General features: G+C 44.6%; 1 protein-coding gene and 1 non-coding gene across 2 annotated transcripts; one reads left to right on the forward strand and one right to left on the reverse strand.

Annotated features, from left to right (window-relative positions):
- Window positions 1-4,807: 4,807 nt before the first annotated feature.
- LOC124716733 (mucin-5AC) lies at window positions 4,808-98,022 on the reverse strand. Its single transcript, XM_047243277.1, has 11 exons — window positions 97,912-98,022; window positions 95,372-95,485; window positions 95,097-95,287; window positions 76,321-76,487; window positions 46,773-46,927; window positions 43,949-45,175; window positions 31,887-32,108; window positions 31,682-31,826; window positions 29,155-29,448; window positions 16,566-16,916; window positions 4,808-5,082 (listed from the first exon to the last, which is right to left on the reverse strand). Exons 1-11 carry the CDS (start codon window positions 98,020-98,022, stop codon window positions 4,808-4,810), a joined length of 3,252 nt encoding a protein of 1,083 aa, XP_047099233.1.
- Window positions 98,023-107,487: 9,465 nt separating this feature from the next.
- Window positions 107,488-107,562, forward strand: Trnas-cga. The gene has a single exon. It is a non-coding gene; the product is annotated as a tRNA-Ser (tRNA).
- The last annotated feature ends 36,617 nt before the right edge of the window (window positions 107,563-144,179 follow it).

Raw genomic sequence — 144,179 nt, forward strand, 5'->3', positions numbered from 1 at the left:
TATGTATTAGTAGATTGTTTTCTTAGGGGTATTTCATAGTGTTCGAACTCAATATGTTTTCCAAAATCCTACAAAAACGTGTAGAAAATGAGTTATAACACGAAGTTTAGCTTTTCCGGAACCGTCTTCTTATAGTATATTATAAAAGCTCTGCACAAGTTTTATTGGTAACTAAAGGAATAGTATTAGAGTTGTAATTGAATCAGTAACTTATTGGCTATGACAGATAACATTTCATCCCTATTGCAAGGTAGGTGGTTGGCCTTACGAATGGTCATTGGTTCGTTAGCTGGATAATAACAGCCTGGTCGACTGGATATTCGATGTGGGTGAGTGGATGTATTTGATGTATTGGTAAGTTGGTGATCATCTTGGTTAATAGTTCTCTAGTGTGGTGTACCACCTTATATGCCAATTTATTTAATATTGGGGTACTTTTCTTTGGCCTTTGCCTCTACAGTGAATAGTACATCTGGAAGTGACACATATTACTATGTTCAGTTACTGGTTCAGAGGTTTTCCTGGAGAGCTGCATGCATTACAAGTATTAGGAGTGAATGTACTTAGTGACGAACAATGTTTTTGCCTACTCTTTTTCACGGATTGCAGGTGGCACTTACCTGCAATGGAATCATGGCATTGCAGCCGCTATAAGTGGCTGGATACTGATCACTGATAGATCCGACGATGAGTCGAACGTGATTCTTGTTTTAAGATTATGTGTCATGACAGATCTTCGTAGAGGTTGTTAGTCTGTACTCAGGGTTGTTGGCTCACTGGTGTATCTTCTTTAAGAGAACAATCAGCCACATTTAATTGATTTTTTGTTTGTTGTTGCGCATCGCCCAGACCATTTCGTGTGCATTTGAGCAAAATGTAAACGAAACAGGAATTTCGAAAAAGCTTTTAAAGTTCTGAGAGAAGATATAACGGCATTTATGGGATTACTGATGACGTTGTAATCCCGACAGAGTCGAAATTAGTGTTTTTAAAATGGATCGTAACATAAACACAAAGGTAATGGGGTGTTGTCGAATTACGTTTGGCGGTATTGGGGGAATTAGAGTAGGAAATGAGACGCTGAAAGTAGTAGATGAGTTTTGGTATTTGGGCAACAGAGTAACTGACAACGGCAGAAGTAAAGTGAATATAAACTGTAGACTTTAGGGACTGGCAATAGCAAGAAAAACCGTCGTGAATGAGAAAAATTTGCTAACATCAAATATAAATTTGAATCTTAAAGGGTTTATAATGAAAGTTTTTTTTTCAATGTGAAACGTGGAGATAAGCGAAGATTTTCAAATGTGCTGCTACAGAAGAATGCTGAAGATTAGATGAGTAATGAGTATTCCGAATAACTAATGAAAAGGTGCTAAAACGAATTGGGGAGAAAAGAAATTTGTGGCACAACTAGACTAAAAGAAGGGATTGGTCGATAGCACACGCCATGAAGCTTTAAGGAATAGTTAATTTACTAGTGGAGAGGAGTGTAGGATGCATATGTTGTAAAAGGGGACCAAGACTTGAATAAACTAAGCAGGTCATGCCCGTTAATATATTATTTTTTTGATAGACGATTTCAAATCGAACATAACATTAACGTTCCAGCGTGGAGGCTTTCACCAATTGCATTAGCACAGTTCTGACGAAAAACTGTGTAAACACAATACTCACATACACTAAGAATGGGCAAATATATTTAAATCGTGAAAGGCCTCCGTTCTCTTGTAACCATTACATAAATGTACATGGGCTTCGTCATGCAGTCAGGTGTACACTGGATTCGCTAGAGAGAGCATCGGTTCACACTTCGGGAAACACAACAGCAATTGTTACCTAGGAAACGCAGCAGGCATTGTGGAGGGACTATGGGACAAACAAGTAGGTTTCTACAAAACTAATGTTGCGGTCAGCGTAAATAATTACGACGGTAATTAATAAATATGAGAATAACTACAACTGGAAGAGAGGCTCACAATAGCCAAGTTATTGATCTTGGCCATGAATAAACGAAACAGCGCTACTTTCTCTGCCAAGTGAGCTCCGTGGCTTTGTTTGCTCTGCCAGTCCACTTTGGACAGCGTTCGGGTGACGTCATAATGCCGTGGCTAGTTCATGGATAGGTGAATCTGACTATGCTAAATTGGCTCCTTCTGGCAGTTGGTGTGGGCACATGAAGGTCCTTCTCTTGGAGAAGCGCCATTGTAAATTCCACTGAGAATAACAAACTTGTAATGCACATGGCGAACTTCGAGGAAACTAGTTTGCAACTGGTGGAATTTGTGCACGAAAAGTGGACTCTCATCACCGATAGTGATGCAGACAATTCAGAATTCGTATATAACCCAATTCGCTTGTGGAAACCACCTTTGACTTCATTTGTGGACTTGTAAAGCACACTTTGACATACGTTTTGCAATGACAAAACATGTGACCTTTCCTGGGTCTCTGCAGTGGAAGTGTTCCAGCCAAACATGAGAAAGGAGTAGTCTTCAAGAAGCTTATTAAATACATTCGATATAAGTATGTACAGTTATGAAAGTATCCTGACAGTCCTTGTGGAAGAGGACTAGTGTCTCAGACCAAAACATTTTTATATGAAGTGCGCATACCAGCTGCAGTTACATATGCCGATGGTACGCCATCTGCGTAGTAAACACATAATACGTGTTCTTCTGATACTCCAGTGCGTAGTTCTGGTTGTACAAAGTTAAATGAGTGAGTTATCAACCGGTTTCCGAAATCATTGCTAAAAGACCATTAGTTCACATAATTCAAAAATTGCACTGTAAAAACTATTTTGTTGCTGAATAGATTCGTCGGTGTTCACTTAAAAAAACCCTCAGACCGTCTTAAAACTCATATTTAAATTTTTATCGAAACTAGTCTGTATAAACATGGGACCTTTTAGAAATGAGCGATTCATTTTTATTTTTAATAATTTTGCCACATTTGTCTTAGCACGTTTCAGTAAGGATGCTAATACTCACACTGGTGAACACTTAAAACTACAATCATTATTAGCAGTCAGGGAAGTTGACTTCATCTTGCACACACGGTTTCCTAGGTTTGATTCGGAATAGTCAGGAAGGGGGACCAATTAATGTTACCAGAAGTACCTGCCGCCACACGCCGCTACGTGGCTTGCAAAGTGTTGATGTAGAAGTAGGGACTTCCGTACGCTCGTGTTTTTATCTCCAGTCGCTACCAATCTTAGCAATAAAACAATGCTGTGTGAAATAGCAGCTGGCTGTGACGAGCGGTCATACCGGATCTCAGCCTGACAACAGGAAGGATTGCTTGAGAATGATGCTGCAACACCTTAACTAGTTATAGTGACTGAAAGGTAAATAAGTAAAATAAAATCCAAGAATATTTGTGGAATGTCTGTTTCCAAAACAGTGACGTAGCGGTGTTTTCTCTATATTGAAATGAGTGGTGGAAGCTGCCTAAAGAAAAGAAAAAATGGTTGCTGTAGACGCTCGATTTGAAGCATAAATCGCAGGCATAGTGGCTGTACTTTACAATGGAGGGGGCTTTCAAACTTCTTCTCACTGCAATATGTGATGGGAAGGCCTCGTTCACTGCACAGCTCTCTTAGCGCTCAAGTAAAAGTGAATACACGGTAATCCATCTTAGTATAATTATTGGCTGACGCATTTAAATGTGGTGGATCGCCACAGCGGCCAGTGACCTGAGTCCTGAGTGCGGTTGACAACAACAGCATCTCAGTGATGCAGTTGTTTCTCATTCGGCTGTGGTACAATATAAGTTTGATTGCAGCACTACTGGCAGATTGAACCACACCTTATCCTTTGCTCTAAAGCCAGCAGTAGTTCCGTTATGTACTGCACACGACCTAATTGCCAGTTCCCTGTCAGCTCCTTCGGAGGAATTTCATCGTAGTTTCCTGTAAATCCAACAGATGGCATTTTAATGGAGACGAAGTGATTTCTATAAACACTGCGTTTGGTGCTTTGCTGTGTGACTGCTGTTGCAATAGGCTGCAGTTTTGAATAAACTGAGTGGCGAAAAGTCAGGGGAAAGGTTGTCCGATCTGAGGACGCCCCATGTATGAAATCCTAATGTTACTGTTGGATGCAGCATATGGCGCTAGTGTAGACGTGATACGTGAGCAGTCTGTCAGAGACAGGTGTGCGACGAACATGGCAGCACATCGCGAAATTTAAACGTGGAATGCTAATCGGTGGAAAATACATGGCTCCTAATGTATCGGACAATTAGACAAGAATTATGGTTCCCGACGCCAAAAGGGTTTACGTTCAATAGCGCGAGAAAAATATTCTAGATGTATGTAAACTGCAGCTCTGGAAGACAAGTGTTTAAACAGTTGAAGCCGCGTCACCTGTGTAGACCCATATGGGGTGATAGTCGGCCGGGTATGAGTCAGCAAGCTGGTGATACGGATGTGGGGCGTCAGAAATCCATTTGTATCGGGACTGTACGGAGACAAAGGCACCGCATAGGCTTCGTCAGGCGACGACCGAAGACCACATCCAGTGCCTTCCCACGACTTTTGGCCACTCAGTATAAATACTCCTTGCTCTTTCGGTGTCAGTCCAGAGCTTGGAAACAGTACAAAAAAGCTAGGAAATGGCGGGTGCGTCGGCAGTAATTCAGCACGCAGTGCACAACGGAAGACCTGGCGACGCATCACGACCGCCGAGTCTTGCGAGTAGCAGTCATACGCGGCACCTGTCGAATGGGGCGTTCGCCACCCAAGTGTCCATCTTTTGAGATGAGCAGCTGGACCCGTGTGGAACGTTGTCCGTCCTATCCATTCCGTCTAGGGCACGGTGATGGGGAGGAAGTTTCGTGGGTTGCCCGCCCTGGGTGAGAAGCGCAGGTTAACGCGCGGATTGTCCTCCTCGCCGACCCTGAGGAAGGAGTTCCAGTCGAAGAGGAAGTAGAGCCCGTTGGGCCTCTGGACCGCCTGCTCACCGCCACCCTCCTTCTCCTCGTAGTCTGAGTCACCGATGTCGCCGCCGCCGTTGTCTCCACCGAAAGACTCCGACAGTGCCTGCACGCGCGCCTCGTCCTCCGCGGTGCGATTGGCGCGATCTGGAAAAGCAGTTCCTTAATTTGAAAATATCTGCGACATTAAGTCCCCCCTAGCTACCATTTGGTGAGCAAGATGTATGAGACAGGCGAAATACCCTCAGACTTCAAGAAGAATATAACAGTTTCAATCCCAAAGAAAGCAGGTGTTGACAGATGTGAAAATTACCGAACTATCAGTTTAATAAGTCACAGCTGCAAAATATTAACACGAATTCTTTACAGACGAATGGAAAAACTGGTAGAAGCCGACCTCGAGGAAGATCACTTTGGATTCCGTAGAAATACTGGAACACGTGAGGCAATACTGACCTTACAACTTATCTTAGAAGAAAGATTAAGGAAAGGTGAACCTACGTTTCTAGCATTTGTAGACTTAGAGAAAGCTTTTGACAATGTTGAGTGGAATACTCTCTTTCAAATTCCAAAGGTGGCAGGGGTAAAATAGAGGGAGCGAAAGGCTATTTACAATTTGTACAGAAAGCAGACGGCAGTTATAAGAGTCAAGGGGCATGAAAGGAAACTTTGAGGTTCGCCGATGACATTGTAATTCTGTCAGAGACAGCAAAGGACTTGGAAGAGCAGTTGAACGGAATGGACAGTGTCTTGAAAGGAGGGTGCAAGATGAACATCAACAAAAGCAATACGAGGATTATGGAATGTAGTCGAATTAAGTCGGGTGATGCTGAGGGAATTAGATTAGGAAATGGGACACTTAAGGTAGTAAAGGAGTTTTGCTTTTTGGGAAGCAAAATAACTGATCATGGTCGAAGTAGAGAGGATATAAAATGTAGACTGGCAATGGCAAGGAAAGCGTTTCTGAAGAAGAGAAATTTGTTGACATCGAGTGTAGATTTAAGTGTCAGGAAGTCATTTCTGAAAGTATTTGTATGGAGTGTAGCCATGTATGGAAGTGAAACATGGACGATAAATAGTTTGGACAAGAAGAGAATAGAAGCTTTCGAAATGTGGTGCTACAGAAGAATGCTGAAGATTAGATGGGTAGATCACATAACTAATGAGGAGGTGTTGAATAGGATTGGGGAGAAGAGAAATTTGTGGCACAACTTGACAAGGAGAAGGGACCGGTTGGTAGGACATGTTCTGAGGCATCAAGGGATCACAAATTTAGCATTGGAAGGCAGCGTGGAGGGTAAAAATCGTAGAGGGAGACCAAGAGATGAATACACTAAGCAGATTCAGAAGGATGTAGGTTGCAGAAAGTACTGGGAGATGAAGAAACTTGCACAGGATAGGGTAGCATGGAGAGCTGCATCAGACCAGTCTCAGGACTGAAGACCACAACAACAACAACAGGTGCATCTACATTGCTGAGAAGATAAATTAATACAATTTTCTCTGACATTCAGCTTTATTTTCTTTCACGGCGCATTTCATAAGCGTACAACCTCATCTTCGGGTGGATCAGTGTGTTACGAAGTCTGTTCAAAAAATTTCGGAACTTTGTACTTTCTGTGAAGTTTGAAAGGTAGGAGACGAGGTACTGGCGGAAGTAAAGCTGTGAGGACGGGGCGTGAGTCATGCTTGGGTAGCTCAGTTGGTAGAGCACTTGCCCGCAAAAGACAAAGGTCCTGAGTTCGAGTCTCGGTCGGGCACACAGTTTTAATCTGCCAGAAAGTTTCATATCAGCGCACACTCCGCTGCAAAGTGAAAATCTCATTCTTTGTACACAAATTTTTCTGTGCCTACTTTTTACTTACTGTGCATGGTCTCCTTCGAAATACTCTCCTCCACAATTGATACACTGCTGTCGATGTCTTTTCCACTTCCGAAAGTAGTCTTGGTACGCCTCTTGCTGCATCGCGTGAAGCGCCGTCTGCGAGTTTTCTTTTATCTCGTCTACCGCTGCAAATATTCAACGGGGTTTTCAACTTTGGAAATCAAAAAAATCAGCAGGGGTCAGGTCTGGAGAGTCGGAGGCTGAGGAAGCAGAGTGATTTCGTTTTTTGTGCAACACGCACCAACAGGGATCAATGTGCGGCTGCGTTATCGTGATGCAAGAGTCATGACCTGTCTCGCCACATTTCAAGCTGTTCCTTTCTCACATATTCTCGCAGGCGTCGTAACACATCCCGGTAGTATTATCGATTAACAGTTTGTCCCTGTGGCACGAATTCATGACCAATTAATCCTTCAAAGTCAAAGAAAACTATCAGAATATCTTTGACATTTGGCCTGACCTGACGAGCTCTTTGTGGTCGTGGACAACTTTTCCTGACCCGTTGTGATGATTGATCTTGATCTTAACATCATAACCGTAGACCCACACCTCATCGGCAGTTACGATTCTCTCATGGAACATCTTAGTCTCGTTTGCTCGATCCAAAAGCTCTAAATAGATTGCGATGCGAATGTCTTTCTGGTGAGCCGTGCGACGAACTTGGCGGCAACACGATGCATTCCAAGATGATGTATCAGGATTCCGTGACATGATCCAACTGAAATGTTACATTCTTCTGCAAGCTCTCGGACAGTCAGATTGACACGCCCGATTTCGTTGATGCTCCTGACACGAGCATCGTCGGTAGACGTCGAAGGACGTCCTGAATGAGGGTGATCTTTAACTTCTGTCCGGCCATTTTTAAAACGTGTGAACCATTCGTAACACCGAGTACGGCTTAAGCACTCATCACCGTAGACTTTCTGCATCATTTGGTGTCTTTCTGTAAAGGTTTTCCTGTGTTTCATGCAAAATTTAATACAGACGCTTTGCTCCAATAACTCAGCCATCTCGAAATTCGTAAACTGTGTGACACAACGTTTTACTCAATACAGCACTAAACAATAACTAACAGACGTACAACAGACTTGGGGAGTTACACACTAAATACAGGCGTATGCAGAGTTGCCAACGGCATTTCGCTCCATCACACCATTGGTGCGAAATTACGATTTCGGAATTTTTTGAACAGTCCTTGTATATCATAACTTCACTTGCAGGTTGTAGCAAGTTGTCTATTTTGAACTTGATTTCGCTACAAGTATGACGCATTTTGTCATATGTTATCTTCATCGTGAAATTATAAATTTTAAATAGTAATAAAGCCACGTGTGAGACCTGAGCTTGTCTCGGCATATACAGTGTTCAAATAACTTACGGAATGCAGTCAGGTGACACCGTCGACAACCTCAGATATTTCGACAGCAGCACACCCTGCCATTTTCATGGCAAAACTGCACCACTTAGGGCTGAGCAAACGATACTCGCGTTCGAACGGCCTCGAGATTTCCCCTTATGCAGCAGCGTTCGATACAATATCGAGCTTTTTCGAACAATCACGTTGACATTTAGCTTGCGCGACGCGAGTGTAAGGAGTAAGCAAAAAACTGCGTGCTAGCCGAAACAATCAGCTTTGGCTCTGCTTAAAATTTGACAATTTCGTGAAACAATGGAAGAAATAGCAATAAATCCTACCACTGCACAAACTTGGGTAGCAGACAAAGACGAAAATATTGCCCTCCAGACAATATTACTTGACTGAACCCAGTATAATATTTGATTTGATTATGAGAGGTGGTAATGATAGGTTGCAAATGAGCAATTCAACCCCTGTTCATATATTAGAATAACATACAAACATTAGCAGATTGTAATCAGTTTGACCACATGATGGCAAAATTTCAGATGAAACAATAAAAATGATTAATCAAGTATTAAATTCCAAAAAAAAAAAACGAAATGTATGGTAATAAAGTGGCTCTCATCTTTATCCCGAGAATGAATTACAAAGGTAACAGTCGTCTTGGAGATCAGACCTCACTAGATCGCGGGACGAGTGAAGGCTCGAGAATTGGACAGAATCATGATTAGGGTCTTTTATTTATTAAGTAGTTGTTGTCACACATGAACTGCACCCTAGAAGATTTTTCAGTCCATGTTTCACAGTTATTTTTATTATTAAAATCCATAGTGAATTAACAGCGACAACACAGGTCGTTGTGGTAGTACCAACAAAAGTCACTAGAGTTGTGCAAGGCAATTTAAAACCCTGGTTCCCAGAGAAACTCCAGAAAGATAACATTCACACGTGCTGTAGACACTAGCACCATTACAAACCAGATGGGCGGCGTCAGAAGTTATCGATAGTGAAATTAATAATCAATGGGTGAGGTAATATAAACTCTGTCCCTCTGTTTTTTGACAAGTGAGAGAGCAAGATTCCACGCAGAATTCAAACAAAAACCACCATCTCTATTTATAAGGTTACTTGTTTATACAGTCACCAGTAGTAGAACAAAGTTCGTATGGCCCCACTCTCCATTGTTGCAAAATTTATTCAAGATGGCGGCGATAGATATGGCAATGAGAGGAAGTTCAAATTTTGGCGAAAAATAGGTCAATTGGCCTACCTCCAATAACCCAACCCACTCACCTCCCCTAGAACAATGCAACACACCACGGCTACTTCCACTAACCAAAGAAAATGGCAGGAGAATAGGTCACTTGGGCTACCTCCACTAACCTAAGTCATCCGACCGCTACCTCTTCCTAGGAATTGGCGGGAAAAGGACTCAGCCTGTGCTGGATAGGATGGATGTAAGTCTTTATTTAAACAATTTGAGGCAGTAGCTCCATCTAGTGTGTCCACCTAGAGGGCCGGAGTCCAACTGACCTAGTACACAGTACTGCCAACAGAGGGCACTGTCGTCCCTCCCGTGATGTAATCCAGGATGGCAGTCTGGAGGGGAAAAAGGCAGGAAAAGGACTCAGCCTGTTCTGGGCTGAGGGGGGGAGAAGAGTACTTTATTTACTCCAAAACAATTTATTTAGGGACAGATTTGACATGGTGTATTTATTACACTGATACAAAACACATACTCTGACGTGCTTGAGGTCACAGTAAATAGGCTACAGACCTGCAAACTACTCATAATTAATGCAGTACACTGATGTGCAGAGAGACAAACAACTCGTAAATTACCGAAATAATTCAGTACATAGCTTACAGATGTGCAAACTACTCGTAGATCACCTAAATAATGCATGTGTAATACTATACAAATATGCTCACGACGCTTAACACAGCCCAAAATAATGCAGTACACTGATCTGCAGAGACAAAAACAACCCGTAAATTATCAAAATAATTCTCTGCAAATACGCTTGCTAGTTGTAAACTGTCGAAATATTGCATTGAACAGCCTACAGAACTGCAAACTACTAGTAAATCACTGAAATAATGCAGTACACTTTTGTACAGACACAAAAACAACTCGTAAACTGTCAGAATAATGCATACTGTTTATTTAGGGATGGGTTTCATGTAGTTTATTTATTACACTGGTACAAAACACTCACCCTAGTGTGCTTGAGGTCACAGTAAATAGTCTACAGATGTGCAAAGTACTCGTAAATCACCAAAATAATGCAGTACACTGATGTACAGAGATGTGAACAACTCCTACATTGTCAAAATAATGCTCTGCTAACACACTTGCTAATCGTCAACTGTTGAAATCATGCATTGGACAGCCTGCTCACCTGTTCGCAACATAATGCAAGAGACACGAAAACAACTCGTAAATTGTAAAAAAAAATAATGCACCTGTAACGCTATTCAAACACGCTCACAACGCTTAAACACGCAAAATAATGTAGTGCACAAACACTCAGTGCACATAAAATACGCAATGTATCAGCGAACTGTTCCAACACACTCATGCGCTCTGCAGGGCCAGCCGGAAGCAAGCCACCACCGGAACGCGAACCATCGCAGCCGCCTACAGCCAGCAGGTGAAAGTCGCTTCTACAGTTAGAGTTCTTCGAGTGTTATTCTGATGTCACATGTCTATGTAAATAAACGCCAAGTCACCCTGTGGACTGGGCACACATGTTCACCATTGCTGGTGTGATCCCTCTCTCTACCTGCAGTTCAGTGAAGACCTAATTGCCGAGCGACTCACCCTTACAGGCACTGCAGAAATTTGTTCCATTGCTTCCCAGAATAGCACAGGTTGCATATTTTCCTAGCAATCCTAATGGGACATGCAAACTGCATCTTGCTGTGCACGTGTTCACCAGCCAAGCATGGCTGATGCATTGCCGCAAAATGCTCGCGTAGCTACACAGCATCACAAGAGCATCTAAAAGTTTCTCAGTGTTATGTCACATGGCTATGTAAAATAAGAGCCAAGTCAACCTCACGGAAATTGTATTGTGTCCCAGAAATAGTTAACGGTCGCTTCTTGCATAAGCTTTCGTGATCTCTCACAGCTCGTCTGCATCGAAAATTGCTGTCCTAACAGAACCTGTATACGAAAAACAGCGCAGAATAACGCTGAATGCATTCCTCCTGATGGTCCTAATATGACACCCCGTCCATCATGTGTTACGCTTCCTGGAAAACATCAAGTCCTGCTTTCAATACACACAAATGTTCTCACCACACTGTAGAGACTCCTATGTCCCAGCAAAAAACGATGTCTTGTGAATGAATGGTGCATTCTGATTGGATCTTACTGAATTTACCCTCCAAATTACTGATGCTGCCAGTGTGGAAGCACTGTCTGCCTTTTTTTTTTTTCTTTCAGCGGCAAAACTATTTTGTACAGGTCACCATATTAGACTGACAATTAAACACTGCAAAGTGGCCAACACATTGTCAAATACTGAAAGACTCTTACTCAACTACAGTGCTCTACCAGTGAGGATGGAAGTTTGAATATTAGAGCCTGAAACCGATCTCCAACCTGACAATGTATCACCACATACTGTGCTGATGTAGTAAACATACAATTCGTATTCTGTGCCATACAAAATCGCCTCTTTTGCATCATGCACATACCCATCAACTGCCAGACACTCGTACATGTACCACAAAGACAGACATCATAAGCATATGCACCATAGGTATACTCCTTGCTGCACTAGATATTTCCTGTGAGGTCATCCGCCACTGCCCTCCTCCCCCAAATGCGTGACCAGAGCGCACTCAGCAGACCGAAGTCACTCTCAGAACCTGTACAGAGGCTGGGTCGGCGTCACCGTTTATGGTCCTGACCTGTTGCTTGCTTTCTACACCAATTACATGTGTTCTTGTAATCCCAGAATCTTGAAATTGGTATAGAATGCAAGCAAACGGGTCAGGACCAGAAACGGTGATGCCGATCCAGCCTTTGTAAAGTGGCGAATGAAGTTGAAATATCTGTCCAGCTGTCCTGATTTATATTTCTTTTGTTTCTGTAAGCCACTTTGCATGTAATGTTTCTTCTAAAAAGGATGCAGTTAATTTTTTGTGCATCCTTGACCAATATGAGTTTGTAATCAATCTGTAATGAACCTGCCATCCATGGAACTTTAAAATCATAAACTTCTTGTCATTTTCAGGGGTTCTCTAACTCAATCGGTAGATACGGAACCCTTATAGGATCTCTTCGTTGTCCGTCTGTTGAGACCCGTCTGGGTAGCGGCATCAAGTAGCAATTTATGTCCAATATTAAAATCTACAGGTCCTTTGCAAACTACAAAATGTAAACTTCTAAATGAATGTAGTCAAACGATATGGCCATTTATGTTACATTTTGACACTTGCAAACACACTCATCAATAACTATGGATGAACTACCTATACGTATAATAAAGGTTGTATGGAACAATCAGAGCGCCATTCCTATTCGCACTTGTCCGATTTTGTTCATTCCAACGCCGAATACGCATATTTCAGTATCGCTCGTTTGTGAGAATGTGCTGTGGCCATACAAACGCATCATAGCGGTATCCCCAAACGCGAATAAATTTTTAAATGTGTCAATTAATATTTCATAATAAATGTAAACATAGTCCGTAATAGGGTGTTCAAATGGCTCTGAGCACTATGGGACTTAACATCTGAGGTCATCAGTCCCCTAGGACTTAGAACTACTTAAACCTGACTAACCTAAGGACATCGCACACATCCATGCCCGAGGCAGGATTCGAACCTGCGACCGTAGCGGTCGCGCGGTTCCAGACTGCAGCGCCTAGAAGTGCTCGGCCACACCAGCCGGCAGTAGGCTGTAATGCGATGTTTATTTATTCGTGCGATTGGCTGCTTTCGACTAAGCGTCATTGTTAAACACATTAGTAACATCTGTATTTCATGTCATTTTCAAATCACGCGTAATTACAAGTAAAAAGTAGCCGTATGTACATGTTGTTATACATACAGCAAAGTTCAGAATAAGATCTCAAAAGGTGTTACTGTAGAGTGGATCCTTTCGTAAAATGTCGGAATGTGGCTACTTCTTACTCGTAGTTAGGAGTCATTTGCAAACGACATGGCCGGCCGTGGTGGCGGAGCGGCTCTAGGCGCTACAGTCTGGAACCGGGCGACCGCTACGGTCGCAGGTTCGAATTCTGCCTAGGGCACGAAGTTAAGTCCCATAGTGCTCAGAGCCATTTGAACCAAACGACATGATGTTACAAATGTGCTTGACAATGACGCCTAGTGGAAATTAGCTAATCGCTCGACTAAGTAAACATCGCATTATAGCCTACTACGAACGTTGTTTACGTCTAATAAGCATCTGGAGACTGTGGATCCCCGTAAATAGAAAATTTGAGTAATATTTCGGCTTTGTGTCTGCTGTCTTTGGTCTCTCTCTCTCTCTCTCTCTCTTTCTCTCTCTCTCTCTCTCTCTCTCTCTCTCTCTCTCTCTCTCTCTGTGTGTGTGTGTGTGTGTGTGTGTGTGTGTGTGTGTGTGTGTGTGTGTGTGTGTGAGAGAGAGAGAGAGAGAGAGAGAGTGATGATGGTTAATTTCGTTACATACAAAGTGTCTCAATAGAAACAGTACACGTTATGGGGGGTGGTGATATAGACTAATTAGGATAAAACATTCCGCATAACTTGTGCCCAATGTTTGATAAGTTTTCATTTCGCGTATTTGTACTCCAGTCGATATGGATTTATTTACCAACTGTCAATTTTACTTTTAAGTGTGAAGATGTGCTAGATTTAACATGAATTAGTTTTTCAGCTGACACTGAGTTTTCGATTTGTTGGCCAATTGTACCGTATTCCTTAAGCATGCTGCACGTATTTACAAATGTTCAGTACGCCAGTATCGTGTTTGTGTACGGGTTTTGTAACGGAAACGATGCTGCTCCTTGTACAGAAACGCGGCAGACGATTTCCTAACCGCAGAGCATCAGATTCTGGAGACTGTACTCGAGTTTTCAATGAACTGCGTGAGACTGGCGGAGTTACAAGCAGTCGTATCTCACCTGAATGCGAAAATCAACCAAATGTGGCTGAAGTAGAAGGCATTACTCTGTTGCTAAGAACGTAGTTCTTCAGTAGGCACGCGCGCGCGCACACACACACACACACACACACACACACACACACACACACACACACACACACAGACAATTCCTACATGTGTCACATGTCTCCACTAACAAGAACACTTCGGAGAATACGTAGGGACGGGCTCTATCCTTATCATATGCAGGGGATTCGCCGTTGATTAGTTGCAAATCACTGAGTAATTCCATTAATACTCAGAACGTCCCCGGGTGGGGCCTCCCGGTCAACGATGCCATACGCTCATTTCATTTTATTTTCATTAATACTGTTTAGTTATGAAGCCACTTTCACTACTGACGGTATCAGTAGCACTGTTACCTAACACGAAGGTCCAACGAAAACCTACATGACTTTGTGGAGACACATTTTTAAGAAGGCTACACTAACAGATCGTTGTAGCTCACAATGAGACGCTAAACACATTCTTACTCCCCCCCCCCCCCTCCATCCCCTCAGTTGTGATCGGTGAAACTCGGGTGGACGTAGTGTTTTGCCGTGCCGCCCTGAGACCTTTTCAGGTTTCCCTCAGAGTTTTTTGTCATCCACTAGGGCGTGCTGCAGATGCTTTGCGAAATCCATTTGATTTCAAAAGTACATTGAAAGCTTCAAAGAGATTGAGAGTCGGTATTAAGGGTAGAATTTCTGTATGGAAACGTATGCTGGCGGGAACTAATGCAGTAATTAATATCTGCTTGCTGTTGCAAGAGACCAGCAATAACTGATAACCGGAGGCTCACAGGCAGGCTAAACCTCACTGAATATTCACAGCGTTTGAAACCGAAAACGATGAAACGATAGTGGTGATGAGAGAAATCTGTTCGTCGAAAAATCTGCATCAATCGATTGAGCACTCCAGTGCCAGAGGGAACTATGCGCATACATGGAAAAAGGAGTTTTTGCTCACTCAAGTTTTAATATCTGCAGTAAGTGGCCTATAACATCTTTTATATGTAACTATTTATATAAAGCAACGCATTTTAAGTCGGTAAGGCTCTCAGTACTAGAGGCTATTATCCCACATCTAAAAAGATGTCTGGATTGTTTATGTAGCTGCGGAGTACAGAATGACGTTTGAAGCTAATTATCTTCAGTTATGTATAACAAAAATTTGCAGTGTATGTCACACTTTCTTGATCTTAAAATCATTTTAGAGCCTTATATTATCAAATCAATTTAAATCTATTCGTGTCTTTGATCATAATTATGAAAGTTTCAGTATTGTAACTTTAGAAAGCATGAGGTTAACGATAACGTGAATAGAAAATGGAAGTAAATGCTACAGCAAGTGTTGGAAAGAAATAGAATCGCGAAGAACTGTCTTGGAAAAACAGCTAGCATTACTGAATAAAATACCACCGCAGAAGTGTTAGAATGTAAAAAAAAAAATTGAGTTTTTGTCGACAAGTTCACGAGATCTTCCATCCTATACCACCTTTGAACTCATTTCATGGTGATTTTACACAGTGCAGATCCCAGTGAACATTCTGAATAAATTCAGTATTGGGCATATTACTTGCACTTTCCAACTATTTCAAATGATTGAATGATTGTGCTTTGAAATTATATGATTTCACATTTTTTTTTAGAAAACCCTTATATTTCCCAAACTTAGCCATTTTTGGGATAGCACCCTCAGACTATAGGCCCATCAGTTCACTCTGATTTATGGTGAATAGAAACGAATTGGACCTCCATCATACCAGTATATTAGGAAAGGCTGTAATGAGATCAGAAAGTGGCCCTGCACGTTATTAGTTAGATGTCTGGCATCCTTTGGAGTGAACAGTAAGCAGCTCATGGTCTCGTGCATTGCTGACACTCTATCACGGGTCCCCAGGTTTGATTCCCATGTCGGTTGGGGATTTTCTCCGCCTGGAACTGGTTGTGTGTCGTCATCCTCATCATTTCATCATCATCAATGCACAAGTCGCCAAAGTGGCATCAAGAAAAGGTCTTGCACTAGATGCCGAACTCTCCAAAAGGGGATGCCCAGCTAATTATACAATAGAACATTTTATTTCATTTTGGAGAGATCAGTGATTAACAAGTGGAGATTGTTGAGGATGTGTACTATTTATTAATGATATTGAGACCAGAGAAACAGATTGTGAAGAGCAGGTTAAGACTGTTGATTTAATAAGGATACTAGAGAAAGCAAGTACTCTGCTGCACACTTACTGGTGACTTCTTCAGTTTCCTTCGCTGGAGCGCCGGTCGGAGCAGTGCTGTTGGTGTCTGTGGGCTGCTGGCGCTTCACCTCGTTCTTCCTGGACTCCTCGCTGTTGATCTCCGCCAACAGCTCGTCGAATGAGAGTGGGTCTGGCCCCGCAGCCAGTGGGGACGCGCTGGTGGTCGGCTGGAGGCCCCTACTGTCCCGTATCGCTTCAGTGGTGCCACTGCCATTGGCGGGGTACGTCACGTTGAGGTGTGTGGCGGCGAACTGGCGAACCGAGTCCAGCACCGCCTGGAGCCTTGCCGTTTCCTCTTCCGAGTGCTTCAGGGACGTCGGGCTGAATACATGCTCTGGCCCTGTGAGCACAGCATAAGCAGCCTCCGTGTAACACTGGCTCAAACGAGGAAGGCACATCAATGAACAAAGCCCTCCTGGGTGATTACTAGTGTGTAAGAAAGGAGTATTCTATTGTATTGTATGTTAAGCGGGGACCTATAAACGATGGAGAGGCTCCATCCCCGCCACAGCCGCAGTCGTCCACAACCACATGATGACTACCGCAGTCCACTTCACCCCTCCGCTGCCCTATCCCGTACCACTCTTTCAGGGTTATTGCTCGGTTCGGACCCCGGTGGACCACCCCAGGGAACGTCTCACACCAGACGAGTGTAACCCCTATGTTTGTGTGGTAGAGTAATGGTGGTGTACGCGAACATGGAGAACTTGTTTGCGCAGCAATCGTCGACATAGTGTAGCTGAGGCGGAATAAGGGGAACCAGCCTGCATTCGCCGATGCAGATGGAAAACCTCCTAAAAACCATCCACAGACTGGCTGGCTCACCGGACCTCGATACAAGTCCGACGGGCAGATTCGTGCTGGGGACCAGGCACTCCTTCCCAATACGGAAAGCCGTGCATTAGACCGCACGGCTAATTGGGCAGGCGTTAAGAAAGGAGCATACTCACATACACTGCTAAACCAAAATGTTATGAGCACTGCTCGCCTTGTGATTGGTAGCATTACGATCAAATGTGGTGGTAAGGAAAGTGTATAAGTGGAGAAAAGACACACGGGGAACAATTCTAGCGACGATACGGTCCGGGAAAGGGGACAGCCACTTACAAATGCGATTTTAACAAAGGGCAAATTATTATAGACCAGCGACCGGCAGCTCCTGGGAACGAGCGATACTGGTTGGGTTTTCATGTGCTACTGTCATGAGCGTGTGGAAAGTGGTTGAAGGATGGTGAAATTATGAGTAGGTGACGAGATGTTAGAGGAGCACGTGTCATCACAGAATGTGGTCAGAGGCTTGCCTGTTCTGTAAAGCACCATATGCAGCGATCTGTGGCACATCAGAAGACAGAGAACAATGGTGCTGAACGCACAAGTGTTTTGGAGCACATCATTCAGCGCACATTGACCAACGTGGAACTCTGCAGGTGACGAACCCCATGTATTGTGAGACTCGCAGACATATTACGGCACCGTTTCAATGACGTCTCTTAAAGACTCCGGCCGACTCTGAACGACAACCACGACTGCAGCGCTGCGCGCCCAAAACGTCATATCTGACTGTCGTAATCATATTTTAACAATCAGAGAGTTTTAACCACGCATTACCGCATCACACAAAGGCTATAGTTATTTTATAAACGATTGAGACGCAGAAATGGCAACCTCAAAGCGAAGAGGTTGAAACATCACCCAACCAGTTGCAAACCAAAGGTTTATTTAGTCCTTGACCTAAGTTTTGATATTTCTAAAAATAACATCTTCAGAAGGAGTGACCTTGTTACTTCACATAGTGGTGCAATACATTAGCTGAATCCAAGCGGCTCTTGTCATACACTACTGGCCATTAAAATTGCTACACCACGAAGATGCCGTGCTACAGACGCGAAATTTAACCGACAGGAAGAAGACGCTGTGATACGCAAATGACTAGCTTTTCAGAGCATTCACACAAGGTTGGCGCTGGTGGCGACACCTACAACCTGCTGACATGAGGAAAGTTTCCAACCGATTTCTCATACACAAACAGCAGTTGACCGGCGTTGCCTGGTGAAAAGTTGTTGTGATGCCTCGTGTAAGGAGGAGAAATGCGTACCATCACGTTTCCGACTTTGATAAAGGTCGGGTTGTAGCCTATCGCGATTGCGGTTTATCGTATAGCGACATTGCTGCTCGCGTTGGTCGAGATCCAATGACTGTTAGCAGAATATGGAATCGGTGGGTTCAGGAGGGTGATACGGAACGCCGTGCTGGATCCCAACGGCCTTGTATCACCAGAAGTCGAGATGACAGGCATCTTATCCGCATGGCTGTAACGTATCGTGCAGCCACGTCTCGATACCTCAGTCAACAGATGGGGACGTTTGCAAGACAACAACCATCTGCACGAACAGTTCGACGACGTTTGCAGCAGCATGGAGTATCAGCTCGGAGACTGTGGCTGCGGTTACCCTTGACGCTGCATCACAGGCAGGAGCGCCTGCAATGGTGTACTCAGCGACGAACCAGGGTGCACGAATGGCAAAACGTCATTTTTTCGGATGAATCCAGGTTCTGTTTACAGCATCACAATGGTCACATCCATGTTTGGCGACATCACAGTGAACGCACATTGGGAGCCTGTATTTGTCATCGCCATACTGGCGTATCACCCGGCATGATGGTAAGGAGTGCCATTGGTTGCACGTCTCGGTCACCTCTTGTTCGCATTGACGGCACTTTGAACAGTGGACGTTACACTTCAGATGTGTTATGACCCGTGGCTCTACCCTTCATTCGATCCCTGCGAAACCTTACATTTCAGCAGGATATTGCACGACCGCATGTTGCAGGTCCTGTACGGGCCTTTCTGGATACAGAAAATGTTCGACTGCTGCCCTGGCCAGCAGCACATTCTCCAGATCTCTCACCAGTTGAAAACATCTGGTCAATGGCGGCCGAGCAACTGGCTCGTCAGAATACGCCAGTCACTACTCTTGATGAATTGTGGTATCGTGTTGAAGCTGCATGGGCAGCTGTACCTGTACACGCTCTGTTTGACTCAATGACCAGGCGTATCAAGACCGTTATTACGGCCAGAGGTGTATGTTCTGGATACTGATTTCTCAGGATCTATGCACCCAAATTGCGTGAAAATGTAATCATATGTCAGTTCTAGTATAATATATTTCTCCAATGAATACCCGTTTATCCTCTGCTTTTCTTCTTGGTGTAGCAGTTTTAATGGCCAGTAGTGTATATATAATAGATATAAAAACCATAAAACCACATGGCATGACTTGCAACCAGATTATATTCAGCATACTTCAGAATAAATGTACAAATGTATTCGCACACTGGTAAAGGCTCTTGGCTTCATAAGATTATAACAGCAGTCCAAAGAATAAAATATTTGCATAACGTAAGTATTCACCATGCGAGAGACAAAGGCCACAGTCACATTTAAGATATTTTAAGCTCAAAGGGTTCCCATGTTAATCTAACAATATCGTCAATTAGGAGGTAGGGGGTTGTCGAGATTGGACTGTGGATCAGTGGAAACGTGTCACCTGGTCGGATGAATCACGTTTGTCTTTACACAAGGTCGATGATCGTGTCCGGTTACACTTTCATCCAGGCGAAAAGCTGCTCGAAACATGTCCCACGTCAGGGACACAGGACCGTTGGGGCAGTATTGAGCTAAGGGAGACATTCAGCTGGGTTTTCATGGGGCCTGTGGTAGTAATCGAAGGTACCATGACAGTTGTGTACCACATGTTTTCCCCAACGGCGATAGCATCTACCACCACATCAACTGTGCTGTAATAGTTTCAGGAGCAAGATAGTGAACTGACGTTTATGTCTTGGCCACCAAATTCGTCTGATCTGAACTCGATGAAAGACATCTGGGACGCTATTGGTTGCCTGCTCTGTGCCCACAAACCACTAGCCAGTAATTTACCGGAAGTGCATGATCTGCACATAACATCTGGTACCAAAAATCTCCAGAAACCTTATAAAGATTTGTCGAATCCTTGCCACGCAAAGAATTAGTTTTCGAAGGTGGACAAACATGTTACCAAGCAGGCTCCTCAGTGTATTTTATCTGAGTGTGTTGGTGTATAGTGCTGGACTACAAATCCAAAGATCTGCACAAATGGAAAATGCCGACTCGCACTGTGGATCTGCTGCGCGTTAAAATGTGGGTCCTGTGGGTCTGCAATTGGGGAATCGTCACCTTAGTGGGTGCGAGTAATGAGTGGAGGGCAAATATCTTTTAGGTACATTACGTATGTAGATTGTGGACAGTTGGGAATGTGGGTCTCACGGGGAGCGTGCAAGGGGTACATCCCTGCAGTCGCGGTATTCATCTGTGTCCTCGGTGGCTCTGACGGACAGAGTGTCTGACAAGTAAGCAGGAGATCCCGGGTTTGAGTCCCGGTCGGGACACACAATTTCAACTATCATCATCGAGGTATATCAACAACACCTGTCGGCAGCTGAGGGTTTCAATTAATTATCATTGGTTCATAATCATCTAGATGTAGATGTATAATACTGTGAACAGGAACAGTTACTTCGAGTAATTTAAGAAAAGAGTAAATATTGATTTGCATCCATCACATTGTTGTGCGCATAAGAAGCTGGGTGCTTGGGCGATATGCAGTCGCAGCGAGCAGTGTACCAAGTGATGTCCCAGCCAATAGCGTCAGTCTACCACATCCATCTGGAGCGTGTGTTTTGGGGTGCGCATTGATCACTTGGTGTTGATTTTCATGTTACTTCAGGTATAGTGAGGGTACTTAGCCAGTGTGGTGTTCACTATGGGTGGCATAAAGCAAACAAACACTACATTAAGAAGCTATACTGACCGTTTTCCGAGCATATAAATTGTATAGGGGGAGTGAGAAAGAGAAACAGTGGTAGAGTGTAGCACTTACCGGTTACTGGTGTAGGTAACAGCTGGAATATAGTGGCGAGCAGCAGATACACAGAGCACACTGGCGATGCAGCAACACATTCTTAAGCGCACTCTGCATAGAAAGCGTCACGCTGTCACCTTCTTACAATGGCTCATTACAAAAGTAAATCACCCAGAAGACATGGGTAAATGTCAGTGTAGCTCGTACACATATACACTGTCAGCAGGTACGGAAACGGTTAGAGTTGCAATTTTCTGTGACAGCTAGAATGATCACCAGAGCATATCAGTGTTGTTCGTGTTTAGTGTTGTTACCACATCTGGTTGAGTATATGAGGTCTGTTTGGAAAGTTTTAATAATGGATCCGCTACTGCTTACTGGTTTGGCGGGCAGGTACACGGAGGGTGGGGAGTAAATCATTGCCTTGACCTTGAATGCCCTCTGGCAGGAAACTACATTGTCTTAATTCAGTTCGTTGTGGCTGCTGGTTGAGTTACGGCTTGTTCCAGGATTCTGTCTGCGTGAAAATGGACGTAAAAACGGAGCAACGAGTTTGTGTGAAATTTTGTTATTTTGTTTTAAAGCTGGGAAATCAGCTTCTGAGACTTATGAACTATTATAAATAGCTTTTGGATATAATTGTATGAGTCAGTCAAATGTTTTTGTCTGGTTCAACAGATTTAAAAATGTCCGCAATCATTTGAAGATGAACCACGGTCCGGCCATCCTTCCATCTCAAAATCGAATGAAAATGTTGTGAAAGTTCGCGACTTAGTGCGCTCTGATCGTAGACTTACAATTAGGAAGATGGCTGATGAACTTAATTTGAAGTTTCTATGCAGTTCAGTCAATTTTAACTGAAGATCTGGACATGCGTCGAGTGTCCGCAAAATTCATTCCAAACGTGTTGTCAAGTGACCAGAGACAATACCGATTTGAAGTGTGCCAAGAAATGATTAATTGGACAAAAAATGACCCAGATTAAGTAAACAGGGTAATAACAGGTGACCAATCGTGGGTATATGGATATGATCCTGAAACCAAAATGCAGTCTTCGCAGTGGAAGCATGGCAAAGTCGGTTGAAAGTGAAGACAACGTTGGTGATTTTTTTCGATTCTACCGGTATTGTCCATCATGACAGACAATTAACCAGGAATACTGCAAACGTGTCCTTGAGCGTATGCGCGAAATGCAGAAGAAAAGGCCTGCATTGCAGAAAGACAGGAGTTGGGTGCTACACCATGACAATGCTCCGGCTCACCGTGCCTTCTCCATCGTTGAATTTTTGACCAAATTCAAAATTCCTGTGCTTCCACAACCGACATATTCCCCCGATTTGGCCCCTGCGGACTTCTACCTGTTTCCTAAACTGAAATTTTCACTGAAAGAGAAACGATTTGACTCAATTGAAGACATCCAGGCAAATACGGAGAGCATCCTTAACGCACCTCAGGAAAAAAATTTCCAGGAATGTTTCCAAAAGTGGAAACACGTTGGAGTCGGCGTGTTCAGTCAGAAGGGAACTATTTTCAAGGAGACGGGTCACAGTAGCATGTAAGTATTACCACTGTACAATTACAAGCCCATTCTTAAAACTGTTCAATCATGCCTCGTATAAGGGTCGTGAGAAGCGTCAAATGTTTAGTGATCACTGTGAAGAAAACGAGACATGTGAAACAGCGTTATCAGCACCTGACAGTGTTTCGAAGGGGCCTCATTCTGGCTCTCCATTTGGTCGTCTGATCAAACTGTGCGGTATCCAGTTTTTTGGGACATTCAGAGGTGGCATGGGTCCAAAGCTCGACGGCATGGGAACACGAGGCCAGGCGTACTCAGTGTCATGGTTTCCATTGACCATATCTGAGAACAAGGAAAGATCACTGTATTGGGTCTGAAGCACATTATAATCCCTTCACATTTGCCCTTGACATCTGAGAATAAGCAGTGGACACTCTGCAGTACACCATTGTACAATTACAGTGGTTATAGACTGGCAGCAAACGGTTTAGGGAATTGCTGTCTCATATAGAGGAGTCATTAACATGACTGCTTTTGGAGTGGTCTCGTGACTGGGAAGCATGGTTCCCATGGCTCTGAGCACTATGGGATTTAACTTCTGAGGTCATCAGTCCCCTAGAACTTAGAACTACTTAAACCTAAATAACCCAAGGACATCACACACATCCATGTCCGAGGCAGGATTCGAACCTGCGACTGTAGCGGTTGCGCGGTTCCAGACAGTAGTGCCTAGAACCGCTCGGCCACTCCGGCCGGCAATGGGAAGCATGGACTGCTGATGAATGGCGTCACATAGTGTTCACCGATGACTTGCCATTCTGCTCTAACCCAGATGACCGTAAGTGGCGAGTATGACGGTGACCTGGGTAGAGGTCAAATTCATTCAATACTTTGGAGAGGCACTGCGATATTGCTCCTGGCGCTATGGTGTGAGGAGCCCCATTATGTATGGCTTCAGGCCACAGCTCGTATTTAGGGAACTCTGACGACACTACGGTATGTCACACACACCCTGCATCCTCGTAATAAGTGACGAACTCTTTGCAGTACTCTGTGCCATCCCACACCATTGGTTGGAGACTAGCCTACAGATTAGGGAATTGCCGTCTCATGTGTAGGCTGCTGTTAACATCCCAACACAAATGGCTGTTGTTGTGACTGGGTTGCATCGACTCCTCATGAATGGCATTCGTACTGTGGTGCCATTTTTCTACTGGATAATGCTTGTTCACACATGAGACGTGTCTCTATGAACAGTCTGTGTAATGTTGAGGTGCTCACATGGCCAGAAAGACTCCATATCAGTTCGCTATGGAACATGTGTGTGATCAGCTCGGGTGGCAACACTTTGCCAGTGGTAGTATCCAGTGTGTCGATGATCAGTTGTCCGCAGCTCGTGGTCGTGCGGTAGCGTTCTCGCTCCCCACGCCCGGGTTCCTGGGTTCGATTCCCGGCGGGGTCAGGGATTTTCTCTACCTCGTGAAGACTGGGTGTTGTGTGATGTCCTTAGGTTAGTTAGGTTTAGGTAGTTCTAAGTTCTAGGAGACTGATGACCATAGATGTTAAGTCCCATAGTGCTCAGAGCCATTTGAACCATTTTTTTGATGATCATTTACGCTGCTTTTTGGCCAGCTTACCTCAGGAGAGTATGCACTGTCTTTATAACATACTTCTGAACCGCATCAACGCTTGCATCCAGGCCAGAGGGCATACTACGTCATACCGATAAATGGACTAATAGTGCCAGGTTGTTTCTAAATCTGGCTTGATCTTGTAACCACTGAAATAACATCACAGTTAAGGAAATACTCTGGGCTATTATGCCGTGGCCGGACGGATTTCACATTAAAACCCAGCATTTCGTCCCATCTGTGGAGGACGTTTTCGAGGAGGCTCACAGCTTCTTTGAATACCGGATGCACAACCTAGCTCGCTACTCACCGCAGCAAAATTCCGTTTACGCTTGCACGCGCCCAGTGCTGTGACGTCACATGCTTTGAATAATCGAACGCAATTGGTTGTTTGTCGACTGCCATCGTCTGCTGTTGCTATCACCGCTATCAGCACCAGGATCCAAATGTCATTCCAGCGGTGTTTAGCTGTCCCCATGGCCGCTCTGTGGAGCTTTTCATGGTATCCGCTTGTGGTTGCCTCTACTTGAGTCCTATCAAAATTAATTCGGTGGCCCCGTGGCTGCAAAGCATCTGCCGCAACAGCTGATCTGTAAATATCTCTTCCCTTCCACAGTTGCCTTTGCTCGTCCAGTCTTTTTTGACCGTTCTTTTTGTAGTAGCCACATACGCCTTCCCACAATTACACGGAATCCTACAAATTCCTGCTTTTCCAGCAGTTTCGAGCATCCTTAGCCAGTATCTTTAGATTACCGCGATGTTGCATTTTGTCAAGACTTTTCCTATGCGGTCAGTACCGTCCCTAATGAAAGGCAGGGAAACTTTCAATTCCAAGGCTTTTGTGCACCTCTATGATTTTTGCGCGGTGGTCTTAATGCTCTTTTTACCTCAGCGGACAAATAACAAGTAACCATTCTCGCCGGCGGGGTGGCCGAGCGGTTCTAGGCGCTACAGTCTGGAACCGCGCGACCGCTACGGTCACGGGTTCGAATCCTGCCTCGAGCATGGATGTTTGTGATGTCCTTAGGTTAGTTAGGTTTAAGTAGATCTGAGTTCTAGGGGACTGATGACCTCAGAAGTTAAGTCCCTTAGTGCTCAGAGCCATTTGAACCATTTTTGAACCATTCTTGAGCAATCCATTGGTGGAGTGTTTTGGTTCCGTGCCAAACGGCTCTGGTTCACAAGTGTTCGTTGCTCTATCCGTTTTTATGATGCCTTGCTTGTTGTGGGTGGTGTTTATAATCTCTGTGTCGGTTGCGGTCTGTATGCACAGGTTTTCGGTAAACTGTGTAGTCTCAGCCACCAACTGATTTCTGGAAAACTAGCGCATTAAGGAAATTTAATCTTCCACCTCCCTCCTCCTCAAGGAAAACTGCATTTTCGGTAGCTTGGACCACACAGTTTACAGAAAAAATCATGCGCAGATACCGCAACCGACGCCGGGATTCTAACCACAATCCACAACAAAAGCGAAGAAACGGTGGCGGATGTAGCAAGGAAATCTGCAAACCGCAGTTGCTTGATGCGGAATTAAAAGACCTCACGAAAGCATTGCTCAAGAATGCTTATTCGTCAGCTGAGGCAAAAAGAGCGTTACGACCGCCGGGCAAAAATCGTAGGGATGCACAAACGCTTGTGAAATCAAAAGCTTTCTTATCTTTCATAAAGGACGTCACTGGCCACATAGGAAAATTTTTGACAAACCGGAATATCGGGGTAATCTACAAACCCATCCGGAAAATACAAGATGACCGAAGGCCGGCCAAGGATGCTCGTAAACCGCTAGAAAAAGCAGGAACTTATAGGATTTTGTGTAGGTGTGGGAAGATGTACGTGGCTACTAAGAAAAGGACGGTCAAAAAACGACTAGGAGAGCACAAAGACAACTATAGAAGGGAAGAGACTGACAGATCAGCTACTGTGGATCATGCTTTGCTGTGGGGAGAGCATCACATTCATTTTGATAAGAAATACTGGCAGCCACAAGCGGACACCATGAAAAGCTACACAGAGAGGGCATAGTTAAATACCCTAGGAATAGGAAGGCAGAGGGTGTGAAATCGAATGACATTTGGATCCCAGTACTGAAGAAGGCAGGTGGGTGGCTGGTTTGGGAGAGGGGAGCAATCAGCGAGGTCATCGGTCCCATCGGATTAGCAAAGGATGGGGAAGGAAATAGGCCGTGCCCTTCCAAAGACAGCATTCAGGTATTTGCCTGAAGCGATTTAGGGTAATCGGAAAAATCGAAATCCGGATGGCTGGACGCGGGTTTGAACCATCATCCTCCGGAATGCGACTCCAGTGTCCTAACCACTGTGCCACCTCGTTGGGCATAAAGGATGTGTACCGGTTTTCCACCAAGGGATGATTGCAACAGAATGCGACGGAAACTGACAATGGCCAATTGCACTCGGACAGCCAAAGCAAGTGACATAACGTCACTGGGCGGGAGCACGCATAACGGAGTTTTGCTATTGTCGGTTCAGGGTGTGAACTGGGCACTTAAAGAAGCTATGATCCCCCTTGAAAATTTAGTGCAGATGGAGACGAAACGTTGGGTCTTAATGCGGAATCCATCCGACAACGACATAATAGCCCATAATATTTTGTTAAATGTGACATTTAACGACAGTGAAAATTTACGTATCACAATGAAATAACATGATGTAAGCTATCAAGTCATGAAATGTCATTTCGTTTTCTGCTGGTCTCGTGGGTGCCTTCACTTTTTTTGTCAGGTGCTCTAGTTGCACATCACTGTAGTTCGTTATCCATTCACTATGTTCGATATCTTCTCCTTCTCTATAGCTGAGAAAAATAATGCAAGTCTTTGTCATAGGGGTATGCAAGAAATTTTCATTTTGAGTGTTTGGCCAGCAAGGGGAGGAGAGGTGTCAGACTTGGCGCAAGTGTTCTGGATTAAATCTGAAACCCTTCCACATTCTTCTGTGGAGTAAGGATATGTCACACTGCTGGATGTGGTCCTCACTTTGGATGGAGCCATAATCATTGGCAGCTGTGGGTGGCATTCCTAGGCTATCTGGCAGCACCTGATTTCGTTCTTCCTTCTTTATCATCATCTGCTTCCGGAAAGCTTTTGACACCGTTCCTCAGAAGCGACTTCTGATCAAGCTGCGGGCCTATGGGGTATCGTCTCAGTTGTGAGACTGGATTCGTGACTTCCTGTCAGGAAGCTCACAGTTCCAGACAGCAAATCATCGAGTAAAACTGAAGTGATATCAGGTGTTCCCCAGGGAAGCGTCCTGGGACCTCTGCTGTTCCTGATCTATATAAATGACCTGGGTGACAATCTGAGCAGTTCTCTTAGGTTGTTCGCAGATGATGCTGTAATTTACCGTCTAGTAAGGTCATCCGAAGACCAGTATCAGTTGCAAAGCGATTTAGAAAAGATTGCTGTATGGTGTGGCAGGTGGCAGTTGACGCTAAATAACGAAAAGTGTGAGGTGATCCACATGAGTTCCAAAAGAAATCCGTTGGAATTCGATTACTCGATAAATAGTACAATTCTCAAGGCTGTCAATTCAACTAAGTACCTGGGTGTCAAAATTACGAACAACTTCAGTTGGAAAGACCACATAGATAATATTGTGGGGAAGGCGAGCCAAAGGTTGCGTTTCATTGGCAGGCACTTAGAAGATGCAACAAGTCCACTAAAGAGACAGCTTACACTACACTCGTTCGTCCTCTGTTAGAATATTGCTGCGCGGTGTGGGATCCTTACCATGTGGACATCGAAAGGGCGCAAAAAAGGGCAGCTCGTTTTGTACTATCACGTAATAGGGGATAGAGTGTGGCAGATATAATACGCGAGTTGGGATGGAAGTCATTAAAGCAAAGACGTTTTTCGTCGCGGCGAGATCTATTTACGAAATTTCAGTCACCAACTTTCTCTTCCGAATGCGAAAATATTTTGTTGAGCCCAACCTACATAGGTAGGAATGATCATCAAAATAAAATAAGAGAAAGCAGAGCTCGAACAGAAAGGTTTAGGTGTTCGTTTTTCCCGCGCGATGTTCGGGAGTGGAATGGTAGAGAGATAGTATGATTGTGGTTCGATGAACCCTCTGCCAAGCACTTAAATGTGAACTGCAGAGTAATCATGTAGATGTAGATGTAGATCATCATCAAAAATACCATCCTATCACTACCACTATCCACACACACATTTCTGCCTTCTACACGAGGCAGCTACACTTAAGACATAACAGTCACACTTTGCACTTGAAAGGTGCCACTTTGCACCAAGGAAGCAAACCTGTGACAATTGGATGGCTAAACCTACCCCTGTGAGGGTCACTCAGCCAGAAATCCTTTAATGGTTTCTTCCTTAGCTCCTTACCACAAAGTGCCCAGTTTAGAATCTTCCGCAGTTGTAAAGTTCTGGGGTTGGGTCACCCTGGACACATATGGTGGAGATGAGACTGCCCTATCATTGTATAGTCTGAAGTTGGTTTGGCCACCTACGGTATGAGGCAGTTGCACGGAGTCCAGAGTGGGTGGATGTACCTTGTCGGACTGTGGAGTCGTCGGTGCCATTCCCACCGTCTGTCGTCGACTCACGGACAGTGGTGTGGGACGCCACTGGCGGCTGTGTCGTTGGCCCCTCGTCGACGCGGCCAGCGCCGGGCACGATGCCCAGGTTGTGCAGCACGGCGCGCATCTCGTCCGTCAGCATGCTCGTGTCTATGGCGTCCAGCGTCAGCGGGGTCGTCGATGTAGTCGTGCTGCCGCCAGAGGCGCTGCCGTCACCAGTCGTCTCTGTTCGCGTCAACACAAAAGGCAGGTTGTCATTTAGTCCAGCTGTTAATCATGATTCTTATGTCACAAATTTTCGTCTCCTTTAACTATCTGAACAATTCCTCAATCTCTTCATCATCTGCGGAGCTAGTTGGCATGCAAACTTGTGCTACTGTGGTGGGTGTGGGCTTCGTGTCTGTCTTGGCTACGATAAATCGTTAGGGAATTCAGTATTGCGAGATCAGCAGTGTCAAGAATGTGATGAGAATACCAAATTTCAGGCAGTACTAAGTCGGGTGATGCTGAGGGAATTAAATTAGGAAATGAGACACTTAAAGTAGTAGAGGAGTTTTGCTATTTGGGGAGCAATATAACTGATGATGGTCGAAGTAGAGAGGATATAAAATGTAGACTCGCAATGGCAAGGAAAGCGTTTCTGAAGAAGAGAAATTTGTTAACATCGAGTATTGATTTAAGTGTCAGGAAGTCGTTTCTGAAAGTATTTGTATGGAGTGTAGCCATGTATGGAAGTGAAACATGGACGATAAATAGTTTGGACAACAAGAGAATAGAAGCTTTCGAAATGTGGTGCTACAGAAGAATGCTGAAGATTAGATGGGTAAACCACATGACTAATGATAAGGTATTGAATAGAATTGGGGAGAAGAGGAGTTTGTGGCACAACTTGACTAGAAGAAGGGATCGGTTGGTAGGACATGTTCTGAGGCATCAAGGGATCACCAATTTAGTACTGGAGGGCAGCGTGGAGGGTAAAAATCGTAGAGGGAGACCAAGAGATGAATACACTAAACAGATTCAGAAGGATGTAGGTTGCAGTAGGTACTGGGAGATGAAGAAGCTTGCACAGGATAGAGTAGCATGGAGAGCTGCATCAAACCAGTCTCAGGACTGAAGACAACAACAACAACAACAACAACAACAACCTCTCACCACAGCCAGCGCAGTGGCCGACGTCCGTCACTTGAAGACCGAGAGCAGCGACGTTTGTGTAGAGTTGTCAGTGCAAACAGACAAGCAACACTGCGTGAAATAACCGCAGATATCAAATTGTGATGTACGACGAACGTGTCCTTCAGAACCGTGCGGCGATATTTGCCATTAATGAGCTGTGGGAGCAGATGACCGCTACGAGTGCCTCCAGCACCTGTTCTGGGCTTGTAACAGTACCGTTTGGACACCCTTCACGACTGGAAAACTGTGGACTGGTCAGGAGAATCCTGACTTCAGTTGGTAAGAGCAGATGGTAGGATTGGAGTGTGGCACAGACCTCACAAGGCCGTGGACAGAAGTTGTCAACAAGGCACTGTGCAAGCTGGTGGTGCCCCCATTATCAAATGGTTCAAATGGCTCTGAGCACTATAGGACTTAACTTCTGAGGTCATCGGTCCCCTAGAACTTAGAACTACTTAAACCTAACTAACCTAAGGACATCACACACATCCATGCCCGAGGCAGGATTCGAACCTGCGACCGTAGCGGTCACGCGGTTCCAGACTGAAGCGTGTAGAACCGCTCGGCCACACCGGCCGGCTGCCCCCATTATGGTGACGACTGTGTTTACATGGGATTGAATGAGTTAGGATTGGAGTGTGGCGCAGACGCCAAGAAGCCATGGGCAGAAGTTGTCAACGATGCATTGTACAAGGTCTATTATGATGGGGGCTATGTTTACATGGAATTGACTGAGTCCTCTGGTCCAACTGAACCGATCATTGACTGGAAATGGTTATGTTCGGCTACCTGGAGACCATTTGTTCCTCAACAACGATGGAATTTTTATGGATGACAATGCGCCATGTCACCAGGTGACATTTGTTCGTGATTGGTTTGAAGAACATTCTGGAAAGTTCATCCGAATGATATGGCCACCCACATCACCTGACATGAAACCTATTGAGTATTTATAGGACAAAATCGAGAGGACAGTTCGTGCACAAAATCCTTCACCAGTAACACTTTCACAGTTGTGGTGGCTATGGAGGCAGCAAGAAAGTCCGACAAATTATTAGGAGCTATGACTTTTGTCACCTCAGTGTAGATACCGCCACCAGTCGATTGATTGGAGATATTGGTTTCAATAGAACGATATCATGTAGGGTCGTTACCATGTATGGTCTGAGAAAAGTCACATGGCGTGAAGTCTTATTACTTTCTCCTTCGACACATGAAGTGGTTCTGTGCTTTGGATATAATTTAGTTGGGTACGTCATACCTGTGGGCTTTCGAGAACGAGTAACTCTATCGATTGGAAGAAGGGGCTGTGGGAGTGACTCACCGTTGCCTGCAGATGGAGGGGGCTGGGCGAGCGTCTTCTGGCGACGCCGGCCGCGGGTGGGCGGCGCCGGGTCCAGCAGTCCGAAGCGGTGCAGCAGGTGGCGCATGTCCTGTTCCTCGGGCTCGGCGCGCGACTGCGGCAGCGGCTTGAAGGCGCGGTACGGCGCCGGGTCCGGGGGCGGCGGACCCATTGGCGGGTGGGCGGCGGTGGGCGGCGGCGGGGGCGGCGGGTCCAGCAGCCCCAGCGATTGCAGCAGTTCCCGCACCGCCGGCGAAAGCGCGTCCGCCGCCGCAGACAGGTCGGGCGTCACCGTGGAGGCGGTGGTTGGGGCGGTGGTGGTAGTGGCGGGCTGTGGCTGGGCGGCGCCGGTCACGGGTGCCCGCGGAACGAGGCTGTCGAGCACGCCGGGGTCCAGCGGCCGGAACGGCTGCACAGCCACCACAAATGTCAGCTTACTTCGTCATCGTTGTACCATCCCACAAACGCAGAAAGACAGTGGCCTAGTGTCAGGGTATACTGTGTCCTCACATACCAGGATCCAACCTAAAGTTTTTGTTTTTCTTTTCTCTGGCGTATTTTGTGACGTTATGTACCGGGTGATCAAAAACTCAATATAAATTTGAAAACTTAATAAACCACGGAATAATGTAGATAGAGAGGTAAAAATTGACACACAAGCTTGGAATGACATCGGGTTTTATAGAAAAAAAACACCCCATATTGCTAGACGCGTGAAAGATGCCTTGCGCGCGTCGTTTGGTGATGATCGTGTGCTCAGCCGCCACTTTCGTCATGCTTGGCCTCGCAGGCCCCCAGACCTCAGTCCGTGCGATTATTGGCTTTGGGGTTACCTGAAGTCGCAAGTGTATCGTGATCGACCGACATCTATAGGGATGCTGAAAGACAACATCCGACGCCAATGCCTCACCGTAACTCCGGACATGCTTTACAGTGCTGTTCACAACATTATTCCTCGACTACAGATATTGTTGAGGATTGATGGTGGACATATTGAGCATTTCCTGTAAAGAACATCATCTTTACTTTGTCTTACTTTTTTACGCTAATTATTGCTATTCAGCGCCATCTGTCGGATATTTTTTGAACGTTTGTATTTTTTTTTGGTTCTAGTAAAACCCCATGTCATTCTAAGCATGTGTGTCAATTTTTACCCCTCTATCTAAATTATTTCGTGATTTATTCAGTTTTCAAATTTATACTGACATCTTGATCACCTGGTATATTATAAAAAAGATTCAATTTTTTCCATATAATGGCAATGAACGACAAATTGTTCATGAGGTTCCAGAACAGTTTAAATATTTAAAAAAAATTATTATTACTGCCTCAGTTGCACATATTCACACTTTATTACTGGTTTCGATCAAAAGCATTGATAATCTTCATATCTGAAAAGAAAATAAATGAAATACTAATAAATAACTATGTGTTTAGATGCTCTTCTTTTTCTTTATTGTTATTTCGTACCCTTACCCCTTGTCGGAAGGGGTGATCTGGCAGCAGCACAGTTCCCCGCTCTTGAGCCAAGAGACTGTATAAAATATCACAGAAGAACTAATATACAAAAGACAGGGATGAAAGACGAAGTTGACACAAGAGAAGGGGAAACAGTGGGAATTAAAAAATACAAAAAAGGAGTAGTCTGATGAGGCATGTTTACATAAGTCCACATATAGATAAAATAGCACTCAACGAGTGCACAGCACATAAACACCGGCGGCGCAGAGAGCACGATTGAAACGGTGTTCACAGTATGAAAACCACAGACGAAGATACTTAAAATAGACTGCACTTACGTAACGGATATGGCAAACACGAAAACACACCAGAGAATAACTAGGTTAAAACTGGAAGGACCTGCCAAGTGAGGGGAGGCCAGAGAGAAGAGAGAGAGGAGGGGGGTCAGTGTAGGAGTGGGGGCAGGAAGCGCTAGAAGGGGAGGAGCCTGTAGCACACCAAATGGCAGGAGACACTGAGGGTGAGGAAGGGAGCAATCGAGGAAGGAGGATAAGGACTGGTAAAGAAGAAGTGAGAAGCACGGGGGGGGGGGGGGTGTAGGAGGGAGGGAAGGCGAGAGAGCACTAGGGAGAATGGGAGAGGAAGAGGAGGATAATTATTTGGGCAAAGCACATCATCCAGGAAAGGGAGACGTTGGAAGCTTCTTTAGGAGAGGATGTGGAGGGTGTGGAGAAGGAGAGAGGGTGGGACACATCGGCAGCAGGTAGGGTGTGGAGAGGAAAGGAGACACCAAGGAGTGAGGGGGATCGAGGTGGCGATTGGTGCAGAGGATACGAATGTGTTCAATGAAAAGGATATGCAGGAAAGGGATGAGGTCATAGACGATCCTCATGGGGGACGGGAGATGGTGAGGGAAAGTGAGGTGGAGTGCATGGTATTCAAGGATTTGGAGGGCTTTGTAGAATTTAGGAGGGGCAGAGATCCAGGAGACACTGGAGTAACAAAGGACGGGACTGATCAAGGATTTTTAGGTATGGAGGATAGTGGAAGCAGGCAATCCCCATGTCCAGATTTCTTTACATATGGTTAATTATAAATATTACATTTTATTTTATTTTTAGATATGACATCATTGCCTATGAACGAAACTAGTAATCGTGAATATAAGCAGCTAAGGACGTGATAATATTTTTTTTATATGTAACTAGATCCTTTTTGGGTCTAAAACTCCACTATGGAAGTGGCCGTTCGACATGGGATGTTATTAAGATGCAGCATCCACTTGTCTGCAATGTCTGGTCTCACTCGATGCACCCATTTCCTGAACCTTTCAAGGACATCTTTGTAAAACACTTGGTTGACACTTTGTCCTGGAGGACAAATAGTGCAGTTCATGACATGAGTTCATGGCTTGTAGAAAATAAACTAACGCTACGTCACAGTAAGACTCAGTCTTGCAGTTTCTAACACATAATTCAACAAAACCTTGAGTTTTAAGTTCACAGAATGTGCATATGATTAGTGAAACTGAACACTTCAAATTGCTAGGTGTTCAGATAGATAGTAAAAAGTCGTGGAAAGCCTACGTTCAAGATCTTGTTCAAAGACTTAATGCTGCCATTTTTACTATTCGAACGGTATCTGAAGTGAGTGATAGTTCGACATGAAAATTCAAATACTTAATGGTGCCATTTTTAGTATTCGAAGTGAGTGATCGTTCGACACGAAAATTAATCTACTTTGCTTTTTTTCATTCGTTTATGTCGTATGGTATAATATTTTGGGGTAACTCTTCCCACTCTAAAAGGATATTTTTGGCACAGAAACGGGCGGTTCGGGCAGTAAGTGGTGTAGGTTCACGAACCTATTGTCGACCGCTGTTCTCGAGTCTGGGTATTTTGACATCGGCCTCTCAATATACGTATTCCTTACTGTCATTTCTTGTTAACAATATTGGCTTATTCCCAAGAATTATCAGCTTTCACTCAGTTAGTGATAGCAGAAATCAAACCTGCATTTGGATCGGACTTCCTTAACTCTTGTGCAGATATGTGTGCAATATGCTGCTGCATTCATTTTCAATAAGCTTCCACTAGAATTCAGAAATCTTAGCAGCAATCCACGCGCTTTCAAATAAAAACTGAAGAGTTTACTCATGGCTCACTCTTTCTATTCTGCCGATGAGTTCCTTCATAAATTAATCTGATTTATGTTGTATTGTTGATTGCGTTTACTTAAACTTTTGGCTTGACTTTTTTCGGGTTCATAAACATTTTATTTTTATCTGTTGTTGGTTTTATGTTGTGATTTCATGTACTGACACGTTTCATGACCTTGGACATTTTCTCCTCAATTTGGTCCTACGGAACTTGACGTGTAAATAAATAAAATAGCAAATTCTCTAGACGCGATTCCCCTACTATGATTTTCTCATTCGAGTTTTTTCAGTCGAGGAGACGGCTCTGTGTATCGCTCCTCACTTTGCCGTTTTGTCTCAGGATCGTAGCCAAAAAGCTAGCATTCATCATCTGTGATCACACAACTGAACCATTCATTGTCGTTGGCAATCCTCTCAAGAAGATCAACCTACACGTTTCTCCGGTTGTCCTGTTGAGTTGTCAGTTTCTTCGACACCAGTTTGGTACAAACCCTTCGCATGAGCAAAATTTCGGTTAAAATTTGACGTATGGTGAAAGTGTTTAAGTTTATAACAGGTCACCAACTGTCATTATTGTTAAACGTCGGTCTGATCCCATAAGAGCATGCACACGCTCGACATTTTCGTCGGTTTTTGAAGTTGAAAGTCAGCCGGAGCGAGGTTCATCTTCTGTGTGTTCTCCGCCATCCAAGCCGCGCGGTTTAGGGCGACTTGCCAAGGTTCGCGCCGCTCCCCTCGCCGGAGGTTCGAATCCTCCCTCGGGCATGAGTGTGTGTGTTGTCCTTAGCCTAAGTTAGTGTAAGTTAGATCAAGTAGTGTGTAAGTCTAGGGGCCGATGACCTCAGCAGTTTGGTCCCTTAAGAACTTACCACAAATTTCCAAATTTTCGGCCATCCAAAAATGATTTGTGCCAGCGGAAAACTTGTACTCTTATAAAAGGTGTTCCCCATAGGCCTGTTTCAACTTTTCAACTGCCACAGTCGCGGATTCCTCACGTGTACCACAAAAATTGTTTGCATAACGTTGCTCTAAATACCGCTGACTATTTTCGTAACACACAACAAAAACACACCTTCATTGATGGCGCTCTCAGAAACCAACAGTTAGCTGTACGGAGCTGAAACTCGGGCTGAGCACTAGAAGGGATGAACACACTGGTCTACACAAGTAGAACAACGCAGCGTTGCCAGATCGCTCGCATTGTTGTCGGGCTTTTTACTTTTCTCACGCACCTCGTATTTCCTAAAAAGCGCGTCTCAGCTACTTAACGTCGGGAAAATGTCCTCACGATATAGAATCAGTGGAAGAAAACAAACGCTTTTCAGACAAAGAATATTCAGTATTGAGAGCCCTACGCTATTAACGTGATGGTGACATGTAGGTTAGGAATATTTTCGTTACTAGTACACCGTCTTCAGTCACAATACTTTTTTTTCTGTTTCAGTCCGAGCATGTCACATAGACACACAGTATGATAATAAGCATTACAAATAATTTTTAACTGGCTCTAGTTGGAATAAGTCCACAGCTCGTGCTCTTGCAGTAGCTTTCTCGCTTCCCGCGCACGGGGTTCTGGGTTCGATTCCCGGCGGCGTTAGGATTTTCCCTGCCTCGAGATGACTGGGTGTTCTTGTGTCGTCCTCATCATCATCAACCATCCCCATTAGAATCGGAGGAAGGCAATGGCAAACCACCTCCGCTAGGACCTTGCCTAGTCGGCGTTACGGGTTTCCCGCATCGTCCCCTACGCTCCTCGGAGTATGAGACATCATCACTTGGAATAAATGGATGTGTTAGTATAAGCGACAATAATATAAAGAATGCTTCTTTAATTTATCCTATATTCACGAATTAAAGTGTGTCACTTGAATAGGGTAGTGGTGTCGCAAACGTGTTATGATGCAGAATTTGAAGTGTAACTGTGTATCACCGATACACTTGATGAAAATTTCGTGGCCAAATGGAAGAAATCATTAATAGCACTGTATTTATTTCGTTTATCTCTTCTGACATCTTTTTTTTCGCGTGAAGCCATAGTTGGAGTCACAAAAGATGACGGTTGAATTTAGGCTCGTTCTGCGCGCTTACGTCACGCATTCTCCGACAGCCTATGATCGTCCGATAGTGTTCTGAGCGCTCTGCCGAGAATGTCGTACGCAATAGGAGCACTAAACCTAATCGTAGCCAGTTATGTAATTAATTCTTATTTCATTGGTTGCGAGCAGGTAGTGATAAGCGACAAATTCTACACATGCAAGTGAGAGACATAGTTTGCAGAGTACACGCTTTCGTCGAGTGCAAAGCATATGTATGCGCGTACCGTAACTGTCGCTTGGAACAGACAACAGTACAATACACGTCTTTTTCTAGACCTGCGCAATCAGTCACCTTTCGTGCATCGGACAGTAACAGCTACACTACGTGATCAAAAGTATCCAGATACCTGGCTGAAAATGACTTACAAGTTCGTGGCGCCCTCCCTAGATAATGCTGGAATTCAATATGGCGTTTGCTCACCCTTAGCCTTGATGACAGCTTCCACTCTCGCAGACATACGTTCGATCAGGTGCTGGAAGGTTTCTTGGGAAATGGCAGCCTTTCTCCATGTAGTGCTGGACTCGGGAGAGGTATCGATGTTGGTCGGTGAGGCCTGGCACGAAGTCGACGTTCCAAAACAACCCAAAGGTGTTCTATAGGATTCAGGTCAAGACTCTGTGCGGGCCAGTCCATTACAGGGATGCTATTGTGTAACTACTCCGGCACAGGCTGTACATTATGAACAGGTGCTCGATCGTGTTGAAAGATGCAGTCGCCATCCACGATTTGCTCTTCAACAGTGGGAAACGCGAACGTGCTTAAAACGTCAGTGTAGGCCTGTGCTGTGATAGTGCCACGCAAAACAACGAGGGGTGCAAGCCCCCTCAATGAAAAACAAGAGCACACCATAACACCACCGCCTCCGAGTTTTACTGTTGGCACTACACACGCTGACAGATGACGTTCACCGGGCATTCGCCATACCCACACCCTGACATCGGGTCGCCACATTGTGTATCGTGATTCGTCATCCAGACAACGTTTTTTCTCTGTTCAATCGTCCAATGTTTACGCTCTTTACAACAAGCGAGGTGTCGTTTGGCATTTACCGGCGTGATGTGTGCCTTATGAGCAGCCGCTCGACCATGAAATCCATGTTTTCTCACCTCCCGCCTATCTGTCATAGTACTTGCAGTGGATCCTGATGCAGTTTGGGATTCCTGTGTAGTGGTCTGGATAGGTGTCTGCCTATTACACATTACGGCCCTCTTCAACTCATGTACGCTTTTGTGCTGTACGTGGCCTTTCACATTTCCACTTCAGTATCACATCGGAAACAGTGGCCCTAGGGATGTTCAGGAGTGTTGAAACCTCGCGTACATACGTATGACACAAATGACACCAAATCTCCTGACCACGTTCGAAGTCCGTGAGTTCTGCGGAGCGCCCCATTCTGCTCTCTCACGGTGCCTAATGAATACTAAGGTCGCTGATGCAGAGTACCTGGCAGTAGGTGCAGCACAGTGTACCTAATATTAAAAACGTATGTTTTTGGGGTGTTCCGAGACGCGTTAGACTACAACAAGAAAAGAAAAGTGTGACTGGATCAGGCACGTTACTAACAAAAATTTTCGTAAGCCTTGAAAGCTATGTTCAGCTGTGCCCAGTATGCACTATCTTGCCATTCGAATTACTTGAAGCCGACTTCGTGTCTTCCAGCAGATTTAAACATGTTGCTCACGGTTAAATTCATCTTTGTATGTAGGTTTGTCTAATACGTAAAAAGCTAGGAGACACGATTTCGAGAAAATGAGCTTATGTGATAGGTTCCGAGGACCTTTTGGTTGTTTACAGCCTTCAAATGGCGAGAGTCAGTACTCTGAAAAAACTTGGAAAGTATGTCGCTGCTGCTTCGTATCTCTCAGCTGAGGGTCATAGGCCGACGCAAAGAGATTAAAGAGCACGCACTCAAATAAGTTCTGTCTGCATTAAAAGGAGGCCGGTGCTTTGCATTCATTGCTTCACCGCATGTTGTACACCAGAGGGATCTGCTTGGTAAACAGTGCAACAAATAGGTTATTGCTGTTCGTTCTGTTGTTCTGTTTTCTATCTTCCAACACGGATGAAATTATATCGTAAGTTTTGGATAAACTATCAAGCAGTAATTCAATGAGTAACCTTGGTACGAGATTACGAAAAGTCATAAGAAAAGATCAAATGTGCATTCCTGCTTACTTTCGTATTACTCTTTCCCATCCGCAGAGGACGAAGACATGTATCCAACCTTTAGACTGAATCACACGAAAATGGTCTCAAGTTATCACTGTATCGAAATGTAGAGTTAGTGATTAAATTAATTATGAGAAGATCTGGAATTGTAAAAGATGGAAGATATTTTTTGATAATTAGACGTCTCGTACTCACCTTGTTCTGTAAGTCTTGGAGAACAATGAAAAGAAATATGTATATAAAACTTTGCTGTAATTATTTTATAAATACTAGTAATCTTATTTAATACCGCGGCCTAAGATCCTGTTTGTACTTCGTAGTTTAAATTACTTTTATAAGACCTACTCCACATTTCTTTGCTGACGCGGAGATATCGTACATAATGATATTTCATGCAGCCGGGATCCACCCTATACCGCCTGTATAAAGGTCATTACAGTTGGGTCGCTAGCCAATTAAGATTTATTTATTTTAATCTTGTTTCTGCTAGCCTTCTGGTACGTACTGTGAATCGGTAAAGTTGTCAGAGTTATACACTGTATGATCAAAAGTATTTCGACAACTTCTGATATATATTTGAGATTTTTTTGTCACAACGTTTCCCCGTTATTAAATTTATAATGAATTATATGTTAATTTGTTTAAAAATAGGTATGTAAAGACACACGCGTATTCCAATGCAGCGTTATGTCAAAATTTCAAAGCATTCGGTCAAATTTACGATTACGAACATTAACAGTTTCTATACAAGTACATTTCTTGAAAACCTCAAATCTCCAAAAGTTCTCCACGGACTACTTTGAAATTTTAACACAACATTGCATTCAAATACCCAAGTGGTTTTATGTACCTACTGGAATGCAATCTGATGCGTATGTAATAAAAGGAGAATCATTAACAACATGTAAACGTTGGTTTGTTCAAAATCTTTCATCTTCGGAAAGTTCTTGACCGATTGCGTTGAAGTTCTGACACAACGTTTAAATCTAATGGCGTCTGTTTTAGGCACGTTATTATTTAATATATGTCTAATTTTAAGAAATATATTATATAAATATGTGTATGTAATATATAAAGGGGAAAAATCATTACCAAAGATGTCAAAACGTACATTTCTGATATACTTCAATTTTTTGCACGTTAGTGTAACAAATGTTTAGACACCTTGAGACTGTATACACACATCAAAAGAAGTTTTGCATCATCCCTGTTTCCAGAACTCTGGAGATAGACGTTGACTGTGGATATCGTATCACAGACACAGTCCCTTTGACAGTTCAGAGATGTCACTAAACTCGCCCAAAGCTGTAAACAACCATGCATGAGCGGCGCCTATTTGACGGAGGGGGTCCAACAGCCGATCAGTTCCAGTCATTCCACCAGGAAGGAGGTACACCTCTCATGTTCTCTGGAGTTCAACCTTGCCTAGATGGTCAGTACCGCCGTCCGATAGCGTCCACATTGTTACTTTATGCCAGGTAGGGCTCTCAACAGGGGAAGTGAGTGAACCAGAGCGATGTTGTTCGGACGTGGAGGCGATACAGAGAGACAGGCATGATGACATGTCTCACTCAGGCCGCCGAAGGGCTACTACTACAGTGAATTACCGCTACCTACGGATTATGGTGCGGAGGAACCCTGACAGCAGCGCCACCATGTTGAATAATGCTTTTCGTGGAGCCACAGGACGTCGCGTTACAACTGTGCGCAATAGGCTGCACGATGCGCAATTTCACTCCATGGCGAGGTCCATCTTTGCAACCACGCCACCATGCAGCGGGGTTCAGATGGGCCAGCAACATGCCGAGTGGACTGCTCGGGATTGGCATCACGTTTTCTTCACCGATGAATGTCGCTTCAACCAGACAATCGTCGGAGACGTGTTTGGAGGCAACCCGGCCAGGCTGAACGCCTTAGATACACCGTCCAGCGAGTGCAGCAAGGTGGACGTTCCCTTATGTTTTGGGGTGGCATTGTGTGGGGCCGACGTACGCCGCTGGTGGTCACGGAAGGCTTTGTAACGGATGTACGATAAGTGACTGCCATCCTCCGACCGATAGTGCAACCATATAGGCAGCATATTGGCGAGGCATTCGTCCTCATGGACGACAATTCTCGTCCCCATCGTGCACATCTTGTGAATGACTTCCTCCAGGATAACGACATCGCTCGACTAGAGTGGCCAGCATGTTCTCCAGACATGAACCCTATCGAACATGCCTGGGATGGATTGAAAAGGGCTGTTTATGGACGGCGTCACCCACCAACCACTCTGAGGGATCTACGCCGAATTGCCGTTGAGGAGTGGGACAATCTGGTCCGACAGTGCCTTGATGAATTTGTGGATAGTGTGCCACGAGGATGCATCAGTGCAGGAGGACATGCTACTAGGTATTAGAGGTACTGGTGTGAACAGTATTCTGGACCACCACATGGTGTCACCGTCAAATGTCGTCTGACCATGCTGGCTTCTTGTTGCCACGGAAGGTATGGAATCCAGCTAATTTTGGCCCCCTGCATACGATTCTGTTCACTGCCATTGAAAACGATTGTGAATGGCAGTGGGGCATGGTGTTTCTGTTAAAAAGAATAAACGACGTTAGATTCAAAAACAGCATGTCCAGCTGCAGTTCGGCTTCCCTTAATGGATTACCAGAGAAAACACAACAGTCCGTACCTCCTTTTATACTGTGTTCCACCTCTGATGACATCTAGTTGTCATTCTGCGTTACACAGGGGTGTCCCGATACATTTGGTGAGATTTTGTAGTTTCGTGTAACCAACACAGTGTTCCTTCTCTTTCGATCCTTCTATGCAGGTCACCGGGAGATGCAAAAATCCATACAGAAGTGATAATTGCGTCACCATAAATGATAAATGTGATTGGTGTTCCACATCGCGTGCGCCCCCACTTCCCCCACTGCACCCAAAGAAGATGTTGACGTGCCGTGCGCCCTTGGAAGTATCTGACTTGATCCTCCTTACCGGCATGAATCAAGCAATCAATTGATTAATCAAAGCTTATCATGGAGATGTAAGTGAACAGGGAGGGCAGTAGCACACAGATATCAATGGGAGCAGTCCACATTTTACTTATGTATTCTGCACTTAAGATTTATAAACAGGAAAACGAATATTAGGTACCGAAACCGGGAGGAAATAGAGCCAGAAATAGAGACCAGATTTCACATGTCATCAAGCACCATTAAAAAATAATACAAATCAATACCAAGGAAGCCACTATAGATCGAGACAAGCGAGAGAGAAATAGTAGCAATGTGGAGCGACATTGGAGCACGACAACATGTCAACTAGCCTGCAGGCTGTAGCATCTCGTCGTGTTATGCACATTGCTGCAGGCAGTTTCCTCCTGATCGCGTGGATCACGTAGATCATTTTCGTCTCGTGAACAGTAACCATCATACTCGCATTTCGAATGCTCTCAATACTTCTATGAGCCCGTGAGGCTTTAGAACCAGACTTTTGTCAACACGGTGACTGACGACGAGGTCCTTTGTGATGGACACTGACTACCCGAACGCTACATGTTAACTGCTCCAGGACACCGACGAAATCGAGACTGAGTGACTTGGCTAGGTCCTATTTAAAAACATGGTTCCAGAAAAAAAGCAGACTGTCAGGATAAACTCTTAAATGCGAGTCCCGAAGCAACTTTCCAAGACTGTTACGTTGGTGTCACCGGGCTGGTTCTAAACGCCACACACCTCCCAGGAACGTATTCCTGCACTCGTAGCGTCGTTTTTCAAACCAAGGAGCCTCCCTAACGGTCACCGCCATCTTGGTGAGCAATAAACTTATTGATTGAAAGGCGCTGAATTAAGATTAACCTGACCCAAAATTACTCCTGTACAGAGGGAACTGTGAACGTGATTTCTGGCAGACGAAGTTTGGTTTAAATTGTTACGGATTTTCTTGAGGTATGCGTATAGGTAATTGTCACTAGTTTCAAGCCTCACGCCACTAGGGTCATCTTACCCTCATGGTCATTGTCTCCATGTACTAAATTTAGCTGAAATTGCTCCTGGTGTTCCAGAGCTACGCTGAAGTAGACACACACACACACACACACACACACACACACACACACACACACACACACACACACACACCGATATATATATGTATAGATCCAGAAGGTTCACAAAACTGTAGTTCCCATGTAGCATCTACAAAGAGAAGAGAAGGAACAGATGATAAGAGTGCTCATAGGTAGTCCTCATCATGCATCCACCATCGATTTTCACAGTTGAGGTGCAGTTGGAAAGAATACACAGAGGAAGAAGTCTGTAGTGCTGCAGAGAACAGTCAGTTCAAGTCATACACTGCTCGGCTTTGAGCCTCACCTTGACACTGTCTCCTTGAGCTGCACTGTCCCGCACGTACGACGCCTCGACCGTGGCCACCACATTGGCCGAGTCGTGAGGCACTGGTCTCTTCCTGTGGATGGGCCGCCGCCGCTTGCCGCTGGAGGCTCCAGGTCGCCTCTGGGCGAGGCCTGAAGACGGCGTCGAGGCTACCCCACTGTCCACTGGACCACCTGTCTGGCCGTGTGCATTTTGGGTAGATTGGGTACTGACCTCGAGCAAAAGTGGTCGGCTCCCACTGTCCACCAATGCTCCGGCCGATGATGGTCCACTTTCCTGTGGTGTATAAGGGTGTCTTCCTGGAGGTCTGGCATTGCCTGCACCGTGATGAGAAACAGGCCCATTATTTGTGACGAAAGCTGAATTTCTTTCAAGGTGATCTCCTGCAGTGAGGATGCTTTCTGAAGTGATATATGATGGCTTTTTCCTGATGTAAAATGGCTGTGCTTCAACAGCCTGGAAAGGTCTTTGGGTATTGCTGCTAGCCCTGGAAGTGGTAGTCTGGGACTGTCTAATGTGTCCAGAGAGCTCCTCGGTAATGGGCTCTTCACTGTGTGGCTTGATAGCAAGAGGTGGTCTCCAGTCTTCACTGTAAATAATATCTGCTGTAGGCGATTCTGCATCCAGATTCCCCTTCTGAAATGTAATCTTTGGTTTCGTGTTATAACTTCCAACAGTTATTTCAAAGTTCTCTGGTACAGCTGGTCTCACAGTTTGTGCTGTTACATCTTCTGTGATGTTAATTTGTCGCTTTGCATCTTCATTCCACGTATCTGTCGTTGTTGGAGTCGTTGTTGAAGTTTCCCTGTAGCTAAAATGATTTTCTGAAGTTGTTTGGTCAATACTGGTCTGATCTGTCGTAACGCCAAAACTGTATTGGTTGCTGCTTGACTGAACTGGTTTCTTTCTTCTCATTGAACCTCTCAGGGGCGAGTGTCTTTGTTGATTCTTATATCCACTCAATCTATTCGGCTTGCTAGGTGGTTTATTGGTCATAGGCCGTTGGATGTCCTCTGTCGTGTATTCTGCACCATGATTCTGGGTTGCAGTATCTTCAGTTGCCTCTGGATATTGCGTCGTCCGTTGGTCTAGCTGGATGTTGCTCGTGATCGATGTCTGACGTTCAGTGGTTGGTTCAGGGGGTGGTCTCGTAGATCCAATAAAGTCTTCGTCGTCAAAAAAGTTGAAGATCAGCGGTCGTTCAGTCTGAAAACCACATGTTAGACTCCTAGATTCTTCCAAACAACAAAGAAATATGCTTTAAACAACAAGAATACATTAAACGATTATCTGTGGAGTGGATACCCTGAAAAGTTCTTACACATTCACAATATTGGATCACGTTTTCCGACATGTTGTACTACTCAATAGAGTTGTATTTTTTACATTGCCGAGATATGGAAGAAAGAACTATTATTGCCAGTCTAAAGCTTTTGAAAAGAGGAATCCAGTGATATAAAGCAGGTGACACTTGTTCCAAAATTCAGGCCCAAGTTCTTCACCAGCTGATATAGCTTTGGATTTTAAAACAAAAATTATCTTTCTCAGAATGCAATAGCACACTGTGTGGCATAACTGAAACAAAGAAACATGGTTTAACATTGTTCCACGAGTAATAAACGGTACAGATAGCTAGTTCAAACCCTAACAATATATATATTTCTTAAATGTTTTCCATTGTATATTTAATACAAAATATGAATTTAGTTTCACATAGAATGTTGGTTCATTACCCATCAGCATTAATTGTTGAGATGTGAAAAGTGGTACTTATACATTTCAGTACTATTATATGGCCCAACACCAAGGTCAGTAACGCACACTTGTGTGGTGGCACTCGAATCAGAGTTAAGCAGGTTCGAGTCCTAGGGATGGCTGGCAAGTGCTGGAGAGGTGCTGGCTTAAAGTTCCTGATCACCAGTCTTTGTGTGTGTGTGTGTGTGTGTGTGTGTGTGTGTGTGTGTGTGTGTGTGTGTGTGTGTCCTGCACTAAATACTTCCAAGCATGTCTACAGCTTCGAGTGACACTGTTGATAGTGAACCATCCATCAGATGGGGCTTCAAGGCCTTGGTGCTCGGGGGGGGGGGGGGGGCTTGGTGCTCACTGGAGATGGAGCCTTGGTGCTGGGGAGGGGGGGGGGGTGAGTGATAGCTTGGTGCTCAGGGGAAGTAATGCCTTGGTGCTCTGGGGAGCGTCTTGGTGCACAGTAGACGGTACCTTGGTGCTCTGTAGGGGGGAGGGGGCTTGGAGATCAGGGGAGCCAGGTCTTTGTGCTTGGGGGGGATTGGGGCCTTAGTGTTTGTAGGGCGCATGATTGGAGCTCTTTCATCATCATCGTCATCCAACATGACACCACGGCACACACATACACAACCATTACAGTCACCTACTGTTGTCAGGTACACTACATCGTGGAAGATAGGTGACTCTGCACGAAGGACAGAAAAAAAGTTTTGAACACGGCTGCGCTATCAGCGGCCGCTTACATCGTAAAATTAATGCAATAACAGCCCTCGGTCACAAAAATGAAGTCTTTTGACCTAGGTTTCGGCGACTACTAAGAGTGCCTTCATCAGAAGTAAAACACTGAAACTGGCATGCCATGTATAAAATAAATATTAAGCGATGAAGCTTTAGCCACAGAATTTTAAAAGAGTAAACATAGAATGGGCTGCTCACACATATCGAGTCCGATGCTACCGTAGCTTGACATGTGTGAGCAGCACATTGCTGTAAGCTTTCTCATGAATGAGTTGATGTACATCTCAATGAAGACTAGTGAAGCGATGCAGGAGTACTGTACCTGTTTGGCTGGTAGTTGCTCCTTCCACTCCTGCCCCTGCACGTGCTCCAGCTCATCGTAGGATGGCCGGTGGTTGGGTGGCACAGTGGTAGCTGGTCTGCTGCGGACAGGTCCAGCAGTCACTCTCTGGATGTCCTGAGCTGGTCGCGGAGGTGCTGCACAGTGAAGATCGCAGGTCACCTCGTGGTGAACAACTTGTTACACCTGTGCACACAGGCTATTTTATATTGTGATACTTAAGTGCAATTTGACAAGCCATTTGTGTCTTGAAGGATTTACTATTCTCTCCAGCTCACTGACCTACTTGTTAATCACACTTGTTAATTATAAATAATGAACATGGTTGTGGCAAATTGCTATTGGCGAAATTAGAAGGCTAGATGTGCCCTCTGCAGAAATTTAAAGTGCATTATAACTGCCTCAATTTCCACAAAAACTATCCATTTTGGATGATGGCTCAATTGGTGGTATTTACTGTACAAAATTACTGTATACCTCACTCTAAAGCAGTGGTCCTCAAACTGTGGCCATGGGCCATATGAGGTCCACATTAAGTATTCGTGTAGCCCACAATTCCCAGCCATATTTATAATATCCAAAGAGCAACTAACATTGGTTAGCTGGTAGGTTGGATGATTAAAGGGACCAAACTAGTAGGTCATCAGTCCCTTTTTCCCTGAAGAGACAGTCTACATCAGAGACAACCTACTGTGCAACCCAGGAGAAAAAAAAAGATCTACCAAAGGTCAACGAAGCCTAGATGAGGCACAAAAAAGAAGAAAAGGAGACATAGGAAAAAAGGCAGGCAAGGTGCCCTATGTAGGAAGCAGCTGGAAGCCCCCGAAAGCAGAGTGCAATGAGGTGACTAACATCCCCCATCCCAGTCACTTACCAGAGATACTCCATTCACAAACTGCCTAGGAAAGATTAGCAACACAGACAGAGCAAGAGAAGCACAGATAGACAAAAGATGAACAAGTCAAACAGACAATGTGAGAGGGGGAGGAAGAGTAAAAGAGCAGGAAGGGTGAGGGCTGGGGTGGACCACCAAGCCCAGACAGCCATAGCCCAGTCTTGGCAGAGGAAGCAATAGAGTGATCTTCCAATCCCTCAATTGGCCAATAAAGTTAAGTGGCCCTTCCTTAAAGAGAGTAGTAAAAGCCCACATCACAAATAGAATGTAAAACTAAGTCAGCAGCTGTGGCATCATCTCTTAGCACCAGGAGTAGTGAATCAGGGAGATGAAGAGTCCGCCACAGGGCTGCTAGGTTGGGGCAGTCTCGCAAAATGTGGATCAAATGGGTACCACAACAACAGTGGGGGGGGGGGGGGGGGTGAGGAGCAGGGTCCTCATTATGGAGGAGCTGACAATCAGCTAAGTACATGTGTTAAAAAAAAAAAAAGTATGGTTGATGCGGAACTGGCAAAGGATGGTAGAGTCCTTGCAAGAGGCCTACATGGAGGACCTCAACAGATTCATGGCTGCGTGTGACTTGGTTTCATATTTCTCAACAACATAGATGGCAAACGAAAATAATTTTTAGTATTTTTTAAGTATTTTTGTTGCGCTGGAGACATAATACAATTTTTATCTGGTATGAACTATTGGCATACAGACATACACACACAATTTTGCCGACCGTTGTGGACGAGTGGTTCTAGGCGTTTCAATCTGGAACCGCGCGACCGCTACGGTCGCAGGTTCGAATCGTTCCTCGGGCATGGATGAGTGTGATATCCTTAGCTAGTTAGGTTTAAGTAGCTCTAAGTTCTAGGGGACTGATGACCTCAGATGTTAAGTCCTATAGTGCTCAGAGCCATTTGAACCATTTGAACAGACAATTTCACAAATTTTTTCACTCATGTTGCCACGAAATCATGACTTACTTAATTTCATAATAAGAAAAGGTCTTTCCCACTCATGTTGTTGTTGTGGTCTTCAGTCCAGAGACTGGTTTGATGGAGCTCTCCATGCTACTCTATCCTGTGCATGCTTCTTCGTCTCCCAGTACCTACTGCAACCTACATCCTTCTGAATTTGCTTGGTGTATTCATCTCTTGGTCTCCCTCTACGATTTTTACCCTCCACGCTGCTCTCCAATACTAAATTGATGATCCCTTGATGCCTCAGAATATGCCCTACCAACCGATCCCTTCTTCTAGTCAAGTTGTGCCACAAATTTCTCTTCTCTCCAATTCTATTCAATACCTCCTCATTAGTAATGTGATCTACCCATCTAATCTTCAGCATTCTTCTGTAGCACCCCATTTCGAAAGCTTCTGTTCTTTTCTTGTCTAAACTATTTATCGTCCGTGTTTCACTTCCATACATGGGTACAAATACTTTCATAAACGTCTTCCTGACACATAAATCTATACTTGATGTTAACAAATTTCTCTTTCCTTGCCATTGCCAGTGTACATTTTATATCCTCTCTACTTCGACCATCATCAGTTATTTTGCTCCCCAAATAGCAAAACTCATTTACTACTTTAAGCGTCTCATTTACTAATCTAATTCCCGCAGCATCACCCGATTTCATTCGACTACATTCCATTATTCTCGTTTTGATTTTGTTGCTGTTCGTCTTATATCCTCCTTCCAAGACACTGTCCATTCCGTTCAAATGCTCTTCCAAGTCCTTTGCTGTCTCTGACAGAATTACGATGTCATCGGCGAACCTCAAAGTTTTTATTTCTTCTCCATGGATTTTAATTCCAACTCCGAATTTTTCTTTTGTTTCCATTACTGCTTGCACAATATACAGATTGAATAACATCGGGGATAGGCTACAACCCTGTCTCACTCCCTTCCCAACCACTGCTTCCATTTCGTGCTCCTCGACTCTTACTGCCATCTGGTTTCTGTACAAATTGTAAATAACCGTTCGCTCCCTGTATTTTACCCCTTCTACCTTCAGAATTTGAAAGAGAGTATTCCAGTCAACATTGTCAAAAGCTTTCTCTAAATCTACAAATGCTAGAAACGTAGGTTTGCTTTTCCTTAATTTATTTTCTAAGACAAGTCGTAGGGTCAGTATTGCCTCACGTGTTCCAATATTTCTACGGAATCCAAACTGATCTTCCCCGAGGTCGGCTTCTACCAGTTTTTCCATTCGTCTGTAAATAATTCGTGTTTGTATTTTGCAGCTGTGAGTTATTAAACTGATAGTTCGGTAATTTTCACATCTGTGAACACCTGCTTTCTTTGGGATTGGAATTATTATACTCTTCTTGAAGTCTGAGGGTATTTCGCCTGTCTCATACATCTTGCTCACTAGATGGTATAGTTTTGTTGGGCCTGGCTCTCCCAATGCTGTCGTAGTTCTAATGGTATGCTGTCTACTCCCGAGGCCTTGTTTCGACTTATGTTGCTTGAAATCTTGTAACATTTTTGCAACTTCGTTATGGATATGTGGAAACAGTACGTAACAATTTAGATGTCCTGGACAATTTTAACATAAAGGGATTTGTCTTTAAAATGGGAATTACACTGCAGATCAGTCAGTTCGACATGCACATGCACAACATCTCTTTCAACTGAAATGGCAAACAATCTAGAAAATAGGTGTAAGTTTGGTAGAGTCCTAAAAACGTTTGGAAAAGTATCCTTCTAATTCCTTCAAGGCCACAATGAATTCTTCAACTTTGCTTTTTTCAACACCAGTAAAGTTAGGGAACCGTAATGTGTTTGCCAGAACGCCCCTTATAGAAAGTGATTTTCTTTTTAAATTCATCCTCGACAGATCGGAAACAATTTATGTCTGACTTTCCAGTGTCTTACTGAGGGCAGTATGCAGTCAAGTCTGCTCAAATTGTGAGGTCTGTAATCGATTTCAGATGTTCTGATTTTTGTTCCTGCTCTCCTTTTTCCTTCGTAAATGGAACATAATGGGGTTTTAAAGCGAAAAAATGATCCAGGCATGCGTCTTGTCTTAATAACCGTACTTTGCAGTAATATATACTGACAGAAAATACAATTGCAGCACCAAAAACTTATTAATGTCAGTTAATGAAATTTCTGGAATGCCTTTGTAATATATTTAAGTAATTAACATTACAAGATCACAAGTTAATGTAAGTTCGATATAAGCCATTGGAAATGTTAAATGTTGGTACATTAATAACCGGTGTAACAGCCAGAACGTTGAATGCAGGCTGTCAGATGTGCGTGAATTGTATTATGTTGATGCCGGACGTCAGTTTGTGGGATGGAGTTCCATTCCTATTGCCGGCCGCTGTGACCAAGCGGTTCTAGGCGCTTGAGTCCCGAACATCGCTGCTGCTACTGTCGCAGGCTCGAATCCTGCTTCGGGCATGGATGTGTGTGATGTCTTTAGGTTGGTTAGATTTAACTAGTTCTAAGTCTAGGGGACTGATGACCTCAGACGTTACGTCGCGTAGTGCTTAGAACCATTTGAACCATCTATTCCTGTTGCACTTGGTCTGTCAATACAGGGTTGGGTAAGCTACCTGTGTATAATGCTAGATAATGTCCCATATGTGCTCAATTGGAGACATATCTGGTGATCGACTAGGCCAAGTCAACATGTCGACTCTCTGAATAGCAACAGCGGTATGTTGGCGAGCGTTATTCTGTTATGCTGTTCAGGAATGGGCTCAGCACAACAGGTCGAATCACCAGACTGTCAGACAGTTTTAGGGTGTGTGGGATAACCACGAGACTGCTCCCGCTGTCATACGAAATCACACTCCAGACTATAGCTTCAGATGTAGGTCCAGTGTGTCTAGCACACAGACAGGTTGGCTGCATGCCCTCCTTCTAACCACCACATAGCCAACACTGGCACTGAGGCAGAACCGGCATTAAAAGGAAAACAAAACAGACCTCCACCCTGCACTCCAATGAGCTCTCGGTCACCGCCACTAAAGTCGCAAATGGCGGTGGATTGGAGTCAGAAAAATGAACGCTACAGGGCGTTTGGCTCGGAGCTTTCCTTGTAATGACCGATTTGTAAGAGTTGTTTGTGTCGCTGTGGTGCCAACTGCTGCTCATATTGCTACTGGAGATACAATACGATGCACCAGAGCCATATGCCGGACGCGATGGACTTCCGTCTCAGTAGTGCCACGTGGCCGGCCGCGGTGGCCGAGCGGTTCTAGGCGCTCAGTCCGGAACCGCGCGAATGCTACTGTCGCAGGTTCGAATCCTGTCTCAGGCATTGATGTGTGTGATGTCCTTAGGTTGGTTAGGTTTAAGTAGTTCTAAGTCAAGGGGACTGATGACCTGAGATGTTAAGTCCCATAGTGCTCAGAGCCGTTTGAAGTGCCACGTAGCCGGCCAGAGCCCGGTCTTCTTGCGACCGTACGTTTTCTCGTGACCACCGCTGCCAGCAATCATGTACAGTGGCTACATTCCTGCGAAGTGTGTCTGCACCATCGCTGAAGGAACATCCGGCTTCTCACACCCCTTTGAGACGAGCTCGTTCAAACTCAGCGAGTTCTTAGTAATGGTGTCTTTGTTGCTTTAAAAGCGTTCTTACCTAGCATCAGCTCACCACGTCCAATTTCAAAGGTAAATAACGCTAATGACCGTTTTGTTTTATGTATTCGTATGGCTAGGGCTCCCCGTCGGGAAGACCGATCGCCGGGTGCCGGTCTTTCAATTTGGGCCACTTCGGCGACCTGCAGTCGATGAGGGTGATAGGATGATGATGAGGACAGCACAACACCTAGTCCGTGGGCGGAGAAACTTCCCAGACCCAGCCGGGAATCGAACCCGGGCCCAGAGGATTGACAGTCCGTCACACTGACCATTCCGCTACCGGGGGCGGACGCTCATGAACGTTACAACGTGTATTTCATTGTGATGCTACTCGCGCCACTCGTATGCGACTGTCGCGAAATATGCGTAAACTTCATCTTTCACGTGTACTAGCACGACTACCATTTTCGTTTATGTCGCACATCTCCTTGTCTCCGTTGATCCATTAAGGCCAGGGGACATCGGCTGGTACGTACTTTCCAATTCAATAATCTCTGCTAACAGCCGTACACTTTAACCCTTTCAGACCTGAATTTTTTCTGGAGACAGAAAAAAAAATTCTTTATGCTCTTACGTAATTTTTTAATGATTTTAGATGCATGCTTTGTACACATATAAGTACCTGTTTTAAGAATATACTTTGTACACTTGGCTGCTTTTTATGGACTAAAATAATTAAATTTGAAATATTCATAGTTGTAATAAATAAACTGATCAATAATTACTATGCAAAATAATAACAATAATAATAATAATACTCAATTCTGCAGTGGAATATAACCAACCAACCACTTAAGTATATTCTGGTGGTCGCAAGCTGCTGCGTACAGTCACTTTATGATATATTTATAGTTATGCCCAACCGCCAGTAGCATTTGTGAATGGTAAGAAGACTGGACATGCACATATGTGTACATGGGGTTTCCAGTGAAGAAAAATATTTCTGTTGCAGCTAATACTCAGCAAAAATTAAGGAACACAACTGTAGCCAGAGGGTCTGAAAGGGTTAAAAAACAATTAATGCCTTCTCTGCGCTATAGCAATGGAAATACTATCGAAGACAGTGCTGCCAAAGCAGTGTTACTAAACACATCCTTCCGAGATACCTTCACAAAAGAAGACAAAGTAAATATTCCAGAATTCTAGCCGGCCGAAGTGGCCGTGCGGTTCTAGGCGCTGCAGTCTGGAACCGCGAGACCGTTACGGTCGCAGGTTCGAATCCTGCCTCGGGCATGGATGTGTGTGATTAGTTAGGTTTAACTAGTTCTAAGTTCTAGGGAACTAATGACTTCCATGAGTAACGTAGAGGTAAATATCCTCGGAGTAGTGAAGCGACTTAAATCACTTAATAAAAGCGTCTTCTCGTCCAAACTGTATACCAATTAGGTTCGTTTCGGAATATGCTGATGCATTAGCTCCATATTAACAATCATATACAGCCATTCGCTCGACGGAAGATCCGTACCCAAAGACTGGAAAGTTGCACAGGTCACACCAATATTCAAGAAAGATAGCAGGGGTAATCCAATAAATTACAGGCCCATATCGTTAACGTCGATATGCGACAGGATTTTGGAGCATATATTGTGTTCGAACATTATGAATTACCTCGAAGAAAACTGTCTATTGACACACAGTCAACATGGGTTTAGAAAACATCGTTGCTGTGAAACACAACTAGCTCTTTATTCACGTGAAGTGTTGAGTGCTATTGATAAGGGATTTCAGATCGATTCCGTATTTCTGGATTTCCGGAAGGCTCTTGACACTGTACCACACAAGCGGCTCGTAGTGAAATTGCGTGCTTACTGAATATCGTCTCAGTTATGTGACTAGATTTGTGATTTCCTTCCAGATAGGTCACAGTTCTTAGTAACTGACGGAAAGTCGTCGAGTAAAACAGAACTGATTTCTGGCGTTCCCTAAGGTACTGTTATTGGCCCTTTGCTGTTCCTTATCTATGTAAACGATTTGGGAGACAATCTGAGCAGCCGTCTTAGGTTGTTTGCTGATGACGCTGTCGTTTATAGACTAATAAAGTCATCATAAGATCAAAACAAACTGCAAGACGATTTAGAAAAGATATCTGAACGGTGCGAAAAGTGGCAGTTGACCCTAAATAACGAAAAGTGTGAGGTCATCCACTTGAGTGCTAAAAGGAATTTGCTAAACTTCGGTTACACGATAAATCAGTCTAATCTAAAAAGCCGTAAATTCAACTAAATACCTAGGTATTACAATTACGAACAACTTAAATTGGAAGGAACACATAGAAAATGTTGTGGGGAAGGCTAACCACAGATTGCGTTTTATTGGCAGGACACTTAGAAAATGTAAGAGCCCTACTAAGGAGACTGCCTACGCTACGCTTGTCCGTCACAGATCCACTAAGGAGACCCTCTACACTACAGTTGTCTGTCCTCTTTTAGAATACTGCTGCGCGGTGTGGATCCTTACCAGACAGGACTGACGGAGTACATCGAAAAAGTTCAAAGAAAGACAGCACGTTTTGTATTATCGCGAAATACGGGAGAGAGTGTCACTGAAATGGTAATTTGGGCTGGACATCATTAAAAGAAAGGCGTTTTTCGTTGCGACGGAATCTTCTCACGAAATTCCAATCACCAACTTTCTCCTCGAATGTGAAATATTGTGTTGACACCGACCTACATATGGAGGAACGATCACCACGGTAAAATAAGGGAAATCAGAGCTCGTACGGAAAGATATAGGTGTTCATTCTTTCCGCGCGCAGTTCGAGATTGGAATAATAGAGAATTGTGAAGGTGGTTCGATCAATCCTCTGCAAGGCGCTTAAATGTAATTTGCAGAGTATCCGTGTAGATGTAGGTTTTATTTTATAAATAAAATATTGTAAAGTGTACGGCTGTTGGTAAAGTTTACTGTTGTAGTGATTTTTTCAGTCAGTGTGTAAAGTCGCTAGACTCTTCTTTTCGTTTCTTCAGAAGGTGTTGAAACTGACAGTGGAATAGTGCATGCGACTTCAGAAATTCTACTATTGATACCAACAATTTCTTCACGTGCTGCAGATTTAGCACAAGGTGCTTCTTAATGTACAGAGCAACGTACCCTGTCGGTCGATCATTGTAGTTTTTTTCTCTTTCATTGTCAACTAAATCTTTAATTCTTTCTGTGTCGTATTTTAATGGCGTTTCATAGCAAATTTGTAATAGCCATCCATCATACGATTGCATAACAGATAATGAGAATTCTCGTCGCTCTCCTCTGTCACTTACATTCATTTATAAAGACTTGTAACGACACATGACTAGATCATCACTTTTTGTGCAAACAGCGACTGGAGCTGTGAATGTCCTTGATGCTACGAACAAACAGGGAAGGGTTGACAGTGCTGGCGCCACGATTCTGCGAAATGAAGAGAGCTGTGCGAACTGAAAAATGCCACACCACAACACTAAATGGAAAGTCGCGCTGTTTCGGGTACTTCCGAGAAGGTCCGAGCATAGCCGAAACAGACCGAGCTTAGGGCAGCGCGTTCAGCTTGCGTGCTGTTTGGCACGCCATGTTGGTGCTTGCTGTAGAGCAAAACAGTTCGACAACCACTGCTCTAAAGTGTTTAGACAAAAATGTTAACATCGTTCCGTGACAAAGAAGATAAAATATAATAATTACATCTGTAGTCCGCTAGCCTAGTGGTGTGTGGCGGAGAGTGTGTACGACAGTCACTTCCCTGCTTCCCTGTTCTAGTCTCTAATGATCTGCATGATGAACAATTGCTAATGAACCACCACATGTGGTCGAATCTCTATAATTTTATCTTTGCGCTATTTTCGGGAAATATACGCAGGAGAAAGTAAAATGTTGGTCGAGTCTTCTAGGAACGTACGCACTCTGAATTTTAACACTAAACTATGCCATGATGGACTACGCGTTTCTTTCAGTGTCGACCACTGGAGACGCCTGAGACTCTGCGTAAAGCTTTCGCGGTTACTAAAGTAACCTGTAACGAAATGCGCTGAGCCTCTTTGGATTTCTCTATTTCGTCTATCAGTCCTATCTCGTACAGATCCCAGACTCACGAGCAGTATTTAAATGTTGTCGGACAAGGGTTCTGGTAACTACTTCCTTGCTGGATGAACTACATTTCTTGAATATTCTTACAATGAATTTCAGTCTGACATCTGCCTTACCTACCTGCGGTTAGTTTTATGTGGTCGTTTCCACTTTAAATGGCTCCTTAAACGTATTCCTAGATTTTAATTGATGTGACTGCCTCCAGTGATCGTTATAAAATCGTGTAATGATTCAATAATGCGTCTTTAGCCTTTTTATGCATAATAAATTTGTATTTTGAGGGCCAAGTGTCGATCCCTGCATCAGGGGTAGATCCTTTGCAGATCTTCCTGCATTTCGCTACAAAAAATGGTTCAAATGGCTCTGAGCACTATGGGATCGGAGGTCATCAGTCCCCTAGAACGTAGAACTACTTAAACCTAACTAACCTAAGGACATCACACACATCCATGCCCGAGGCAGGATGTGAGTGCTGTCCTGCGACCTGCGACCGTAGCATTTCGCTACAATGTTCTAGCATTACGATTTCTCTGTATAGAACTCCATCATCCGCGAAGAGCCTCATGGAACTCTCAATATTATCGACGAGGTCATTTACATACTGTGAAAAGTAATGACCCTGCAATACTTCTTTATGGTGCACCCGTAGTTACTTTTATATCTGAAGGCTACTCTCCATTAAGAGTGACGTGCTTTGTGTTCAGAATGAAATTTTCATTCTTCAGTGGAGGGTGCACTGATATGAAACTCCCTCTGAGACTAAAATTGTGTGCCAGACCGGGCCTCGAACTCGGGACCTTTCCTTTCGAATCTCGGTCCGGCACATAGTTTTAATCTGCCAGGGATTGTCATATCAGCGCACACCCCGCTGCAGAGTGAAAATTTCATTCTGAAAAAAATCCCCCACGCTGTGATTAAGCCATGTCTCCGCAATATTCTTTCTTCCAGGAGTACAAGTTTTGCAGGAGAGCTTCTGTGAAGTTTGGGACGAGACGATGCACTGCCGGAAGTAAGGTTGTGAGGACGGGTCCTGAGTCGTGCTTGGGTAGCTCAGTCGGTAGAGCACTTGCCCGGGAAAGGCAAAGGTCCCGAGTTCGAGTCTCGATCCGGCAAACATTTCCTATCTGCCAGGGAGTTTCATGCTGTGTTTTGTTTTCTAGCAAGATCTAATTACAAACCTGGTCTGGTATTCTGTATACTCATATCTTATTCATTAGGTAAAAGTACGAAACTGTGTCGAACGCCTTTTACACTGAAGAGCCAAAGAAACTGTTACAACTGCCTAATATCGTGTAGGGCCCGTGCGAGTTCGCAGACGCGCCGCAACACGACGTGGCATGGACTCGACTAAAGTCTGAAGTAATGCTGGAGAGAATTGACACCATGAATCCTGCAGAGCCGTCGATAAATCCGTAAGAGTACGAGGGGTGGAAATCTCTTCTCAACAGCACGTTGCGAGGCGTCCCAGAAATGCTCAATAAAGTTCACGTCTCGGGCATTGGTGGCCAGCGAAAGTGTGTTCCTGGAGCTACTCCGTAGCAATTCTGGACGTGTGGGTTGTCGCATTGTCCTGTTGGAACTGACCACATGCTTCGGAATGCACAATGGACATGAATGGATACAGGCGAGCAGACAGGATGCTTACATACGTGTCACCTGTTAGCGTCGTATCTAGACGTATCAGGGATCCCGTATCACTCCAACAGCACATGTCCCACACCATTACGGAGCTTCCACCAGCTTCAACAGTTCTCTGCTGACATGCAGGGTCCATGGGTGCATGAGGTTTTGTCCATACCGGTGCACGTTCATCTGCTCGATACAATTTGAAACGAGACTCGTCCGACCAAGCAGTCCAACGTCGCTGTTGACTGGCCCAGGCGAGACGTAAAGCTTTGTGTCGTGCAGTCATCAAGGGTACACGAGTGGGCCTTCGGCTCCAAAAGCCCATATCATTAATGTTTCGTTGAATGGCTCTTCTTAATGGCCCAGCACTGAAATCTGCGGCAATATGCTGAAGGGATGCACGTCCGTCGCATTTAACGATTCTCTTCAGTCGTCGTTGGTCCCTTTTCGTGCAGCATCTTTTTCCGGCCGCAGCGATGTTGGAGATCTCATTTTTTATCGGATTCCTGATAATAACGGGACATTCGTGAAATGGTCGTAAGAAAATCCCTTCATCGCTACCTCGGAGATGCTGTGTCCCATCGCTCGTGCGCGGCTACAGCATCACTGTCAGACTGTTAAATCTTGTTGATCTGTTATTGTGGCAGCAGTAACCTATCTAAGAACTGCGCCAGACACGTGTCTTATATAGGCGTTGCCGACCACAGTGCCGTATTCTGCCTGTTTATATGCATTAATGGCCATTAAAACCCCTACACCACGAAGATGACGTGCTACAGACGCGAAATTTAACCAACAGGAAGACGATGCTGTGATATGCAAATGATTAGCTTTTCAGGGCATTCACACAAGGTTGGCGCCTGTGGCGACACCTACAACGTGCTGACGTGAGGAAAGTTTCCAACCGATTTCTCATACACAAACAGCAGTTGACCGGCGTTGCCTAGTGAAACGTTGTTGTGATGACTCGTGTAAGGAGGAGAAATGCGTACCATCACGTTTCCGACTTTGTAGCCTATCGTAATTGCGGTTTATCGTATCGCGACATGTCTGCTCGCGTTGGTCGAGATCCAATGACTGTTAGCAGAATATGGAATTGGTGGGTTCAGGAGGGTAATACGGAACGCCGTGCTGGATATAACGGACTCGTATCACTAGCGGTCGAAATGACAGGCATCTTATCCGCATGGCTGTAACGGATCGTGCAGCCACGTCTCGATCCCTGAGTCAACAGATAGGGACGTTTGCAAGACAACAACCATCTGCACGAACAGTTCGACGACGTCTGCAGCAGCATGGACTGTCAGCTCGGAGACCACGGCTGCGGTTACCCTTGACGCTGCATCACAGACAGGAGCGCCTGCGATGGTTTACTTAACGACGAACCTCGGTGCAGGAATGGCGAAACGTCATTTTTTCGGATGAATCTAGGTTCTCTTTACAGCATTATGATGGTCACACCCGTGTTTGGCGACATCGCGGTGAACGCACATTGGAATCGTGTATGTGTCATCACCATACTGGCGTATCACCCGGCGTGATGGTATGGGGTGGCATTGGTTACACGTCTCGGTCACCTCTTGTTGGCATTGACGGCACTTTGAACAGTGGACGTTACATTTCAGATGTGTTACGACCCGTGGATCTACCCTTCACTCGATCCCTGCGAAACCCTACATTTCAGCAGGATAATGCACGACCGTATGTACAGATCCTATACGGGCCTTTCTGGATACAAAATATGTTCGACTGCTGCCCTGGCCAGCACATTCTCCGGATCTCTCAGCAATTGAAACCGGCTGGTCAATGGTGGCCGACCAACTGGCTCGTCACAATACGCCAGTCACTACTCTTGATGAACTGTGGTATCGTGTTGAAGCTACATGGGTAGCTGTACCCGTACACGCCATCCAAGCTCTGTTTGACTCAATGCCCAGGCGTATCAAGGCCGTTCTGGGTACTGATTTCTCATGATCTATGCACCCAAATTGCGTGAAAATGTAATCACATGTCAGTTCTAGTATAATATATTTGTCCAATGAATACTCGTTTATCATCTGCATGTCTTCTTGGTGTAGCAATTTTAGTGGCAGGTAGTGTATATCTGTATTTGAATACGAATGCTTGTACCAGTTTCTTTGGCGCTTCGGTGGACTTTGTATAATTATAGTTGCTTAACCCAGCAATTTAGTCTGATCTTGTGTCTTAATGTAAAGCTGTATTTCTTTACGTCAAAATTGTATTGTTTGGTCACGCTCTAGAAGCATGTCACCAAAATTTACTGCGTCTAGATAATTTTTTGTTGTATTAACTACTGTTGTGATTTATTTACTAAGCGTGGAATATACTTTACCTAAGCTTAATAATTTTTACTTTATATTTTTGTCGAAATAATTCTTCTCACTTTAGTCTCATGTAGAAGATTAACAGCTGTCACCTTTTTCGGCCAATCGAGAGACCCTTTCGGTGGATGTTGTTTACAAATTCACAGCCAGAGATATTTATATACTATCTGATGATGAGCTAAAATACGGAAACCGATTAGTCAAATAATAAGTACTGCAAAATATTGCACAGGTATGTCGCGTGATTTTCATTCATAATGTAGGTATAAAATATTTGACCAGCAACCGACGTAAGAGTCAGTTAACGCAAAGAGCAATCACTTCCGAGCACAGATATGCTCTTCAGCGTGGTGGAAACTGTAAATTTTGTCCTGTTATCCGGCGTGTGCGGCAGGTGGTGTATAATTAACTGCTAGCATCGAACACAATGCGAGGCGTTGTGAAGCGCTGGCGGCCGTCGTTGTAGGACTGCCAGCAACTGTGCGTTGGCCGCCATACAGCGAACCGCTGTCCGAGCAACCGTCGCGCGTACAAAAAACTGGCGACGCTGTGAAATGTTGTTTGGGAAAACACATTTTTGGACTTTGAGGTGAAAGAGACAGATTTTTGAAGCTTTCCCGGCAGATGAAAAGCTATGCCAGTAAAAGTGTCCTTACTGTTTGACCACGCCGTCTTATTGCCACGTAGACCAATGTAAATAAGCTAACAGGAGAGACACTGGTCGCTTTAGAGCGATGCAGAGGCCTTAAATAAAAGAAAGATTCAAGACTGGAATTAAAACTCATGGTTAAAGGATATCAGTGATTAGATTCGTTGATGACATTGCTATCTTCAGTGAAAGTGAAGAAGGCTTGCTTACAGGATCTGCTGTATGGTATGGACAGTATAATGAGTACAGAATGTGGATTGAGAGTAAGTAGAAGAAAGAGGAATGTAATGAGAAGTAGCAGAAATGAGAACAGCGATAAAAAAATCAGGATTCGTGATCACGAAGTAGACAAAGTTGAGGAAGTTTGCCTCGAAGAAACAGATTAGCACTGGCAAAAAGGCATTCCTGGTCAAGAGAAATCTACTAGTATCAAACATATGGCTTAATCTGAGGAAGAAATATCTGGGAATGGACGTCTGGAACACAGCATTGTATGGTAGTGAAACATGGTCTGTGAGAAAACAGCAACAGAAAAGAATCGAAGCTTGTGAGGTGTGGTGCTACAGAAGAATGTTGAAAATTAGGTGGACTGACGTAAGAAATGAGAAGACCCGCCAGGGTAGCCGAGAGCGCTAACGCGCTGCTTCCTGGACTTGGGTAGGCGCGCCGGCCCCGGATCGAATCCGCCTGGCGGATTAACGACGAGGGCCGATGTGCCGGCCAGCCTGGATGTGGTTTTTAGGCGGTTTTTCACATCCCGCTAGGTGAATACCGGGCTGGTCCTCATGTTCCGCCTCAGTTACACGGCTCGCAGACATCTGAACACTTTCGCACTATTCCATGGATTACACTCGACGCAGGCAGTTGGGGTACCTACACTAATTCCGTCTGGGGGAGGGGGGGGGGTGGCGGCAGGAAGGGCATCTGGCCACCCCTTAAACATTAACATACCACATCCGATTAACGACGGCTGAGCCTGCGTAACTGCGGGGCAAGGCTCAAGCAATAGATAGGATAGAATGTAAGGAATGAGAAGGTCCACACGAGAATTAGTGAGGAAAGGAATATACAGAAAACACTGACAAGTAGAAGGGACAGGATGGTTGGATATTTCTTAAGAGATCGAGGTACTAGACGGAGCTACAGAGGGTAAAAACTGTAGAGGGAGACAGAGATTGGAATACATGCAGCAAATAATTCAGGACGTAGGTTGCAAGTGCTACTCTGAGATGATGAGATTGGCTCAGGAGAGGAATTTGTGGCGGCAGCACCAAACCAATCAGAAGACACCGGTGAGAGAAAGAGAGAGAGAGAGAGAGAGAAAGTGAGAAAAGATCGTGACCCTCCACGTAAGTCGTACCACTCGGGTGGTATGTATGTGGCAGTCGGACTACGGCAGGTTGAAAAAAGGGAGTTAGAGAGGGTGAGATATGTGTGCGTGTGATAAACCCCTTCTCTCGAAAATTTCTCCTTCCTCTGTGTTACCACAGATGACGTGTCAATGATCTCATTTGTATTGAGATTGCAATACACACGCTAGGTGCCTACCTGCTTCCACCGCCCTGAGGTGAATGCATAAGTTCTAATTAATATTCACCATCCTGCAGACTTCTATAGTTGTTGCCCCCTGCGCAGAAAACAGCCCGTAGTTCGGGAATCTGTTATCTTCAGATTGTAATATCCTCTTAGAAGCAGAGGTCCCCATCGGTGCGATCTATTTTTTGAAACTATCTATACAGTAATGTAGGTTAAGATCCCATGTATTACACACTATAGTCATTCATCCTGGTGGGCCCACATTTACGAATAATAGACGAAAAAAATTCTAAATTTTGTGTGACACTCAATAGCGTTAAAAAGTTAAATTGGTTGCGTGTTGTAACGGATAAGATAACAGCTTTGCGTGCAAAAGGTTTTTTTTTTTTTGAATCCTTATCGGAATGACTTTGATCAACATTTTTACTCAGTTAATCACTTTAAATGTAATTTTTGAATTCCACTTCTTCCTCACATGATTCTAATCATATCAACTACTTCATTTGCTCTCATTTTTCTTCCCATCATTCTTTCTTCACTAGAAATCTTTATTTATGTGTTTTTAATTAATTTTGTGCATTAATTTCGATTTAATTACTATTGGTGTATCATCGTGTTTTTTCGACAACATTATTGCGTTCATTATATCTATGTCACATGTTGCTTGAATTTAGTTTTACTTTTCAACCTTTCTTTCATTTAAATTTTCATCTGTGCTACTTTTTCCATAGTGGAATAGGTATTTAGGTTATATTTGAAATGTTTGTATGACTATTACCGTGTACAAAAAATAGCACATCTGATAACAAAAATAAATTTTTCACGTCACTGAGAAATATAAATGGATTATTTCGTCTTTCGTTTTCTAACTGATAGATCGTAATTTTCACATAATTGAATATGATAACAGATAAATATCATTAAATTTACTTTCACAAAAATTCTGATTGGAAAGAGGATGATATAAAGAAAAATGAAAGAAAAGAACAAGTTCAGACGGCGATTAAAACGATGTGACAAAGGAAGAGAAATAAAAAATTACATTTAAACCAAGTTGAAGAATAAAAATGATGATCAAAGTCTTTTTCATAAAGATTTGAAAATAAAAAAAAATTATGCATCTCATGAGATTCGAACCCACGTCCTCCTGCATGCACAGCTGTTATTCTATCCATTATACAACACAACCACTCTCAACAATCAACTTTTATAACGCCGTTGACTATCACACAAAATTCTGAAATTTTTTTTTTTTTCGTCAAATAGTCGCAAACGAGGATCTACCAGGGTGAATGGCTGCAGTGTGTGATACCTCGGATCTTAACATACATCAGCGTACAGATAGTTTCAGAAAAGCCGATCATACTGCTGGAACGTCACCTTGTTAGCGAGGTTCTGGTGTTGTATGAATAATAAAGTTTTAAATTTGTTTTTACGGTATGCCACTCGCTTTTTATTAGCAGAATACGAGAAACTATACAGTTATGTTCCACTCTATAAATCACAAATAATCTCCATTCTTCAGATGCTCATAAAAAATAAACTCAGCCATTCACTGTTTTAAAATCGTTTTGCATTATGCTGTGTAGAAGGACACGGGGGACAGCCTATAATGACGAACACTGATTTGTCTACCTCTCAGATGCAACGGCGACATATTTAAAGTGACACTACAGATTGGCCACACACAATAACGACTATGTTTTGCTCCTTGCCTTACGTCACGCAAATACTCGTAGTTCCCAACTGGAGGTCCATCCGCCAAATCCGCAGACACACGGCTGCACTGAGCTTTTAGATAGTTAGTTAGTGCCTCGGGACAGTGTCTCGGCGAGTGTCTGACGACTCATCTACAGTCACCGCCAAGAACAGCCATACTGTACAAGTCATGTTAGTTATCGTTCACTATATGTGGGACTGTACTAGAGTTAACGACAGATCCGTACAAGTGAAAATTGGAACTGTTTTGCCACACACAAATTTTATAGGCCTATTAAGTATCGTGCAAACTTCTACTAATAAGTCACTGTAATCTCTTGCTAATCTATGTTGCCATCTCGTTTTGCAACAGCTCTTGCCTAACCCTATTTGTCCGTGTGACGAAACTATATAGTTGCATAGTTGCAGCGTCAGAACAGAAACTACTTTCAATGGAAGGGGTTCTCGTTGCATGTATGTGTTTGACACCGTGTGCATTTGGCAAACACAACATACACTCATGCTCATAAACTAAGGATAATGCTGATACCTGGTGAAACAACGCTCTGGTGGTCGGTTTGCGGGTTTAAACCACCTCGGGATATGACCATGCGGTGTATTTGACCTGCGGTGGTCACACGGTGGCGCTGGCAGCAGAGGTGTGTTGGTGCATGTCAGAGTACGCTGCAGCGAGTAAGTGTGCAGATGTTTCAGACGTGCTAATGGTGACTGTGTGTTGAAAATGGTTCAGAGAATACATATTGATGACGTTACGAGGGGAGAATACTAGGGCGACTGGAGGCTGGTCAAACACAGCAGGTCGTAGCACGGGCCCTCCGTGTGCCACAAAGTGTGATCTCACGATTATGGCAACGATTCCAGCAGACAGGAAACGTGTCCAGGCGCTACAGTGCGGGACGTCCACAGTGTACAACACCACAAGAAGACCGATATCTCACCATCAGTGCCCGCAGACGGCCACGGAGTACTGCAGGTAACCTTGATCGGGACCTCACCGCAGCCACTGGAACAGTTGTCTCCAGACACACAATCTACAGACGACCGAACAGACATGGTTTATTCCCCCAGAGACCTGCAAGGTGCATCCCACTGACCACTGGTCACAGTAGAGCCCATAAAGCCTGGTGTCAAGAACACAGCACGTGGTGATTGGAACAGTGGTCCCAGGTTATGTTCACGGACGACTCCAGTGATTCTCGCCGGGTTTTCATCTGGCGTGAACCAGGAACCAGATACCAACCCATTAATGTTCTTGAAAGGGACCTGTATGGAGGTCGTGGTTTGATGATGTGGGGTGGGATTATGATTGGTGCACGTACACCCCTGTATGTGTTTGACAGAGGAACTGTAACTGGTCATGTGTATGAGGACGTCATTTTGCACCAGTATGTCCACCTTTTCAGGGGTGCAGTGGGTCCCACCTTCCTCCTGATGGGTGATAACGCACGGCCCCACCGAGCTGTCAACGTGGAGGAGTACCTTGAAACAGAAGATATCAGGCGAATGGAGTGGCCTGCCTGTTCTGCAGACCTAAACCCCATCGATCACGTCTGGGATGCTCTCGGTCGATGTAGCGCTGCACGTCTTCAAATCCCTACGACACTTCAGGAGCTCCGGCAGGCACTGGTGCAAGAATGGGAGGCTATACTCCAGCAGCTGTTCGACCACCTGATCCAGAGTATGCCAACCCGTTGAGCGGCCTGTGTACGTGTGCACGGTGATCATATCCCATATTGATGTCGGGATACATGGGCAGGAAACAGTTGCGTTTTGTAGCACATTTGTTTCGGGAGGGTTTTCTCATCATCAATACCGTGGACTTACAGATCTGCGTCATGTGTGTTCCCTATGTGCGTATACTATTGGCGCCAGTTTTGTGTAGTGCCACGTTGTGTGGCACCACATTCTCCAATTATCCGTAATTTATGAGGATGAGTGTATAATCAATACTTCCTCCCATGTTTTGGCTGAACACGTTCGAGCCACTATTAACACGAGTCGCTGATTGCCTTGCAAGTCTCTCCTTTCCCTACCCAAATGAGGAGAGTGATCTGTTTTAGAACTTGGCGCTGCGTCGGACTCTGTTCTCTTGAGCCAGAGCTCAGCAAATTAGTGTGGGAGTGGGTCAAGGTGGTTTCCCATTGGAAACACCTGTTCTCTCGCAAACACGCACTGAATGTTTCTGCCAAAGTGAGATACTCGAAACCTGGATACAATCGTACACAGGCTGCTGTAATAAAATTGTGTGTCTACAGTCGGCGTAACTAATAGAAAAAGGCGCTGACTGGCGCCATACTAAAAAGAAAAACCGAGTTGATTGGACATCTAGCAATGCGGGAGACCTGGCCAGTCTTTCATGCGACTCTGTCCATATTTACTGATTGAAGCAAGATTTTGTGAAGTATACATCCTCGGCACGCATTCAGTACTGCAATGTGATATATTGTACAGGGTGATAGTTCTGAAGTATATGAAATAAAATCGTCATAACGTCTGAACGGTTTGCGTTAGGACGTTCAAGCCGCACGGTTGGCCGCGGGGCATGATGGGAATTGGTATGGGCATTATGGACTGGTTTAGCGACGAAGCGCACTTTCATTTGGACGGCTTCGTCAGTAAGCAAAATTGGTGCATTGGGGGACTGGGAAACCGCATTTCGCGGTCGAGAAATCTTTTCACTATCAACAGGTGACTGTGTGGTGTGCAATTTCAGGTCACGGAATAATCGGTGCGATATTCTTTGATGGCACTACTGAACGGTTCGTGAAGGTTTTGGTAGTGATTTCATCCCTGTTATCCAAAGTGACCCTGATTTCGACAAGAGGTTCTGCATCCAACACGGAGCTCGACCCCATCGAAGTAGGAGAGTGTTTGATGTCCTGGAGGAGCACTTTGGGGGCCGCATTCTGGCGTACCCAGCGGCCACTGGCATGGGCCTCGATTGGCCACCATATTCTCCTGATCTGAACACAAGCGACTCGTTTTTGTGGGGCTGTATTAAAGACAAGGTGTACAGCAATAACCACAAAACAATCTTGATCCGAAAACAGCCATTCAAGAGGTAATCGCACAATTTACGAAAGGAACCGCAATTCTAGTTTAGAAGCGTAGTTCTAAATGTCGAGTTGTCACATGTGGCGAATTATTTTTCTTAAAATACTCGGAATTGCTGTTGAACTGGAAGTACTGTAAACTCTGTCATGGTACTATACATAATCACGTTAACGCAATATTGAACGAAAAATCAGTGCAAGGTTAATTAACGTGAAGTGCTGTATAGTTGGCGCTGTTACCTAAAGTAATTACTCTTTCACGTAAAACCAACGGAGACCCAAACAATTTTTAATAATTTTTAAGCGTATGCGAGTGTAAATTTTTATCTCGTAGAATATTCCAGTAAAGTTGCAGGAAACTATTTCCAATTAGTCTTTTGATGAGCAACAACTGAAACATCCATCATTTTCTATTTACTTGCGTCTACAGTTCTGTAAATTTCCCGAAACAGTGACGTGATCTGCCTGGAATGTGAAATCTACCTACGCTTCTTTGTTTAATTTACAACCAGTAAACCCTCGATTCCTTAGAGAGACGAATTCTTACGTATAAAACAGCTTCAAACTTCTGATTGCTTTACAAAGGAATTAACGTGTTAAATATTTGACGTGAAGCGTATGAGAGAGAAATATTTTAGAAAAAAGTTCGAAATTATGTTTAAAGTTTGTTCGAAGTCGCCAATTTCTCTCGTTATGATACTGGATGAATATAGTCCGGATAATTTGCGCTCCGTTTTAAGCAAAATCTAATGTTTCACGCATGTCAATGTTTATGACGTCATACCTCGTGAACTAGGTGTCGTACAAAGATGTAATTCTGTAGGTTATTCAACGATGGTAGAAACTGACTACAATATGTGTTGCGAATAGAGATAGTAGTAAAGCATAATAAATTAAACATCGTGCCTGATGTTCAAGTTCTACTGAATGATTAGCGAAAGTGTGGTAGTCGATAATTTTTTTCTTTCATCAATTTGCTGGAGGGGGGGGGGGGGGGGGGGAGGGCGGGGGGTTGTCAGCGAGAAGAAGTTTCGAAAATGTTTGAAATTAAGTGTAAAGTTTGTTAGAAGTTGCTAAAGCTATCATTCCCAAATCCTGTATGTACAATGAGCACTAAATAAGTAGTGTAACACATTTTTTCTCGGCCAGTTTTGGTCGAAAAAATGCGAAATTTCTTGTGGAACATCATGGAGTATTCCCGCTTCACAGTGTTGAACTTCAGCTATCTGATCGTGCCAGCCATAGATGCTCATATTTCTTTTCTTGCCAAACTCCAACATTGCTGCTAGAAATTGTCACTAGAACACGAGAAGAAAATACTTTTCAATTCAGCTCCCTCATTAGCTTATTAAATCATATGTTGACATAAAGTTCAAAACAGGAAATGAGTCAGCAATTCTTTGTCACATGCAGACCGATGGAAATTTGTTTGCCAAACTACAATATGGCGGACGATGCAAAGTACGTGTATTTGCAGACACGTTGCAGTTCTATACTCAGAGACCAGTTCTACACTCACAGGGTTATTTGGTTTGCGTGATAGCGTTACGGAGATGTTTAGCAAACTCAAGTGGCAGACTCTGCAAGAGAGGCGCTCTGCATCGCGGTGTAGCTTGCTGTCCAGGTTTCGAGAGGGTGCGTTTCTGGACGAGGTATCGAATATATTGCTTCCCTCTACTCATACCTCCCGAGGAGATTATGAATGTAAAACTAGAGAGATTCGAGCGCGCACCGAAGCTTTCCGGCAGTCGTTCTTCCCGCGAACCATACGCGACTGGAACAGGAAAGGGTGGTAATGATAGTGGCACGTAAAGTGCCCTCCACCACACACCGTTGGGTGGCTTGCGGAGTATAAATGTAGATGTAGATGTAGACTGATGAACTGTCCATGAGTCTGGTGATTCGACCTGTTGTGCTGCCATTCGTAAACAGCATACCAAGCAATAAAAGCATTTTCACAAATACACCGAAGAGCCAAAGAAACGGGTACAGTTGCCTAATATCGTGTGGGGCCCCACGAACACAAAGAAATGCCTCAATAGGACGTGGCATGGACTTGACTAATGTCTGAACTAGTGCAGGAGGGAACTGACACCATGAATCCTGCAGGGCTGTCCATAAATCCGTAGCCGGCCGCGGTGGCCATGCGGCTCTAGGCGCTGTAGACTGGAACCGCGCCACTGCTACGGTCGCAGGTTCGAATCCTGCCTCGGGCATGGATGTGTGTGATGTCCTTAGGTTAGTTAGGTTTAAGTAGTTCTAAGTTCTAGGGGACTGATGACCTCATATGTTAAGTCCCATAGTGCTCAGAGCCATTTGAACCATTTTTTGCTTAGAGCCATTTGAACCATAAATCCGTAAGAGTACGAGGGAGCGGAGATCTCTTCTGAACAGCACCTTGCAAGACATCCCAGACATGCTCAATAATCAGGTTACTCTCTATTCAGAGGTTCTTGCACGCAGTGACCGTTATTTTGATTTGTAAATAATACATTTCAGCTATCGGTCGTGCTTTGGAATTTTTTATTGGGCAGATCTAGATTTCAGCTAGAAACTAGCCATTCTCAATGCTAAGAATACAACAGGTACATAGTTAGATGATCTCATAAAAAAGTTGCAATTAATGGCTTAACTCATATGGTTTATATATTACATACCACTATCATTTTTGGTTAATGCATGTAATGCCTGTTGGTCGGGCTTTGTCCACAGTTCATTGAATACTAATGTTTGCGGAAGGCGGGCTGCCTGGAGAACATATTGGTTGGTTGCTCATTAATGTTCATGTCTGGGGAGCTTCGTGGCCAGCGGAAGTGTTCAAACTCAGGAGTGTTCCTGGAGCTATGTAGCAAATCTCGACGCGTGGGGTGTCGTATTCTCCTCCTGGAATTGCGCGAGTCCGTCGGAATGCATAATGGACATGAACGGATGCATGTGGTCAGACAGGATACTTGCGTATGCGTCACTTGTCAGAGTCGTATCTAGACGTATCAGGGATCCCACATCGCTCCAACTGCACACGCCCCACACCAAGGCAGAGTCTCCACCAGCTTCAACAGTCACCAATGCCCATACATTTCCATGCGCTCGATACGATTGGAAACGAGACTCGTCCGACCAGGCAACGTGTTTCCAGTCATCAACAATCCATCGTCGGTGCTGACGGACCCTGACAAGGCGTAAAGCTTTGTGTCGTGCAGTCATCAAGGGTACACGAGTGGACGTTCGACTGCGAAAGCCCATATAGATGATGTTTCGTTAGATGGTTGGCACACTGACACTTATTGATGGCCCGGCATTGAAATTCGCAGCAATTTGTGAAGGGTTGCACTTCTGTCTCGTTGAACGATTCTCTTCAGTTGTCGTTGGTCCCGTTATTGCGGGATCTTTTTCTGGCCGCAGCGATGTCGGAGATTTGATATTCCTGATATTCACGGTACACTCGTGAAATGGTCGTATGGGGAAATCCCCACTTCATCGCTACCCCGGAGATGCTGCGTGGCACTGCTCGTGCGCCGACTATAACACCACGTTGAAACCAACTTAAATCTTGAAAACCTGCCATTGTATGAGCAGTAACCGATCTAACAACTGCGCTTTTTTTTCTTTTTTTTTTCTTTATTGTCATTTTGAAACCTCATACAAGGTAGGCCGGCAGCGGCAAAACTGTTCCGCCCTTCGGCCACAGACAATACATGCAGTACAAGTGGAGACATCGAAAAACAAAACAACACGGTGGACAGACAATTGTAGACACACAAATTAAAAATACATGAAGTCGTTAAGAGGTGCAGCGTCCAAATAAAAACGTTCAGCACTCGGACACGAACAGAGACGACAGAAATGGCACACGTGAATGAAGCAGCACAAATGACGAAACACTGCATCACTAAGACGATGGCACACACAAAACACTGGCGACGATCTCTGGCGCGCGAATGTTCACTTTATGTGTACGAGTCCAGGGAGCTGCCAAAAGGGGAAAAGGTGGGGGAGGAGGGAGAGGGGAGAGTGTAGATGCCAGTGGCAGAGGAGATGGGAGGGGGAAGAAAGAAGGTAGGGGGTAGGGGAAACCCAGGGGGAGGAGGGAGGGAGGAAGGGAGAAGGGAGAGAAGGGAGAGAGGGTGCCCTTGGGAAAAAACACAGGGTGTGGTAGGGGAGGATCAAAGTTGGTAGGAGGGGTAGATGGAGGGGAAGAGGGCATCATCAGGTATGGGGAGTTGGTGGAAGCCTCCTTGGGCGAGGGTGTGGAGAGTGGAGAGATGGAGAGCAGGTGGGACGTGCAAATACAGGTGCGGCAGCAGATGGTGGTGGGAGAGGATGGGAGAGACAAGTGGAGGAGGGGGATCAAGTTTACAGGTGTAGGGGATCCGTATCTGTTCGAGGAAAAGGAGGAGGTGCAGGAACGGAATAAGGTCGTACAGGATCCATGTGGAGGAGGCGAGGCAGATGCGATAGGCGAGGCGAAGCGCATGGCGCTCTCAACTGCGCTAAGCACTTGTCGTTTCTTTATATAGGCTTTGCTGATTGCAGCGCCGTACTCTGCCTGTTTACATATCTCTGCATTTGAATATTCATGCATATACCAGTTCCTTTGGCGCTTCAGTGTATTATGCAGGTCAAATTCATAGAGTAAATAACTTTTCAAAGAGTAAATAGTTTCCTTAATTCACCATATATTCTTTAAAGCAATAGATATGTTGTGCTACGCTCTTCATAAAGTAGCATTATGTTCTTCAGGTTTCATGCTGTCTCCATATCGAAATCGATTCACTTGTTTAGTCGCGAAAACGTAACACACATACATTCGGATTTATAATGTTGATGTGGTTGAATAAGCTGGGACTAGTATTCCGTCGACAATGGGGTCATTAGAGACGTACTCGGATTAGGGAACGACATAGGTCGTGCCCTTCACAAGACAACCGTCCCGGAATTTCCCTCGAGCGATCTAGGGACACCACGGTGATGGTCGGACGGTTCATCCTGTGCAGGTCTAGTGACCACCCTTACCCGGTCAATCGCAGCGCGAGTGTCGTCCTTTTCTGCGTTGTTACACAGGCATTAGCAGCCAGTCAGCGGGCTAAGCGTCGCTTTGATCTGCTCCACATTGCCGGCGCGTCCTGCGGTGTGAGCGTTTTATTGGCGCGCCAGCGAACTCTGCCAATTAGTCCCGAGTGTACGGAGAGCTCACCAAGTGGACGTCTGCCAGCCCTGTAATGAAGAATCTGCGCAACTGCTCTGACCCCCGTAACTCACACGCTTCATCAGCAGCTCACATGGCGTACGCACTAGTACACGTTCTTGTCGACTGAGACACTGAATCGCCTGTATTCCCGTAACAGCAATAAATCGAGGCAGTTTGACTTATTAATACAAGCTTCTCTGACTTTAATTCACCATAGAGTACTGTATTTTTCAATGCGTAAATGAAAAAATCACTAAAAGAACAATATTTACGAGGGATACCCCAAAAAAATCCGGAATAACTTTTCCGTGGGCGGAGCTTGTTTAGTACGCATTTCTGCCACTAGGCGTGTAGTACGCATTTCTGCCGCTTGGCGTGCATAGCGCAACTCATTGCCAGTTACGTGCCGCCTGTGTTGTCGACCGGGCTTGTTCTGTTTACCTGCAGTGATTGCATTTGCTAGCTCCTTTTTGTTCTTGTTTCGTTTTTTATTAAGGCAAGTTTAAGTGAACAACGTGCAGCTGTGAAATTTTATTTTCTACTCGGTAAAAATGCTGCTGAAACTGTTTTATTGTTTAAAACAGCTTACCAAGATGACGCTATGGGAAAAACTCAAGTTTATGAGTGGTTTCCTCAGTTTAAAAATCGCGACATGTCAATTGATGACAAACCTCATTCTGGACGCATATCAACTGCCCGAATCGACGAAAATATTTAAACAATTCGAGAGCTTGTTCTCCCATTCGTCGACAGACAATTGATGAACTGTCAGAGGTTAGTGGGTTATCTTGGAGCTCGGTTCAGCGAATTAACGGAAGATTTGGGAATGAAAGGGGTTGCTTGTTTCTCGGGTTCTGACTGACAATCAAAAGGAACGTCGTGTTAAAACGTGTGGTCCTTTGAAACAACAGCTTGAAACTGGTCCAGATTTCTGTCCAGGGTCATTACTAGTGATGAGTCATACTGCTACGATAATGACCCAGAAACAAAGCAAGTTGTCTCCAGACGCACAGTCTACAAACGACTGAACAGACATGGTTTACTCACCCAGAGACCTGCAAGATGCATTCCACTGATCCCTGGTCACAGGAGAGCCCCTAAAGCCTGGTGTCAAGAACACAGTACATAGTCATTGGAACAGTGGTCCCAGGTTATGTTCACAGACGAGTCCATGTATGATAACGCACAGCCCCACCGAGCTGCCATCGTGGAGGAGTACCTTGAAGCAGAAGATATCAGGCGACTGGAGTGGCGGGCCTGTCCTCCAGACCTAAACCCCATCGAGAACGTCTGGATGCTTTCGGTCGACGTGTCGCTGGACGTTTGAAACCTCTACAACACTTCAGGAGCTCCGGCAGGCACTGGTGCAAGAATGGGAGGCTATACCCTAGCAGCTGCTCGACCACCTAATCCAGACCGGGTTCCCGGGTTCGATTCCCGGCGGGGTCAGGGATTTACCTTGTGATGGCTGGGTGTTGTGTGCTGTCCTTAGGTTAGTTAGGTTTAAGTAGTTCTAACTTCTAGGGGACTTATGACCACAGCAGTTGAGTCCCATAGTGCTCAGAGCCATTTTTGAACCTAATCCAGAGTATGCCAACCTGTTGTGTGGCCTGTGTACGTGTGCATGGTGATCATATCCCATATTAATGTCTGGGTACATGCGCAGGAAACAATGGCGTTTTGTAGCACATGTGTTTCGGGACCGTTTTCTCAACTTATCACCAATACTGTGGACTTACAGATCTGTGTCGTGTGTGTTCCCTATGTGCCTATGCTATTAGAGCCAGTTTTGTGTAGTGCCACGTTTTGTGGCACCACATTCTGCAATTATCCTTAATTTATGAGCATAAGTGTATGTATGAGGGAGTAGTGGCACATCTCAGTAATCGTAATTCACTGTGCGAGTCGCAGTACAGCTAAAGGAAGAACGGATCCCACGGAAAATAAAATCAATCATATTGTGTATGAGGCATTAGCGAGGCTAAACAGTAGGCTTTGATTTAGCCAAGCATCCTGTTGTATGGAGAAAGCAATGCTTTTGCGTAAGTTGGAACGTCACGGGATTAGGGAGGAAGTTGAACAATGATTCACATGATATCTGAAAAGCAGTGATCGGAAGGGTATGCTCCAGAGTCAACATGCAGCAAAGAAATTGGAATCTGACTGGGGTCATGTAAAGTGGAAGGGGCGGCGTCTGCCACTCGTTACTACACTGGATCCAGTGCCTTTCTTGATATACAGGGTGCTTGAAAACGAACTAACTAGTTTTAAGTATAAATATAATGAGGAAATTAATGAAAAATTACATCAATGAGTACATATCATAAAATAGAATTCCTTCAAGTTCTGTTTAATGTCAGTAGACGTCAACGTGGGATCCATTCGTTGCCCTGCACATGTCGAGACGATAATCCACTTCTCGCCACGTGTTCACCAACATTTCAGTTGTAACTGTTCCAACTGTAAATGACTGATGTCTTTGATCTTTTCACTGTACACAACTTTTTTATGTGGCCCCAAAAGAAAAAGTCCAGTGGGGTTAAGTCTGGGCTCCGTGGTGGCCAAGGTATTGGGCCAACCATGCCTATCCATGCTCCTAGAAAGTGAGTGTCAAGAGCTGTATGCACATGGTTACTGTAATGAGGTAGGGCGCCATCTTGTTGGAAAAATACAAGCCCCTTTTCCGCCTCAATATCGTCAGTTTGGGGGAAGATGTGCTGTGTCAATGTGTCACAGTAAACGCGTCCCTATTTTTTGTTTTTTCTTTAAAAGTGAAAGGACCAATCACACAATCTCCCATAAAACCACACCACACATTAACTTTGGGGGAGTCACGTTGATGCTCAGTAACTTCAGGTGGATGCTCTGCCCCCCAAATTCTGCAGTTATGACGATTAACTGTTCCACTGACCTGAAATGTAACTCATCAGAAAATAGAATCTTTTTTTAAAAAAATGACGTCATCATCAGTTCTGTGTAGAAAGTCAACAGCAAATTCATACCTTTTGATTTTATCAGTAGGTTTTATTTCATGTAACAGCTACAATTTGTAGGCACGCAACTCACACAACATGATACACAGTACCCTTAGGTACTCCTAATTGTAGACTACGTCCGGCCAATGAGTTCTTCGGACTATGAACACACGAAACACGGACCTGTTCAACAACATCTTCAGAAGTACTCGATCTAACTGGTAAAAATGGAAATGCACTGTGGCTAGGGCCTCCCAGAGGGTAGACCATTTGCCTGGTGCAAGTCTTTCGTGTTGACGCCATGTCGGCGACTTGCGTGTCGATCTCGATGAAATGATGGTGATAAGGACAGCACAACACCCAGTCCCTGAGTGGAGAAAATCTCCGACCCAGCCGGGAATCGAACATGGGCCGTTAAGTATGACATTCCGTCGTGCTGACCACTCAGCTACCATTGGTGGACCAGGTCTACCTGGTGATTTTGCATTTAAAACACTTCGGGTATCCTTGAAAGACTTTAGCCAGTGACAGATAGTTTTTGCTGTAGGTGGTTTACCAAAATACTGACGTCTAAAATTACGTTGCACTGTTATAACTGACTCAGTTTCCACAAGCAAAGTAAGACACTGTGCTTTCTGTTGCGGAGTACACATTATTGAGGAGTTTCTCTGCACTGCACGCACACCTGGGCTGAACTGAGGAAACAGAGGGAAAAAAACAACACCGGTGCCGTCTCAAGGTCAAGCAGACCTGCCAAGTGCAGGGGTGCCAAACTTAAAGAGTTGATGAATCAAACACCACAAACTACAGTAGTGTTTGTCACTATGTACAGGTTCTAGGACGCATTAAAAGTAGGGAGTTCTTTCTGAAACACATTGTACATGAACCGGCCTACCTGGTGGCTTGTACTGATGCTGGGCCCCTGGCGACTGGTGCAGCAGCTCGTCGGGCACCACCCTGGTGACTGGCGGCTGCGTGAACAGAGACTGCAGACGCTCGCCGCTCATGTTGGCAGCACTGTGGCTCATCACCAGCACCAGCGAGCGGTCGCCGCGGTCGGAGCTGGAGAATAACGCCGGATTGGACCGTTACTGCGGTAGTTTGCAAGTCGACAGTAAACTTTTTAAAGCAACAGTAAACGAAACACACACTATTGGCCAAAAGTTACGCCTAATCAATAATTGGGAGTATATATTCAGAACAAACTGCTAGATGGACAGTGCTTGGAGATATCAGTATGTCAGCTGTTACATTCATTGCTATAGCATGCACACAGTGTCTGAAGAATACCATACTGTTTCTCCAGTTTTACATGCCTGTGGGGTATGTATAATTTGGGGCCGAAGTGACTTGTCAGTTGGTATTTAAAAATGACATTCTTGTTTTGTTTTCGCTGTTTCCGGTGGACATCGTGAGAGATCACTGACCCAGTACGGTCGTCCTTTTCTTGAAGGACGTTGCCCACTGTGCACCATCTTGGAGGCTGTCTTCACATTATTCGACTTTGCTAGGAAAGAGTGGATTAAGTTCAACTGTATCCGAAGTGGCCACACTACAGGTAAGGCCACGCTCTATAAATGGGGATTCGTAGATAACACAAGCTGTGACTGTGCACCTCTGGACCACATCACAAAAGAGCGCCCTACTAGGAAATTCAGTGGATCAGAACAGGACTCCATAGAAGCCACACCTCCGCCTATGAAGTGAATCCAAGACTTGGACATCGATGTGTAACCAACAGCTTCTAGTCTCGCATGATACATGTCATATTTCTGTACATCATATCACATTGAACACTTGCATATATCAGAAATATTTGATTCACTAGTTCATTATTTTAAATATATTTGTATATATATTGCTTTGCAATGTAATGACAATTTTTGTAAATATGCTGCTGGCATGTATTAAGATAAATAACAATAAATGTGGGATATGTTGACTGACATTTCACCCTAATGGAAGTTGATCTGCAGTATATACACTCCTGGAAATTGAAATAAGAACACCGTGAATTCATTGTCCCAGGAAGGGGAAACTTTATTGACACATTCCTGGGGTCAGATACATCACATGATCACACTGACAGAACCACAGGCACATAGACACAGGCAACAGAGCGTGCACAATGTCGGCACTAGTACAGTGTATATCCACCTTTCGCAGCAATGCAGGCTGCTATTCTCCCATGGAGACGATCGTAGAGATGCTGGATGTAGTCCTGTGGAACGGCTTGCCATGCCATTTCCACCTGGCGCCTCAGTTGGACCAGCGTTCGTGCTGGACGTGCAGACCGCGTGAGAGGACGCTTCATCCAGTCCCAAACATGCTCAATGGGGGACAGATCCGGAGATCTTGCTGGCCAGGGTAGTTGACTTACACCTTCTAGAGCACGTTGGGTGGCACGGGATACATGCGGACGTGCATTGTCCTGTTGGAACAGCAAGTTCCCTTGCCGGTCTAGGAATGGTAGAACGATGGGTTCGATGACGGTTTGGATGTACCGTGCACTATTCGGTGTCCCCTTGACGATCACCAGTGGTGTGCGGCCAGTGTAGGAGATCGCTCCCCACACCATGATGCCGGGTGTTGGCCCTGTGTGCCTCGGTCGTATGCAGTCCTGATTGTGGCGCTCACCTGCACGGCGCCAAACACGCATACGACCATCATTGGCACCAAGGCAGAAGCGACTCTCATCGCTGAAGACGACACGTCTCGATTCGTCCCTCCATTCACGCCTGTCGCGACACCACTGGAGGCGGGCTGCACGATGTTGGGGCGTGAGCGGAAGACGGCCTAACGGTGTGCGGGACCGTAGCCCAGCTTCATGGAGACAGTTGCGAATGGTCCTCGCCGATACCCCAGGAGCAACAGTGTCCCTAATTTGCTGGGAAGTGGCGGTGCGGTCCCCTACGCCACTGCGTAGGATCCTACGGTCTTGGCGTGCATCCGTGCGTCGCTGCGGTCCGGTCCCAGGTCGACGGGCACGTGCACCTTCCGCCGACCACTGGCGACAACATCGATGTACTGTGGAGACCTCACGCCCCACGTGTTGAGCAATTCGGCGGTACGTCCACCCGGCCTCCCGCATGCCCACTATACGCCCTCGCTCAAAGTCCGTCAACTGCGCATGCGGTTCACGTCCACGCTGTCGCGGCATGCTACCAGTGTTAAAGACTGCGATGGAGCTCCGTATGCCACGGCAAACTGGCTGACACTGACGGCGGCGGTGCACAAATGCTGCGCAGCTAGCGCCATTCGACGGCCAACACCGCGGTTCCTGGTGTGTCCGCTGTGCCGTGCGTGTGATCATTGCTTGTACAGCCCTCTCGCAGTGTCCGGAGCAAGTATGGTGGGTCTGACACACCGGTGTCAATGTGTTCTTTTTTCCATTTCCAGGAGTGTATATTAAAAAAACAACAGTAAGAACTTGATGCCTGTTGGGTGTGTTTGGGAGGAGATTCCAATACGGAATGCCCAGAGCACGTCCATGTATAGCTTATAGCCATCTTTCAAATTTTGGAAATTTGTGGTAAGGTCTTATGGCACCAAACTGCTGAGGTCATCGGTCCCTAAGCTCACACACTACTTAATCTAACTTAAAAACTATCTTAAGTTAAGGACGACACACACACCCATGCCCGAGGGGGGATTCGAACCTCCGACGGGTGGGAGGGGGGGGGGGGGCGGAGCCGCGAGCCGCGCGGACCGTGACAAGACGCCCATAGTCCGCTCGGCTACCCCGCGCGGCAAATTTTGGGAAAGCTGGAATCATTGATATGACGGGCATGGGAGCATCTCAGAACGAGGGGTGAACAGATGGAGTCAGGATAAAAATGTCGGAAGAAAAGTCGGCACTGGTCCTTCCAGAAATACTACACCATGAGGAGATCATAGGAATATTTGGCTGGCTTTTACGAACTGACAGATGACACCAGCTGAAATCATGGCAGAGGTTACACGAAGAGTATGTTTCAAGCATTGCAAAAAGTTTTTCGTGATGGCATTCAAAGGCTGTTTGCTTCCATGCGACAGCGAATACAATTGTGTGTTCATGTTTACAGTATTCACACCCGATACTGCTGCTGATGAAGACACTATTTCTGAATGGAATCGAAGTTTAATAACTTTAACACCCGTTAAGTTCTGAACGTCTCCACAAAGTTTGGTAACTGTCGGAGTGGTGCTTCATGGTGACTCCCTTTTCGTTTCTGTCAATGTATCTTCTTACAGAGAGTGAAACTTGTAGCCCTATTACATGATGCTGTCATATGAGGTCCTTATGATTATGTCTTATGGTGACTGAAGAAAGTAACACATTGACATCAAAAGCTCTTCACAGATTGCTAGGCGAATGTCTTTCTGGTCTTGATTCATGAGCCGTGAGACCAACTTGGCGGCAACACGATGCATTTCAAGATGCTGTATCAGGATACTGTGACATGATCCAACTGGAATGTTACATTCTTCTGCAATCTCTCGAACAGTCTGTCTTTCGATTGGTACGTACAATTTCGTTGACGATCCTGACATGAGCGTCGAAGGACGACCTGAACGAGGGTCATCTTCAACTTTTGTCCGGCCATTTTTAAACCGTGTAAACCATTCGTAATATCGAGGACGGCTTAAGCATCATCCCCGTAGGCTTCCTGCATCATTTGGCGTGTCTCTGTATACATTCTCTTGAGTTTCACACAAAATTTAATGCAGACGTTGCTCCTCTAAGACTGCCATTTCGAAATTCCCAAACTATGCGACAGAACTTTCTACTCAATACAGCACTGAACAATAACTAGGAAACAAAAAACAATGGAACTTCCTGCAGCTACAAATTAAACACAGGCGTGTGAAGGGGTGGCAACGGCAATTCGCTCCAACACACCATTGGCGCGGAATTACGAATGTTCCGGAATTTTTTGAACAGACCTCGTAAACCATGTTAAAAAGAGGAATGCAATCGGAATAATTAATCCTCACGGCAAATGAGATGTGTATCAGTATGAGCGATTGCCATAGAAAACATATATTAGGTTTTTATACTAGACTGCACGGTTCAAATGAGTAAGAGGCCACTCTGGAAGCATATTACCGTGAGGTACAGGCGCACAGCGGGTAAATTAGCCGCACAGCGGAGCCCATCCCCTGGAGTATCCTCAGAAGCCACTAGCTGCCAGCTGCACATGTCAATGCCCTCTATTGGACAGCTTTTCTTTTAGAAGTCACCGCTGAATCCACTATACAGATGCGATCTTCTGTAGTGTAGGACCACCACCAGAGAGGGAGGGGGAGATATCCCGTTTTGGTGAGGTTCGCAACGGCACTTTTACGAACAGAACGAATAAAACAGAGTTTCTCCGATATACGTTGTCCCCAGCAGATAAAATCAGAAAGTGAAGGGAGAACGCAAAAATTAGGTCATATTTCACAACATGGGGCGCCACCGAGTGGAGGCACTACAAAAACCGCACGTTTAATGCATTGTAAGAATAGCCATGACTGCCTAACATAAATAATTTAGAATTTAGAGACAGAAAAACTCTCGACTACTGTGTTCAGGTTCCACCTCTTGGGCCACGGGCAGAGACAGAAAGAGATAAGGACACAGTTTTTTAGTGCCAAGTGTTAGGGAGCGTACTACTGGTTAACCGGTTGAAACTACAGCCAGGGAAGCGGACCACTTACTTTAAGGCGGTTGTTCCCAAACTTTCTTAGACCATTACCCCTGGGTGCAGTCAGACATTAGCTGGTACCTTCGCCCTTCTCTTCACCCTTCCGGCTCTGCCCCCCCCCCCTCGCCCTTCCTCGAACTCCCCCCATTATTACCTAATTTAGCACCTAACTAAACTGTAGAATGAAAGAGTTTTCTTGAACACTCTTATTTTTAAAATGGCGAAAGACGAATGATATTTAGTTTGTGCCTGGGGGTGTATGTGTGTGGGTGCAGGGGGGTGTTACAGTGCATGACGAAAGAAGTCGTGGCGCTTCGCAAGTACTACCCACAACTCCTTCTCGGATAAGAAAGCTAGCTATCCACAGTGAGGGTAGACCGTTGTTACAAAACATGCTTCCCTTGCATTACTCGCCTCCATTGCGGCACTTGCATGACCTGCAAACTGCAACCCCATTTGCCGGCTGGAGTGGCTGAGCGGTTCTAAGCGCTGCAGTCTGGAACCGCTACGGTCGCAGGTTCGAATCCTGCCTCGGGCATGGGTGTGTGTGATGTCCTTAGGTTGATTAGGTTTAAGTAGTTCTAAGTTCTAGGGGACTGATGACATTAGAAATTAAGTTCCATGGTGCTCAGAGCCATTTTTTGCAACCCCATTTAAAATTAACCAAGTTAATATGTGTGCACTGTACTTACTGTTGGTTAATCGTTTGATTTCTGCGCTCCTTACTTCTGAACTGGCATAAATTGGATGACTTCAGGCTGTTAATACTTTGTGTCTGACCACAGTCACAAATAGTAATAGTAATAGAAATAATAATAATAATAATAATAATAATAATAATAATGAAAATAAGGAAAACAAAGACAGAGGATGAGATGATCAGATGAAGTTAATCGACACCTCATGTTCTGTGATTACCAAGCAACAAACCTAGGAACCAACACAACTGGATACAGATCACAAGTATACACAACATTTATTACCAGATACCCAGAATTAAAATTTTTAACAGAACAACGACTAGCTGATCAGATCCGTGTAATAATCAAAAACAACAGGATACCCCAGTCAGAATTAGAAAACATCAAACAACAAGTACAACAAATACTGGAACAAAATAATGTGCAATCAGAAGAAGAAGACAATACAGTAATGGACTCAAACATCCCAGAGCAAACAAACAAAGAACAACACGCATCAATTAAACAATCAGAGGAAAACGAAATCTTAAGACAGCCACCAGAACAAGCACAAATAGAACACGAAGTGACTCACATGTTAGATATAGAAGAAAAACTTCAGCTGACATATATAGAATACAAAGACACAAATACAGACATTAGACCATTCTTGCAAAGACCGCCAAATAACCCACAAGTCGAAACAACAATAAAAACTATCAACACAATCATACACAACAAAATAAATGAAAACACAACTGAAGAGTTACAACTACTGGTTTATATAGGAGCACTCACTACACTAAATATATACACTAGGCAGAGATCAGAACCAACCAACACACAGAAGAAACCCACAAAACCAGCATGGCAACACAGGCTACAGATCAGAATAGAAAAACTGAGAAAGGACATCGGACAGCTAACACAATTTATAAGAAATGAAATGTCAGAAAAAAAAACTAAAAAGGTTAGGTAAAATCTCACAACAAGAAGCGACAGAGCAATTACATGAAAAGAAACAGAAATTACAAGCATTGGCCAAACGACTTAGAAGATACAAAAAAAGTGAAAATAGAAGGAAACAAAACCAAACATTCAACACAAACCAAAAGAAATTTTACCAGACAATAGATAAAAAAACACATTAAAATAGACAATCCACCAAACATAACAGACATGGAACACTTCTGGAGCAACATATGGTCAAACCCGGTACAACATAACAGGCATGCACGGTGGATACAAGCAGAAACAGACACATACAAGATGATACCACAAATGCCTGAAGTGATAATTTTGCAACATGAAGTCACCCAAGCAATTAATTCTACTCACAATTGGAAAGCCCCTGGAAAAGATAAAATAGCAAATTTCTGGCTAAAGAAGTTCACCTCAACACATTCACATCTAACTAAATTATTTAACAGTTACATTGCAGACCCATACACATTCCCTGATACACTTACACATGGAATAACTTATCTGAAACCTAAAGATCAAGCAGACACAGCAAACCCAGCAAAATATCGCCCCATAACATGCCTACCAACAATCTACAAAATATTAACTTCAGTCATTACACAGAAATTAATGACACATACAACACAGAACAAAATTATAAATGAAGAACAAAAAGGCTGTTGCAAAGGAGCACGAGGATGTAAAGAGCAACTGATAATAGATACAGAGGTGACATATCAAGCTAAAACTAAGCAAAGGTCACTACACTATGCATACATTGATTACCAAAAAGCTTTTGATAGTGTACCCCACTCCTGGTTACTACAGATATTGGAAATATACAAAGTAGATCCTAAATTGATACAGTTCCTAAACATAGTAATGAAAAATTGGAAAACCACACTTAATATCCAAACAAATTCAAATAATATCACATCACAGCCAATACAGATTAAGCGTGGAATATACCAAGGAGACTCATTAAGTCCTATCTGGTTCTGCCTTGCCCTGAACCCACTATCCAACATGCTAAATAATACAAATTATGGATGCAATATTACTGGAACATACCCACACAAAATCACACATTTGCTATACATGGATGATCTAAAACTACTGGCAGCAACAAATCAACAACTCAACCAATTACTAAAGATAACAGAAGTATTCAGCAATGATATAAATTTGGCTTTTGGAACAGACAAATGTAAGAAAAATAGCATAGTCAAGGGAAAACACACTAAACAAGAAGATTACACACTGGATAACCACAGCGACTGCATAGAAGCGATGGAAAAAACAGATGCCTATAAATATCTAGGATACAGACAAAAAATAGGAATAGATAATACAAATATTAAAGAAGAACTAAAAGAAAAATATAGACAAAGACTAACAAAAATACTGAAAACAGAATTGACAGCAAGAAAGAAGACAAAAGCTATAAATACTTATGCTATACCAATATTGACCTACTCATTTGGAGTAGTGAAATGGAGTATCACAGACCTAGAAGCACTCAATACACTTACACGATCACAATGCCACAAATATAGAATACATCACATACATTCAGCAACTGAGAGATTCACATTAAGCAGAAAGGAAGGAGGAAGGGGATTTATCGACATAAAAAACCTGCATTATGGACAGGTAGACAATTTAAGAAAATTCTTTATAGAACGAGCAGAAACTAGCAAAATACACAAAGCAATCACTCATATAAATACATCGGCTACACCATTGCAATTTCATAACCACTTCTACAACCCCTTAGATCACATAACATCAACAGACACGAAGAAAATAAATTGGAAAAAGAAAACACTACATGGCAAGCACCCGTATCATTTAACACAGCCACACATCGATCAAGACGCATCCAACACATGGCTAAGAAAAGGCAATATATACAGTGAGACGGAAGGATTCATGATTGCAATACAGGATCAAACAATAAACACCAGATATTACAGCAAGCATATTATTAAAGATCCCAATACCACAACAGATAAATGCAGACTTTGCAAACAACAAATAGAAACAGTAGATCACATCACAAGCGGATGTACAATACTAGCAAATACAGAATACCCCAGAAGACATGACAATGTAGCAAAAATAATACATCAACAGCTTGCCTCACAACATAAACTTATAAAACAAAACGTTCCCACATACAAGTATGCACCACAAAATGTACTGGAGAATGATGAATACAAATTATACTGGAACAGAACCATTATAACAGATAAAACAACACCACATAACAAACCTGACATCATACTCACCAATAAAAAGAAGAAATTAACACAACTAATCGAAATATCCATACTCAATACAACAAATATACAGAAGAAAACAGGAGAAAAAATTGAAAAATACATCCAACTGGCAGAGGAAGTCAAGGATATGTGGCATCAGGATAAAGTTGACATTATACCAATTATACTATCAACTACAGGAGTCATACCACACAATATCCACAGTACATCAATGCAATACAGCTACATCCAAACTTATATATACAACTACAGTAATCAGTAATTATTGATACATGTTCAATTACCCGAAAGTTCCTAAATGCAATATAACACATACCATACAGTTAAAAGGAAGTGACGCTTGATCAAGGTCCGCGTCACTTTCCATTTTTAACCAGACTTAACGTCTGAGAAAGTAAAGAGTAATAATAATAATAATAATAATAATAAGACCTTCGCAAACCATATTAAAGGGTATAACTCTCAAAATGTTTGTTTCCGAAAACCAGATGGGAGTTTAGCACTAAGCGATGAAGGAAATTGTGAAGTACTAGCCGAATATTTTGAATCACTACTTAACTGTCCAGAACCAACAGAAATCCTCCAAATATCCAACAACAAAGCCATGCAACAAAAAGATTCTACACCGCCAACAGAATGAGAAACTCACCAACAGAAAACGTCCAAAATTGAAGAATATTCAGACGTAGAGACAGACACGAGGAAAATATGCGTCAAATTCTATGGCCGTATAATGAGGCTTCTCGAACACAGACTAGCAAAACGAATAGTAAAATACGTATATTACCTCGCTAATGGAGGAGACTGGGTCCAAAATGTTAAAAAAGACTTGGAATTAGCAAAAATCACCAAGGAAGAAATAGACGTAAGGAACAAATTTAGAATAAAAGTAGAAAAATGGGAGTTTAAACCAGAGACAAAAGCCCGGAGAAGCGGAACAAAATGGCGCGAAGAAAGAAGAGCTAAATTCTCGCAAACATTGAAAAACTGTTGGGCAAATAAAAAGAACCACAACAAGGAGAATGGTTCAGATGTCTCTGAGCATTATGGGACTTAACATCTGTGGTCATCAGTCCCCTAGAACTTAGAACTACTTAAACCTAACTAACCTAAGGACATCACACACACCCATGCCCGAGGCAGGATTCGAACCTGCGACCGTAGGGATCGCACGGTTCCAGACTGAAGTGCCTAGAAGCGCTCGGCCACACCGGCCGGCTAAGAAGAACGGAAAATGAACCATCTTTACTTACCGTCTTCTATTCTGGGAGCTTTGCGACTAATAATAATAATAATAATAATGATGTGTACAGCACTATAATAGCCCTTATTTTGTTACTTCTGTGTCGTGCTGTCAATTATTCATTTATCTATTTCGATGCGAGTAATGAAGAAATTTCTCAACTACTGGAGGTACTATCTACAACTTGAAGAAGACATTGTTGACATAGTTAGCATTTGTTACGTATGTCTCATTTCAATCGTCAGCAGTGTACGAGACAAAGCAACTTTTATCATATACAATGTGCGGGACAAAGCACAACATATGTGTGTATCGGGTGGATTATGAGAGGAACCTGTAACCTCCACCGCATTACTTCCACTAACTGAGAAAAAGTAATTATTGATAACTTATATAATCGATATTAGAATCTTACAAAAATCTGATAATAGTAATGATCTTTTGAAAATAGTTTCGTGACTGTAACAGATTCGAATCGTTTAGTTTTTACCCGCAAGAAAATTTCATTTTACCCCTCAGGGGGTAATTACCCCCAGGTTGACAACCACCGTTTTAAGGCATCTCATCTTTTTATACGCTGGCGTTCGGAATATCTATAATTTAGCCAATCGAAATGACGTGGCGAACGAAACCGCGAAAACGCGAGTCTTCCTTTCAGCAAGCATTCGGTGCTCCACCGCCAGGCATATTCACCGCCGGGCCTCTTCACCGCCAGATACTTCTCCACACTTCATTAGCCGAGCAACCTCTCTGAACAGATGACCTGGCGACTTGGAAAATTTTCCCGCTGAGTTGAACTTAGTCGCCAACGCGACCAGCGACTCTTTTCGGAGCCACATCAGCCTCCATTTGCACATCAACATCATGAGACTACTGGTAACCAGCCGGCCGCTGTGGCCGAGCGGTTCTAGGCGCTTCAGTCCGGAACCGCGCTGCTGCTGCGGTCGCAGGTTCGAATCCTGCCTCGGGCATGGATGAGTGTGATGTCGTTAGGTTTAAGTAGTTTTAACTCTAGGGGACTGATGACCGCAGATGTCAAGTTCCATAGTGCTCAGAGCCATTGGAACCATTTGAACTGGTAGCAGCGACAGTCACGTGAGCTGTAGAGACAGCCAGATCATTTTTACCGAGTTTCAGTAACTTCAAGCTTCGTCCGGAAGACTTGTTTGTCGATTTTACGTCAACATGCTTTCGACTCTGGCTACTTAGGCTTCTTTAACGCTATCTAACGCTTCGTTAGTCACAATATGATTTCGTGAATATACTCTTTCCGTACTTTTGCGCGTTTATTACAATCAGATCGCAGATCCTTTAATCAGCATTGCCGAGGTATTAGTTTTGATTGGTCAATCATTTTCAGATGTTTTATCGTGCGTTTTAATTGTAATAAACTGAAGTAACTGTGATTCTTGTTTAATTTAATAAGCAAACGATTTCCTTGCTCATTATTGTGGAGGCTAACGATTAATTATGTCAGATTAACAGAGCCACTTTTCAAATCTCTAGTCAAAACATCCTGAATGCCCTTGCAGCGGCTGTAACAAGGGCACTGCCGACATTCAAGATGAAAGGAGTAAACGTGCTCCTACTTCCAAGAAACGTCAACAGCCTGTCTGCACTTACAACCGTCAGACAAACAGATCCTTAGTTCCAGCTGTTGATGAACAGAAAACCGAGAGCAATGACAGTTCTTCCGCTTCCCATATGACGTCACCAGTACGCCCTTTGGAGCGTCATGTGTGCAAAGCGAAGCCTCTCACACCGAGAGAGGTTGAAGGCAATGTGATGCCACATTCGGTCATCGACCATGGCTGTCGATCGCAACGCCTGCAACTGTAAATGGCTTACGTACACTGCACACGACGAGCATACCATTGGCTTTACTCTGTATACATATAAAAATACTCTTTGACATATTTTGTTTGAGAGATATCGTTCGAGGACGAAATTAGTAGTAGTCCCCATAAGTCAGTTGTGAACAATGTTTTCAGGAGGTTTTCCTTGGTTTTAGAATCAGCGCCAGAACTCTAAATCCCCTCCCAAAAAATTCCCGATTGCAACTCCCTCTTGTCAGATACCATCTCGGCTATTATTTTGCTGAAAAGACGCTGACGCTACAATGAGTCCTGAACCTGTGCAGACCTGCCCACACTTTGTTCAGAGGCAGAGAATGAAATATAAATAGAAAAGCTCCTAGTCACTCGTCTGGACTCTGATGGTTACAGCTCATCTCATTTCTTCTTTTGGACACTGGTTTAGAGTAGTAAAAGTGATGCCCTCTTGCCAGACTGGTTTTTAATCAGCAAATTATGAGTAGAAACAGCAGAACAAGATTTAGTCACAAGATCTGCAGCACGCAACAGTATCCAAAACGTGCAATCAGAAAACTTCTGAAATTGAAAATATACATAAAACACCAAGAAAACCAGGAAGTCCCTTAATAAGGAGTGGTTAGACACTGGACTCGCATTCGGGAGGACGACGGTTCAATGCCGCGCCCGGCCATCCTGATTTAGGTTTTCCGTGATTTCCCTAAATCACTGCAGGCAAATGCCGGGATGGTTTCTCTGAAAGGGCACGGCCGACTTCCTTCCCCATCCTTCCCTAATCCAAGGAGACCGATGACCACGCTGTCTGGTCTCCTTCCACAAAACAACCAACCAACCTTAATAAGGGGCGTGGTTACTCGTAAACGATTAATAATGTCTCAGAAGAAGCTGAGTAGCACAGTTACCGTGGTGTAGTGGTTATGATACTAGACAGCGTGTTAGTATCTCTGCTTAGCAACGTAAACAGAGATCGCAGTTCGGTTCGCATTGCGAAATAATTTAAAAATATAGTTGTATTACAGACAGTTGTACTTTGAGCGGTGTCCATTATCGTTCATAGCCTTTTGGCAAGCAGTTACACAAAAGTTTCGTTTGTCTGGGACCAGAAAAGCGGCTTTTGCGGACGCGCTGTGGCGCTTCTGTTTGGATTTTACGACTTTACATCCAGTCTCTGCGTTACATTGTTGTGTAAAATTGTGATTGTGGTGATGCAGCATTTTAGTTTCCTTGTTTTCGCGATCTGTTCACTGCTGACAAGGCAACCATGTTTCCCAGAAAGCTTACCCTAAGATTTGGATATGACAAAGCAACCCGTAATGTTCAGCCAAGTTCACTGGAAATTCATGACTGGATCGTTGACGGTATTGGCATTACTTCGGATCAGACGCAAACTGCTTATTATGACTTGGAGCAATACTGCATTTTTGTGAAGCTGCTTTCCTCGTTGGTGCTGGGACGGATTTTGCAGAAATTTGAAGGAAAAGCTGAATTCCGCCATCGCGATAATTCGGTGAGTACAGTTACCATTTCAAATGCTGATGTTGATTATAAACAAGTCAGAGTATTTAATTTACCCCTGAGGTAGAAAACTGCTACTTAAAAGACGTATTATCTAAATACAGTGACATCAGGCAAATTCGTAATGAGCGGTGGTCAAGCCAGTATAGATTACAATGCTTTAGTGGTGTTCGTTCTGTCGATATGCATGTCAAACAAAAAAAAATGTTGCATGGAGGGTCGGGAGTTCAAACCTTACCTGAACTGTAAAATTTTAATTTCTATATTCGGTTCGAGTACATTCTAGAAGTATCGAGAAATGTCAAGAATCATTGTACTGGAATGTTCTGTAACTGTATACGGCTATTACAAATGATTGAAGCGATTTCATAAATTCGCTGTAGCTCCATTCATTGACATATGGTCACGACACACTACAGATACGTAGAAAAACTCATAAAGTTTTGTTCGGCTGAAGCCGCACTTCAGGTTTCTGCCGCCAGAGCGCTCGAGAGCGCAGTGAGACAAAATGACGACAGGAGCCGAGAAAGCGTATGTCGTGCTTGAAATGCACTCACATCAGTCATAACAGTGCAACGACACTTCAGGACGAAGTTCAACAAAGATCCACCAACTGCTAACTCCATTCGGCGATGGTATGCGCAGTTTAAAGCTTCTGGATGCCTCTGTAAGGGGAAATCAACGGGTCGGCCTGCAGTGAGCGAAGAAACGGTTGAACGCGTGCGGCAACTTTCACGCCTAGCCCGCGGAAGTCGACGAATAAAGCAAGCAGGGAGCTAAACGTACCACAGCCGACGGTTTGGAAAATCTTACGGAAAAGACTAAAGCAGAAGCCTTACCGTTTACAATTGCTACAAGCCCTGAACCCGATGACAAAGTCAAACGCTTTGAATTTTCGGCGCGGTTGCAACAGCTCATGGAAGAGAATGCGTTCAGTGCGAAACTTGTTTTCAGTGATGAAGCAACATTTTTTCTTAATGGTGAAGTGAACAGACACAATGTGCGAATCTGGGCGGTAGAGAATCCTCACGCATTCGTGCAGCAAATACGCAATTCTCCAAAAGTTAACGTGTTTTGTGTAATCTGACGGTTTAACGTTTACGGCCCCTTTTTCTTCTGCGAAAAAAACGTTACAGGTCACGTGTATCTGGACATGCTGGAAAATTGGCTCATGCCACAACTGGAGACCGACAGCACCGACTTCATCTTTCAACAGGATGGTGCTCCAGCGCACTCCCATCATGATGTTTGGCATTTCTTAAACAGGAGATTGGAAAACCGATGGATCGGTCGTGGTGGAGATCATGATCAGCAATTCATGTCAGCTCTCCCGACTTAACCCCATGCGATTTCTTTCTGTGGGGTTATGTGAAAGATTCAGCGTTTAAACCTCCTCTACCAAGAAACGTGCCAGAACTGCGAGCTCGCATCAACGATGATTTCGAACTCATTGACGGGGACCTGCTGCGCCGAGTGTGGGAGGAACTTGATTATCGGCTTGATGTCTGCCGAATCACTAAAGGGGCACATATCGAACATTTGTGAATGCCTAAAAAAACTTTTTGAGTTTTTGTATGTGTGTGCAAAGCATTGTGAAAATATCTCAAATAATAAAGTTATTGTAGGGCTGTGAAATCGCTTCAATCATTTGTAATAACACTATATATACTGTATATGTTCTGGCCGGAGGCAGTTCGCTCCACGCTCTTGTATGTGCAAGTGCTGAATAAACCTTCGTTAAGTGAAGTCAGTGTTCGCCGTGCATCTACTTACACCTTCTTCTACGTGACAATATTGGCAGATCCGTACCAGGTCGAAATGGAGGACAATATCGAAGCTATTCAGAGGTGGGCTGCTGGATCTGTTATCGGTAGGTTCGAACAACATGTACATGTTTTGGAGATGCTTCGGGAACTAAAGTGGGAATCTCTCGGGGGGAGGCGACGTTCTTTTCGAGAAACGTTATTGAGAAAATTTAGAGAATCGCCACTTGAAGCTGACTGCCGCCAAAATACATTGTTCGTAAGAACCACGAAGATGAGATACGAGAAATGTGGGTTCATACGCTCTATTAGCGAGTGTAACAGGGAAGGAAATGGCAAATAGTGACAGGGTAGCCTCCGCCACGCGCCGTACGGTGGCTTGCGTAGCATCTGTGTAGATACGAAACTCCCTTGGCAGCAATGTGATATGCTCTCTGCAAAGTGGCACAAGAACTTTATTACCAGCTGAGTTGATACCTGATTGTGTAAGAGGTTGTAGTGTATATGTAAGACAGGACCCAAGTGACTTGCACAGGGAAGCCAGTCGTTTGCTCTCATTTTGCTTCGTATCATATTTTTACCACTTGGAAATTTTGTACATGTGAATTTAATTAAATTTATGTATAAAATATTGATTTAATTTTTCTTGAATTTCGTTTTGCTTATAAATCCCGTCTTTCTGCGTTATTTTGCCCGTAGCGCAATATGAATTTATGTTGTAAATCTTTGTAAGGCAATTACTATCCAACAAATGCACATATTGTAACAAAAGATACATTTTTGACATCACTACACAGTCAATAGCAATACATTTTTTCTCGTGTTTTGTTTTGTTTTTACCGACTGATCGGCATTTTCAAATGTTTCAATGTTATAATAGATAAATATGAGGATATAAGATGAACATCAACAAAAGCAAAACGAGGATGATGGAATGTAGTCGAATTAAATCGGGTGGTGCTGAGGGAATTAGATTAGGAAATGAGACACTTTAAGTAGTTAATGAGTTTTGCTATTTGGGGAGCAAAATAACTGATGATGGTCGAAGTAGAGAGGATATAAAATGTAGGCAGGCAGTGGCAAGGAAAGCGTTTCTGAAGAAAAGAAATTTGTTAACATCAAGTGTAGATTTAAGTGTCCGGAAGTCGTTTCTGAAAATATTTGTATGGAGTGTAGCCATGTATGGAAGTGAAACGTGGACGATAAATAGTTTAGACAAGAAGAGAATAGAAGCTTTCGAAATGTGGTGCTACAGAAGAATGCTGAAGATTAGATGGGTAGATCACATAACTAATGAGGAGGTATTGAATAGAACTAGGGACAAGAGAAGTTTGTGGCACAACTTGACTAGAAGAAGGGATCGGTTGGTAGGACATGTTCTGAGGCATCAAGGGATCACCAATTTAGTGTTGGAGGGCAGCGTGGAGGGTAAAAATCGTAGAGGGAGACCAAGAGATGAATACACTAAGCAGATTCAGAAGGATATAGGCTGCAGTAGGTACTGGGAGATGAAGAAGCTTGCACAGGATAGAGTAGCATGGAGAGCTGCATCAAACCAGTCTCTGGACTGAAGAGCACAACAAATATAATTTAATTCACATTCGCAGAAATTCCGAGTGGAAAAAGAGTGATATAAAGAGAAAAATGAGAACTAATAAAAAACTTCATTCGAAGATTAAAATGATGTGATAAAAAAAGCACTCCGTCTTCAGGCCACGAGTGGCCTGCCGAGTCCACCCGACCGCCGTGTCATCCTCAGAAGAGGATGCAGATAGGAGGGGCGTGGGGGTCAGCACACCGCTCTCCCGGTCCTCAATTGGCATCACGAGGCTGAGTGCACCCCGAAAAACGGCAACAGCACATAGCGGCTGGATGGTCACCCATCCAAGTACCGGCCACGCCCAACAGCTCTTAACTTCGGTGATTTCACGGGAACCGGTGTATCCACTGCGGCAAGGCTGTTGCCCAAAATGATGTGATAAAGGAATTGAAATAAAAAATTACATTTAAACCAATTATGTGAATAAAAATGAAGCATTACTATTGTGGTGTCACCGCCAGACACCACACTTGCTAGGTGGTAGCCTTTAAATCGGCCGCGGTCCGTTAGTATACGTCGGACCCGCGTGTCGCCACTATCAGTGATTGCAGACCGAGCGCCGCCACACGGCAGGTCTAGTCTAGAGAGACTCCCTAGCACTCGCCCCAGTTGCTAGCGATGGGTGACTGTCTACATACTCTCTCATTTGCAGAGACGACAGTTTAGCATAGCTTTCAGCTACGTCATTTGGTACGACCTAGCAATGCGCCATATTCAGTTACTATAATTACTTCAAGAATGTATTCTGAACAGATAATATTGTGAATCATGTACCGTCAAGAGCGACGTTCATCATTAATGGATTAAAGTTAAGTATCAAACTAATTACGTCCGCTTTCTGAATTCTAATTCCTTGTCCTGTTCCAGACCTGACGTCAGTATAGTTCTTCCCTCCTCACGCCAGCCTACGTGAGCTAAAACGCGTGCATTTCGGCCTCCTCTAGTAACACGGTGTTGGCTCTTCTGCTAACACAAAAACAATAAAGATTTAGAAATAAAAAAATGATCTAACGAGATTTGAACCCACAACCTTTCGAATGTGATGCCTTACCCTATCCATTCTGCTGTGCAACCAGGACCGACACGCTCTCTTAAAGTTAATGCACTGGACTCGCATTCGAGAGGACGACGGTTCAGTCCCGCGTCCGGCCATCCTGATTTAGGTTGATTGATTGATTGGTTTGGGGGGGGGGGGGGGGGTAAAGGGACCAGACTGCTATGGTCATCGGTCCCACCTGATTTAGGTTTTCCGTGATTTCCCTAAATCGCTCCAGGCAAATGCCGAGATGGTTCCTTTGAAAGGCCACGGCCGACTTCCTTCCCCGTCCTTCCCTAAACCGATGAGACCGATGACCTCGCAGTTTGGTCTCTTCCCTCGAAACAGCCCAGCCAGCCAGCCAGTCTTAAAGTTAATGGGCGTGGCATAAAATTCCGGATTCTTATTTTTGTCGATTACTCTCAAACGAGGGCCCATCAGGGTGAATGGCTCCAGGGTGTGATACTTGTGATCTTAACGTACCTCACTGTGTAGATGGTTTCAAAAAGTCCATCTCACCTCTGGCGACTGTTGGTAAGCTACCGTCTGAGCTCCAATCTCTCTTTTTTTGTGCCTTCGCAATCTGTTCACGAACTAAAAGTAAGAGAAAGCTATAATTTGGCTGACTCATCTAGGAATGTGCCCTACTGGAATCTTAAGGTTCAAAATGGTTCAAATGGCTCTGAGCACTACGGGACTTAACTTCGAAGGTCATCAGTCCCCTAGAACTTAGAACTACTTAAACGTAACTAACCTAAGGACATCACACACATCCATGCCCGAGGCAGGATTCGAACCTCGATCGTAGCGGTCGCGCGGTTCCAGACTGTAGCGCCTAGAACCGCTCGGCCACCCCGGCCGGTGGAATCTTAAGAATAAGCGGTGCGATGATGCACAACGTCATGTCAATGTGTGGCCATAGCATCTGTTTTTTGTTCATGGGCGTTTGAAGTGGCTGTTGATTGTGTTAACCACGGCAAATTCTATGTTTCACATTTAGAAACTCTCGTAAGTTGTGGGTAAATGTAGCTTGTGGTTATGAAGATGGTACAGATGGTGTTTGGGCCGCGACATATGCACACTACCTGTTGGTGTCGGTGTTGCTGCTGGCGGTCGTGGTGGTGGTGGTGGTGGTGGTGGTTATGGTGGCAGCAGTGACGGTAGTGGCGACGGCGTCGTCCGGCTGGCCCGTCTCGTTGGCGGTGATCTCGCGGATCAGCCCCTTGATCTCGTCGGGCGTGAGCCGCGGCAGGTGCGGGTTCTCCTTGAGCCGCCTCTGCACCTCGGCCACGGTCTCCTCCACGTCCACGCCCAGCCCGGCGCCGTCCACGTCATTGTCGGCGGGGTCGGCCGTCGCTACCTCGGGCTGCTCGGCGCCACCGCCTTCCGGTCTGGCCGCGGCGGAGGGGAATCCCACCAGGGCTGCCAACATGGCCACCGTAGCCACAGCGGCCAGTCGATGTCGATGCGTCCTCTGCAAAAGGGACGGAATACGTCTGTTAGCGAGACTGCAACTCCTCTCCTCCTGCCATGTCATGATGCGGTGGTTGACAGAGAATACACATTACCAGTAACTGCAGGCTGGTCTATAGATGGGGAACTATCCTTCCAAAACCCCATGTGGATAAACAACTTTTAAAAACCTTCAACATCGCAGCGCGTCAGCAATCGTTGGATAATATATTAAAAAGCTAAAAACCCGCCTCGATTGCGAAAAAGCACCTAGTGTTAAGTGTTAAACCAGCTTTCGGCGTAGATAACTAAACCTTCTTCAGTACAACAACAAAACCCGCAAGTGCCTAAGAAGACCTTTGCCAATAATTAAAAGAACACCATATCTATACATTTATAAACGAAAAAGTCAAAACCACTACTTAATGATGTACACTCCACCTCACACCGGCCTATGTTCGATTGGCCATGACACGCCATAAACTACAGCTACAAACGGTCGCTCACTTACAAGCCTGACCCGCTATCTATGCACGTGCACAAGACAAGGGAAGTTACTTGAATGCGCATGCGCATACAAATAGGAGAAAGTTTAAACATGGATCGGGGCTAAATAGCCCCTAGATCCGGGCCAGCAGAGGAGTCACGGTCCTTCGAACTGCATCACAACGCATTCATTCGTATGTGGAGGCTCTGAAGATAACTAACATTGCAAGATAGCATTCATTTCGTAGTAATCCAGCGCATGAGCACGCGACATTATCACCTCTGACACATTGCATACATACATTAAGTACACTACTGGCCATTAAAATTGCTACATGACGAAGATGACGTGTTACAGTCGCGAAGTTTAACCGACAGGAAGAAGATGCTGTGATATGCAAATGATTAGCTTTCCAGACATTCACACAAGGCTGACGCCGGTGGCGACACCTACAACGTGCTGACATGAAGAAAGTTTCCAACCCATTTCTCATGCACAGATAGCAGTTGACCGGCGTTGCCTGGTGCAACGTTGTTGAGATGCCTCGTGTAAGGAGGAGAAATGCGTACCATCACGTTTCCGACGTTGATAAAGGTCGGATTGTAGCCTATCGCGATTGCGGTTTATCGTATCGCGGCATTGCTGCCCGCGTTGGTCGAGATCCAATGACTGTTAGCAGAATATGGAATCGGTGGGTTCAGGAGGATAATACGGAACGCCGTGCTGGATCGCAACGGCCTCGTATCACTAGCAGTCGAGATGACAGGCGTCTTATCCGCATGGCTGTAACGGATCGTGCAGCCACGTCTCGATCCCTGAGTCAACAGATGGGGACGTTTGCAAGACAACAACCATCTGCACGAACATTTCGACGACGTTTGCAGCAGCGTGGACTGTCAGCTCGGAGACCACAGTTGCGGTTACCCTTCACGCTGCATCACAGACAGGGGCGCCTGCGATGGTGTACTCAACGACGAACCTGGGTGCACGAATAGCAAAACGTCATTTTTTTTTCGGATGAATCTAGGTTATGTTTAGAGCATCACGATGGTCGCATCCGTGTTTGGCGACATCGCGGTGAACGCACATTGGAAGCGTGTATTCGTCATCGCCATACTGGCGTATCACCTGGCGTGATGGTGTGGGGTGCCATTGGTTACACGTCTCAGTCACCTCTTGTTGGCATTGACGGCACTTTGAACAGTGGACGTTATATTTCAGATGTGTTACGACCCGTGGCTCTACCCTTCATTCGATCCCTGCGAAACCCTACATTTCAGCAGGAATATGCACGACCGCATGTTGCATGTCCTGTACGGGCGTTTTTGGATACAGAAAATGTTCGACTGCTGCCCTGGCCAGCACATTCTCCAGATCTCTCACCAATTTAAAATGTCTGGTCAATGGTGGCCGAGCAACTGGCTCGTCACAATACGCCAGTCACTACTCTTGATGAACTGTGGTATCGTGTCGAAGCTGCATGGGCTGTTGTACCTGTACACGCCATCCAAGCTCTGTTTAACTCAATGCCCAGACGTATCAAGGCCGTTATTACGGCCAGAGTTGGTTGTTCTGGGTACTGATTTCTCATGATCTATGCACCCAAATTGCGTGAAAATGTAATCACGTGTCAGTTCTAGTATAATATATTTGTCCAATTAGTACCTGTTTATCATCTGCATTTCTTCTTGGTGTAGCAATTTTAATTTCCAGCAGAGTAAATGTCGTTATTTTCCAGCTGTGTGTTGTCGTATCTTGGATATATGCTGGGTGGTTTGTCATACTTGCTTCACCCTGTGTAGTGGGCACGGTATTTATTTTTATTATCAGAAGATGTACTCCTGTGTGATTTTTATGCGTGTCTCTTATGAAGGGACTAATCTGGAGCGGGAGAAATTAAAGCGCAACAAGCGAGGCGGAGTGTCACGACGGAGATGTATGGCGTATCTCAGGCCAGCCACCTCGTCCTCACGGCTCATATCCGCGATGCGGCCGGTCCGGCACCAGGCCAGCTTGCTGCAACCCCCACTAAAAATATGCGCCGTCCGACAGCGCCGCATTCCCAGCCGCATACCTGACGCCGCGGTCCAAACACGAAACCGCGAACGGCGCAGCTTCTTGCACTCTCTCTCTCTCTCTCTCTCTCTCTCTCTCTCTCTGTCGCAGAAATCTTTTTCTCCCGTGACGAATTCCAGTTCACCAGTCAAGGTCAGCTGCTTTCTGGTTCGTTTTAGGATTCATGATAAAATCACGACATATTTATACATCGATACCTGTACCAGGAAATATTGATATTTACCGCCGACGTCACTTACTCCGAATATGTTGTTGTTGTTGTTGAGGTCTTCAGTCCTGAGACTGGTTTGATGCAGGTCTCCATGCTACTCTATCCTGTGCAAGCTTCTTCATCTCCCAGTACCTATTGCAACCTACATCCTTCTGAATCTGCTTAGTGTATTTATCTCTTGATCTCCCTCTACGATTTTTACCCTCCACGCTGCCCTCCAATACTAAATTGGTGATCCCTTGATGTCTCAGAACATGTACTACCAACCGATCCCTTCTTCTAGTCAAGTTGTGCCACAAACTCCTCTATTCAATACCTCCTCATTAGTTATGTGAACTTCCCATCTAATCTTCAGCATTCTTCTGTAGCACCACATTTCGAAAGCTTCTAATCTCTTCTTGTTCAAACTAGTTATCGTCCATGTTTCACTTCCATACATGGCTACACTCCATACAAATATTTTCAGAAACGACTTCCTGACACTTAAATCTATACTCGATGTTAACAAATTTCTCTTCTTCAGAAACGCTTTCCTTCCCATTGCGAGTCTACATTTTATATCCTCTCTACTTCGACCATCATCAGTTATTTTGCTCCCCAAACAGCAAAACTCCTTTACTACTTTCAGTGTCTCATTTCCTAATCTAATTCTCTAATTCGACTACATTCCATTATCCTCGTTTTGTTTATGTTCATCTTATATCCTCCTTTCAAGACACTGTCCATTCCGTTCAAACTCCGAATATATCGATATCGAAATGGTAATATCGAGTATTAATATTTTTATTTTATACTATATTTCTTTCGCAATTTCCGGTAAATATTTGAAAGTGTTCTCTTGAAACTGTAGTAGAACATTAATTTACTTTCAGCCTGTGAAGGAGTCTTAGCACTGTTTCACCCTTCATCACGTCCAGTCTCTCACTTTATCTGTGTGAAAGCAAGTACAAGGGGCACAAAGGAGAAGTTCGATTCCGCTGGGCGGTGGCGTTGTGAATGGAATAACAAGATTTTCGATGTGAAGAAACGGCACATCAGTTGCCTTAAAAAACAGTTTTTAACGCAACTAATGTGGTGTTTGCACACATCTTCATTCTTCAAAAACAGTTGCTGAAAATGAGGAACAGAAATCTAAATGACGCAATTTTACACTACAATTACTAAGTCGCTGGCGTTTGCAGAAATCAAAAAACAGTGTTGTGTACATAGTTCCGCGTAGTCAGCGCGTGCACAACTTTCCCAATAGAGCGTGCTCCGCTAAGCACAACAGCGCAGGCGCAGTACTCGTCCGTCTCCGCACTACGAGATGGCGCTGTCTTAGAGACGGACCAAATTCTGCTTCCGACGATCCGCGTATTAATATGTAACGCAGCCAATGAGATTGCCGCTAACGTAGAACCTTTTCTCCTAGCAGATCACACTCGCGCAGCAATACATGAACGCGCGAGGTATCATAACGAGTGTCCAGACCTCCGATTAGTCAGTCTGTTTTAGTCTGTACCAATCTGCATTAGTCAGCATTAGTCTATAGTCAAGTTTCAGTCTGCGCCTAATAAGATTACCATATTCCTGTACATAGCCATGAAGATAAATGTATAGACACTTTTGTCAATTATCAGAGATATGTGAGAATAAGATTAACGTACCAAGACCAAAGGAACTTCAGATTGTTAATTGTAAATAGCATCCAGAACCAAGTTAAGTTATTTTTATGATTGTTATTATTTTAATAAATGTGTGGGAAAATTAATCAAGTTCTGTTTAAAGTTGGTCACCGTCAATCTGCTACTCTAAGCGTGCAAGTGGCATTTCTATCGTCTGACCTAACGGCACTATAAGACCACGAGACATATTGCTGACACTCGCCTACTTCGCTAGAGCGACAAGTCAAATAATCTGATGGCGTGTGTGCCGAAGGTCTTACAGTACGCACACCACAAACAGGAAAGTCGACATGAAGTGTTCTTGACAAATCAGATATGTGACTAAACCGAGCGACGGACCTATAGGACATCTTTTATTGTATCACTTACATGCAGTTAACCATTGTTAGCCAACTTGTTATCAACAAGCATGAACGTGCATCGTTTTCATTTCAATTCTTGCTCTAAGGGGGACTGGCAGGCTGCTAGCTTGTTGTGTACAGAATGTCTAATAATAAATCAGTACTTAAATATACATCTCTAAAACTGGCAGTGTATTTACAATGTGTAGCCGATATTTTTACATGTCGGTGCATCGATATTTTGTCCTTCGATATATCGATATGCCAATACTTCTTCTCGATATATAGAGCACCGATAATGATGTTCCCTTAAATATCGATATATCATATTTTTAAAAATATGAACAGCCCTAATTCTATTCCCAATGCAAAGAATTACCCATGGAAGCTGTTCAGTCAGCAAGATGGCGACTTTCAGTTTTTCGTCACCCATTTGAGCAAGAAAACGTGCGAGCTATGAAATATATTGGCGAGTATCAAATAGATACTTCGAGTGTTGTAGAAGACCTGTAACTCAGTGTGGAGTGCATAAACTGTCAGCTATTAAAACTGCAGCAAGAACGATGTAGCAAATAACATTTTACGTGTGAAGGTGTACAGTATAGCAGGAACGATACGTCATTAACTTTGAACCAGGTCCTCGGGGCACAAGGTACGTGGACCGGCGACTGTGCAATCCTCTGCCATTCGACGTAATGCAGAGGCTGTGGTTCAAATGGCTCTAAGCACTACGGGACTTAACTTCGGAGGTCATCAGTCCCCTAGAACTTAGAACTACTTAAACCTAACTAAGAACATCACACACATCCATGCCCGAGGCAGGATTCGAACCTGCGACCGTAGCGGTCGCGCGGTTCCAGACTGAAGCGCCTAGAACCACTCGGCCACTCCGGCCGGCCGCAGAGGCTGTATGGAGGGTGATGTAGCGTTGCAAGGCGATATGAGAAGGATGTGAGAACTGTGGTAGAGAAGGCGAATGGTCGAGTTCCGTTAATTGGGAGAATTGTACTCAAGTGTGGTTCACCTGTTAAGGAAACCGGATATAGGACGCTGGTGCGATGTATTCTTGAGTACTGCTCAAGTGTTTGCGGTCCGTACCAGGTCAGTTTGAAGGAAGACATTGAAACAATTCAGAGGTGGGCTGGTAGCTTTGTTACCGATAGATTGCAACAACATGTAAGTGTTACGGAGATGCTTCGGGAACTCAAATGGGAATCCATGGAGGGAAGCCGACGTTCTTTCCGAGAAACACTGTTGAGAAAATTTAGAGGAATGGCATTTGAAGCGGACTGCCAAACGATTCTACCGCCGCCAACATACTCTGCGCGTAAGGACTATCAAGATACGAGAAATTATGGTTCATATAAAGGCATATAGGTAGTAATTTTTCCCGCGCTCTATTTGCAAGTGGAACAGGAAAGGAAATGACTAGTAGTGGTACAGGGCACCCTCCGCCACGCACCGTACGGTGGTTTGCGGAGTACCTATGTAGATGTAGATTAGATGTTCCCAGACTGTGAAACCGCTACTTCTCACTCAAGTAGCTTTCCAATCGGAATCACGAGCTTGACTGTAACCCGCACCAGTCCTCCCGTCAAGGAAAAATTCTTAGAAGTACCAGGACTCGGATCCGCGTCCTCCGCATGGCAGCCATCCGTACTGACCACTCAGCTATGGAGGCGGACGACATTGGGGTATGCACAGTGGGAAATTTAGTACCCAGAGCTGCGGCCTCTGACAGCAGCGTCGGCTCTCTCTGGACCAGACGTCGCCTAGTGCTGAGATCGGATGGGGTTTGTAATACTGTGCTGCTTCAACTCCATCCCAGGGGTCATCAAATAAAGTGGCTGGTGAATGTTTGCGTGCCAGTCTCTCAACAGTCCACGAGTTGATGTTATCAGAGATGTAGACAACTTGCTGACTAGAGCAACAGTCGAACACCCTCTATATCTCAGGACAGCAGTGGGAACATGCGGTCTTGCATTGTCTCGCTGAAAGTTAACTTGACGTAGACCTACAAATGTACGCTCAGCAGTCCAGATTACCATATGTGCCTACTATAAGTGATTATGCCGTGTACCCAATGGCACCCCATACCATCACTCGCAATGCTGGACGTGTATGATGATGGCAGAGGCAATATCTACATCTACATCCATACTCTGCAAGCCACCTGACGGTGTGTGGCGGAGGGTACTTTGAGTACCTCTATCGGTTCTCCGTTCTATTCTAGTCTCGTATTGTTCGTGGAAAGAAAGATTGTCGGTATGCCTCTGTGTGGGCTCTAATCTCTCTGATTTTATCCTCATGGTCTCTTCGCGAGATATACGTAGGAGGGAGCAATATACTGCTTGACTCTTCGGTGAAGGTATGTTCTCGAAACTTTAACAAGAGCCCGTACCGAGCTACTGAGCGTCTCTCCTGCAGAATCTTCCACTGGAGTTTATCTATCATCTCCGTAACGCTTTCGCGATTACTAAATGATCCTGTAACGAAGCGCGCTGCTCTCCGTCGGATCTTCTCTATCTCTTGTATCAACCCTATCTGGTACGGATCCCACGCTAGTGAGCAAGTGTACTGTAACCTACTTCCTTTGTTTTCGGATTGCATTTCGTTAGGATTCTCTCAATGAATCTCAGTCTGGCATCTGCTTTACCGACGATCAACTTTATATGATCATTCCATTTTAAATCACTCCTAATGCGTACTCCCAGATAATTTATGGAATTAACAGCTTCCAGTTGCTGACCTGCTACATTGTAGCTAAATAATAAGGGATCTTTCTTTCTATGTATTCGCAGCACATTACACTTGTCTACATTAAGATTCAATTGCCATTCCCTGCACCAAGCGTCAATTCGTTGCAGATCCTCCTGCATTTCAGTACAATTTTCCATTTCTACAACCTCTCCATATACTACAGCATCATCCGCAAAAAGCCTCAGTGAACTTCCGATGTTATCCACAAGGTCATTTATGGATATTGTGAATAGAACGGTCCTACGACACTCCCCTGCGGCACACCTGAAATCACTCTTACTTCGGAAGACTTCTCTCCATTGAGAATGACATGCTGCGTTCTGTTGTCTAGGAACTCCTCAATCCAATCACACAATTGGTCTGATAGTCCATATGCTCTTACTTTGTTCATTAAACGACTGTGGGGAACTGTATCGAACGCCTTGCGGAAGTCAAGAAACACAGCAACTACCTGGGAACCCGTGTCTATGGCCCTCTGAGTCTCGTGGACGGATAGCGCGAGCTGGGTTTCACACGATCGTCTTTTTCGGAACCCATGCTGATTCCTACAGAGTAGGAGCGACAACGCTAATTCTCGTCGAAGAATCCACACACTGGTACGTCCCTCGTAATGCTTTATGCAGAGCTGGGACATGTGAAAAGATGACGTGGCCCCACTCTTAAGTCTGACTGTCCGTGTGTGTGCTTGTCTTGCTGCAAACAAGCCTATTTCATGACTGAAAGCATCTGAAGGGCTGTATAATCCTGCACAGGCGAACGAATAACACATCTGTCCTCTTGGGTACTAGTCGCGCGACACTGTTACGATCCAGAACGACGTTACCGTCTTGCTGCGCCCATCTGTTCCATATTCGCTTCACAGTCGTGATGTACTGACTAACGCGAACAGCAACATCACACAACGATGAACTACAGTCTCGATATGTCATGCTGCCATTACTGCCAGATTTCTTCATATACGTGCCGTACACCACCTTCTCACAGCCAATGTTGAAATGTAATTTCTGAATTAGAAACGTGCACTATAATTTTACTTGATATCCAGAATGTAGATGGCGTCATTCCTATGTTTACTATCCAGTTGTACTGAAATGTTTACTTCTACTTCTTCTCCTGCATCTAGTAGTGCATATCCGTTCCGTATATTGGTGATCATTATTGATATACTCACCTTTGCTTCTTCAGGAAAGATGCTTTGTTATTTGTGAAGTTCATGTCCTTAAGTTCCTGAGCCAAGATGTTATTTTTCTTCCTTGTTCTCTTTTGCGAGGTACCGTTTCTTGAAGAACTCTCTGCAGCAGTTTACACCTGTTTCCATTGTTCGTCACATTGTCGAAATATTGTACTTTTCTGACTTTCGCTGTATTAAGGACTTCTTTCCACATTTTGCGGAGAGTGTTGTTGTTACTAATTCTACCTGTCCACGTTACTCCTAGCATTTTCCTGTACTGCCATGTCTTAATTGCCCTCGTTTGCTCGTTGTCTCGGTCAAAGTCCTCGTCTCAGCCCCATAGAAAAAGGTAGGACATGTGTAGCAACATAGAAATTTTGTCTGCTTCGATTGAGAGGTGACGGCCCTGAACACATTAGTCATTGTACAATAGCAGCTCCCGCTTCTCAACACCGATTTTAATTTCTTGCGAAGAAATTCGAATATTTTTATTGCGCAGTTTATTAGATTGATTCATTAAGATTAACATCGCAAAGTTTCATAATCGAATTCTGAGTAGAAATATGTTTTAAAAAAGTTTGTGTGGTCGTCTGAGCGTGGCAGGCCCCCTCTTTCTACGCTATGATTCACATCTTCTCTACACTAAAATTTTCTGTGAGTAAATTTTTCGTTCACACAATCGAAACGAAGTGTAGATGAGTCTACAAGTGTGTGAGAGAGGATATCTTTTCTTGTTCCTTTGTTTACAATGTAGTTTTTAAATAATACGTGGTATAAAATTATTTCAGTTTTTAGTTTCGCATATATCAACCTTTCGCTCGAAATGGGTCATAACAGTGGACGCATATTAAAAAAAGTGAGGCAATGTCGAACTTCATGTGTAAAAAAATGGCTCAAATGGCTCTGAGCACTATGAGACTTAACTTCTGAGGTCATCAGTACCCTACAACTTAGAACTACTTAAACCTAACTAACCTAAGGACATCACACACATCCATGCCCGAGGCAGGGTTCGAATCTGCGACCGTAACGGTAGCGCGGTTCCAGACTGTAGCGCCTAGAACCGCTCGGCCACCCCGACCGGCTTTCATGTGTAAAAGGTACAGTATATTTAAATAAGAGTGTTGCTGACGTGAAGGATACAGAGATTCATGAGGTTGTCTCCGTACCCGTACACGTCCATCCACTCGATGAAATTTGAAACGAGACTCTTCCGACCAGGCAACATGTTTCCTTTCATCAACAGTCCAATGTCGGTGTTGATGGGCCCAGGTGAGGCGTAAAGGTTTGTGTCCTGCAGTCACCAAGGGCACACGAGTGAATCTTCGGCTCCGAAAGCCCGTATCGAATACGTTTCGATGAATGGTCGCACGCCGACACTTATTAATGGCCGAGCATTGAAATCTGGAGCAATTTGCGGAAGGGTTGCAAATCTGTCGGCCCGAACGATTCTCTCCAGTCGCCGTCGGTCCCGTTCGTGCAGGATCTTTTTTCGGGCAAAGTGATGTCGGAGGCTTGATGTTTTACCGGATTGCTGATATTCACGGTACTCGGGTGAAATGGTCGTACTGGAAAATCCCCACTTCATCGTTACCTCGGAGATGCTGTGTCCCACCGCTCGTGCGCCGTCTACAATACCACGTTCAAACTAAGTTGAATCTTGATAACCTGTCATTGTAGCAGCAGTAACTGATCTAACAACTGCGCCAGACACTTGTTGTATTATACAGACGTTGCCGACCGCAGCGCCGTATTCCGCCTGTTTGCATATCTCTGTATTTGAATACGCGTGACTGTACCAGTTTCTTTGGCGCTTCGGTGTATAACAGCGCAATATTTCAAAGGAATGCAAATCTTACGAATAAAAATCATTGCTTTTAAAAAAAGGTTTAATTAAAAACGAAAAAGTTTAGCAGTGCCGCTAGGGCTAATTGATGTTTGGGCTATTGGTACGAAGGTCACTCCAAACGAAATGCACAATATCTTTTTTTAAATTCTACAAGTTTGAAAGTTTTACAGTGTGCAGATACATCCTTCAGGAACAATATTTTCATTTCTCCACATAATTTCTATCCCTCTCAACTTCCTTACACCATCTTGGAACCAGCGCCTGTATACCCGCACGGTAAAATTCTGGAGCAACCTGTTGGAGCCACTGTTTGGCAGCGTGCGCAAGGGAGTCATCATCTTCAAACCTTGTTCCACGAAGAGAGTCTTTGCCAGAGAGATGATAGTCACATGGAGTGAGATCAGGACTGTAAGGCGGATGTTCCAGTGTTGTCCACCCGAGTTTTGTGATCGCTTTCATAGTTTTTTGACTGACATATGGCCGTACATTGTCGTTCAACAGCAAAACATCCTGCTTTTGCCGATGTGGTCGAACACGACTCAGTCTAAGTTTCTTCATGTCGTCACATATGCATCAGAATTTATGGTGGTTCCACTTGGCTTGATGTCCACAAGCAAGAGTCCTTCGGAATCGAAAAACACGGTAGCCATAACTTTTCCAGCAGAAGGTGTGGCTTTGAATTTTTTTTTCTTGGGTGAATTTGCATGGTGCCACTCCATTGATTGCCTCTTCGTGTCTGGTGAGAAATGATGGAGCCATGTTTATCACCTGTCACATTTCTTTCAAGAAATTCATTTCCAACTTTCTCGTACTGTTCCAAAAGTTCGCTGCATACTGTTTTTCTCGTTTCTTTGTGTGTCACAGTCAACGTCCTGGGAACCCATCTTGCACAAGCCTCTTTTAACGCCAACACTTTTAGTATTCTGGAAACACTTCCTTCCTCTATCCCAACGTAGGGTGACAATTCGTTCACAGTGATGCGTCCATCAGCAGTCACAAATTCGTTAACTCTCTGCACATTGTCTGGAGTGTGTGCAGTACGAGGCCTGCCGCTGTGAGGACAATCCTCAATATTGCCGTGCCCGCTTTCATCACATAACCTGCTTGCCCACCGACTAACTGGACTGTGACCGACAGCAGCATATCTATACACCTTTTTCGACCTCTTGTGGATGTTTCCCACTGTCTCGCTTTCACAGCACAGGAATTCTATGACAGCACGTTGCTTCTGACGAACGTCAAGTGTAGCAGCCAACTTGAAGACATGCTGTGATGGCGCCACTCACGGGAACAGGTTGAACTAAAATTTCTTGGCAGATTAAAACTATGTGCCGGACCGAGACTCGAACTCCTTTCTTTTAGGAGTGCTAGTTCTGCAAGGTCTGCAGGAGAGGTTCTGTTAAGTTTGGAAGGTAGGAGACGAGGTACTGGCAGAAGTAAAGCTGTGAGGAAGGGGCGTGAGTCGTGCACGGGTGGCTCAGTTGGTAGAGCACTTGCCCGCGAAAGGCAAAGGTCCCGAGTTCGAGTCTCGGTCCGGCACACAGTTTTAATCTGCCAGGAAGTTTCATATCAGAGCACACTCCGCTGCAGAGTGAATACCTCATTATGGAAACATCCCCCAGGCTGTGCCTAAGCCATGTCTCCGCAAATTCCTTTCTTTCAGGAGTGCTAGTTCTGCAAGGTCTGCAAGAGAGCTTCTGTTAAGTTTGGAAGGTAGGAGACGAGGTACTGGCGGAATTAAAGCTGTGAGGGTAGCTCAGTTGGTAGAGCACTTGCCCGCGAAAGGCAAAGGTCCCCAGTTCGAGTCTCGGTCCGGCACACAGTTTTAATCTGCCAGGAAATTTCATATCAGCGCACACTCTGCTGCAGAGTGAAAATTTCCATCACTTTATAGTGTTATTAGTCTACAATAACGTGATTGATAGTGTAGTGTATTACACAGTAGTGTACTGCTGTACATGTATACGTATTAAAATCTGTGTTTTTCACTAAACACGATTTTTTTTTAACACGAACTCCTGATTTTTCGGTCCCTTCAGACTCATGTTACGAAGTTTTACTGTGCCGGAACGGACCAGTTATTCAGAATGAAAATATCGGTTTCGGTTTTAACTGCGCAGTTTTTTCCCGGCGCGGCGGCCGACAGACGGGACGGGTGCCAGGGGGGCGGCGGCGGCTCTGGTTAATTTGGGAGGCGTCGGCGGGAGGCGCAACACACAAAGAATAAGGGAAAGAGGCTCAGTGCGAGGCACGGCGGGGGTGGGGCAGCCGGCGCCGGGCGGAAGGGCAGGAACCGTTCACTGTTTCCACGCTGAGGCGCCAAAGAAACTGACTGGTATATGCACGCGTACTCGAAGACAGAGAAATGTGGACAGGCAGGATACGACGCTGCGGTCGGCAACGCTTGTACTCCACCGGCCATTAAAAATGCTACACCAAGAACAAATGCAGATGATAAACGGGTATTCATTGGACAAATATATTATACTAGAACTGACATGTGATTACATTTTCACGCAATCGTGAGAAATCAGCACCCAGAACAACAACCTCTGGCCGTAATAACGGCCTTGATACGCCTGGGCATTGAGTCAAACAGAGCTTGGACGGCATGTACAGGTACAGCTGCCCATGCAGCTTCAACACGATACCACAGTTCATCAAGAGTAGTGACTGGTGTGTTGTGACGAGCCAGCTGCTCGGCCACCATTGACCAGACGTTTTTAGTTCGTGATAGATCTGGAGAATGAGCTGGCCATGGCAGCTGTCGGACATTTTCTGTATCCAGAAAGGCCTGTACAGGACCTGCAACACGCGGTCGTGCATTATCCTGCTGAAATGTAGGGTTTCGCAGGGTAGAGCCACGGTTCGTAACACATCTGAAATGTAACGTCCACTGTTCAAAGAGCCGTCAATGCGAACAAGAGGTGACCGAGACGTGTAACCAATGGCACCCCATACCATCACGCCGGGTGATACGAGATTATGGCGATGACGAATAAACGCTTCCAATGTGCATTCACCGCGAGTCGCCAAACACGGATGCGACCATCATGATGCTGTAAACAGAACCTGGATTCATCCGAAATAATGTCGTTTTGCCATTCATGTACCCTGGTTCGTCGTTGAGTACACCATCGCAGGCGCTCCTGTCTGTGGTGCAGCGTCAAGGGTAACCGCAGCCATGGTCTCCGAGCTGATAGTCCATGCTGCTGCAAATGTCGTCGAACTATTCGTGCAGATGGTTGTTGTCTTGCAAACGTCCTCATCTGTTGACTAAGGGATCGAGACGTGGCTGCACGATCCGTTACAGCCGTGCGAATAAGATGCCTGTCATCTCGACTGCTAGTGATACGAGGCCGTTGCGATCCAGCAGGACGTTCCGTATTACCCTCCTGAACCCACCGATTCCATATTCTGCTAAAAGTCATTGGACCTCGACCAACGCGAGCAGCAATGTCGTGATACGATAAACCGCAATCGCGATAGGCTGCAATCCGACCTTGATCAAAGTCGGAAACGGATGGTACGCATTTCTTCTCTTTACACGAGGCATCACAATAACGTTTCACCAGGCAACGCTGGTCATCTGTTCTTTGTGTATGAAAAATCGGTTGGAAACTTTCCTCATGTCAGCGTGTTGTAGGTGTCGCCACCGGCGCCAGCCTTGTGTGAATGCTCTCAAAAGCTAATCATTTGCATATCACAGCATCTTCTTCCCGTCGGTTAAATGTGGCGTCTGTAGCACGTCATCTTTGTGGTGTAGCAATTTTTAATGGCCAGTAGTGTACTTACTGTGTGTATGCAATGTGGTAGGAAGAACCCGTGATTAAATTTGTCAGTGCAGATAGAAAAGTAGTGCACATAGCTGCCTCTTTTGAAAGCAATAGTGGTTCTAGGCCAGCTGAGCATCGAATTGATCTGAGCGCGGTTAGCAGATATGGGTTCATCAGTCCGTGGTTGTTTCTACACCAATCATCATTCACAGTGGCTGGCTGCTGCTACAGTGGCAGGTTATCAAGATTTAAGTGGAGATATATTCGTCGCACGAGAGATGGGACACAGCATCTCCGAGGTAGCGATGAAGTGAGGATTTTAACGTGCGACCATTTCACGAGTGTCCCGTGAATATCAGGAATCCGGTGAAACAACATATCTCCGACATCACTGCGCCCAGAAAAAGATCCTGCAAGAACGGGACCAATCTTTCGACGTGACAGAATTGCAGCCCTTCCGCAAATTACTGCAGGTTTCAAAGCTGGGACATCAACAAGTGTCAGCGTGCGAACCATTCAACGAAACATCATCGATATGGACTTTCAGAGACGAAGGCTTACGCGTGTACGCTTAATGACTGCCTCGCCTCGGCCCATCCTCACAGACATCGGACTGCTGATGACTGGAAACATGTTGCCTGGTCGGACGACTCTCGTCTCAAATTGTGGACAGACGTGTACGGCTATGGAGACAACCTCACGAATCCATAGACCCTGCATGTCAGCAACGGACTGTTCAACCTGGTGGAGGCTTTGTAATGGTGTGGGGCGTGTGCAGTTGGAGTGATGTGGGACCCCTGATACATCTAGACAAGACTGTGGCAGGCGACACGTACGTAAGCATCCTGTCTGATAACCTGCATCCATTCATGTCCATTGTGCATTCCGAGAGGCAATTCCATCAGGACAATGTGACACTCCACACGTCCAGAATTGAGGGGTAGCCGCACGGTCTGAGGCCTTACCACTGTTCGCGCGGCTTGCCCCGTCGGATGTTCGAGTCCTCCCTCGGGCATGGGCGTGTGTCGGGCATGGGCGTGTGTGTTTTCCTTAGCCTAAGTTAGTTTAAGTTGGGTTAAATAGTGTGTAACCCTAGGGACCGATGACCTCTGCAGTTTGGTACCACCAATTTTCAATTTTTCCGAAGTTGCTGCAGAGTGGCAGCAGGTTCACTCTTCTGAGTTTAAGCACTTCTGCTACCACCAAACTCCCCAGACATGAACATTATTGAGCATACATGTATCTGGGGCGCCTTGCAACGTGCTAGTCAAAAAAGATCTCCACCCCCTCGTACTCTTACGGATTTATGGAAAGCCCTGCAGGATTCACGGTGTCAATTCCCTCCAGCACTGCTTCAGACATTAGTCAAGTCCATGACACGTCGTGTTGCGGCACTTCTGCGTGCTCGAGGGGGCCCTACACTATATTCTGCAGGTGTACGAGTTTCTTTGGCTCTTCAGTGTATTCCGCTTTTTTTTTTTCGCAGTTCACTGCACCTTCTTGCTGTTTTCATGCTTGATCTATGTTCAGTTTTCGACAGGCTATCCACTAGGCCATCTTAGTACAATATCTTGGTGGGGGAGGGGGGGAGGAGGTGTGCCATGGGGAGTTTCCTTTGTTAGTATCATCAGAGATGCACTTCTGGCGTTACAGTTGATAATGGAAGCATGACTGAAGAACAATCAGGACGCGTTCATAGGCTTTGTCGACCTGGCAAAAGCGCCCGACAGTGTAAAATAGTGCAAGATGTTCTAAATCCTGAGAAAAATAGGTGTAAGCTACAGGGAGAGACAGGTAATGTACAGCATGTACAAGAGCCAAGAGGGAATAATAAGAGTGGACGAACAAGAACGAAAATGGTTCAAATGGCTCTGAGCACTATGGGACTTAACTTCTGAGGTCATCAGTCCCCTAGAACTTAGAACTACTTAAACCTAACTAACCTAAGGACATCACACACATCCATGCCCGAGGCAGGATTCGAACCTGCGACCGTAGCGGTCCCGCGGTTCCAGACTGTAGCGCCTAGAACCGCACGGCCACCCCGGCCGGCCTTACAAGAACGAAGTAACGATGTAAGACAGGGATGTAGTCTTTCGCCCCTACTGTTTAATCTGTACATCGAAGAAAGCGGTATTAACAAGACATTGGTTTTCTGAGTGAAAATGAACAAGACTTACATGATCTGCTGGATGGAACGAACAGTCTAATGAGCACAGAATATGGATTGAGCAGGTGCTGTCTGTGGCTGACACTGTCGCTGAGCCAGATGCTGTCGCCTGTCCTGTTTCAGAGGAAACCACTCAGCCTGTGAGATCCGGACAATCACAGAGTGAGGTTGTTGGTAGTTGGGAGCCTCTTAGGGAATTGGCTGACAAGAAGGGAAAGAAAACCAATGTGCACTCCGTGTGCATACCAGGGGGAGTCATTCCAGATGTGGAAAGGGTCCTCCCGGATTCCATGAAGAGCACAGGGTGCAGCCAACTGCACGTGGTTGCTCATGTCGGTACCAATGAAGTGTGTCACGTTGGATCAGAAGACAATCTCTCTGGTTTCGAGCGGCTAACAGAAGTGGTAAAGGCTGCCAGTCTTGCATGCAAGATGAAAGCAGAGCTGACCATTTGCAGCATAGTCGACAGGACCGATTGCGGACCTCTGGTACAGAGCCGAGTGGAGGGTCTGAATCAGAGGCTCAGATGGTTCTGCGACCGTGTAGGCTGCAGATTCCTCGACTTGCGCCAAAAGGTGGTTGGGTTTCGGGTTCTGCTGAATAGGTCAGGTGTTCTCTATATGCAGGAGGGAGCTACACGGGTAGCAGGGGTTGTGTGGCTTGGACTGGGCGGTTTTTTTAGGTTAGAGGGTCTCGAGAAAACACAAGAAGGGCTTCAGTCACAAATGGTGCAGGCTCAACGCAGGAAGAACGTAGATACAGGAACCATTGGTATAACAGCTGTAAATTGTCGTAGCTGTGTTGGGAAAGTACCAGAGCTCCAAGCGCTAATAGAAAGCAATGATGCTCAAATCGTTACAGGCATTGAAACGCGGATATTAGCTCAGCCCAAATTTGTGCGAAGAACCTAACGGTGTTCCGAAAGGGTAGGCTAAACACTGGCGGTGGCGTGTTTGTTGCTGTTAGAAGTAGTCGCGAAATTGAAGTAGACACTTCCTGTGAGTCAGTATGGGGAGAGGTCATTGTTGGCAACCGGAATAAAATAATAATTGGATCCTTTACGGACCTCCCAGTTCAGATGATACAGTTCAAAGAAAACTTCTCACTACAGTTGTCCGTCCTCTTTTAGAATACTGCTGCGCGGTGTGGGATCCTTGCCAGATAGGACTGACGGAGTACATCGAAAAAGTTCAAAGAAGGGCAGCACGTTTTGTACTATCGTGAAATGTGGGAGAGAGTGTCACTGAAATGATACAGAATTTAGGCTGGAGATCATTGAATGAAAGGCGTTTTTCGTTGCGACGGAATCTTCTCACGAAATTCTAACCACCAACTTTCTCCTCCGAATGCGAAAATATTTTGTTGACACCGACCTACATAGGGAGAGACGATCACCATAATAAAATGGGAAATATAGGTGTTCTTTCTTTCCGCTCGCTGTACGAGATTGGAATAATAGAGAATTGTGAAGGTGGTTCGATGAACCCTCTGCCAGGGGCTTAAATATGAGTTGCAGAGTATCCATGTATATGTATATGTAGATGATAGAGTCAGTTAAAGAAATGGGACAGCCACGAAGAATACCAAGACATATATGGTGGAATGAGCTGTGTGATGAAGCAATTGACAATCGACTAAAGGCATGGAAAAAATGGAACAGCAATAAGAAACACGAATACTGGGAAGAGTTTAAGGAAGAAAGGAAAAAGACAGCAAAAATCATCAGATCAGTGAAAAGAAAATATGACAAAGACAGATTAGAAGAAATGGATTCATACTTCAAAAGGAACAACACTAGAGACTTCTATAAGACTTTCAGAGAAGTTTTAACAGGATTCCAGTCACCGAGTTTACATTTTAAAGATAAAAATGGAAAAATAGTTTTAACCAATAAAGAGAACTGCCAAATCTTAGCTGAATACTTTGAAAATCTATTAAATTGTGAGGAGCCTAATGACAGGTTACAATTTCAAAAACCACAACATGAAAATCCACCGTCGGAACCACCTACAGTAGAAGAAATAGAAAAGATTATCAAAGCATTGAAGAATAACAAAGCACCAGGTGAGGATGGGATAGTGGCAGAAATGTGGAAACTAGGGGGCTTATCCGCATGTCAGAAAATTAACAAAGTAATTAGAGACATTTGGACAAAAGGAATCATACCCAGTGACTGGAAACAAGCATTGATCCACCCTCTCCATAAAAAAGGAGATAAAACAGACACCAACAACTACAGGGGCATATCCTTGTTACCAGTGACATACAAAATACTTTCTAAAGCACTTTTAAATAGAATAGAGGAACAAGCAGGACCTAATATAGGAGATTATCAAGCAGGATTTAGAAAAGGTAGATCATGTGCAGAACAGATTCTTAATTTAAAAACAATTTTGAGAGTGAGAGCTATACAAAATAAAAATACAGTAGTTACTTTCGTAGACTTCAAGAAGGCCTACGACTCAGTTGACAGACAAACACTATTCCAGATACTTTATGAATCAGGGATAGATGAAAACACCAGAAGACTTGTTGAACAAACGCTCACAGATACAACATCAAGAATTAAGTTTCAAGGCGAAATTTCTGAACCATTCAAAATCAAAACAGGAGTTCGACAAGGTGACGGACTGTCCCCAATTCTCTTTAACTTGGTTTTAGATAAAGTAGTAAAAACATGGGAAAACACATTAAAAAACAGAGGCACAAAGGGTATAAGCATGGGCCAAGGAAAGAACAAATTTGAAGTAAAATGTTTAGCCTTTGCGGATGATATGGCATTGATAACTGAAAACCGAACAGACGCAACAGTTATGCTTGATATGTTACACGAGATTGCTGAAAAGACTGGGCTAAAAATATCCTACGAAAAAAACCAAGTATATAGAACACAAACATAATACAGAAAAGTTTATGAAAACAAAGTACGGAAAAATTAAAAGAGTTGATAGATTCAAATACCTGGGGGAGTGGATCCAAGCCAATGGACTGGATAACACAACAAATAAAGAAAGAATAAAAAAGTTGGAATTTGCATATAAATTAACACAAAACTACTACAATAAGAAATCAATATCCATACAAGCAAAGATTAAACATTATAATTCAGTTATTAGGACACAAGCAACATATGGATCAGAGTGCCTAACATTGAATAAGAAAGGCGAATTAAGAGAACTAGAAAAAAGAGAGAGAAAAATATTAAGAAAAATTCTAGGTCCTGAGAAAAACAAGGAAAACAGGTGGATTAAAAGGAGAAATGAAGACCTATACAAAAATACAGAAAAGATCACAGACACAATGAGGAAGAAACGGCTAAAATTTTATGGACATTTGAAAAGAATGGAAGAAACACGAATTACAAAGAAAATTTTTAATTACGTTAGTAAGCTGAAAAACACCGTAGGATGGATAGAAGCAGTAAAGAAAGACGCCAACAAAATAGGTGCTACAGAAGAAATAATACGTGACAGGAATAACTTTAGGCTACTTACAGAAAACGCAAACTATGAAGAAGATGCGCCAAAACCTCGACCCAAGAGAGTGTGGACAGATGAGCAGAGACGAGCAGTTGGCGAGAAAATGAAGAAGTACTGGGAAGAACGGAAGAAAAAGAAACACCATAAGTCTTAAGTTGTATGCGGTCCATAGCTGGCCAAATTCATAATTTAAAAAAAAAATATGTAGATGTAGAAATCGAAAAAAGACTAAAGTAATCAGAAGTAGCAGAAACGAGAACGGCGAGAAACTTAAGATCAGGATTGTTGTTCACGAAGCAGATGAAGTTAATGGACTCTACTACCTAACCAGCAAAAGACAGAGCAAGAGATGCATCAAAAGCAGACTAGCACTGGGGAAAAAAGGCATTGCTGGCCAAGCCTTACTTTGAGGAAGAAATATCTGACAATGTACTTTTCGAGCACAGCATTGTATGGTAGTGAAACATGGACTGTGGGAAAACCGGAACAGAAGAGAATCGAAGCATTGGAGATGTGGTGCTACAGAAGAATATTGCCGATTAGGTGGATTGATAAGGTAAGAAATGAGGAGGTTCTGCGCACAATCGGAGAAGAAAGGACTATGTGAAAACACTGAGAAGGAGAAGGGACAGGCTGATAGGACATCTGTTAAGACATTGGGAATAACTTCCATGGTATTAGAGGGAGCTGTAGAGGGCAAAAACTGTAGAAGAAGACAGAGATTGGAATATGTCCAGCAAATAATTGATGACGTCGGCTGCAAGTGCTTCTCTGAGATGAAGAGGTTGGCACAGGAGAGGAATTCGTGGTGGGCCGCATCAAACCAGTCAGTAGACTGATGAGTCGAAAAAGAAGCCTTGCCTGTATTGGACACGGACGCTAGGTTCTGTTCCTTATTGGAGGGTCCTGATCCGTATCGGTGTAGGCGCCACTGACACACGACCCTCGCTATGCCTCCTGGCTTGTTTGTTTTCGCGGTCGGCGGCCGCTCGCGGCTTGGACCGCAGCCCGGAACTTTAGGCTGCTCCCAGTCCTCTGGGAAATGCGCCACCTGACTATGCCAATCGCTGACATCTGGACCACGTGTGGTTCACAGCGATACGAAGAAGCGATTTAATCTACACAGTTCCGATCCCATCAGTATTAGTCGACCACAACATTATTGCACCTACGAGTAAGGCGCTTTGGTCGGATATTACGAGTCAGAGCGTAATCTACATCCATACTCCGCAAGCCACGTGCCGGTGTGTGGGGGACGGTACTTTGAATACCTCTATCGGTTCTCCCTTCTATTCCAGTCTCGTATTGTTCGTGGAAAGAAGGATTGTCGGTATGCTTCTGTGTGGACTCTAATCTCTCTGATTTTATCCTCATGGTCTCTTCGCGAGATATACGTAGGAGGGAGCAATATACTGCTTGACTCCTCTGTGAATGTATGTTCTCGAAACTTCAACAAAAGCACGTACCGAGCCTCTGTCTCTCCTGCAGAGTCTTCCACCGGAGTTTATCTATCATCTCCGTAACGCTTTCGCGATTACTAAATGATCTTGTAACGAAGCGCGCTGCTCTCCGTCGGATCTTCTCTATCTCTTGTATCAACCCTATCTGGTACGGATCCCACACTGGTGAGCAATATTCAAGCAGTGGGCGAACAAGTATACTATAACCTATTTCCTTTGCTTTCTGATTGCATTTCTTTGGATTCTTCCAGTGAATCTCAGTCTGGCATCTGCTTTACCGACGATCAACTTTATATGATCATTCCATTTTAAATCACTCCTAATGCGTACTCCCAGATAATTTATGGAATTAACTGCTTCCAGTTGCTGACCTGCTATATTGTAGCTAAATGATAAAGGATCTTTCTTTCTATGTATTCGCAGCACATTACACTTGTCTACATTGAGATTTAATTGCCATTCCCTGCACCATGCGTCAATTCGTTGCAGATCCTCCTGCATTTCAGTACAATTTTCCATTTCTACAACCTCTCGATATACCAGAGCATCATCCGCAAAAAGCCTCAGTGAACTTCCGATGTTATCCACAAGGTCATTTATGTATATTGTGAATAGCAACGTTCCTACGACACTCCCCTGCGACACACCTGAAATCACTCTTACTTCTCTCCATTGAGAATGACATGCTGTGTTCTGTTATCTAGGAACCCTTCAATCCAATCACACAATTGGTCTGATAGTCCATATGCTCTTACTTTGTTCATTAAACGACTGTGGGGAACTGTATCGAACGCCTTGCGGAAATCAAGAAACACGGCATCTACCTGGGAATCCGTGTCTATGGCCCTCTGAGTCTCGTAATCATGGTTGCGGAGCGAAGGAAGGACGGTAGACATATAGCTATGTAATGAAAACTGCACCAATGAAGTAGATGAGCCGTCACACGAGGGGTAGAAGCCAAGTTTCTTATGTGGCGTATCTGCTTCACTGGAGTCTGCTCCACTGTTACCCGCCGCGCCAAATGCTGCACATTCATCCTCATTTTCCAGGCCAACATTGATTATTGTATTCTATATTGCTTCCTCCATTAACCCATCTCTACGACAATATTCATCTCCAATGTCTATTGCAGGGCAACAATTATTGAACTACACTCATGCTCATAAATTAAGGATAATGCTGATACATGGTGAAACAACGCTTTGGTGGGCGGATTGCGGTATAAATCACCTCGGGATATGACCATGCAGTGCATTTGACCTGCGGTCGTCGCACGGTGGCGCTGGCAGGAGTCCACACACGCAGAGGTGTGTTGGTGCATGTCAGAGTACGGTGCAGCGAGTAAGTGTGCAGACGTGCTAATGATGACTGTGTGTTGAAAATGGCTAAAAGAAATTATTGATGGTGTTATGAGGGGTAGAATACTAGGGCGACTGGAGGCTGGTCAAACACAGCAGGGCTGGCCGGGGTGGCCGAGCGGTTCTCGGCGCTACAGTCTGGAATTGCGCGGCCGGTGCGGTCGCAGGTTCGAATCTTGCCTCGGGCATGGATTTGTGTGATGTCCTTAGGGTACTTAAGTTTAAGTAGTTCTAAGTTCTAGGGGACTGATGACCTCAGAAGTTAAGTCCCATAGTGCTCAGAGCCATTTGAACCTGCCTCGGTCATGGATGTGTGTGACGTCCTTAGGTTAGTTAGGTTTAAGTAGTTTTAATTTCTACGGGACTGATGACCTCAGAAGTTAATTCCCATAGTGCTCAGAGCCATTTGAACCTGCCTCGGTCATGGATGTGTGTGACGTCCTTAGGTTAGTTAGGTTTAAGTAGTTTTAAGTTCTAGGGGACTGATGACCTCAGAAGTTAAGTCCCATAGTGCTCAGAGCCATTTGAACCTGCCTCGGTCTGGGATGTGTGTGACGTCCTTAGGTTAGTTAGGTTTAAGTAGTTTTAAGTACTAGGGGGCTGATGACCTCAGAAGTCCCATAGTGCTCAGAGCCATTTGAACCTGCCTCAGTCATGGATGTGTGTGACGTCCTTAGGTTAGTTAGGTTTAAGTAGTTTTAAGTTCTAGGGGGCTGATGACCTCAGAAGTCCCATAGTGCTCAGAGCCATTTGAACCTGCCTCGGTCATGGATGCATGTGACGTCCTTAGGTTAGTTAGGTTTAAGTAGTTTTAAGTTCTAGGGGACTGATGACCTGAGAAGTTAAGTCCCATAGTGCTCAGAGCCATTTGAACTTGCCTCGGTCATGGATGTGTGTGACGTCCTTAGGTTAGTTAGGTTTAAGTAGTTTTAAGTTCTAGGGGACTGATGACCTTAGAAGTTAAGTCCCATAGTGCTCAGAGCCATTTGAACCTGCCTCGGTCATGGATGTGTGTGACGTCCTTAAGTTAATTAGGTTTAAGTAGTTCTAAGTTCTAGGGGACTGATGACCTCAGAAGTTAAGTCCCATAGTGCTCAGAGCCATTTGAACCTGCCTCGGTCATGGATGTGTGTGACGTCCTTAGGTTAGTTAGGTTTAAGTAGTTTTAAGTTCTAGGGGACTGATGACCTCAGAAGTTAAGTCCCATAGTGCTCAGAGCCATTTGAACTTGCCTCGGTCATGGATGTGTGTGACGTCCTTAGGTTAGTTAGGTTTAAGTAGTTTTAAGTTCTAGGGGACTGATGACCTCAGAAGTTAAGTCCCATAGTGCTCAGAGCCATTTGAACCTGCCTCGGTCATGGATGTGTGTGACGTCCTTAGGTTAGTTAGGTTTAAGTAGTTTTAAGTTCTAGGGGACTGATGACCTCAGAAGTTAAGTCCCATAGTGCTCAGAGCCATTTGAACCTGCCTCGGTCATGGATGTGTGTGACGTCCTTAGGTTAGTTAGGTTTAAGTAGTTTTAAGTTCTAGGGGACTGATGACCTCAGAAGTTAAGTCCCATAGTGCTCAGAGCCATTTGAACTTGCCTCGGTCATGGATGTGTGTGACGTCCTTAGGTTAGTTAGGTTTAAGTAGTTTTAAGTTCTAGGGGACTGATGACCTCAGAAGTTAAGTCCCATAGTGCTCAGAGCCATTTGAACTTGCCTCGGTCATGGATGTGTGTGACGTCCTTAGGTTAGTTAGGTTTAAGTAGTTTTAAGTTCTAGGGGACTGATGACCTCAGAAGTTAAGTCCCATAGTGCTCAGAGCCATTTGAACTTGCCTCGGTCATGGATGTGTGTGACGTCCTTAGGTTAGTTAGGTTTAAGTAGTTTTAAGTTCTAGGGGACTGATGACCTCAGAAGTTAAGTCCCATAGTGCTCAGAGCCATTTGAACCTGCCTCGGTCATGGATGTGTGTGACGTCCTTAGGTTAGTTAGGTTTAAGTAGTTTTAAGTTCTAGGGGACTGATGACCTCAGAAGTTAAGTCCCATAGTGCTCAGAGCCATTTGAACCTGCCTCGGTCATGGATGTGTGTGACGTCCTTAGGTTAGTTAGGTTTAAGTAGTTTAAAGTTCTAGGGGACTGATGACCTCAGAAGTTAAGTCCCATAGTGCTCAGAGCCATTTGAACTTGCCTCGGTCATGGATGTGTGTGACGTCCTTAGGTTAGTTAGGTTTAAGTAGTTTTAAGTTCTAGGGGACTGATGACCTGAGAAGTTAAGTCCCATAGTGCTCAGAGCCATTTGAACTTGCCTCGGTCATGGATGTGTGTGACGTCCTTAGGTTAGTTAGGTTTAAGTAGTTTTAAGTTCTAGGGGACTGATGACCTCAGAAGTTAAGTCCCATAGTGCTCAGAGCCATTTGAACCTGCCTCGGTCATGGATGTGTGTGACGTCCTTAGGTTAGTTAGGTTTAAGTAGTTTTAAGTTCTAGGGGACTGATGACCTCAGAAGTTAAGTCCCATAGTGCTCAGAGCCATTTGAACTTGCCTCGGTCATGGATGTGTGTGACGTCCTTAGGTTAGTTAGGTTTAAGTAGTTTTAAGTTCTAGGGGACTGATGACCTCAGAAGTTAAGTCCCATAGTGCTCAGAGCCATTTGAACTTGCCTCGGTCATGGATGTGTGTGACGTCCTTAGGTTAGTTATGTTTAAGTAGTTTTAAGTTCTAGGGGACTGATGACCTCAGAAGCTAAGTCCCATAGTGCTCAGAGCCATTTGAACCTGCCTCGGTCATGGATGTGTGTGACGTCCTTAGGTTAGTTAGGTTTAAGTAGTTTTAAGTTCTAGGGGACTGATGACCTCAGAAGTTAAGTCCCATAGTGCTCAGAGCCATTTGAACTTGCCTCGGTCATGGATGTGTGTGACGTCCTTAGGTTAGTTAGGTTTAAGTAGTTTTAAGTTCTAGGGGACTGATGACCTCAGAAGTTAAGTCCCATAGTGCTCAGAGCCATTTGAACCTGCCTCGGTCATGGATGTGTGTGACGTCCTTAGGTTAGTTAGGTTTAAGTAGTTTTAAGTTCTAGGGGACTGATGACCTCAGAAGTTAAGTCCCATAGTGCTCAGAGCCATTTGAACCTGCCTCGGTCATGGATGTGTGTGACGTCCTTAAGTTAATTAGGTTTAAGTAGTTCTAAGTTCTAGGGGACTGATGACCTCAGAAGTTAAGTCCCATAGTGCTCAGAGCCATTTGAACCTGCCTCGGTCATGGATGTGTGTGACGTCCTTAGGTTAGTTAGGTTTAAGTAGTTTTAAGTTCTAGGGGACTGATGACCTCAGAAGTTAAGTCCCATAGTGCTCAGAGCCATTTGAACTTGCCTCGGTCATGGATGTGTGTGACGTCCTTAGGTTAGTTAGGTTTAAGTAGTTTTAAGTTCTAGGGGACTGATGACCTCAGAAGTTAAGTCCCATAGTGCTCAGAGCCATTTGAACCTGCCTCGGTCATGGATGTGTGTGACGTCCTTAGGTTAGTTAGGTTTAAGTAGTTTTAAGTTCTAGGGGACTGATGACCTCAGAAGTTAAGTCCCATAGTGCTCAGAGCCATTTGAACCTGCCTCGGTCATGGATGTGTGTGACGTCCTTAGGTTAGTTAGGTTTAAGTAGTTTTAAGTTCTAGGGGACTGATGACCTCAGAAGTTAAGTCCCATAGTGCTCAGAGCCATTTGAACTTGCCTCGGTCATGGATGTGTGTGACGTCCTTAGGTTAGTTAGGTTTAAGTAGTTTTAAGTTCTAGGGGACTGATGACCTCAGAAGTTAAGTCCCATAGTGCTCAGAGCCATTTGAACTTGCCTCGGTCATGGATGTGTGTGACGTCCTTAGGTTAGTTAGGTTTAAGTAGTTTTAAGTTCTAGGGGACTGATGACCTCAGAAGTTAAGTCCCATAGTGCTCAGAGCCATTTGAACCTGCCTCGGTCATGGATGTGTGTGACGTCCTTAGGTTAGTTAGGTTTAAGTAGTTTTAAGTTCTAGGGGACTGATGACCTCAGAGTTAAGTCCCATAGTGCTCAGAGCCATTTGAACCTGCCTCGGTCATGGATGTGTGTGACGTCCTTAGGTTAGTTAGGTTTAAGTAGTTTTAAGTTCTAGGGGACTGATGACCTCAGAAGTTAAGTCCCATAGTGCTCAGAGCCATTTGAACTTGCCTCGGTCATGGATGTGTGTGACGTCCTTAGGTTAGTTAGGTTTAAGTAGTTTTAAGTTCTAGGGGACTGATGACCTGAGAAGTTAAGTCCCATAGTGCTCAGAGCCATTTGAACCTGCCTCGGTCATGGATGTGTGTGACGTCCTTAGGTTAGTTAGGTTTAAGTAGTTTTAAGTTCTAGGGGACTGATGACCTCAGAAGTTAAGTCCCATAGTGCTCAGAGCCATTTGAACCTGCCTCGGTCATGGATGTGTGTGACGTCCTTAGGTTAGTTAGGTTTAAGTAGTTTTAAGTTCTAGGGGACTGATGACCTCAGAAGTTAAGTCCCATAGTGCTCAGAGCCATTTGAACTTGCCTCGGTCATGGATGTGTGTGACGTCCTTAGGTTAGTTAGGTTTAAGTAGTTTTAAGTTCTAGGGGACTGATGACCTCAGAAGTTAAGTCCCATAGTGCTCAGAGCCATTTGAACCTGCCTCGGTCATGGATGTGTGTGACGTCCTTAGGTTAGTTAGGTTTAAGTAGTTTTAAGTTCTAGGGGACTGATGACCTCAGAAGTTAAGTCCCATAGTGCTCAGAGCCATTTGAACCTGCCTCGGTCATGGATGTGTGTGACGTCCTTAGGTTAGTTAGGTTTAAGTAGTTTTAAGTTCTAGGGGACTGATGACCTCAGAAGTTAAGTCCCATAGTGCTCAGAGCCATTTGAACTTGCCTCGGTCATGGATGTGTGTGACGTCCTTAGGTTAGTTAGGTTTAAGTAGTTTTAAGTTCTAGGGGACTGATGACCTCAGAAGTTAAGTCCCATAGTGCTCAGAGCCATTTGAACCTGCCTCGGTCATGGATGTGTGTGACGTCCTTAGGTTAGTTAGGTTTAAGTAGTTTTAAGTTCTAGGGGACTGATGACCTCAGAAGTTAAGTCCCATAGTGCTCAGAGCCATTTGAACTTGCCTCGGTCATGGATGTGTGTGACGTCCTTAGGTTAGTTAGGTTTAAGTAGTTTTAAGTTCTAGGGGACTGATGACCTCAGAAGTTAAGTCCCATAGTGCTCAGAGCCATTTGAACCTGCCTCGGTCATGGATGTGTGTGACGTCCTTAGGTTAGTGAGGTTTAAGTAGTTTTAAGTTCTAGGTGACTGATGACCTCAGAAGTTAAGTCCCATAGTGCTCAGAGCCATTTGAACCTGCCTCGATCATGGATGTGTGTGACGTCCTTAGGTTAGTTAGGTTTAAGTAGTTTTAAGTTCTAGGGGACTGATGACCTCAGAAGTTAAGTCCCATAGTGCTCAGAGCCATTTAAACCATTTTTGAGACAACGGTCGTCGGACGCCGTGGACAGAGGTCGGCCGATAACATCAGCCGACAACTTGGTCAGCGTGCGTCCGAAATCCTTCGTCAGTTTTTGGCGGTGTCAAAGTGGCTAAGTTTTAATCTGTTCTACGTACGAACTAGGTTAGGTTTTAATCTCCAAGGGTGGGTCAGACAGCACGACGCCTCTGTGCTTGGAGACGAGTGCTACAATGCAGCTTTTGCTATTAAAAAGACATGTGAATGAGCTGCATGTGTCTCGAAAAGAACGTGGTGAGCACCATACAGTATCCTCAGTTAATGGAATTACCAGAGAAGTTTTACGAATGTAGGGGATGGAGGGAGAATGCCGTGAAGTGTTTCCTTCGGTTTAGAAATCGAGTTGAACTCACGAGGGTTTAAGTCAGGGGAGTGCAGTAGGGGGTATAGCACTCAGCGGCCCGATCAGCCAAACAAATCAGTAACAGCTTGCACTGTACGTGCTTGAGTATTGTCCTGCAAAATGATGGTCAGGTCCTGCAGAAAGTGTCATCACTTCTGTCTCTATGCAGTTCATTTTTGGAACACAACCTACGACCAGCTTAGAGACAAAAGTGATGACACTTTCTGCAGGACCTGATCATCATTTTGCAGGACAATGCTCCAGCACGCACAGTGCGAGCTGTTACTGATTTGTTTCCCTGATGGGGCTGCTAAGTGCTATACCACCTACTGCGCTCCCCTGACTTAAGCCCACGTGAGTTCAACTCGATTTCTCAACCGAAGGAAACGGCACTCGCTCCAGAACTGCTACAAATTCGCCGCGCAATAGACCGCGCCGCTCTAACTGTCAACACAACTGGCTCTGCTAAGAGTATCCTACGACTTCCACATAGCTGGCAACGGGTTATACACAATGCTGGTGACTACTTTGAAGATCAATAAAACTTTGAAACACGTATCTATTTTGTACGAGATGTAAATAAATAGTTGCCACTATTTAAGTTCCAACCCTCGTACACCACATTTGCAAACCACTTCGTGTAACAGAATCACCGCCTCACTGGCATAAAAACGCCAGTAAGCACTAATAATAATTTGTACACATAAGATACACCATCCTTCTCACTTGAACGAATTATTGTTTGAAGTAATAATTTACGCATAAAATTGCCGATAAAGATTCCGCCCACTTGTGTTTTCCGGTAAACTTGCAATTTCGGTCCACGGGTTCCGAACTATATCCCCATTATGATATTTTTCATACTCAGGATACCACACTCTCTTTCTTTGACTAAACTTAAACCTCTCACAGTCTATTTCTCATGTCTTGTCGGACAATATAACCGAAGAAAACAAACTGATGTGAATTTCTCCGGTTGTCGTCCGAAGTCTGTACATTCAGGCAATGAAATCGTCTACATTGTGATCGCACACGTAGTGTTGGCAGTCATTTCAAAAGATCGGCCGTCTTCGGCCGATGTCGGTCGTCGGCAGAATCCACCGATATCGATGCCACTGTGACCGCCTAGTCATCGGCCGGACAAAATCACGAATCGACCGTCGCGTGGATACATATAAACAGTTCGGCCTTCTGAGCTTGTTTCAGACTTAATTGCTTTCTGAGTTGTTAAAGGCTCTGGCGATGTCTCCAGCAGTAGAAGACGAAATTTTGGGTGGGGAATTATGTCTTGGACCACGGCCTAATGCCTATAAAACAATTATCAGCAATATTACCACTGTTTTCCTCTGGTATGACGGTCACGCGCTCTAGGCAACAGCGATGATTGTTAAGGCGCCCGTACCCGATTAAAAGTGTTTGACAAAGTTGATATTATCTGGCCACGGATTTGCCAAGCAAGCCCGTACACGTTCAGACAATTTAATCTTATTCTGAAGCAGACGATGCCCTACTTCGTAAGTATTTTGACAGTGGACAGAAGGCCTAAATACAGATAAAGCAGTCCTGGCATTGACTTTCGCACTGTATTTAAAGAAGAAGAAGAAGAAGAAAAAAACAAGACCCTGGTCCAGGGAAAGACTTAAAATAAGAGACATACCCATGAAAATATGGTAAAGGAAATATTCCCTCAGAACCCAATGACTGCATCAACTTTCTTCGAATGGATAATGAAAATTTTTTAAACTTGTTAAAGCCCTCCTAAAAGAGCAAATTTGTCTGTCGTTCTAGCGACGGATATGTCAGGCAAGCCCGTACAAGTACCAAGAAAACTTGTCAGTTTAATCTTACTTTTGAAGCAGACGCTTTTCGTGTACTCCGTATTTTGGCAGTAGTGGGAATGGCTACAAATGCAGATAAAGCATTTTTAGTAGCCTGGAGAGTTGCATGAAACCACTATTCGGACTGAAGACCACAAAAACAACAACGCTGACTCCGGAACTGTGTTTAAAGAAGAAGAAAACAAGACTCTGGTCCAGTTTAAAACGAGAGAGAAAAATACAACTGAAAACCTGTTAATGGAAATGTTACATTCATTATCTGATGATTACGTCAACTTTCTGCCGATTGACAGCGAAACGTTCAACCACTTGTTTAGCGTTACTTCGCCATCATATTGAGCAAGAAGACACGCGTATGTGAACATTTATTCTCTTCTACCTATCCCTCTAAGACGATTCGTTGAACTACCTACCACAACGTAAGAACATAAAGCCCGCATCGTCCATGGAAGAGCGGCCGACTTCCTTTCCCATCCTTCCCTAGTCCGACGGGACCGATGACCTCGCTGTTTGGTCCCCTCGGACAAATCATTGAACCTTTCATTCCACTTGCGCTTGTATGTGACTGTATGCGTAAAATACTGATTTTTTTCGTAACCTTTTCATGTATGATACCTGGCTTGGAAAGATGCTACCATTGTCGGTGCTATTTTGTTTTTATACTTAACCGCAGTTTCCGTGGTTGTGGAAACTCAGGATATACTGAGATAAATTGTAACAAAACAATTTTTCATTAAACATATGCGGCGTAACATCGTCACAAATAGCGTCCGCCATCTTGTCAGCTTTTTCGTTAAGGGTTGGTAGGACGTCAAACGGGCCGACTGGGAGCAGGAGAGGCACCGCAGGACATTCTAATTTCCCCTGTCTGTACTTTTACAAATAAATTCATAAACTCCAGCATGACCAGGAAGGATTCAGGATTCGCACTGATAGCAGTGGAAGTTCAAAAAGATAGCAAAATACATTGTTTTTAGATGCGAAATTTCATCCTTTTTTACTTACTATTGGCTGCATTTGTTAGGTACATTTTTCTTCATAAATAAGAGAGATTCTTCAATGTATTTTGCGCAGCATACAAACCAGTTTCCGGTGGTAAAATTGAGATAATTAACTATAATATTTGAGGTTTTCTTCTGAACATGCTGTTTAAGATGTAACAGCTCATTAATTTTTTCATGACTTAAATAAATTCTAGAGTTTCATACGCGTGTAAGTATGGTTTGTATGCTGTGCGAAATTCATCGAACAGCCTCTCTTACTTGTGAAGAGAAGTATACCAATAGCAACAAATGCAGCCAATAGTAAGTGAAAAAATGATGAAATTTCAAATGTAAAAAAATGTCTTTTGTTATGTTTTTGAACTTCCACTACTATGAGTGTGAATCCTGAATCCTTCCTGGTCATGCTGACAAAGTTTTGTTTATTTATTTGTAAAAGAATAGACAAGGTAAACTAAAAAGTCCTGTGGTGCCTCTCCTGCATCAAGTCGGCCCGTTTGACGTCCTATCGCCCTTAATCAAAATTTCTGGCAAACACGTCAGACACGATCTATGCTTGACACACACGTCAAACAGCACCGTGTGCGGTCGAATACTTGGCAAGCATAGTTAACAGAATGAGATTTTCACTCTGCAGCGGAGTGTGCGCTGATATGAAACTTGCTGGCAGATTAAAACTGTGTGCCGAACCGAGACTCGAACTCGGGACCTTTGCCTTTCGCGGGAAAGTGGTAGAGCACTTGCCCGCGAAAGGCAAAGGTCCCGAATTCGAGTCTCGGTCCGGCACACAGTTTTAATCTTCCAGGAAGTTTCAAGCATAGTTAAGTCTGACAAAATGTTTGATCGTTTGCGGGGGTTTTTACATCTCGTTCCAGCTGAGACGCGATGGCGCAGTCTGCATATCGAGCGGAATTTCCTGCTGCTGATTCCGCTGCTGCTGAATCTGAATGCTATTCGTAGAGTTTATCCGAACCCCAAAAATGAACGGCGTACCTGGAACTGCAGAAAATCTGGAAATGCTTGAGCCGGACAGACGTGGAGTGTATACACTTCACTGTATTTCTCGCTTTCGCCGCCTCTGAGCGCAAACAGATGGTCGAAAATACACTTTGACGCACCTGGCACGTCGCACAGCCGCCAGTGGGAGGTATCGCGCGGCGTGTGGGATGAAAGGAGAAGCTGAGAGTCCAGCTCAGGGAGACGGACTCTGCCGCTCAAACACTGTGGCCCCGTTTGTTTATGGCCGCTGTCTGCGAGCGTACGAAACTTGGACCGCGGCCCGCCGGCTACATTCATCTCCAGATGGCCGCGGCGGCGGGCGTTTTTCACCCACCTAATAGCCTGCTAAACGCACTGAAGAAAGCGGGTAGCTGGAAGGGTATGCTGAGGGCAAGCTAGGAACTTTCTGATTACGGAATACACTGCCTCATCAAAAGCATCCGCACAGTGCTATGTAACATGAGAGGCGGACCCGTAAGTGTAAAGGGGTGCAAGGTGTATTCTGGCGTCAGTATAGAAACAGTGACAGCAGAGTGGGTCGTCCAGAAGTGCTTCTAGTGACTTTTTTGTCTGATGTCAAACAAAGAATAGTAACACACAACAAATAAAATTCAGGCTATAACTACCAACAGATGTAGCCTGTGAAAACTACGTCATAAAATAACTTTAAAAGACATAAAAAAACGTAGAAATTCTTCCAGTCCATATGTGGCATAACAGCAAATCAGTGCTTAAGGAAACGCGTTATGCAGATCTTGGTGTCTCTCTCGTCCATCCAGAAAAGATAACCTGAAGATGCCTAAATAAGGCGAAACGCGTCGTTGAAAAATAAAAAAACTAAAATTGCAACGATGACTGTTTTTAATCAATACTATAAAAAACGCTTAAGTGTTATAGATCGCTTGATGGTGGCAATAGTGCTCAAACAGGCCTGTCGTGATTAAATAAACATCTCAAAAAAAGAAGCAGCTTTTTGGACTTAATTCATAATGTCTTTACAAGACTTATATCGAGCTGCGGGCCAATTGGAAACAAAATTTTAGTGCCTTGATACTTGGACTAGGCGTTGGATATTACCTGCCTAACACTCCACCACGGACATTTCAAGCCTTCTAAACGTCTGCACACCTTGCATCAGTGGTAACACCGGTTCCCGTCAGATCACCGAAGCGCTCTCGGGGGGGCTAGCACTTGGATGGGTGACCATCCGGTCTGCCGAGCGCTGTTGGCACGCGGGGTGAATTCAGCCATTGTGAGGCAAACTGAGGAGCTACTTGATAGAGAGGTAGCGGCTCCGGTGTCGTAAACTGGCATACGGCCGGGAGAGCGGTGTGCTGACCACATGCCCCTCCATATCCGCGTCCAGTGACGTCTGTGGGCAGAGGACGACACGGCGACCGGTCGGTACCGTAGGGCCTTCATGACCTGTTCGGGCGGAGTTTAATTTAGTTTAAAGGTCCCTAGGACGACTGTTGGCGATGTGATCCTGAAGTGGGAAAGCGAAGGAACAACCGCAGGGCCGGACAGAGTGGCCGAGCGGTTCTAGGCGCTTCAGTCTGGAACCGCGAGACCGCTACGATCGCAGGTTCGAATCCTGCCTCGGGCATGGATGTGTGTGGTGTCCTTAGGTTAGTTAGGTTTAAGTAGTTCTAAGTGCTAGGGGACTGATGACCTCGGATGTTAAGTCCCATAGTGCTCAGAGCCATTTTTGAACAACCGCAGGTAAACAAAGACGAAGCACACCTCGCATGCTGACGGACAGGGACGTCGCTCACCGCGGAGGGCGGTTGTAGCAAAATCTCATGAAACCAGCGGAATTCGTGAGTTCCAAAGTGTTACCAGCAGTCTAGCTAACGCAATGACTGTCCTTACGCAGTGAAAGGGAATGTGGTACAATGGTCGACCAGATGGTCGTAAGACGCACATTTCTGTAGTAAATGGGTTATTTAACTATTTTCTGCAAATTGTCTTGACCCGAAGAATCGAGATAAGGTGCCTTGCTTTCGCATCTACATCTACATACATACTCCGCTAGCCTCCAAGCGGTGTGTGGCGGAGGGCACAACTTGCACCAGTCATATTTCTTCCTCCCTGTTCCACTCGCGGATCGCCGATGGAAAAACGGCTGAACGCCTCACTACGAGCTCAAATTTCCCTTATCTTTGAGTGGTGATCATTGCGCGATTTGAAAGTTGGTGGTAATAATATATGCTCTATATCCTCGGTGAAGATCGGATTTCGGAATTTAGTGAGCAGCCCCTTCCGTTTAGCGCGCCGTCTATCTGCATGTGTGTCCCACTTCAAACGTTCTAGGAGATTTGTAACGCTCTCGCGATGGATAAATGTACCAGTCTCGAATCTTGCCGCTCTTCGTTGGACCTTCTCAGTCTCTTGAATCAGACCCAACTGGTAAGGTTCTTCCTATACAGACGAACAATAAGACTGGACGAACTAATGTATTGTAAGCTATTTCCTCTGTTGACGGACTGAATCGCTTCAGTATTCTACCAATAAACCCGTTACTTGTCTAATCTGATCATTCCACTGCAGTCTTAACCAACAACACTAAGGATGCTGTCATCCCTACCCAAGCTCTGCATGAGACAGCGGTGAAGTCAGGGTTACAAATATCGTATGACAAGACCAAATACTTTGAGAACCGGCATTCCAGTAACACCTCATTGACGACTATACATGGAAGGATTGGGTGTGGAGTCGCTTTCGTTATCTTGGTGAATGGGTCCACCCAAATGGTAGACACGGCACCTCCGTCTTAGGAAGGGGTAACAAACACTCAGCGCAGCATACCATCTGTCCCACAATCTATACAACAAGAAGTGAATTTCGAAGACTGCTGTCATTACAGAACTGCTGTCAGACCACAGTTTCTGTATGCCGTGGAGACCCTCTTCGTGAACAGAAGACATGATGGGTGACCTGGAGAAAGCCGAAAAACGTATTGTCAGAAAAATTTATGGTCCGAGATTGCTCTCAGAGGGAACCTACCGACTGAAGTCTAATTCTAAACTGTATCAACAGTTAGAAACAGCCAACACCAGTATGCGACGTAGGAGGCTCACGTTCTATGGGCACTTGCAACGAATTAAAAACAATAGTCTTACCAAGAAGATCTTCTCATTGGTTAAAAGCTACAAGACTGGAAGCCAGTGGCTTAATGAATTACTAAAGGAGTTGGATTCGGCTGGCATCTCTGATCTTGAGGTAGAAGATCGTTCCCAATTTTGTGCTATGGTAGAGTCTTGGAACCCCCCCCCCCCCCCCCCCCCCCCCCCACCGCCAGTTGGCCCAATTGAGGGAAGGTAATGTTGACACATCAGTACGTAGAATCAACAGGTTAGTGTTCATCACGAACGTGGTTTTGCAGTCAGTGCAATGTTTACAAATGCGGTGCTGGCAGATGCCCATTTGATGTATGGATTAGCACGGGGCAATAGCCGTGGCGCGGTACGTTTGTATCGAGACAGATTTCCAGAACGAAGGTGTCCCGACAGGAAGACGTTCGAAGCAATTGATCGGCGTCTTAGGGAGCAAGGAGCATTCCAGCCTATGACTCGCGACTGGGGAAGACCTAGAACGACGAGGACACCTGCAATGGACGAGGCAATTCTTCGTGCAGTTGACGATAACCCTAATGTCAGCGTCAGAGAAGTTGCTGCTGTACAAGGTAACGTTGACGGCGTCACTGTATGGAGAGTGCTACGGGAGAACCAGTTGTTTCCGTACCGTGTACAGCGTGTGCACGCACTATCAGCAGCCGATTGGCCTCCACCGGTACACTTCTGCGAATGGTTCATCCAACAATGTGTCAATCCTCATTTCAGTGCAAATGTTCTCTTTACGGATGAGGCTTCATTACAACGTGATCAAATTGTAAATTTTCACAATCAACATGTGTGGGCTGACGAGAATCCACACGCAATTGTGCAATCACGTCACCAACACAGATTTTCTGTGAACATTTGGGCAGGCATTGTTGGTGATGTCTTGATTGGGCCCCATGTTCTTCCACCTACGCTCAATGGAGCACGTTATCATGATTTCATACGGGATACTCTACCTATGTTGCTAGAACATGTGCCTTTACAAGTACGACACAACATGTGGTTCATGCACGATGGAGCTCCTGCACATTTCAGTCGAAGTGTTCGTACACTTCTCCACAAATGGATTCGGTGACCGATGGATTGGCAGGGGCGGACCTATTCCATGGCCTCCACGCTCTCCTGACCTCAACCCTCTTGACTTTCATTTCTTTTTTTTGGTCATCAGTCTACTGACTGGTTTGATGCGGCCCGCCACGAATTCCTTTCCTGTGCTAACGTCTTCATCTCAGAGTAGCACTTGCAACTTACGTCCTCAATTATTTGCTTGGCGTATTCCAATCTCTGTCTTCCTCCACAGTTTTTGCCCTCTACAGCTCCCTCTAGTACCATGGAAGTCATTCCCTCATGTCTTAGCAGATGTCCTATCATCCTGTCCCTTCTCCTTATCAGTGTTTTCCACATATTCCTTTCCTCTCCGATTCTGCGTAGAACCTCCTCATTCCTTACCTTATCAGTCCACCTAATTTTCAACATTCGTCTATAGCACCACATCTCAAATGCTTCGATTCTCTTCCGTTCCGGTTTTCCCACAGTCCATGTTTCACTACCATACAATGCTGTACTCCAGACGTACATCATCAGAAATTTCTTCCTCATATTAAGGCCGGTATTTGATATTAGTAGACTTCTCTTGGCCAAAAATGCCTTTTTTGCCATAGCGAGTCTGCTTTTGATGTCCTCCTTGCTCCGTCCGTCATTGGTTATTTTACTGCCAAGGTAGCAGAATTCCTTAACTTCATTGACTTCGTGACCATCAATCCTGATGTTAAGTTTCTCGCTGTTCTCATTTCTACTACTTCTCATTACCTTCGTCTTTCTCCGATTTACTCTCAAACCATACTGCGTACTCATTAGACTGTTCATTCCGTTCAGCAGATCATTTAATTCTTCTTCACTTTCACTCAGGGTAGCAATGTCATCAGCGAATCGTATCATTGATATCCTTTCACCTTGTATTTTAATTCCACTCCTGAACCTTTCTTTTATTTCCATCATTGCTTCCTCGATGTACAGATTGAAGAGCAGGGGCGACAGGCTACAGCCTTGTCTTACACCCTTCTTAATACGAGCACTTCGTTCTTGATCGTTCACTCTTATTATTCCCTCTTGGTTTTTGTACATATTATATGTGACCCGTCTCTCCCTATAGCTTACCCCTACTTTTTTCAGAATCTCGAACAGCTTGCACCATTTTATATTGTCGAACGCTTTTTCCAGGTCGACAAATCCTATGAAAATGTCTTGATTTTTCTTTAGCGTTGCTTCCATTATTAGCCGTAACGTCAGAATTGCCTCTCTCGTCCCTTTACTTTTCCTAAAGCCAAACTGATCGTCACCTAGCACATTCTCAATTTTCTTTTCCATTCTCGCACTTGTCAGCTCTTGCCGTCTTCGGAATTGTGTGGATGATGCTTTTCCGAAAGTCAGATGGTATATCTCCAGCCTCATATATTCTACACACCAACGTGAATAGTCGTTTTGTTGCCACTTCCCCCAATGATTTTAGAAATTCTGATGGAATGTTATCTATCCCTTCTGCCTTATTTGACTGTAAGTCCTCCAAAGCTCTTTTAAATTCCGATTCTAATACTGGATCCCCTATCTCTTCTAAATCGACTCCTGTTTCTTCTTCTATCACATCAGACAAATCTTCACCCTCATAGAGGCTTTCAATGTATTCTTTCCACCTATCTGCTCTCTCCTCTGCATTTAACAGTGGAATTCCCGTTGCACTCTTAATGTTACCACCGTTCCTTTTAATGTCACCAAAGGTTGTTTTGACTTTCCTGTATGCTGAGTCTGTCCTTCCGACAATCATATCTTTTTCGATGTCTTCACATTTTTCCTGCAGCCATTTCGTCTTAGCTTCCCTGCACTTCCTATTTATTTCATTCCTCAGCGACTTGTATTTCTGTATTCCTGATTTTCCCGGAACATGTTTGTACTCCCTCCTTTCATCAATCAACTGAAGCATTATTTCTGTTACCCATGGTTTCTTCGCAGCTACCTTCTTTGTACCTATGTTTTCCTTCCCAACTTCTGTGATGGCCCTTTTTAGAGATGTCCATTCGTCTTCAACTGTACTGCCTACTGCGCTATTCCTTATTGCTGTACCTATAGCGTTAGAGAACTTCAAACGTATCTGGTCATTCCTTAGTACTTCCGTATCCCACTTCTTTGCGTATTGATTCCTCCTGACTAATGTCTTGAACTTCAGCCTACTCTTCATCACTACTATATTGTGATCTGAGTCTATATCTGCTCCTGGGTACGCCTTACAATCCAGTATCTGATTTCGGAATCTCTGTCTGACCATGATGTAATCTAATTGAAATCTTCCTGTATCTCCCGGTCTTTTCCAAGTATACCTCCCCTCTTGTGATTCCTGACAGGGTATTCGCTATTACTAGCTGAAACTTGTTACAGAACTCAATTAGTCTTTCTCCTCTAACCTTTTCTTCTACTCCTTCCCCTACAACTGCATTCCAGTCGCCCATGACTATTAGATTTTCGTCCTCCTTTACATACTGCATTACCCTTTCAATATCCTCATACACTTTCTCTATCTGTTCATCTTCAGCTTGCGACGTCGGCATGTATACCTGAACTATCGTTGTCGGTGTTGGTCTGCTGTCGATTCTGATTAGAACAACCCAGTCACTGAACTGTTCACAGTAACACTCCCTCTGCCCTACCTTCCTATTCATTACGAATCCTACACCTGTTATACCATTTTGTGCTGCTGTTGATATTACCCGATACTCATCTGACCAGAAATCCTTGTCTTCCTTCCACTTCACTTCACTGACTCCCACTATATCTAGATTGAGCCTTTGCATTTCCCTTTTCAGATTTTCTAGTTTCCCTACCACATTCAAGCTTCTGACATTCCACGCTCCGACTCGTAGAACGTTATCCTTTCATTGATTATTCAATCTTTTTCTCATGGTGACCTCCACCTTGGGAGTCCCCTCACGGAGATCCGAATGGGGGACTATTCCGGAATCTTTTGCCAATGGAGAGATCATCATGACACTTCTTCAATTACAGGCCACATGTCCTGTGGATACACGTTACGCGTCTTTAATGCAGTGGTTTCCATTGCCTTCTGCATCCTCATGTCGTTGATCATTGCTGATTCTTCCGCCTTTAGGGGCAATTTCCCACCCCTAGGACAAGAGAGTGCCCTGAACCTCTATCCGCTCCTCCGCCCTCTTTGACAAGGCCGTTGCCAGAATGAGGCTGACTTCTTATGCCGGAAGTCTTCGGCCGCCAATGCTGATTATTTATCAAAATTTAGGCAGTGGCGGGGATCGAACCCGGGACCGAAAACGTTTTGATTATGAATCAAAGACGCTACCCCTAGACCACGCGTATGCCTTCATTTAAGGGGGCATTTGAAAGCTCTTGTCTGCACAACCCCGGTACCAAATGTAGAGACTCTTCGTGCTCGTATTGTGGACGGCTGTGATACAATACGCCATTCTCCAGGGCTGCATCAGCGCATCAGGGATTCCATGCGACGGAGGGTGGATGCATGTATCCTCGCTATCGGAGGACATTTTGAACATTTCCTGTAACAAAGTGTTTGAAGTCACGCTGGCACGTTCTGTTGCTGTGTGTTTCCATTCCATGATTAATGTGCTGAAGAGAAGTAATAAAATGAGCTCTAAAATGGAAAGCAAGCGTTTCCGGACACCTGTACACATAACATATTTTCTTTCTTTGTGTGTGAGGAATGTTTCCTGAAAGTTTGGCCGTACCTTTTTGTAACACCCTGTATATCCCACAGTCGAAACAACTGCTACAATCAGTTCTTGTTACCGCTATTTTCATATCTCGTGTAAAAATTTTAAAAAATACATGACCCATCCAGGATTCGAACATGTGACCTCTTTCTCTACACGTGAATGTGCTATACAGGGTGAGTCACTAACTATTGCCCCCTAGAATAACTCCGAAAGTATGATAGGAGCAGAAAAGTTTGTGGGACAAAAGTTGCATGGGACAATGGGGGCCACAATATCACGTTGGTTTTTTCTTGATAGGTGGGGTCGCGTCAGAGTTATGGAGGTCAACTTTGTTTTTTTTTTTTTTTTAAATGGAATGTTATAGTTTGGTACTTATTTTCAGACAGCGGCTATAGAGACAAATCCAATGATGTGTAACAGTAAGGTCTTTGAAGGTCAAGGAAGGTCAAAAAGGTGCATGAACATCCATTTACAGAAGGTGTTCGATGTGATGACCATTGGTATTAATGCAGTGCTGCAATCTTCTTATCATGGATTCAGTGGTGTTCTTTATCACTTCCGCACTTATCGAAGAAAATCAGCACTAAGTTTTGCCAAGAATAATTTTATTGTGCTTTGGGCCGTAGCCCATGACTGATAGCTGACAATCTAGTTATAATATACGGACCCACTTGCAAAAAATCTACAATTTATTTAGTTTGGAGCGAGTTTAGGTTGTTGCGTCCTTTAGGATACTACTGTCGTGAAGCTTTCATTATCCCTTAAAACGTACCCTTCCACCACTGAATCAACAACCCATTGTTCGCAGTGTTCTATATCTGTGGTTAGTGCCGTAGAACATATAGAGTGATTTTACCACCGTGTACAAACCTTAGGGATTCATCGATGAGAGGATACGGAACAAAAAAGGTCTAATGAAGATATCTCCGGAAATGCATGGTTTGCATGCTAGAGACCATTTACTCAATCATACTTCGTTGCAGAGACTGCAGTCTTATACACGCTGTACCATGTTCCTCGTAGGTCATGGCGTAGCGCCCTCTTCTGCCATACTAACTGGTAATGTTGTGTCCGATTCGCTTCTCTTGCTGACTCACCTTGAAGTGGATGTTCAACGAGGGGCGTTTGAAAAGTCTGTGCAAAGTCCGAGAGATGGCACCACCGGCACGTATCGACGTCATGTTTAGTTATTAGCATCTTTGGAAAGAACGCACACCAAGTTTCAGCCATATTGATCTATTTCTTTGTGTTCGGCATTCGTGTGAATCAAGGAAGTCGAGTAATTGTCAAAAAATGGACGAAGAAGAATTTCGTGTGGTGGTTAAACATTACTTTATGAAAGGCAAAACACCTCAAGAGACTAAAGAGAAGCTTGATAAACATTACGGTGACGTTGCACCTTCGATTAGAACAATTTATAAGTGGTTTCAAAATTTTCGGAGTGGCCATATGGGCACAAGTGATGCTGAACTTTCTGGACGCCGTGTGGAGGTTATGACTCCAGATATCAGATATAAAATCCATGATTTGGTGATGGATGACAGAAGAGTTAAGGTGCGTGATAGTGCTAATGCTGTGGGCATCTCGAATGAACGGGTACATAATATTTTGCATAAACATTTGGGTATGAGAAAGCTATCCGCAAGAAGGGTTCCGCGATTTCTCACACCTGACCAAAAACTGAATCGTGTGAAGTGGTGCAAGGATTATTTGCAGCTGTTCAGGAAGAATCCGCAGGACCTTAAGCGTCGTTTCGTCACTGTGGGTGAAACGTGGATACATTACTATACTCCTGATATCAAACAACAATCTAAACAATGGGTTACCAAGAGAGAATCTGCACCAAAAAAGGCGAAGACCATTCCTTCGGCCGGAAAGGTTATGGCGACTGTCGTTTGGGATTCGCAAGAGATAATCCTCACCATCTGGAAAATGGTAAAACTATTACAGGAGCATATTATTCATCGTTATTGGACCGTTTGAAAACCGAGCTGCAAGAAAAACACCGGCGATTGGACCGCAAAAAAGTCCTTTTCCATCATGACAATGCACCAGCATACATCTTAGTAGTTGTGGTCGCAAAATTAATGGAAATAGGATCCCAACTCGTTTCTCATCCCCCCTGTTCTCCCTCCGACTACTATTTGTTTCACAATTTGAACAAATGACTGGCGGGACAAAGATTTTATTCAAACGAGGAGGCGATTGCAGCAACTAACAGGTGTTTTGCAGACTTGGAGAATTCCTATTATTCGGAAGCGATCAACAAATTACAATAGCGTTGGACGAAGTGTAGTCTAAATGGAGACTATGTCGAAAAATAAAAAAAGTTTACCCCAAACACGTAAGTAGTTTTTATTTTTGCACGGACTTTTCAAATGTCCCTCGTACAGCGTTGTACACAATGGTTCCGTATTCGAATCGGCAGCTTGCTGACATGGTGCTTACTTACGGAAAGGCAAATCGCTACGGGCGGAGGGCAGCAAGGTTGTATCAGAAGAGCTATCCGCGGCATTCAATGTTTGCAACAGTATATCGTTTATCTGAGTCAGGGTCGTTTCAGGAAGCAGGAAATCGTGAAGGACGCACCCAAAATTTTCGGACACCTGACTTGGAGGAAAATGTGATTCACGCTGTGGAAGGCGACCGCCGTGTCAGTACCAGGCAGTTGGCCCAGCAGTACAGGGTAAGCCAGACGACCGTGTGGAACATTCTCCATGACAATTGTTACAACCCTTATCACTTACAGCGTGTGCACGGCTTACTAGTGACAGACTTTTAATGTCGGGAGCAGTTTTGTCACCGATTTCTTCACCAGGCAACCACGATTCCGGTATTTGTGTCATACATCCTACTAACAGATGAAGCCATGTTTACGTGCGGTGGTATCTTCAACTTTCATAACAGTCATCTGTGGGGTAGTATTCAGGACCCCGTGCTATGGTGACGGCGAATCATCAGCATCGTTGAAGCCGGAATGTGTGGGCCGGGATAAATGGCAACAGCATTTTGGTACCAGTCTTCCTTCCACGTCATCCAATAGGTCGGAACTATCGGTGTTCCTCGAGGGAGACATTGCCTCCCTTCTAGAAGAAGTCGCCACTCCTAGATAGTTGTCACAGCGTGGTAGGTACCAACTTCCCAGTACCCTCGTCACAGAAGGCAGCGGCCTGTCATTTCCGCCAGACCCCTACGCTGGTCTGGAGCTCGTTGGCAGTACCAAAATGCTGTTCTCATGCTAGCGGTTCATGTGAGCAAAGAGACGAAAATCCGAGTGAGCTACGTCCAGGTTTTATGGTGGCTGATCAAACACTTCCCGTCGAAAACGCTGCGGGAACATCCTCGTTGCACTTGCAGTTGTTTACAAAATACAGACATGTCGATAACTTCCAAAAAGTATCGATATATGTCGGCGTTCGTCTATTCACTGATGCATCGATGTATCAATATCGCAATGGCAATATGGAGTGTCGAAAATTTTAACTTGTATGTTATTCACAATTTTCGATAAATATTTAAAGCTGTCCTTTTGAAATAGTAGTAGATCATAATTTTACTTTCACTGTGTGAAGGAGTATTACTATTTTTTTTTACTTTCTTCACGTCTAGTCTTTCTCTTTGACTGTGTGAAGCAAGTATAGGTGGCACTAAGAAGAAGTCCGATAGCACTGGTCAATGGCGGTGTGAATGAAATAACAAGGTTTCCGCTGTGAAGAAATAGCACACCAGTTGCCTCAAAAACCTGTTTTTAACCCAGCTAGTGACCTGTTTCTTCACATCGGCATTCTTCAAATTCCGTTTCTGGAAATGATGAACAAAAATCTAAATGACAACATTGTTGTTTGCGTTGGGCAGAGACGTGTGAGGGGAAACGCTGACGTAATCGCCACTCGGCGTTACCAACAGAAACTGCAACCCGCTTTACCTCCGAGGATGTCTCCCGCAGTCGGAGACGAAACGTCAGGAGAGAGTTTTATACTTCGACCACGGCCTATCAGCCCGGAAGTTTTAAGTGAACACAATACCGGCCGTGAAAGCTTACATTGTATGAAGAAACTGCAACGTTTAACTTCACCACGCAATTTTGACATTACGACTGTTATGTCGCTGGCGTTGGGAAAAATGCAATAAACAAGGAAGTTGACATGAAGTGTTCCGGATAAATCCGATATGTGATGAAACCGAACGACGGACCATCGCAAACCTTTTATTGTGTCTCATACATGCAGTTACCATTGTTAACAAAGTGGTTATCGCCAAGCGTGAACGTGAATAGTTCTCCTTTCTATTCTTGCTCTAACGGGCATAACCAGGCTGCTACGTTGTTGATTTACAGAATATCTAATAATAAATCAGTACTTGAATATAAAGCTCTAAAACCGGTAGTATATTTACAATGTGCTGCCGATATTTTTATAGACGGGTACGTCGGTATGTCTTTCGTCGATATTTCGATACTTTATTTCGACATAGGGAGGCCTGAAAATGGTCCTTTTAAATATCGATATATCGGATTTCCAATATTTTTTCAAAATATGAGCGGTGCTAGTGCATGGTCGTGAAGAGAGTTACGTCACGTGGGCTGCATGAAATCAGGCGGAACGCGTCAGCAGCCCCTTCACACTTGGCGGGGCTCTCTATTGTTCTTACAGGGTGTTTCAAAAATGACCGGTATATTTGAAACGGCAATAAAAACTAAACGAGCAGCGATAGAAATACACCGTTTGTTGCAATATGCTTGGGACAACAGTACATTTTCAGGCGGACAAACTTTCGAAATTACAGTAGTTACAATTTTCAACAACAGATGGCGCTGCGGTCTGGGAAACTCTATAGTACGATATTTTCCACATATCCACAATGCGTAGCAATAATATGGCGTAGTCTCTGAATGAAATTACCCGAAACCTTTGACAACGTGTCTGGCGGAATGGCTTCACATGCAGAAGAGATGTACTGCTTCAGCTGTTTAGTTGTTTCTGGATTATGGCGGTACACCTGGTCTTTCAAGTGTCCCCACAGAAAGAAGTCACAGGGGTTCATGTCTGACGAATAGGGAGGCCAATCCACGCCGCCTCCTGTATGTTTCGGATAGCCCAAAGCAATCACACGATCATCGAAATATTCATTCAGGAAATTAAAGACGTCGGCCGTGCGATGCATCTTGCATAAACCACGAGGTGTTCGCAGTGTCGTCTAAGGCAGTTTGTACCGCCACAAATTCACGAAGAATGTCCAGATAGCGTGATGCAGTAATCGTTTCGGATCTGAAAAATGGGCCAATGATTCCTTTGGAAGAAATGGCGGCCCAGACCAGTACTTTTTGAGGATGCAGGGATGATGGGACTGCAACATGGGGCTTTTCGGTTCCCCATATGTGCCAGTTCTGTTTATTGACGAAGCCCTCCAGGTAAAAATAAGCTTCGTCAGTAAACCAAATGCTGCCCACATGCATATCGCCGTCATCAATCCTGTGCACTATATCGTTAGCGAATGTCTCTCGTCCAGCAATGATAGCGGCTCTGAGAGGTTGCCACGTTTGAATTTTGTATGGATAGAGGTGTAAACTCTGGCACATGAGACGATACGTGGACGTTGGCGTCATTTGGACCGCAGCTGCAACACGGCGAACGGAAACCCGAGGCCGCTGTTGGAGCACCTGCTGCACTAGCTGCGCGTTGCCCTCTGTGGTTGCCGTACGCAGTTGCCCTACCTTTCCAGCACGATCATCCGTCACGTTCCCAGTCCGTTGAAATTTTCCAAACAGATCCTTTATTGTATCGCTTTTCGGTCCTTTGGTTACATTAAACCTCCGTTGAAAACTTCGTCTTGTTGCAAAAACACTGTGTTCTAGGCGGTGGAATTCCAAAACCAGAAAAATCCTCTGTTCTAAGGAATAAACCATGTTGTCTACAGCACACTTGCACGTTGTGAACAGCACACGCTTACAGCAGAAAGACGACGTACAGAATGGCGCACCCACAGACTGCGTTGTCTTCTATATCTTTCACATCACTTGCAGCGCCATCTGTTGTTGAAAATTGTAACTACTGTAATTTCGAAAGTTTGTCCGCCTGAAAATGTACTATTGTCCCAAGCATATTGCAACAAACGGTGTATTTCTATCGCTGCTCGTTTAGTTTTTACTGCCGTTTCAAATATAGCGGTCATTTTTGAAACACCCTGTAGTATCTTAACGTGCTCCACTGAGAACTCAGAGCTGAGAAGTGTGACGGGCACGTACGACGGGCATACTAGAGTAGCAGCACAACACATCTGCGCAAAGCTTAATCGAATTTTCACAGTGGTGGTTTTAATTTCACAACTGACCGAGGTTAAAAAAAAAAAAATAAAAATAAAAGAAGTTGCGCTCGTAAGCCTGTCCGCGCTGTCTCGGGCGTCTTGCCACGGTTCACGCAGCTCCCCCCGTCGTAGGTTCGAGTCCTCCCTCGCCCGTGTGTGTGTGTGTGTGTGTGTGTGTGTGTGTGTGTGTGTGTGTGTTGTCCTTAGAGTAACTAAAAAGTTAGATCAAGTAGTGTGTTAGCCTAGGGGCTAATGACCTCAGGAGTTTGGTCCCATACGAACTTACCACAAATTTCCAGAAATTTCGTAAACCTGGCCTGGAAAACATTCGACTCAGCGTAAGATAGCCATATCAGTTTACATCATCTGCCCCAGGAGAGGATGGCATACGTCGGGTTGGCTATCTTAAGTTGCATAAAATACACTACTGACCATTAAAATTGCTACATGAAGGAGAAATGCAGATGATAAACTGGTATTCATTGGCCAAATATATTATACTAGAACAGACATGTGATTACATTTTCACGCAATTTGGGTGCATAGGTCCTGACAAATCAGTACCCAGAACAACCACCTCTGGCCGTAATAACGGCCTTGATACGCCTGGGCATTGAGTCAGAGCTTGTATGGTGTGTACAGCTACAGCTGCCCATGCAGCTTCAACACGATACCGCAGTTCATCAAGAGTAGTGACTGGCGTATTGTGACGAGCCGTTGCTCGGCCACCATTGACCAGACGTTTTCAAATGGTGAGAGATCTGGAGAATGTGCTGGCCAGGGCAGCAGTCGAACATTTTCTGTATCCAGAAAGGCCCGTACAGGACCTGCAACATGCGGTCGTGCATTATCCTCCTGAAATGTAGGGTTTCGTAGGGATCGAATGAAGGGTAGAGCCACGGGTCGTCACACATCTGAAAGGTAACGTCCACTGTTCAAAGTGCCGTCAATGCGAACAAGAGGTGACGGAGACGTGTAACCAATGGCACCCCATACCATCACGCCGGGTGGTACGCCAGTATGGCGATGACGAATACACGCTTCCAATGTGCGTTCACCGCTATGTCGGCAAACACGGATGCAACCATCATGATGATGTAAACAGAACTTGGATTCATCCGAAAAAATGACGTTTCGCTATTCGTGTACCCAGGTTCGTCGTTGAGTACACCATCGCAGGCGCTCCTGTCTGTGATGCACCTTCAAGGGTAACCGCAGCCACAGTCTCCGAGCTGATAGTCCATGCTGCTGCAAACGTCCTCGAACTGTTCGTGCAGATGGTTGTTGTCATGCAAACGTCGGGGATCGAGACGTGGCTGCACGATCCGTTACAGCCATGCAGATAACATGCCTGTCATCTTGACTGCTAGTGATACGAGGCCGTTGGGATCCACCACGGCGTTCCGTATTACCCTCCTGAACCCACCGATTCCATATTCTGCTAACAGTCATTGGGCCTCGACCAGCGCGAGCAGCAATGTCGCGATACGATTAACTGCAATCGCGATGGGCTACAATCCGACCGTTATCAAAGTCGGAAACGTGACGGTACGCATTTCTTCTGCTTACACGAGGCATCACAACAACGTTTCACCAGCAACGCCGGTCAACTGCTGTTTGTGTATGAGAAATCGATTGGAAACTTTCCTCATGTCAGCACGTTGTAGGTGTCGGCACCGGCGCCAACCTTGTGTGAATGCTCTGAAAAGCTAATCATTTGCATATCACAGCATCTTCTTCCTGTCGGTTAAATTTCGCGTCTGTAGCACGTCATCTTCGTGGTGTAGCCATTTTAATGGCCAGTAGTGTATATTGCAGGCCATGTCTGTTTTGACCATCCTGTACACGCGAAACTATTTTAATTGCAGCGTTCGGTGTCTGCGGAGAATAAATTGAATGTGCCGGAAGGATGCCTTTCAGTAGATTTACAACCTCCGCGTGGCGGCGAGGAGCAGACAGCCTCATTACTGAAAGAAATGGCCCGTACCCCGCGCGCGTCCGCAGACCAGAAAAAAAAAATGGCAGCAAATTCCG

The sequence above is a fragment of the Schistocerca piceifrons genome, chromosome 9 (assembly GCF_021461385.2).
Source record: "Schistocerca piceifrons isolate TAMUIC-IGC-003096 chromosome 9, iqSchPice1.1, whole genome shotgun sequence".
Lineage (NCBI taxonomy): Eukaryota > Metazoa > Arthropoda > Insecta > Orthoptera > Acrididae > Schistocerca > Schistocerca piceifrons.

What these genes read in the sequence shown, in the direction of transcription:
- LOC124716733 (XM_047243277.1), bottom strand. Translation starts at nt 98,022, where the DNA reads ATGCGGCTGGGAATGCGGCGCTGTCGGACGGCGCATATTTTTAGTGGG. An exon ending in CGACTCCACAGTCCGACAAG is followed by an intron (nt 16,917 to 29,154) that starts GTACATCCACCC and finishes CTGTGCTCACAG; the next exon opens with GGCCAGAGCATGTATTCAGC. An exon ending in GGAAACTGAAGAAGTCACCA is followed by an intron (nt 5,083 to 16,565) that starts GTAAGTGTGCAG and finishes CTGCTTTTCCAG; the next exon opens with ATCGCGCCAATCGCACCGCG.